The sequence below is a fragment of the Tachysurus fulvidraco genome, chromosome 8 (assembly GCF_022655615.1).
Source record: "Tachysurus fulvidraco isolate hzauxx_2018 chromosome 8, HZAU_PFXX_2.0, whole genome shotgun sequence".
Taxonomy (NCBI): domain Eukaryota; kingdom Metazoa; phylum Chordata; class Actinopteri; order Siluriformes; family Bagridae; genus Tachysurus; species Tachysurus fulvidraco.
This window is the reverse complement of record NC_062525.1, coordinates 24,800,961-24,943,883: the sequence shown is the minus strand read 5'-3', so window position 1 is coordinate 24,943,883 and position 142,923 is coordinate 24,800,961. Positions and strand designations below refer to the sequence as shown.

The window sequence follows — 142,923 nt, the reverse complement described above, 5'->3', positions numbered from 1 at the left end:
ATATAAAGATCAAATTTACAGTATATAAAAAAAACCTATGGTGTATGAGACTTTTGCACGGTTCAAAAAATCATGACACAGTGCAAAAAAATAAAAAAAAAGATTATTAGTTATCTTAAAGCACTCATAACTTAAAGCACTCCATCTGTGTACATTTATAACAACATACCAGGTCTGATTCCAAGTGGAAATGTTCAGGAGGTCATTTCACACCTTATTTTTACTTCCGTAAAAAAAAAAAAAACATTATTTTAAAACGTCTTTTATAAAAACGGCCTTTAATAGATATCTGTATTGTTCATCAACGTTGGCCACAGTATTTAGAGTTGTAGCACCATCTTGTGCTGAAAAATGAGCACTACCGTCAATATCCGTCAAATTAGTGCCTCTAAATATGAGCTTCGGAAGTATTTAGGGAGCAAACACCAGTGTCTCCAGTAACTCCAGTATCAATACTAGTACTTTCTCCACTGGATACATTTACAACATTTAGCAGACGACGTTATCCGGAACGACTTATGTTTCATATGTATTTCATCTTATACAACTGAGCAATTTAGGGCCTTGCTCAGGAGCCCAGCAGTGGAAGCTTGGTGGATCTGATCAGTAGTTTAAGCACTAGGCTACCACATCCATATTTATACACATGTATACTGTACATTTACATTTACAGCATTTAGCAGACGCCGTTATCCAGAGTGACTTACATTATCTCAGTTTTTTTGTGAGCAATTGAGCGTTAAGGGACTTACTCAGGGGCCCAACAGTGGCAGCTTGGTGGACCTGGGATTCAACTTACAACCTTCCGATTGGCATGGCAACACCTTAACCACTATGCTACCACATGCCAAACATATATATGGATTAGCTAGTTTGGGCGTTAAGGTGTTGGTCGACCAATCAGGAGGATATAAATTCAAATCCCAGGTCCACCAAGCTGTCATTTCTGGGCCCCTGAGCAAAGCCCTTAACCCTCAATTGCAATGGAAATGAAATAAAAATGTAAGTCACTCTGGATGACCATCATTGATACATCACTCCATCCTTGCGATTACGAATGGTTTCTTTCAGAGCGCTATTCTAGTGAGTTGATCTCCATCTGCTGATCTACAGTACAGACCTTCGCTTTGGTTTGGATGGATGTCTATCACAACTCTTGTTCTGTCCTATAGGAAAATGGCCAGAGGAGATACGGAGGTCCACCACCTGGTTGGGAAGGTCCACCACCAGAGAGAGGCAGCGAGATATTTGTGGGCAAATTACCTCGAGACCTTTTTGAGGATGAGTTGGTGCCTCTTTGTGAAAAAGTAAGACATTTTTGAAAAGACATTATAAACCACGACATTCCACACACAAGTTCAGGGGATCTTCATTGAGGATAACGTTCCTAAAACATAAATATGTTGTATTTACACTGTGAAGTAAACTATTATTACCCTCTCTCGTAGCATAGAATTACCCTAAAATGGAGAACCGTTATGAGACGTTGTTATTCTTTCTCTGTCTGTTTACAGTTTGGCAAAATATATGAAGTACGGATGATGATGGATTTCAACGGGAACAACCGAGGTTATGCTTTCGTCACCTTCAGTGCTAAACAAGAAGCCAAGAATGCCATGAAGTATCTCAACAATTATGAAATTAGGTAGGACATTATTTTGAAATAGAATCTGATTGGTTTAGAGATCGCATCGCGACTCGTCGAACCGAGAGTCATTTCCTGACGTTGCTTTAGGAACGGTCGTCTGCTGGGCGTGTGTGCGAGTGTGGATAACTGCCGGCTGTTTGTGGGAGGCATCCCAAAAACCAAGAAGAAAGAGGAGATCCTGGCTGAGATGAAGAAGGTGACGGATGGTGTGGTGGAGGTGATCGTTTACCCCAGTGCAGCTGACAAGAGCAAGAATAGAGGCTTTGCCTTCGTGGAATACGAGAGCCACCGTGCTGCAGCCATGGCCAGGAGGAAACTGCTGCCTGGTATTTAGACACTTTTTTAGTCATAATTCATGTCACACTCCACAGTGGTGATTTGTCGAATTAAATGTTGAATTAATGTTTCATATGAAAGGAGACATGGGGGCACGGTGGCTTAGTGGTTAGCACGTTCGCCTCACATCTCCAGGGTTGAGGGTTCGATTCCTGCCTCCGCCTTGTGTGTGTGTGTGGAGTTTGCATGTTCTCCCCGTGCCTCGGGGGTTTCCTCCGGGTACTCCGGTTTCCTCCCCCGGTCCAAAGACATGCATGGTAGGTTGATTGGCATCTCTGGAAAATTGTCTGTAGTGTGTGAGTGTGTGAGTGAATGAGAGTGTGTGTGTGTGCCCTGTGATGGGTTGGCACTCCGTCCAGGGTGTATCCTGCCTCGATGCCCGATGACGCCTGAGATAGGCACAGGCTCCCCGTGACCCGAGAAGTTCGGATAAGCGGTAGAAGATGAATGAATGAATGACAGAATTTGTAGTGTTTTCTAAGTATTTTTGTTTCTACTAAGGGCAAAATATTCATAATTAAGTTCCAAAAAATTAAAATCTTCTCACACAAATGTTTATATCTTTAAAATAAACTGTATTATCCAACCCATTTCTGCTCTATAAGGCGTTATGTTCAACCATTAAAAGTCTGTGTATGGAAAACATCTTACACTGATATCATAAAATAATTTGTTTCTCCTGGTAAAAAAAAGGGTTGGAAAGACATTGGGAGAGAAAAAAGTGATCATAGTTCTTAGACTAAAGGATTCCTTGAAGTGGAAGACTTTTCATATGTTACATATTTTTAATAGATGTACAGTTTCAAGGTTTATAAAGTAATGGTTGTGTCTACAGGCCGTATCCAGCTGTGGGGTCATGCCATTGCTGTGGATTGGGCGGAGCCAGAAGTGGAAGTGGATGAGGACACGATGTCCACAGTGAAGATCCTTTACATCAGGAACCTCATGCTGGCCACGACAGAAGAGACCATTGAGAAGGAGTTCAATGCCATCAAACCTGGTAATTTTGAAGAAATGAAAGAAATAATAATTAAAGGTATTTACATAGCGGTGTAATGGGAATCCGTTCATATCCAAGATCGCTGATTCCATCCTGAGCTTGGATTACTATGTGGAGTTTCTGTGCATGTTCTCCCCTGTCTGTTGGATTTCTCCAGGATTTCTGGTTTCTTCCCGTCCCCCAAAAAACATGCCTGTGATATAATCAAGCTTCTCTTACTCGTCCCTTTGTGTGAACAATTGTGTAAATGGGTGTGTTTGGTGGCTTGCTCTGGACTCGTATCCCATTCATGGTGTGTTCCCAACTCCTGTCCAGTGTTCCCAGTGATCCACAGTGACCATGACCAAAAAAAAAAGTGGCTACTGTAGATGAATGAATAAACAAATGAATGAATGACAACCAGTCCCCCTTTCAGAGGGTCCTTCTCTCTAACATTAAATTGCTCTGTTTTGATTTCTTATAATGGGGGACACGGTGGCTTAGTGGTTAGCACGTTCACCTCACACCTCCAGGGTTGGGGGTTCGATTCCCACCTCCGCCTTGTGTGTGTGGAGTTTGCATGTTCTCCCCGTGCCTCGGGGGTTTCCTCCAGGTACTCCGGTTTCCTCCCCCGGTCCAAAGACATGCATGGTAGGTTGATTGGCATCTCTGGTAAATTGTCCGTAGTGTGTGAGAGTGTGTGTGTGAATGAGAGTGTGTGTGTGCCCTGTGATGAGTTGGCACTCCGTCCAGGGTGTATCCTGCCTCGATGCCCGATGACGCCTGAGATAGGCACAGGCTCCCCGTGAATTAAATAAATAAATGAATGAATGATTTCTTATAAAATCTTATATTTCATTTCTTCAGTTTGGATGTTTGATTGAAATCCTAAAGAGGTCCTCATGTGATTGAAGGATATATGTGACATCCTTACAGGTGCGGTGGAGAGGGTAAAGAAGATCAGGGACTACGCGTTTGTTCACTTCTCTCAGAGAGACGATGCAATCGCAGCTATGAACGTGTTGAACGGAAAGGTGATGGAAATTCGTGTCATGGCTGCATCATTTACACTTCGCACAGGTTTAATTAACACATTTTGATCAAATGACACAGCGGGTAATAAACTCTTTAATCACTCCTTCAGGTGATCGACGGCTCTCCTATAGAAGTGACGCTGGCGAAGCCAGTGGATAAAGACAGTTATGTGCGTTACACTCGAGGCACAGGGGGACGAGGGGCGGCTCTGCTGCAGGGCGAGTACACCTACACGCTGGGACAGGTGTATGACCCCTCAGCAGCGTACCTGGGTGCTCCAGTGTTTTATGCACCTCATGCTTACGCAGCTCTCCCTGGACAGTTCCGCTTCCCTGCCGCTAAGGGCCATGTCAGCACTCGAGGTCTGGTGCGTCCGCCGTCTGTCAGAGGTGAGTGTCTTCCACAAGTTCTCACAAATCAGTGTTTAAATTATGTACTGAACAAAATCCAAATAAAAGAAACTACCGATCAAATGTATATTATAGAATGTTAATAATAATAATAATAATAATAATAGTCCAATAGACAAGTACAGATATGAAAAATAAGAGAATGTTTCATTGTACCGTGTGACGTTTTCTCGTCAGATGATCCGTGTTGCATTTGGTGCAGCACTTTTTTTTTTTTTTTAAATTTTGTTCTTCATGCCTGCATAATACAGTCATGTGATTACTAGAAAATGGGACATCAGCATCAATCTGCAAATAAAATGACCACAAATCAGGGCTACTTAGACGGCGTACCAGAGCCTGTACTGTGCTGGCTTGGAGCTTTCTGAATCTTGATCGAAGCTCAGGTGATTTCTGGTGATTTGATTCGATTCAATGCCTTCTTGCATTCCTAGAAATTTACATGAATATGCCTGTAGGGGCGGCAGGTGTGCGCGGGTTGGGCGGTCGAGGCTACCTCGCCTATGCAGGCGTGGGCCGTGGCTGCCCCACATATCAGCTAAAGTCTGACAAACATGATGACAAACTCTACGACCTGCTTCCCGGCATGGAGCTCACGCCCATGAACCCCGTCACCTTGAAGCCACAGGGAATCAAACATGCTCCACAGGTAACCAGACTAAAATGCAAAATGACACCTAGCCTCTTTCTTTAAAGTAAATATAATGTATATATGCATTGCGTGCTCTCCCTATGCCTGAGGGGTGTCCTCCAGGTACACCAGTTTCTTCCCCTAGTCCACAGACATGTTTTAAGCTGAATGGAATTTCTAAAGTTGTGCGTAATGTATAAATGGGTGTGTGAGTGAGTGTGTTTGTGTGTGTGATAGATCGCTATCCTGTACAGGGGTGTACAATGCAATGTGCCCCGAGAATCTTGGGCAAGGCGCCAGGTTCCTAGTAATAATAGTCAGTTAAACTGGTTCACAGTTATTTAATGTTGTCGCTTATAAGCGAGACCTATAGCTAGCACTCTGTATAGTCAAACGTCAATTTAGCAATTTATAGCACCAAAATGAGCTGTAAAGACATTTCATCAATAAACTTTTGAACCGAATGAAACTCACACCAACCATGTGCCCCCTTTATTCGGGTCCTGAACAAACAAAAGTTAGAAAAGGGTCCCTCATGCTAGCGCAAGTATGCTTTAAAATAAAGGCATGAACTTCACAATAAAGTTAAGAACATATAACACATATTAAAGCAAATACTAAAATAATAATATTAAATAAATGACAGGTAATGAAATAAAATTAGACAATAATAAGTGGTCATTTACACCCAGTCAGATGAGGATGAGCGGTGTAGAGAATGGATGGATGGATGGATGGATGGATGGATGGATGGATGGATGGATGGATGAAATCCAGAGTTACATAAAAAAACATGCAAACTGTTCACTATACTGTATGATACTTGATTGTTCACCAAATAGTGTAATGCTTGTAATATTTCCCTGGGTGATCGTGAGCTCTGGGTAAACAGAATCCTGGCTTATGACGTTTCACACTGCTCAGACTGAATCCTGTCGCTTTATAAACTGCTGAGTAAAAAGTGCTATTGGATAAATACTGGCCTTCATTTTACAGATTTTGGAGGATATTTGTCAGAAGAATAACTGGGGACATCCGGTGTACCAGCTTCACTCTGCCATTGGACCTGATCAGAGGCAACTGTTCCTTTATAAAGTCACCATCCCTGCTCTGGCCACTCAGTACCCTAACATGTAAGCTCACAGCTCATTGAAATGGATTGACACAAAAAAAATTCACAAACATCCCTCACACCTAACCGTTAATTCTTCCCAATTATTATTAATAGACATCCGTTCACCCCAACTAAACTGTGCGCGTCGGTGGATGAAGCCAAAATCCATGCCGCCGAGCACACACTGCAGACTCTTGGGCTACACACAGAGGGCGCTGAAACTTCTGCTGCCGCTGTGGCATTCCCAGGTATGTAAGGTCTGTAATATACTTTTTATAATTTTATTGATGATACATTAATGAGGTCAAAGCCACTTCTGGAGCTTAGGTTTAAGCAACCTGAGCAGTTCTTCTTTTATTGACTCTTCAGAAGTCTTCTGGGTGATCTGAGGAAGTGTTGCAATGCTGCTGCAACATTTTGAGTCAGTACGATCATTATGTCTAAACCCAGTGACTTTATCGAGGTGGCACGACTAACCTAGGTTACCAGAAAATGACCCCTTATGATTGTATGGTCTCAGCAGCCCCCATGTACAAGGCTTGTCATGGAGCAAGCTACCAAAAAGTCATTGCAAACATACAGTAGATTTCCATCAAAATTCTATATGAACATTTACTGTTATAGATACATGATTGTGTGTGTGTGCTGTAGTGTTAAAATTTTATTCTGTGGATCTAAGAGACCCAAATATGACAATACTCCTGTGCACAAAGTGTACACATTGAAGAAGACCTGTTGTGTTAATAATGTCAACAAACTGAACACTTTTGAGATGAACCCCAGACCTCCTCACTCTTATAACATCAGAGTCTGATCTCACTAATGCTCCTGAGGCTGAAAGTGGAAAGACTTCCTAGAAAAGTGGTAGGAGGTCTTGGGTTTGACTTTGGCCAACTAAAGGTCACTAATAACAAACTAAAAAAAATATCCAGTGTTATCACTGTTATCCAGTGAAAAATCCATGATATCTTAATAAAATAAAAAATTGAGCATTGTTTGCTAGCAAATACTAGTTACAGTGCTCACTACTGGACAAAGATGAACTGATCTTTCTTTAAAAACCAACAAGCTTGATTAGCATACTTTATTGTTCATTAGCAACGTAATACCGGTCTAAACTTACAGCTTAACTTCAACTAAAGCCCTATTCAGACGGGATTAGTTTTACGTGGGGACGTGGGGGGTAAAGTAATTATTACCAGAGCTTCTCGGTGATTTTAGTCCCGTCCGAACGCGCCATCTCGGTAATCATTATGGACAATGTCAGTAAAGATTACGGCGACTTTTAACTTCTGTAAAAAGGTCCGAAAAATGACCTCAGGTAATACTGATCCCGTCCGAATAGACCCGCTGTAAATATGTACAGTAAAATTCCGTCATTTCCTGTTTTTGGCGTGTTTTGCAAGCATGGAGACGCTTTAAACAGGAAGCCACGTCATACGGACATGACTACAAAGAGGTTACTGTGGTGCGTAAAGTGAGTTACCCCTCCCACTTCTGCTAGTTTTACTGAGACATCTTGTCCCGTGCGAATTGGCCAATTAATATTACAGACGTCCTGAGGTAAAATTGCATTACTCCACGTCCCCACGTAAAACTAATCCCGTCCGAATAGGGCTATAGAGGGTTAACGTTTTGTCCATAACCCGACCCTACAAATTAATTACAGCAGTCTTTAGGTGCGTCTCAATCAGCTCTCTAGCTCCCTAGGCTGTGAATCAGCGTATTGTTCTGTCATTGTACTTCCCAAAGGATTACGTAGGCTAGCTAAAAAAAATCATTAAACTCTTAAAAGCCTTTCTCCTCAAATAAACTGTCAAATAAAGATAAAATGAGCTAACGTGATTAATGATTTGAGAGCAACAACAACGATACCGTTACGAGAGACACAGCACTTAAAATGGCCGACTAACCTGAACTAGTGAGCTGATTAGATGCACTCTAGTCCATAATGATGATACTGCCTCATGAGATACTGGTGGCTCAACTGGTTAAGGCTCTGGGTTGTTGATCGGAGGATCGGAGTTCAAGGCGCTGCCACTGCTGAGCCCTTGAGCGAGGCCCTCAACCCTCCCTGCTCCAGGTGCACTGTATCATAACTGCCCCCCCCTCAGTTGGGGTATGTGAATAAAAGAATTCCACTGTGCTGTAATGTATATGTGGTGATAATAAAGGCTTCTATGCTGCTTCTTCTTCTAAATACTTACATTTATTATTTCTCACCACATCTATTTCCAGGTTATGCGATCGCCAACACCACCGGCACCGTTGCTGCTTCTCAGCTTAAACAAACTCTGTCTCTGGGGCAGGACCTAGCAGCTTACACCACTTACGAGGCTTACCCTGCGTTCGCCGTCACCACCCGAGGAGAGGCTTACGGCGTATTCTAAAAACCCAGAAGCAGCCCGGTGTCTGATGCGGCCATTCGGCATCAGGAACATCCATTCTGTATAAAATTTGTCTTGAAAGCTAACGTCTCTTGAACGCCACCTTTATCCAGTTTGCCTTTTATTATATCAAACGTTTTTTGTCTGGTTACGGAAAAATACGTCGTTAGATAGCATCAAGTGTTAAAAGAGAAAAGGTTGGAAAATAATCCTGGGTATGAGATCAGGATTTAAATTGAGGTCTTTTACGGTTATTAAAACTACCTTTAAATGTACAGTTAGGATTATAATACTGTAACACCACATAACACACACACACACACACACACACACACACACACATACACACTGATGTCATACAGCCATACAGCTTTGAGTTAGTTGTGCAAGTGAGTCAGTATTTACTTTAATAAAAAATATATCAGGAATGTTTAATATAACAAAAAAAAACCTATACGTGTTTTTTTTCTATTTTTAAGGTTTTTTTTTGTTTTGTTTTTTAGCTTTATAATATTTTTTTCTCTGTGCTATAATATTTCCAAGCTTGCTACCTACTAAAACCCTTTGAATATCCCACCTCATCGTTTTGTCGAATAAAGAGTGTGACATTTTGTCAGATGTGTAAACAGTAACAGTATTAAAGTGTGTTAAGCACTTAGAACTTATTTTTATACATGAATTCCAGCGCTATTTGTAAGACGTCATGTTAGGATATTGCGATTAATCATCCGTCTCAATGACCGCCGTAAAAGCTAGGGGGTTCAATCAGAAAAGGGTGACGGGGAGGATTTCCAAATTCAGTACATCATTATGCTGCGAATGAGAGGGATAGATGGGACAATTCTAGATGTGTCGACTGGCTATCAATAAATTCTGTTCAATTCTGAGGCAGTTTATGCGTTGTTTTTGAAACGAATGCAACGTTTTTCCAGGTTTTTTTTTCCAATAACCACAAAGCGTTTATTACATCATTATTACACCATATACGTCATCATTACAACACTACATTTAGCTTATTGGTTATAACATTTAAAAGGAATAGAGTGTTTTGGTGACCCTGAACGTATCTGAAGTGCCTTCATATGGCGTGATCACAGCACTGGGAAAACCAAACTTTTTGGAGTGTCCAAAGTGACGAATCCTGTAGGTGCCGGTCTCGGCTGAGAGAGGGATATGCCACTCCACTGTCGCGTTGCTCTGACCACCCGTCCCTTTAATCCAGTGAAATCTGTAACACACACACACACACACACACACACACACCTTACTCATGATCTAATCTCTCTGACATTACTCTTAGCTTTTAAACCTGTCTGAACTGCCTTTCTGAACCAATGTCATCACTAGAACCAGGCATAGATAGATAGATAGATAGATAGATAGATAGATAGATAGATAGATAGATAGATAGATAGATAGATAGATAGATAGATAGATAGATAGATAGATAGAGAAGGGGAGTTAGATAGAGAGAGAGCAAGAAAGCAAGAGAGAGAGAGAGAGAGAGAGAGAGAGAGAGAGAGAGAGAGAGAGAAGGCATAGATAGATAGATAGATAGATAGATAGATAGATAGATAGATAGATAGATAGATAGATAGATAGATAGAGAGAGAGAGAGCGAGAAAGCAAGAAAGAGAGAGAGAGAGGGCATAGATAGATAGATAGATAGATAGATAGATAGATAGATAGATAGATAGATAGATAGATAGATAGATAGATAGATAGATAGATAGATAGATAGAGAAGGGGAGTTAGATAGAGAGAGAGCAAGAAAGCAAGAGAGAGAGAGAGAGAGAGAGAGAGAGAGAGAAGGCATAGATAGATAGATAGATAGATAGATAGATAGATAGATAGATAGATAGATAGATAGATAGATAGATAGATAGATAGATAGATAGATAGATAGATAGAAAGCAAGAAAGAGAGAGAGGGCATAGATAGATAGATAGATAGATAGATAGATAGATAGATAGATAGATAGATAGATAGATAGATAGATAGATAGATAGATAGATAGATAGATAGATAGATAGATAGATAGATAGATAGATAGATCGATCATTAAAACATTTCAGTCCAGCTAGCATATACTTAAACTCTCAGAGGTTCCTGTGTTTATTACTGATGCAGTGATATCTCACAGCATGGCCCTGACTCAGCTTCTGCCTTATCAGCGAGTCAGTCCACCATGTAAGATAACTCTCAGTACAACCTTGGGGAATTGATCTCATAAGTAGCCAAGGTTTTGCTTTGAATAAAAACAACACATTATACAGTAGATGATTAATATACACATTAAATCTCCCCTACCTCGTCTCCCATGATGCATCTGTATGAACAACCTCCCATGTGCTGCTACTCGTCAGAAACCTCTCCACTGTGATGAAGGTCTTGTCTCTCTGCAATCAAAAGGATCACAGATTAGGACCTGGATTGCAGGTAGTAGGTTAGTCATGTATAAGAAGTGTAGCATTAACGTTCTATTGAACCCACCATGTCTCCAGAGTTTCTGGGGTTTCCAGCGACAAAAGTGACATATGCGACTTCTCCCTGCACAAACACAACGTTAGTGCAGCATAAAAAGCTTAGACAGAAACCATATGAAATGTAATGTTTACACATACAGTGATTTTTGTCTCAGCAAGTAGCCAGTGGCTGTACTGTAAATTAGCCAGTAGGCGTTGCCATAGTAATAATACCAATAGTGGGTACATCCTTAAAAATAAAGGTGCCAGGATGCACATCAGTGGAACCCCACAGACCCTTTCAGTAAATGCTTCTTAAAAGAACCTCATTTTTTTCTAGAGCTTTACAGAACATTACATAGGCTAAAGAACCATTTTTAGCGACGAAGAACCATTTGTAAAGTTTGTAAAGTTTTTTTTTTTCGGCCCACGGATCACATGAACTTTACTGTCTTCACTCCCATTGGTAGTTATTGCACCAAGTCAACACCAACATGTGTGCATGTGAAGCTCTCATTGGAACTCCATAGTCTCCAGTCGCCGTGTGTGAGAATGTTGAGAACTGTAGAGAATCTAACTCTATACTGTAGTTAGATTAAGCAGAATCTGTTTTTATAAACTCACCACTTTATAAAGAGGATTGACCTGCTCCAGGACCTCACCGAAGGTAGTGTTTGTTGGTGTTTTATCTGCAGGCACAGCTGGTATCAGTGAGATCAGCTGACTTTCTTTGAAGAAAGGAGGCTCGGGACCTTTCGGTAATTCTCCAGTCTTACCCTGTTATACAGAATTCATCCTTTATACATCCTTGTTATACAGAATTCATCCTTTATAATTGCCTTTTCCTGGATCGGAGTGGCAGTTGATCTGGAGTCTATCCCCAGATCACTGATCGTGAGGAAGGAACCAAGTTAAAACATAGATGGGACGGCAAGCTATAGCAGGGCGCTATGCACACACACATATTTACACACCATGGGGCAATTCAGAGTAGCCAATCCACCTACCAGGATGTTCTTGGAGTGTGAGAGGAATACGGAGAACGCTAAGGAACCCCACACATAGACAGGAAGAACATGTGAAACTCCAGACAAACAGTCTGAACCCTGTAAGGTGGCTCGGATGTGCCAACACTACACCAACACTACAGATGTTTTAAATAGTGATAGTAAGAGTGTGCTTGCCTCTGCAATGGCTTTGGCCAGGCCTCTAAAGTGCTGAATGTAGGCTGATAGAGTGTGAGGTCCGTAGATGGTGGAAGCTCCTTCGTACCGCTGCACCTAGAAATGAGCATTACCTCAGTGTCCAGTAAATAATACACAAAAATGGTTGAAAGATACTTCATTACTATACAACAGCATGGTATCAGAGAATTTATTCAAATTTATGCAAATGTCAAAAGTAAACGATTGAAATTGACTGAACGAAAGATCTTGTGGAACCATTTGTCGCGATGATGATGACGCAATACCTTTAATGTCTCCATTTAAGTTCAAGTGTGAGTAAGCATAAATATCAATAAACGTTGATACCTGGTACTCTTCATAGGTAGTAATGTAGTGTGTGTAGATGTTACAGAGGCCAGTAATGATCACTTCAGTGTTGGTAAAAGCATCGCTCGTCTCCAGTTCCTGAAGCAGATGTATATAAAACATCATTATCCTTGTAATTTTAACCACTTTCTAAGTGTTCACAGTTATTTAGGGGCTTTTTACACCTGGTCACTTCATGCGTTTTCTTTGATCCGATAGCTATAGGATGGTAAATCCGATGGTACAAACCCCTTCAGGAGGTGGTCTGGGACGCGTTTCAGATGAACCTGGACAGGTGTAAATGAATGTGGTTGTTCAAGCCACATACGTCAGCGCTAAACTCCTCCCAAACGGAAGTACGTCACTCGCAGGTGACTCGCGAGTCGTGCATCGCGCCAGAACGAATATGTTTTCCCACCAGCGCTGGCTTTGATCTTTCACCCAGGCGTCTCGTTTGGTCTTAAAATGCGCTACTGCTACCAGCGAAAATGCAGCAAACAGTAAATGCTGTTTTTTGTAGCAACCACACACACCAAAGCGTGCTCCATTTCAATTACCCCGGAAATGAGGTAAAATATATTATATCCGATTCGCAGAGATGCCTTTATGTGGCCTGATGTAAATGGAACAGTTTTAACAAATCAGATAGCTATCGGATCATTGACAACACGCGTGACCAGGTGTAAAAAGGCCCTTAGTGTCTCGTTGACTGACCGGATTGTTTGTTATGACGTCAGATGGCAAACACCCAGACAACACAATGAGGCTATTCATTACCACAAATTTTTAACGAACATTTCAGGAATGTTACTTCTCTATCATTGCAGTCAAACCTTTTTAAAACCGCTCAGTATGTCTGTGTGTTCTCACCTGTTTGACCGCCTGTCTGACCCTTCTTCCTGACATAGTGCTAGAATATACAGAAAATACAAAGAACGCATCATGTCAAACTACACTTGGCATGCACTTGGTAGTTTAAAGTAAATCTAATGTCAGTGTGGCTTTATTTACCTCACTTCTCCTGGGACTGCCACTATGGCCACTGGTCCAATAGTGATGACCTGTACATCTACTATCTCTGGATGCCATGGGAGTGGCCAGTTCATCTGGAAACAAAACTATTTTAGATGAAAGATGTATGGAAAGTGGTCTAGACATTATTTTGTTAGAACTTGTTCTTACTTCTCCAGTGCTAAAGAGAATGGGTTTGGGGTTTTGGCAGTCCTGAATTTCTTGAGAAGGTTTACCCAAGAGGGTGTCTCTAATACCGTCCCAAAATGGATCTCCTTCAATTGCCCCTGTACAAGTGGATATCAAATGCAAAATGAGATTATTATTCTTGTGAAAAAAAAAAGGTCAGGACACTTTCTACTTCCTTGTTCCATTACAATATTGTGCTATATCCATTATACTTTTGAGTCTTGACAGCATTGGTCTAGATCTCAACCCTGAGAGGTCTCATCTGTGTATGAATCTCAAACTTGCGGGAACTGGCCTAGGTCTCGGACACAGTCTTCAGAGGATGGCATTGTGGGCATTCGTCTGGGTCTCACCCTTGAGGGTTATGGTCTGGGTCTCAGTCTTGTGGGCATTCGTCTGGGTCTCAGTCTTGATGGTGCTGGTCTGGGTCTCAGTCTAGTGGGCATTCGTCTGGGTCTCACACTTGAGGGTTATGGTCTGGGTCTCAGTCTTGTGGGGACTCATCTGGTCTAGGTCTCAGAATTGAGGAAACTTATATTGTCACTGGTTTTGTTCTGGATCTAGGTCTTGAGTGCATGAACTGGTTACTAAAATAGAAATTGATGTACCTTGTGTGAAGTTAAGGTCTCCTCCTCCATCTATTGTTCCTGCAGCAAAGCTGTGGCCAAGTGCAGGCTTGCATGTCTTGGCCTGGTAGTAGTATAGATCAACAATTTTAAATTTTATGCTAAAACCTACACCCTGAATTAGATAAAATATGTTCATTTTATTTTTTACAAAAACCCTTAAGAGTGACTGTACGACCATTACAATTTAACCAGGGTTACAACCAAGGTGCTCAAAGGTTACTCACACTGTGGGTGGAGTCAAGCTGTACAGTTACGTCTGTCATGTTGACCCACTGATGTGCAGTATGGATACTGCCATGTACCTCCTTCTGAGCGCTGCCGTAAAGTTCCTGCATATCGGTACACCATGTTAGCACAGGAGATAAGCGTGCACAATATCAAAAACTACCGATGCATTCCGAATACCTTAGCTTTTGTGTAAATACTTTCTCCAATAATCCTGGTGCTTTCAAACATGTCATTACCTGGTCCGAAAGCAGCACACATTTTAGTCTGTGGATACAACCGGGAAAAGAGTTGAGACTGATGAATGTATTGACCACCAAGACTAACTAAACAATACAAGCTAGAGATGGCAAACCTAGAGGTTATCCTGATTTCCTTAAGGTTCCTACATAAGGAAACTCACCCCACCAATAGGACAGGAGCTGTTAAGATAATCACACGTCTCCCCAGTATTCATACAGTGTGGTCCACGAGTGTTGGGAGACACGTCTCCACTGTTACTGGTGGGAAACGCTGCAACAAATGGGCCCTAAATAGCAATGACACAAGGCATTCCGGAAATGCTTTCCCTTTTGTTTGATAGTATATATATATATATATATATATATATATATATATATATATATATATATATATATATATATATATATATATATTCTATATAAGAAAATGAATTATCTCACCTTACCAGGCAAGGAGCCAATGTTCTTTTCTTGTTCAAACAGATAAGAGGCATAGCCAAGGTTGTCTGAGCTCACCATGCGATTGGTATAATTCATACTGACGGGATGAACGGCGAACCAGCTGAGAAAAATCCCATGGAAGGTGTTCACAACATTTAAATACAAAATCTAAACTTGGGTTTGTATGAAATACTACTTTGAAGCCTGCATACCTGAATATTCCAAGTCCATCTCCATCCAAATCTGTGAACTTCAGGCTTACAATCTGGTCATCTGTATTGGTTTTATAGCTGTAGATCAAATCTTAAGTGATCACCATTCATAGCTTCACCTTACTATATATACATATGTCACTCATATCACCCTGTCATTAACGTGTCCTGATATGTTTTATTCTTCTTATACGACATTTATTATAAAAGAATGACACATTGTGCATTTATCAGTTAATACTTAGATTTAATGTTGGGAAATGTTCCTAGCTTATAATAGCTTATATTTCCATTCTTACACCATACCTTTTTCTTTCCTCCTCAGGGTTGTTCATGTACGAGTATGGACTTCTGTTAAGGTTACTGTCCAAAACATTGCCTTTGTTTAAAAAGATCCTGCCAGGCCTCATGTATTTATGTGCCTCCTCGATGCTCTGTCGAAGCAGATCATGGACATTGTCTAGACATTAGACATTAGATGGATGCATATTACTCTTCATGGTGATAATTTGGCAAATGAAACAACAAACCTTAACAATTCCATTCACAAGAGCTTGGATAGATGACTTGATGTAGCCTTTACTGGTGATCATAAAGAGTGTGTACTGGAAATACCCTGCTGGACCAGAGTGTGTGTGTGTGCCACTCAGAACTACATTGTCCTGCCTGTAGAGAGTTCCATATTTCTTCTCCAGCGCCTTGAGCACCTACAAGAGCCCCATGAGCGTAAGAACCTGCTGGAGTTCTACAGTAAGTCAACGTTGTAGATTTTTCTATGTGGATTTGAGTTACCTCCAGTCTCAGTCTTTGTGAAACCATGCCTATGTCAGCACTCACAAACACCACTCTCTTTCTGCCATCATCCACAATGAAGGCCCTGCTGAACAAGCGAGTGTGGATTCCTCCTGCAGTCTGGTCAGGGTTAGCATAGCCCATCTTTTACAAAATAAAATCAAAAAGGACAATTCTGTGAGTTTGGACAGCATTTATTATTATTATTATTATTATTATTATTATTATTATTATTATTATTATTATTATTATTATTATTAAAACACCATCGTTTTCTGGTGTATGCACCGTCCATTGTAAATGGTAAATGTTAAAGTACTGTAAAATAAATAAATATATAAATAAAGTATATTACAATCTTGTAAATGTTAAAGTACTGTCAAATAAATAAATAAATAAATAAATAAATAAAGTATATTACAATTTTGTAACTGTTAAAGTATTGTTAAATAAATAAATACATACATAAATAAATACATAAATAAAGTATGTTACAATAAACATATATTACATCTAAATGTATATTACAATAAACAACTGTAAACATGTATAAGTTTATAAATAGTTTATGGTACAATGACCAAAGATTAGCTTTAGTTCTCCTGACAAAAGTTACTGAGGGAAAATAATTATGAAAAACGTAAAAAAAAAAAAAAAAAAAAGTATCCTGTTACCGAACACGTATGAGGTGATTTATAAATAAGGGGTGTCGAATCAAATATATTTAAATGCGAGCATTCCAATTGGTCATTTTTCAGGACCGACACTATGTGATATCCCACATCAGATATCTGGATGTATCGCAGCCTCAGCATTTAAACAAATATCTAATCATTCTTAATTACGCGTAATAAATTCTAGTCAGTTATGCAATACCAGCTAGGATTGATACGAGTATTGTTATGAACAGTTTGTCAGATGAATTATATTGTTTTCCTATATACAGTATATAACATGGGCTGCAGCCCTTTGGTACGTGTGAAAATAAGAAACTGAAAATCAGCTTTATAAACTTTTGTTCCACTTTAACACCAAAATCTTGGTCGAAACTCACTCTTAGGTGAGATACCACAATTGATTGTTATTAGGTATTTAAACTATAAGTCAGGAGCTCACCAGAGGCACGTCCGCGATTGGTCCGGTACAGTCTGCTCGACCCACACCGATCAGATAGTGGTTTTCTTCAGGTTTTCCCGACGCATTGGGCTCACCGATTTCTGTTTAAGATATTTATGTCATAGCTTGTAATAGTTTCTTTATTGAATATTTAATATACAATTGACTCATCTTAGTTGGATCTTCAGACAACAACACCACCACCACCAAGGAATAAGACTCACTATGCTCTTGGGAGTTCAGGTGAAGACCTAAAAGGGTCATCAGTCCCACTGTGATTCCAGTCATCAACAAGAACAAAACTATCAGCACAACCTCCAAACTGGTGAATTTACAGCATACCGATTTACTAGCCATGACGATGCCCCGGACGAAGACGGAACCTACTGCAAACACAACACAACTGAGGACTAATTACACCAACAAAAACTCTATGTAGCGAACAACTCACGTCTTAGATCCTTGAAATAATATACAAAAACACTTCGGCTAGATCATATACTGTATATATGATTTAAAAAAAAATGACGGTAATCGTACAGATGTAAATGACTTACAGTGAGCGAGCAGGTACAGCAAACAAACCAATATCTCTGATGTGAAATCCAAATGGCTTTTGCCCTGATAAAGCAAAGATCTTATGCGCTCCTGGGGCAAAGGTAGCTTGGTAACACACTCTTTTATAGCTCTACATAGATACAATCCCGTTTGGGTGTATACCACCATGATTCTTGTGCTCATCCATAATGACATTTCTAAGATATTAGTAGATGCAGTATGTACATTATTAGAACAATAGAAAGCATGGGGCATGGTGGCTTAGTGGTTAGCACGTTCGTCTCACACCTCCAGGGTTGGGGGTTCGATTCCCGCCTCCGCCTTGTGTGTGTGTGGAGTTTGCATGTTCTCCCTGTGCCTCGGGGGTTTCCTCCGGGTACTCCGGTTTCCTCCCCTGGTCCAAAGACATGCATGGTAGGTTGATTGGCATCTCTGGAAAATTGTCTGTTGTGTGTGTGTGTGTGCCCTGTGATGGGTTGGCACTCCGTCCAGGGTGTACAGTAAGTAACTCCGTTCATGCCCTGAGATAGGCACAGGCTCCCCATTACCCGAGAAGTTCAGATAAGCGGTAGAAAATGAATGAATGATACATTGGGTTAGTAGTGGCTTAATTATTCAGAAATTTATTGGATCAAGACACAGCACTGCAAAGCTGCCACTGTTGGGCCCCTGAGCAGGGCCTCGTTTGTCTACATTACAGCACTGCGAAATTATTTTCTTCACATATATCAGTTTGTTAGGAAATGTGACAAATAAAAGCTTCTTCTTCTGCTGCTATTGTATTGGTGTTGGAAGTTCAACCCATACTACAGGACATGTGACAGGAAGACAGTGGGCAGTGAAGCTTCTTGTGACATGTAATCTGTGGTTTCCATGTCTGAAGATCGCATGAACAAGCCTGGAGATGTATGAGATGCTACCACAATGAGAGAAACCATGAAGATGGCTTTGGACAAAAGTTTTGTCCTCAAGTCTCCATCAGTGAACAGATAACTTAAAACTAGTAGAAGTTTCCAAACCACAAATGTTGACCACACAGTACACAAATATAGAAGTGAAATTTCAACCACACCCAAATGAGAACAGGTTCCATTTTGACACTGGTTCCTCTTAAGGTTTCTTCCTCATGTAGAGTTTTTTCCTCACCACTTTCACCTCTGTCTTTCTCGTTATTTTCTGAATGTAAAAAATCTTTCTGTAAAGCTTTGTAATGATGTCCACCGTTTGTCTTTATGGTTGCCGGTGGAATGTTTGGATTAATTTCGTATAGCCGTTGGAATCGTTCATATCATTTACACTATGCGGCCGTGCATTTTAGAAATAAAGGACATGAAAGCAGAAAGCAATGGGTGACCTCCACCATGTAGCCACATCTGCTGAACGTTTCCTGTTTTCTGTTCATTCAGTTTAAGCAACGTTCTTCAGCTGGTGCTCTGTACATTTTTACAGCATTTCTCTTATGATAACATTCCACAAGGCCCTGGTTCATGTCTCATGTCCTGCCTCGTCACCGACTACACCTTCAGAGATAAATTCAGAGTGCACAGTAAGCACCAGGCATCGAACCACAACAGCTTTTTACATTAAATGTGCCATACTGTTAATATACAAGAACAGGACATTGAGGATCAGCGGCTAATCGATATAACGATGTACAGTAGATGTGTATAAATAATTATATTTATAGCTGTGAAACTTCACTGTGATGAATTATTACAGACCAGAAGCTGTGTTCTTAGAATTTACACTTCATTAAGTCGGTTTGGGTTTGAAAGTGACCGAGGTGACCTCACTATGGACACTTTATACCCACACACGACCCACAGATGCAGAGATACATATAATAATAATTTACATACAGTTCATCAGAACAGAACTCAGTATTTAACAGGAAAACTATTTATACTTCTTTTTTCTTATATGTGAGATTTGTGAGTTTATTGTGTACAATAAGTCATGTGCTGCTGTTCTTGTGTCCTTGTTTATTTCCACTAGGGAGTCACTACACACTTACTGTACGCTACTACACACTTACTGTACGCTACTACACACTTACTGTACGCTACTACACACTTACTGTACGCTACTACACACTTACTGTACGCTACTACACACTTACTGTACGCTACTGTACGCTACTACACACTTACTGTACGCTACTACACACTTACTGTACGCTACTACACACTTACTGTACGCTACTACACACTTACTGTACGCTACTGTACGCTACTACACACTTACTGTACGCTACTACACACTTACTGTACGCTACTGTACGCTACTACACACTTACTGTACGCTACTACACACTTACTGTACGCTACTGTACGCTACTACACACTTACTGTACGCTACTACACACTTACTGTACGCTACTACACACTTACTGTACGCTACTACACGCTACTACACACTTACTGTACGCTACTACACACTTACTGTACGCTACTACACGCTACTACACACTTACTGTACACTACTACACACTTACTGTACTCTTACTGTACACTACTACACACTTACTGTACACTACTACACACTTACTGTACACTACTACACACTTACTGTACTCTTACTGTACACTACTACACACTGTACACTACTACACACTTACTGCACTCTACTACACACTTACTGTACTCTTACTGTACACTACTACACACTTACTGCACTCTACTACACACTTACTGTACACTACTACACACTTACTGTACACTACTGTACACTACTACACACTTACTGTACACTACTACACACTACTACACACTTACTGTACACTACTACACACTTACACCACTACACACTTACTGTACACTACTACACACTTACACCACTACACACTTACTGTACACTACTACACACTTACACCACTACACACTTACACTATGCACTTATACTACAGTACTACACACTTACACTATGCACATATACTACAGTACTGCACACTTACACTATGCGATACAATATACACTTACACTACTACACACTTACACTATTACACACTTACTGTACACTACTACACACTTACACTACTACTACACACTTACACCACTACACACTTACACTATTACACACTTACTGTACACTACTACACACTTACACTACTACTACACACTTACACTACTACTACACACTTACACTATGCACTTACACTACTACACACTTACACTACTACACACTTACACAACTACTACACACTTACACAACTACTACACACTTACACAACGCAATACAATTATATTACTACACAATTATACTACTACACACTTACAATAGGCAATACACTATACACTTACACACATACTATAAACTTACACTACACAATACAATTATACCACTACACACTCACGCTACACAATACATGCTACACAATACATGCTACACAATACATGCTACACCACAAACACTTACACCACACATAATTCCCTTACACAATTCACTTACACCACACATAATTCCTTACACAATTCACTTACACAACACAATTCACTTACACAATACACTTATACACGACTCTTAACAACTCTAAACAAACATTTTTTTTTTAAAAAAACAAGCACATTTTGTTTAATCTCTTTCGTTTCTCACCGTGATTCCACCAGAAAAATTCTTTATACATAAATTTTCATAAACGCACGTGACTATCCAGAAGTTTCCATGACTTTATTATCATCCTGGTACCGTATCTTTTACTAGTGTTCTGTTCACTGATCTGCTGTAGATACTGAGATGAAGTCCTGGGATGGAATCCAGACCGCGTCCTGTACGTTGGCGACCGCTGGAATTTTGTTGGATTCGAACCGAAGAAGCATTTTGCGATCTTTCGTTTACTTTTCATCCCTTATTCGATTTTGTATTACATGAATAATCTCCATTACGCGAAGCACGACGTGTACATAAGGCTGTATTATAAACATAAATAGATGTTTAAAGTGAAATCCTTTCTTAAACCTTGAGCTTTGGGATTATATATCAGAGTCGCTTTCATTTTTTAATATTTGTCAAGCGAGTCTCAAGTCTCAAATTTGTGACTTAAGTCTGACTCAAGTCAAGTCAAGCCCCCCATCTCTGAGTCATTTAACTTAAGTCCGAGTCAAGTCTCAAATCATGAATGTCAAGTCAAAATCAAGTCGAGTCTTTTTTTAATATTTGTCAAGTGAGTCTCAAGTCTCAAATTTGTGACTTAAGTCTGACTCGAGTCAAGTCGAGCCCCCCATCTCTGAGTCATTTAACTTAAGTCCGAGTCAAGTCTCAAGTCATTAATGTCAAGTCATTTTTAAAATTTGTCAAGCAAGTTTGCGACTTAAGTCTGACTCGAGTCAAGTCATAAGACTCAAGTCCCCCATCTCTGGTTTATAGTCTGTTTGCCGTCACTCCGAGCTGCCGTGAGTAGCTGTATGAGCCACTTTTGATGTCTAAATCACACCAACAAATGTCGGAATACCGGCGGAACATTTTTGACATCCCATCACTGATCAGATCCATCCATCCCTTTTCTGTAGTGCTTGGAGTGGAGGAGGAAACCTGAGGACCTAAAGGAAAAACCCCTGGAACACATGAAGAGAACATGCACGGCACATGCACGGAACTCCATGGAACAGAGGCAGGAATTTAGCCCCCGATCCTGAAGGTGTGCTTCAAAACACACTAAACGCTAAACCACCATTAAACCAACCACTGTGATGTGAAGGAAAAAAGGCAGCGTTAGGAACTAATCGGTGTCTCCAAAAATCTACAAACGAACGAACGAGATAATTTTCTGCCCACGTTGTAGGTCATGTTGCATAGCAACCAAATCCTACTACATGATTTGGCTGCAAATTTCCATCCATCCATTCATTTTCTGTACACTTATCCTACACAGGGTTGTTAGAGGACTCAGAGGCGTGGGACTCGCTGGATAGGGTGAAGATTTCGAGCAGCAAATCGCCGCACGGTGCGTGTCTTTGGACTGAGTAGGAAACTAGAGTACCTGGAGGAAACCCCTCAAACCCAAACTCTACATATTCATTCATTCATTCATTTTCTACCGCTTATCTGAACTTCTCGGTCACGGGGACCCTGTGCCTATCTCAGGCGTCATCGGGCATCGAGGCAGGATACACCCTGGACGGAGTGCCAACCCATCACAGGGCACACACACACACACACACACACACACACACACACACACAATTTTCCAGAGATACCAATCAACCTACCATGCATGTCTTTGGACCGGGGGAGGAAACCGGAGTACCCGGAGGAAACCCCCGAGGCACGGGGTGAACATGCAAACTCCACACACACAAGGTGGAGGCGGGAATCGAACCCCCGACCCTGGAGGTGTGAGGCGAACGTGATAACCACTAAGCCACCGTGCCCCCCCCCCCCCCAACTCTACATATGTTTATTATAAATATACTATATCTTTAATCCATGTATTTTTTTCTGGATCTTCTTGATGTGCTTCTACACCACTGTGTGCTGCTGCTAAGTGCTTTCAGGACAAGGATTGCAACTCAATCAGCTGAATCCAGCAGGTCAGGGACTGTGAGAAGACGCTACTTCCATAACACCTTTACATCATGACTAATTAATAATAACCAAATTTACACAAATAAACCGGGTAAATGTTTACACACCCTTGATTCTTGACACCACATGGTGTTACCTGGACGATGGAGTTGTTCATGAGTCTCTTGTTTGTCCTGAGCAGTTAAACAGCTCGATGTTCTGAAGAAGGAGGCAGGAATATATTAAGGGTCCGTGGGGTGTGTAAACTTTTGAGCAAGATGATCAGTATTGTATGTAAACATCCTATCCTGCTTCACCAGGACAGCGCTACTTGGATAAAATAAGTTCTTTAAACAATATGATTTACACCAGCCATCGTGCTCAAAAGTTTACACCCCCCTGACTCGTTTTCAGCATCAGTGAACCTTTGCGGGTTTTTTTTTGTACTAGTCGTGTACTAGTTTGTACTCGGTTGTCCCAGCTGTAACGAGACGGTCCGAACGTCGTAGGTTCGCGGCTGGAAAAGTAAAAAATGTGCAAGTGCTGGAGGATATTTCTGGAAAAAAGTGTGCGGTTTAAATGACTGACTAAATATAAAAACAGTCGCTGATCATCAACATTATTTTTATGTCTCGTGTTTACTCTCTTGGGCAGATAAATAATTTAAAACACACACACACACACACACACACACACACACACACACACACACACACACACACACACACACACATGTATATATATAAAATAAAAGTATATGTATGTAAAGGTGCATGTAAAGTGTAAAAGTGTGTGATTTCGGAGTTCATCCATCCGGTAGATTTCCAACAACGTCGATCTTCTTCGCTACGGATTGCTGGTTTTCCTTTAATTTAATTTAACTTGTCGGTTGCATGAACCATTACTGAAGGAGTAAAATATTTAAGCATTAATCTCTGAAGAAAAAATTGGACCATCAAAATCATATTCACGTTTTGAAACAACCTCTGGATCGGTTTAATTCTGTGGTAATGGTTGCCATTTATTTAAAAAAACAAACAAAAATACAAACAAATTACGAGTTAGCAGCTTTCACTCATCGTGTGTTATACAGAACAGCTCATTGTTTTCAGGACGATCCTGCTCATCGACCTCGTCGGACATGACGGAACGCGTTCGCAGGCATCGGAACACCTCTCGTGTCTTACAACTGGGAACTCAAACAGAACCGACGACGGACGAAAATGACAGGACGTTATGAAATGTGTTTTCCCGGTGTTCTGTTTGAGCGGAATACTTAACATAAGATAATAAATAAGTTTAATACGCGACAATGAGTAACGACAAAACTGATTATGGTCATTAAGTTTTGGGTGTTTCCTAAAACCAAATACGCTTTGCTGGTAAAAATAGGAGGTGAAGTAAAGAATATATATATATATAAATATTTATAGATATTTTTCTTATTAACTACACGTCTAAGAACGACTGAACGTCAATTCGAGATCTAAACAAACAACGCAACAGCTACAACAGCGGCGGTTCCCAATAAATATGACTATCATCGTATTGATACTAACGTCTTTACGTTTACCGTCAATTTCTACCAGCAAGAGCTAAACGTCTCCGACCTGAATGTCATACGAGGAGATCGATTGGTCCGGCGTTTAAACGCTGGATATTTCTGCCTCCGTTTACATTACAGGGTCTTCACACAAATGTACCACAAGTTTAAACAAAACGACGACGACGACGACAACAAAAAAAACTCTACAGGATCGCTGTACGATCCTCTCATTTAAGGCACTGAGGAAGATTTTATCACCAGAAACATAAAAAGTCTTTTGTGTCCTTTTGCTCTCCGTGTAAAAAAAGGTGAAGGATTTACTCTGAAAAATAAATCTATTCTAATAGAAAGCGGACGTTATCCTGTTAGAGAGGATAGCTACAAAACTGCACTTCTCTTCAAACGTCTCCTTCCCTGTGAGACGTTTTGTGGGGGGTAAAAAAAACAAAAAACGAAAGAAAGAATAAACTGGAGGATTTTTAGTTAAAGGGCCACTTCTTCGCTCGGGTCGTATTTAGCTCGCGCTCTGTCGTATAAACATGGTGAACTGGCTCAGTCTATAAGGAAGTAGAAAATATCTGTATCTGGTTCACACCGCTGTAGGTTCGAGTATAAACAGAAGACAGATCGTCGACCTAATCGGTTAAAGACCACGATACGGAGTGGCCACATTTGGCAGGTGCTAAAGGCATTCGTTAATCTCTCCGGCCCTGTGACCTTCACCTCACGCATCTCAGAACACACCAGGGCTGAGACATCAGGGACCACGGGCAGTGTGTGTGAGGAATGAAATGCTTCAGAAGCTGAAGGGATTGGCTTGGCTTGGCTTGTCACATGGCCTGGCACTTAAGGCAAGTCTTTAGAGTCTCTCTCTCTCTCTCTCTCTCGTCGATCAGTCCGAGTCGATCCTGGTGTACTTCACTGTGCCCCACGGTCGCCACGAGAAGGGGATGTGGTAACTGCGAGGGACAATGCCTTGCACATTCCGCTCTAGATACAGGAAAACCCAATACCACCAAACACGTGACAGGAAGTTGCTCTGAGACGCCGACTTCAGTTCCTGTGCAACAAAATAAAAGAAAAAAAAGAAAAAAAAGAAAAAAAAAAGAGAGAGAGAGACGACTGGGTTGAGAAGCGAATAAAGGTTTAAGTTGAAGTTCACTCAGACGCTTGCATCATAAATTAATTTAACATTTAAAGGTGAGGTCTCCGATGATTGAAAGCCAATGTTGACATATAAAATCACCAAAACAAACACGCCCCTAACTCAAACGGGTCCCGCCCCTGTATCGATAGCTCCGCCCACGCATACATACGTAACCCAGGCGACTAACAGAAAGAAACGTGTCTTTATCATAGATGAAGGGAAGAACAATACGATTGTAGATAAACAAACAAGCAAAAATGCCACACAAGCATAATGATGTAAAGGACAAAGGCATATATTAGTTCTGTGTAACAAAGCAAAACCAACGTTACTCACCTATCGAGAAGGAAAAAAGCGCCTCGGCGTCTTAAGTAAAGTCGGCCACATATTCACAGGTCGGAGTTTCCCGAGTCAGTAACTCCTGAGCTAAACGCTGTTACTACACAAAACGCGGTTGTAGCTGCCTCTCTACATCACTACGATAGAAAAGAGGTGTTATTTGTGTAGTAACAGCGTTTAGCTCAGGAGTTATTGACTCGGGAAACTCCAACCTGTGAATATGTGGCCAACTTCCTGCTCCTTCAGTTCTCTCCAGCGCTGGAAAGCTGATCCTATATTAACACGTCCTACTTCTTGTCCTTATCGGAAGTCTTTCTTCTTTTTCTTTCTTTGTTTTTATCCTCCATGTCGATGTTAAAACCGCTTTCTGCTAATGTCACACACGCGCACCGAACACTCTCTCCGCCCGTATTGACAAGCCCCGCCCCTTTCTGCTCATTGGCTACATGTTTGTTTTGATTTTTGTTTAGTATTCGGCCCGACTTGGTTTCCTGAAGCATTTCTCAAAAATCAGAGACCCTGCCTTTAAATTAAATAAAAGTAAATGAGGAGTCAAAATGGACCTCCTAATAGAGTAGCGATGACGATAAGCGTCCGTGCTGAGGTTTACTTACTGACTGGTTAGCCATGGTGTGGTACCACCAGAAGAGGCGTGTTGTGATGAAGTAAGCGATGACGACATCTATGGTGTAGTGATCGTGAGCCAGAAGGATGCAGAACACGCCGATGACACACAGCGTCCCACATCCCAAGTGATAGTACCAGAAGCGCCTCGGAGAGTCTGCGAGACACGAATTTATTTATGTGTTAGACAAACTGACATGGCGGCTACGTTCCGGCGCTCGTGCTCGAGTGTGACGCGACGAGGCTCCGTCGAAGCGAGAGATCGAGAAGTTCTCCTTACACTCTTTGATGAAGAGATAGGTGAGGGTCAGCATGACCGTGTGGCCACTGTACAGGTAGTCTCCGCACATGTGATGAGAGCCGGTGATGGACAAACCTCCGCCGGCGATCATCTTCATCACCCGCCACATCTGGGACTGCCACTCTCCATGCAGCTGTGAGGCAGAACAGAAGAATGAGGCGACTGTGTAGACGACTGTACGTTACGTTACGTTACGGAGAAACCGCGAGCTTCTCTGCCCTGAACACTTCTGACACGTTTACAGCTTTACCACAGGAAGGTTATAGAGCGCCTTCCAGAAACGTTCACGGTGAAAACGTCTGTAGAGCGCAATCGTGTGTGTGTGTGTTTATAATCTTCTGACCAATCAGATTCGAGAGTTCCTTTTATTGGGATATAAAGTGAAGCTCGGTGTAATGAAAGCTGTAACAGTGAGGAAGCAGCTGTTCAGTGTTAGTGTTTAAAAACCTTGACTGGGTTTGTGTTTATACTGAATATGTTTCTGCGTGTCAGAGATAAGACACACACACACACATACACACACACAGACACAGACACATACACACAGACACGTACACACATACAAATACACACACACAAACACACTCATACACTCACAAAAAAACACACACACACAAAACACAAACGCACACAAACACACAAAAAACACAAACACACAAAAAACACAAACACACAAAAAACAAACACTCAAAAAACACACAAAACACATATATACAAACACACACAGACAGACAGACAGAGACAGACAGACACACAAAAACACACACACACACAAACACACTCAAACACAAAAAACACAAACACACACAAAACACGTATATATACACAACACACACACACAGACAGACACACACACAAAAACACACTCATACACACACAAACACACAAAAAAACACAAACACACACACAAAAAAAAAAACACACACACAAAACACACACACACACACACAAAACAAACACACACTTGTCTGTGTGTGCGTGTGTGTGTGTCTGAGGAAATCAGACCCTGACATGGTATTCTGAGCTCAGGCTGCGTGTTGTTGAAAGCTTCCTAGCTGTGCACACTTCCTGTCCCATGTGGTGTGGGGGGGGGGGGTGCCCCCAGTTCCTCCCTCACACAAACAGAAACAAACATTAACACTCACACATAGATACTTCCTGGGGGTCGCCATGACAACACGGTCACGCTCCAGTCATCTAGTTCTCTCAGTTTAACAAATGCGACCCTGTACTGTAGGAGAAGACAGACACCGTGCGTGCTGTAGAGTCTCTATGCATGGAGCAGGGACTAAAACTTAACTCGTGATTAAAAGTTTCTCCTTTCAAAGAACGAGCCAAATCAAAACTTTGGCAATTTGACAAAGTCAAACCGACAGTTATTAGTTCTATTACTACAATTAATATAATATGATTAGAGAAATAGGGACAAAAAAAAAACACGAGCTAATGGAGGTTTAAAAAAAATTATTCTAAATTAAATATTATATAATTATTATATTATTATTATATAATTATATTATTAAATATAAATCTAAAATGAATAACTCTTTTCTAAATGAAGAACATCGAGCGTCTTCATTCTCCACTCGTCTAACGTGTTTCTGTCATTCACAACATCAGAGGATAAAATTGCATCATTACAAGTGACCACAGTGGAAGTCGTTCTGCTAAATAACATGCGACACAACAAATTTCAGCAAACTGGATGCATTTCACAATTAATGATCGGAAACGGAACAGAGGAAGAACTACGGCTCTGTCCAACGATACAAGGAGCCTTAAAGCGATTGGGACGGAGCGTCACGCAGCCCTGAGGACACTCGATCTCTGTGAGATCTGAACACGACCTACTGTTGAAGAAGTGTTGAAAAGGGGAAGAAAACCTGCTCGTATCTGTCACAATCGACCTCGAGTTGAGATGACTGATGCAATATTAACTCGCGTACGTGTTTGGTTTTCATATATATATATATATATGAATGTATGAGAGTGTGTGTGTGCGTGTGTGTGTGTGTGTGTGTGTGTGTGTGTGTGTGTGTGTGTGTGTGTGTGAGTGTGAGTGTGTGTGAGTGAGTGAGTGTGAGTGTGTGTGTGTGTGTGTGAGTGAGTGTGTGTGTACGAGTGAGTGTGTGTGTTTGAGTTAGTGTATGAGTGAGTGTGTGTGTGTGTATGTATAGTGAGTGATGTGGTGTTGTGGTGGGTTGAGTGTGAGTGTCTGAGTGAGTGAGTGTGTGTGAGTGAGTGAGTGAGTGTGTGTGTGTGTTGTGGGTGAGTTGAGTGTGTGGAGTGAGCTGTGTGTGTGTGTGTGTGTGGAGTGAGTGTGTGTGTGGTGTGTGTTGTGTTGTGTGTGTGTGTGTGTGTGGTGAGTGTGTGTACAAGTGGTGTGGTGATGGTACATTGAGTGTGTGTGTGTATGAGTTAGTGTATGAGTGAGTGTGTGTGTATGTATATGAGTGAGTGTGTGGGGGGGGGAGTGAGTGTGTGTGTGTATGAGTGAGTGTGTGTGTGTGTGTGTGTGTGTGTGTGTGTGTGTATGAGTGAGTGTGTGTGTGTGAGTGTTTGTGTGTGTGTATGAGTGAGTGTGTGTGTGTGTGTGTGTGTGAGTGTGTGTATGAGTAAGTGTGTGAGTGTGTGTATGAGTGAGTGTGTGTGTGTGTATATGAGTGAGTGTATGAGTGAGTGTGTGTGTGTGTGAGTGAGTGTGTGTATGAGTAAGTGTGTGAGTGAGTGAGTGAGTGAGTGTGTGTGTGTGTATGAGTGAGTGTGTGTGTGTGTGTGTATGAGTGAGTGTGTGTGTATGAGTGAGTGTGTGTGTGTGTGTGTGTATGAGTGAGTGTGTGTGTATGAGTGAGTGAGTGTGTGCGTGTGTGTGTGTGTGTGTGTGTATGAGTGAGAGTATGAGTGAGTGTGTGCGTGTTTGTGGGTCACTTTGGCCAAAACGCTTCCACTGCTGCCTTCCAAACTGAACGACTTTTACCTCACGTTTGTGAAGATGATGCAATGATGATGATGCAATGACCTGTGTATAATAACCATGTTGTGGTGGACCAGATTATGGGCCTAATGATGCATTACAAGGTGAAGATGTTTTGTAATCTGTACCTTAGCTGAACACTTAAAGTGCATCCCTGGAACAGGTAGAGTAGTGATGTACATAGTGATACACCGGTACAGGTACAGCGTCCCTACAATGAACAGGAACCTCCGACCGACAATGGACCTGCCAAAGGAAACACTGGCGTCACCGAACAGCACGGTCCAATACCTTTTTAACACAAGTGTGACTTTTCTTTAACACTTACTTGTGTTTTAAGAGACTCCACTGTAAGATCCATAAGACGACCAGAATCATCCCGTTAATCTCGCAGACGTTAAAAGCCCACTCCACGCGGTCGAAAAAGTCAAAGAACTTATCAGGCAACGGAGGGCTCACCTCCTTAGGAGGAACACGCTCGTGAACTACAGAGATCATTACCGTGGTTAAAACAAAGCAGCAGATGGCATACAACAATGCCATGGCAGTCTTGCCCCACTCGGTGGGAAACGACGCGCTGGGTGGGCCGGGGATTTGAATTCGCACCACTTCCTTATGAAAACCGTTGACCAAGCCGTTTCGCGGGGTCTTGCTCCCGTTGCCGGCGGCATGACCGTTGGCATGGCCGTTCGCGTGAGTCTCCATGCGTGGCTCGATGGTGATCTCCTCTTTGGACCTCTGCGCCGTTTTCTTCATTGCCCGCCCCAAGTCACCTGTATAGAGGAATGAAGGGACCGGTGCGGTGCGCTAGAGTCCAGAGACGCTCATCGTGCAGAAGAAAACCAGCTCTGGATGTCAACTGGGCGGCATCTCTTAACAAAGGGTCCTGCCTGGAATAGAAAAGACACACGTTTAAGGAAAAGAAATCATGACAGGGTTTGGAGGCATCTCGATCATCTGACGCGTCTCCGTGCTAATCCAGAAAGATCCGTAGGCCCGCGTTAACGTTTCGTCCGAGGACAAGCCGGAGTCTAGTGAAAGCCGAGATCAGCTGATTCTCCAAGTGGAATCAGGTGTGTTTCCTGCTTCTTGGTCTGTGTGTGGTCACTTCTAGAAGTTTCTAACCATAAATTCATCAGAGAAAGTAAACATTCCGGAGAATAACCATCTTCAGTCCTACGTATCTTAAGCAGCTGACGTCAGAACATAAAGAGATGCAAGTTAGAAAGTGTGTTGATCCGGATTAAGAGAAATTACCCAGTGTACGTTCCCTGAGTTAACTCATCAGTGTGAGCTATGAACAGTTATAACTCCCTGTAATTCCTATAGCACTGATATTCACCATTTAATGGGATTAATAACGTATATAAATCTCAGACCGTCGCTCGTGTCACAGAAACAGATGACGTCTCCACGCTGGACTGCGGTCTTGTGTATATGATGTGATAAATAATGAATGAATAAACAAACCTCATCGGTTCTTACATCATCATCTCCATGTGGATCAAAATAACGGTGTGTAAGTCGCGTGAAGGGCCGTTTGTTTCTGGGGCCTTATTTAAGTACGGCGGTGATTTTCAAAGCAAAATGAACTACGTGAATTATTGTGATTTCAATCACTTATCGATAATCAAAAACAACACAGAAAAATCACACACACTCATACACACACACACACACTCATACACACACACACTCATACACACACACACTCACGCACGCACACACTCACGCACACATGCACATTCACACACGCACGCACACACATACACGCACGCACACACATACACGCACGCACGCACACATACATACACGCACGCACACACACACACACGCACACACACACACATCCACGCACGCACGCACACACTCATACACACACGCACACACTCATACACACACGCACACACACTGACTCATGTATTCACACACACACATACATACTCACTCACTCATACACACACACACACTCACACACTCTCTCTCTCTCACACACACACACACTCATACACACACACACTCATACACACACACACACACACACACACACACACCCATACACACACACACACACACACTCATACACACACTCACTCATGTATACACACACATACATACTCACTCACTCATACACACACACACACACACACACTCACGCACACACTCATACACTCTCTCTCTCTCTCACACACACACACACACACACATACACACACACACACGCACACACTCATACACTCTCTCTCTCTCTCACACACACACACACACACACTCATACACACACACACACACACACTCATACACACACACACACATATACACACACACACACACTCATACACTCACACACACACACACTCATACACTCACACACACACACACTCATACACTCACACACACACACACTCACACACACACACACTCACACACACACACACACACACTCACACACACTCATACACACACACACACTCATACACACACACACACTCATACACTCATACACACACACACACTCATACACACACACACACACTCATACACACACACACACACTCATACACACACACACACTCATACACACACACACACTCATACACACACACACACTCATACACACACACACACACTCATACACACACACACACTCATACACACACACACACTCATACACACACACACACTCATACACACACACACACTCATAAACACACACACACTCATAAACACACACACACTCATAAACACACACACACTCATAAACACACACTCATAAACACACACTCATACACACACACTCATACACACACACTCATACACACACACTCATACACACACACTCATACACACACACTCATACACTCACACACACACACACACACTCATATACTCATATATACACACACACACTCTCACTCTCACTCATACACTCTCACACACATGCCCTAGTTTCTTCTTTGCATCACAAAAAAAAGGATATCGCAAGTAAACGAATGGCGAATCATTATCATTTCTCTCGACGCTCAGGCTTACACAGGAAGTAGGTGTGGATTAACAAGAACCTGAACAACACCCAGTGGAGGCCCAAGTAGTTAAGGCCCTGAATTGTCGATCAGAGGATCGGGGTTTAAACCCCAGCACTGCCATGCTGGCACTGTTGGGCCCTTGAATAAAGGCCCTTAACCCTGTCTGCTCCTGTATCATATCTGACCCAGTGCTCGGGACCCCGACCTCTAAAAGTCGGGATATGTGTAGAAAGTATTTCACTGTGCTGTAACGTAGCTGTGACAATAAATAAAGCTTTCTGTTCTATCCGTGCTGAAATAGCGAGCTGGTGGCCAACTTCCCACGGCCCTGTAACCTCACGCCATGATCATCACAGATCCATCATGTAAAGTCCGTCAAGGCTGTTTTGGGGTTAGAGGGGTTTTTTTTTGCTAAATGAACTTGTTGCCATAAAACAGATTAGAATGTTGGATGCTAGTTGTGTAGATTGTCCTCAACCTTAGATAAAATAGATAGATAGATAGATAGATAGATAGATAGATAGATAGATAGATAGATAGATAGATAGATAGATAGATAGATAGATAGATAGATAGATAGATAGATAGATAGATAGATAGATAGATAGATAGATAAACAAACAAACAAACAAATAAATAAATAAATAAAACCAAATAAAAAAATCTTGCAATTGTGGCTTAATGAGGCTTTAAACTACGTTTAGTGTAAAACTCACTGGACCCTCCTGTGTATCGGAGGACTGGTATATAATCCAGGAGGTCAACGATCATTCTTAACGATTTGACCGAAATCGCGTGTATTACGCAGGTGAACCGGATAACGGCGGGGACAAATCAGATCACAGGTCGCCTCGAGTAGGACGGGGAACTGCAGCGAGGCTTAAACCTGAAGTGAAAACAGGTCATAAGGTACACTTTAGTTAATGCTGGCTGAAAACAACGACGCCAGTTATCCAGGTCCTCTGTTTACTGGTTAACCTCCTTTAAGCTGAAGCACGTGGCCACAACTTGGAAGAATTCGAAGAACTCTGGAGTGTATTAGCCAGGGTGTGGCACATCTGTTTACAAGCCTGTTCATGAACCCGGGGGAAGGGACGTCTCCGCTCCGCACATCTGTTTCTGTTACACAGCTCGCTCTGTGCTACAGTTTTATCATCAGCTGCACCGTTGCACTGTTTAGCAAACTCAGGGCAGGCATTTTGTCCATGTTTACCATTTAAGGAGACTTAAGTTTAAGTTTAAGTTTAAGCAGCATTCAGATTCACCTTACAGTGGGTGCAGTGTTCAGTAGAACGTACTGTAAGTCATAAAAACATGTGACTCGGCCATCAGCTGTTTGAGCTACGAGCTGCGTCTCTCTTGTGATTATACACTTGTGAGGTACTTTTGAAAAGAGCTCGGAAGACGCGAGGTCTTTTAAACAAGGGTGAATTTGTCACGGTGGGTTCTCACGGAACATCCGACATGAGAACAGAAACTCTGACGTGACAGAGAGACATCTGTTGTTCTTCCTTCGCTGTGAGAGAGCTGAAGTAACCACCCCGTTACTTTCCAGCCCATCGCTCCTGCTCCAGGCTGGACGCTTGATATAGACCTGGTTTTAATAACCGAATAAACAAAACCACCACGAATCTTCTGAGGTTTCGGGAAAGTCGAGTGAACAGAAGTCCCTCAGAGGATTGTAGAACTTGTCCAACATGACGAGCAGTAAAACTCTGAACACGGTCTTAGACATACTGGACTCTCTCATGGCAAATAAACAACTGCAGACATCACCCAAAATAATGATCAAGCACACACACACACACACACACACACACACACACACACACACACACACACACACACACACACACACAAAGTCTTTTTTTCTCTCTGGTCTCTTCTCTGCTAAAAGGAGGAGACGTTGTGTTTAAACTCACCCCAGTCCTGGTTAGAAGTGCTGTGCTTCTCCATGTGCGTGAAAACTGCTGCTTGTTCCTCAAGCACTCTCTCAGCCCACTCCCTCTCCTCCCAGGCCCCGCCCCCCCTCACTTCGATTGGCCCGGTCGGGTTCCACGACGCAACACTTGGCTCCCTTGTCTTCGCTTAAAGCTGTTAGCTAGTTGCCTGGCAACAAGAAAGCAAGGAGGGAGTGAGGGCTGCATATGTATACGTCTAATGAGTAAGCGAACAGGAATATATTTACTCGCTCTGTTGGTTGCTAGGACTCATGGTTAAGTTTTGTTTTTATAAGCAGCTGACTTTTTTTTTTAATTTCTGACTGGAAATATTTGCTCTTCTCAGGAGAGCCGTTCGAGCCGTTTCGCCGACCGGCGGATGAAACGACCTCGGAAAGGCCCGAGGTCACCGTCGTACCTTCTCGTCTTCATCCTGTTCCATAAAGAGTGCTGTTTTTTTGTTTCGTGATTTCTATAGCAGCGTTCTCTTACTGAACCGGCTTCGTTTTAAACAATTGCACAAAAGTGGGCGTGTCCTGAACCTACAACACGCATCTTGACTCTCACCCGTGTTGGATTTCACCCCGTCCCAGATTATCAGCCCCGTGAGCCAAGACATAAATACCAGAAACGGGAGTGTTAGCGGCCTAAAAAAAAAAAAGAATTAATTAAATTAAATTCTTTACACTTTCTTCCTTGTACCAAAAAAAAAAAAGGAACAATCCGGCGATTTGTTCTTCTTTCTCATCATCATTTCTTTTCTGAGACCATGTTTCCTCACAGTATTAATCTGTATGAGGTTTAAAATAAAAAAAATTACCACACACAGAAACCAGTCATTCCAGGATTTGGTAATCATAGAAAATTACACAAAATCGAGCAAATGTTACGACATGAGAGGGAACTTATTAATATATATATACATTTATTTTTTTTAGATGTGGGCCAAGACGTGTCATGTGACCACGTCAAACACACGTTGAACCCAAACCCTATTCCATCCGTGTGTAACGGTTCGGTGTCCGAGTGTAAGTCACGTGGGATAAACGTATTTAACCAAAGAATTAAACGCTACGTCATCATCATCAGCAACGAAGATTCCAAACCCATCATGAACCGGCGAGTTTCTAAACTTAGCGTCTTTAGTCTTTAGGGATTTTAGTGTCGGTGTAGATTTACAGATTGCCGAAGAAACGGCGACACACGATCTTTAACCCGGAGCCCGTGCCTCATAGAAAGGAACGGGCTCCGGGTTAAAGATCGTGTGTCGCCGTTTCTTCGTGGTGGTGCGAGTTTGGGTGTTTAACTGTGCAGCGATTCCTGTGAACATAAACACAACACGGAAAAAATATTTCCAGGAAGTAATGTAACCTGTGTGAGGGAATTGTAGGTGATGACATCATTGGTTTTCGTTAACCGAGTGTAACCCGAGTGGCAGGGGAACGTTAGGGAAGAGCGATCGGAGATGCCTTACAGTTGATCTGGTTGTGCTCGAGTGACCAGAACAATCGCACTAGGATTTGGACCTTAATCGATTTGTTCTGTTGTTCATACACCGAGTCCGACGTGAGGTTATTTTTGACAGGTATTTACATCCTATGAATAGCTCGGCTGACACAGAATTCCCAACCCGACCGCCTCGTGCTCCTTCTGACCTTCCTCTGTTTGTCGATCTGCGCCAGAGAAGGTCACGGTTCGGAGAGTGAAAAAAAAGCTTTAAGTGTGTTTATTATAGAAGCGTCTTTAGGTTGCATAATTAACTGACCCATTTCTTTGCGTCTCTTCTTCTCGAAGATGACTTTAATTCCCCGCTGAGCAGCCGGCTCACATCTCTGGCCCTATTTGATGGCTAAATACGAGACAGACGCTTAAGACGACGTTCCGTTTTTTTGCAAACAGAAGCCCGAGCGACGTGAAAGGAGTCATTCAGATGATAGCAGCTGAAATGAAAAGATCATCGCGCTGCTTTATTTTGTTCTAACCGTTGCAGCAAGATGCAGCAGCGAGTCAGGCCGAGTTTGATAACACACACCATCGCTGTTGGGGTAGAAGACAAGCTGAAGTCAAGCCACAACAGCCCCATTCACACACTGAATCACTCTCTGTCCTCCACGAATTCCTTAACACACACACTCCATACGGATGAATCCAATTACCGTGACCGAGCTCGACCTCGACGACGGTACGTTTCCTACAGGAGAAGTGAACACGAGATCATCCTGACTAGCAACGTGTGTTTTCTCGTCATTTCCTCATCCTGTTTTGTTATTCACGATCAAAGCAAAAATCCATCGCTTCTGGACGTTGGGTAAACGATAAGAGGTTTGATCCCATCATTCGTTTTCGGCAACCACTGGAGACCGAATGTGGGCGTGTCCGAATCCGTGAGCAAAGTTTACGCAAATACGGAACTACTTTGTGCAGCGATGAGCCAATGGGAGCGAAGATGAATATATGATATATATGATATAATATGAAGTTATTACTATGGCAACCGGTTGTACTGTAGGAACGGATCCTGAAGGCTTCGTAGTGCAGCGACTGGAGACTCGTGTGAGCTGAAGCGTTGCTACAGCAACAACACCAACAACAACAGGATGGAAGTGGGAAGTGAACGCCAGACACATCTACTGCTGGCTGGGTGCAGATTTAATTAGACGTCCGATCCTGCAAACACACAACACGTGTCTGTAGTTTTGTTTGTCCGCCACTTCAGATAACGTCGTTTCGGGTCTCGGATTCTTAGCTGAAAATGTTCCGAGACGCTTTTCAGTTCATCACGTCCTTAAAGAGCGGTTATTTGCCCGGTCTGGGGATTGTTGTTTTGTTGGAATTTGGTATTTTTATTTTCTTAAACGCGATTGTGTGTGAAACTCTAAAGACTGTCGACTAACACCGACATCAGTGTCCATCATACGTTTATCCGCTTTGACAAACGTTCGATCGGCTCGGACTGCCGAGGCTCCTGTTACCTAAAGTGACTTCTGCTCTACAAGAATAATAGGAAAGCCACAGGTTACTGATGATACGGCGCTTCAGAAACGAGAAGCCCAAACTGTTAACTCAGATGTGGCTTATCATCACAGATAAGCAGCATGAAGTCAAACACAGGGCTTTCTTTCCTCTGACAGGGGCCACGGTTACAGAGGATGTGAATGAAACCCTCCACAGGACGCATGTGACGCAGAGTTCAGCGCCCTCGCCCGATTCCCCCGCGTGAGCAGAATTTTCCGCTCTTCAGCCCCTATGCTAATCTTGGAGTCTGGGTTCGAGTGTGCGGTGAGAGCAGGGAGTAAAACTCGTAGTCAATATGATTATCTACAGTAGTTTACTGTCTGTTTTCCTCTGAGCAGAAAGTCCTTTAGCAAATAAACACCTTTGTCTTGAGCAGCACAATGATTTCAGAGGACGACACGCAGCCCACGTAGGTTTGTGGTTTCAGGCGCTCCTTTCATGATGTAATCATTTCCCAGTTGATAATAAAGAGCAAAGCGCGTGACACGGATTTGGTAATATGTCCTTATATGTAGATGGAAGGCTTCGTCGTTCGCGGACAAAAGCGGCCGAAAATATCACAGAGTTTCTTTGTACAAACACCTCAGACTGCTCCGAGAGCAAAAGAGATCTCTTCTGGTCCGGGTAACTGACACGAACTGAACCTTAGGTACCACAGTGTGATACGAGTCTCTTGTGACTGTCCTAATTCATAGCATGGTTTTTTTCCCCCCCTAATTAAGCCTCTCCAAAAGCCAGGAAGGTCCTGATCCAATTCCTTATGAGGAAATCTCATTAGTGATGCTCCAGGGCTGCGACGTGGGAGCCTTAATTACATTCGAAGAAAAATGATCTTAGAAACGTCCCGAGATGTCTTTATTTCCTGCTCCGGGTTACCGCTTCTCAAGTCCCTTCTGTTTTGGACCCCGAGAAGAAAATGAGGGGGAAAAAAAAAAACAAAGAAAAAACCACCTGAAATATTCACCCAGCCAAACCGCACAGCAGTAAACCGCAGGCGCTGTAGAACAGAAACGCTTGCACAACTCGTCCGCAACTGAAACCTCACCTCTGTAAGGGGCACATGCTTCTACACCAGCCTCAATTACACCATTAAAACCCCAAAATAGACTTGTGTAGCTTGTGTAAAATAAATAAATAAATAAATAAATAAATAAATAAATAAATAAATAACACTACGGTGCAAATTAAAGGAGTATTTAAAAAAATGCATCTTTGTATTTAACTCTCATTGGACATCCATAAAGCTCTGATTTGTTGATCAGAGGCTCAGGGTTTAAGCCCCAGCACTGCTAAAGCTGCCACTGTTGGGCCCCTGAGTAAGGCCCTTAACCCTTTCTGCTCCAGTGGTGCTGTATCATGACTGACCCCGTGCTCTGACCCCAACCTCCAAAGTCAGGATACATGAAGATGTAGATGTGACAATAAATAAAGGCTTCTCTTCTATCTTTTAAGTGGTGACTGCGGTGTTTAAAGGTGATTAACAAAAAAAACGTTTAAAAAAAAAAACATCTGTTAAGTTTAGACACGTAAGAAAGTAATAAGGACTTCCTAATAAAAATAAATCAGAATAAAAATCCTTCGGACCTGAACTCCAACACCGGATCTGTAACCTTGAGCCGAAGACATGAAGACAAGCCTGAGTTTAGATATTAACCAGAATATGAAAGAAAAATTCTACATTAGTTAAAACGGTTACACATTATCCTCGTGTCTTATAGACGCCCACGTGGATGCGTTTCAATGCAGTACAGATGTGCCTTCTAGCTCATTTTATTACTTGTAGGAATGTTCGGATCTAAACGCAGTTCCAATGCGTTACCTTTTAATGTATAAAATAAAAATCAAGCAGTAAACCAATAGCGTGATCTCTCCAAACAAGGCTATGCTTGACTTGTCTTCTGTTAAAGGTGAGGTCTCCGATTTTTGAAAGCCAATGTTGACATATAAAATCACCAAAACAAACACGCCCCTAACCCAAACGGGCCCCACCCCTGTATCGATAGCTCCGCCCACACATACATACGTAACCCAGGCGACTAACAGAAAGAAACGTGTCTTTATCATAGCTGAAGGGAAGAACAATACGATTGTAGATAAACAAACAAGCAAAAATGCCACACAAGCATAATGATGTAAAGGACAAAGGCATATATTAGTTCTGTGTAACAAAGCAAAACCAACGTTACTCACCTATCGAGAAGGAAAAAAGCGCCTCGGCGTCTTAAGTAAAGTCGGCCACATATTCACAGGTCGGAGTTTCCCGAGTCGATAACTCCTGAGCTAAACGCTGTTACTACACAAAACGCGGTTGTAGCTGCCTCTCTACATTACTACGATAGAAAAGAGGTGTTATTTGTGTAGTAACAGCGTTTAGCTCAGGAGTTATTGACTCGGGAAACTCCAACCTGTGAATATGTGGCCAACTTCCTGCTCCTTCAGTTCTCTCCAAAAAAAGCTGATCCTATATTAACACGTCCTACTTCTTGTCCTTATCGTAAGTCTTTCTTCTCTTTCTTTCTTTGTTTTTATCCTCCATGTCGATGTTAAAACCGCTTTCTGCTAATGTCACACACGCGCACCGAACGCTCTCTCCGCCCGTATCGACAAGACCCGCCCCTTTCTGCTCATTGGCTACATGTTTGTTTTGTTTTTTTGTTTATTTTTTGGCCCGACTCAGTTTTCTGAAGCATTTCTCAAAAACCTGAGACCCTGCCTTTAATCACACGAACACACACGAAGCCCATATGACCTCCTACACCTACAGTGTAACTAAAAGTGTTCACAAAAGACTGACAAACGGGTCACAGGAAACCTATTGACGGTGTACACAGCGTTCTGCCACGTCTGAGGGAAAACCGATAACCCGTCACGGTGCATTGTGGGTAATACGCACAGCTAATGCGACTATGGGATATGAACGACACGGAAAGAAAAGAACAATCATCATGAAAACATGTTGCTTTCCCAGGGGATGTGGAGGAGTAACGTAATTATCGTCTGAGTATCTCTGGGATTTTGGTCCCAACTGTTATGTTTCACTCGCTGAACAAAAAGGTGTCTGGAAAGATTGCGCTTCATTTAACCTGCTAGGAAAATGGCCAGGAGAAATAAGATAAGAGCTCTCTTTAAAATCATCTTAAATCCAGAACTAAACTTCAGGCAGATTTCAGCTGGTCTCAGTTTTTATGTCAGAAATGAGACGCTTCCAGAGACGTTAGTGAGTTCCTACATGTAAACATGTTATGGTTATATGACCTTGTAATGATCAGCCATGAGTTTGTAGGACATGACAAGTCGGTGTGCATCATGATGACGCTCAAATCTTACAAAATACGGAAAGCATGTGAAGGTTTGGTGTGAGGTGTAGGATGAGGAGGAGGTGACGTGACGTACGGCTAAGTACGGTGACCCATTCTCAGAATTCGTTCTCTGCATTTAACCCGTCCAAAGTGCACACACACAGCAGTGAACACACACACCGTGAACACACACCAGGAGCAGTGGGCAGCCATTTATGCTGCGACACCCGGGGAGCAGTTGGGGGTGGGGGGATGGGTCGGTGCCTTGCTCAAGGGCACCTCCGTCGTGGCTGGCCCGAGACTCGTTACCTTGTTACGAGTCAGACTTTCTAACCATTAGGCCACGACTGCCTGGGTGTAGGATGAGGTGTAGGATGAGAATGAGGATGAGTTCTAAAATAAGGATGAGGATGAGGTGTAGGATGAGGTGTAGGATGAGGATGAGGTGTAAAATGAGGATGAGGATGAGGTGTAAAATAAGGATGAGGATGAGGTGTAGGATGAGGATGAGTAGTAAAATAAGGATGTGGATGAGGTGTAGGATGAGGTGTAGGATGAGGATGAGGTGTAAAATGAGGATGAGGATGAGGTGTAAAATAAGGATGAGGATGAGGTGTAGGATGAGGATGAGGTGTAAAATAAGGATGAGGATGAGGTGTAGGATGAGGATGAGGTGTAAAATAAGGATGAGGATGAGGTGTAAAATAAGGATGAGGATGAGGTGTAGGATGAGGATGAGGAGTAAAATAAGGATGAGGATGAGGTGTAGGATGAGGATGAGGATGAGGTGTAGGATCTTGCCATTTTCTTCCACTGGATAAAAACTGTGAAATGTCTCTAATTAATCCAAAAACCACAACAGAAATCAGACTCCAGAACATCATACACCATAAAATCATTCATGTGTGTGTGTGTGTGTGTGTGTGTGTGTGTGTGTGTGTGTGTGTGTCAGACCTCCTAAGGCTTAATCCCAAATGCCTTTCTATTAGTGCACAACACTAGTCTCTATGTAATAAGGAGTAACTAGTCATTCGGGGTTTAGTCTGAAACAGCACCATGTCCTAAAGACATCTAGTTTCCATTAACTTCTCACCAGGTAACCTGTTTTAGTTTAATTAATAAGACATCAAACAAAAAATAGTTAGCTGGCACATGGTTGTATACTAACAACAAACTAATAACGTCCAAAACAATCTCAATAGGTTTAGAGCTTAAAAACAGATAAAAGGGGAAAAGGCCAGAGATAACATGACATCTGACCGTTATTTGGTGTGTAAATAAAGTGTAAAGACGTGTGTGTGTGTGTGTGTGTGAGAGAGAGAGAGAGAGAGAGAGAGAGAGAGTGTGTGTGTGTGTGTGTGTGTGTGTGTGTGTGTGTGTGTGTGTGTGTGTGTGTGAGCGTGTCTGTATCTGTGTACATGCTTGTTCCTGTGTGTCTGTGTGTACATGCTTGTTCAGGTGTGTGTGTGTGTCTCTCTGTGTGTGTACATGCTTTCTCAGCTGTGTGTGTGTGTGTTGTCTCTCTCTCTCTCTGTGTGTACATGCTTTCTCAGCTGTGTGTGTGTGTGTGTGTGTGTGTGTGTGTGTGTGTGTGTGTGTGTGTGTGTGTGTGTGTGTCTAAGCACCAGGATCTTTATAAAGTTATAGCAGATGATCAACAGCTGATGTGAGGTGACAAACACAAACATCCCATAATAACCTACCAGTAGTGATGAGTCCGTTGTGTAGCTGTAGTGTGTATGTGTGTGTAGCTGTAGCGTGTGTGTGTGTGTGTGTAGCTGTAGCGTGTGTGTGTGTGTGTGTGTGTAGCTACAGTAAGCCTTTAACTTTAAACATGATGATCGTCAGGCTCCATCCTGCGTTTCCGGTGTAGGACCGAGAGCTAACGGAAGACGTTAGAACACAGAACACACTCTTTAGTGCACTGCAATGTGCTTCTGGACGCGGCCCAAGATTCCTGAAGCGGTATCCAGGGGGCGTGGCTTATTTAACCAACGGCTCCGTCTGTTTAAATCCGCTGTAGACTCGATCGTGCTGTGCGCTCCTCCTCCTCCTCCTCTTCTTTACCGTTACGTACGCGCGAGAGTCTGTCTGTGTGTGTCGTGTGTGTTAGTGTATGTGTGAGAGTCTGTGTATGTATGTTAGTGTATTTGTTGGTTGTGTCTGTGTGTGTATGTATGTTAGTGTATTTGTGTGTGTGTTGGTTGTGTCTGTGTGTGTATGTATGTTAGTGTATTTGTGTGTGTGTTGGTTGTGTCTGTGTGTGTATGTATGTTAGTGTATTTGTGTGTGTGTTGGTTGTGTCTGTGTGTGTATGTATGTTAGTGTATTTGTGTGTGTGTTGGTTGTGTCTGTGTGTGTATGTATGTTAGTGTATTTGTGTGTGTGTTGGTTGTGTCTGTGTGTGTATGTATGTTAGTGTATTTGTGTGTGTGAGAGAGAGAGAGTGTGTGTGTTTGTGAGAGAGACAGTGTGTGTGTGTGTTTGTGAGAGACTGTGTGTGTGAGAGAGAGAGAGTGTGTGTGTGTGAGAGAGAGAGAGACAGTGTGTGTGTGTTGGTTGTGTTTGTGCGTGTGTGTATGTATGTGTGTGTGTGAGAGAGAGTCATAGCCATGCTACACTACCAAGGACGTTACGTACTTGTCATTAGCTTGGCGTGTTGAATGCTTGACTCTGATTGGTTGACACGTTCTAAGTCCTGCAACTATTTTGTATTTAACACACACCTGGTAGCTCTGAACCTGAACAGAACCTGACAAATGTCTTGAGATTAAACATGGAGTTTTTAGTCTGTAATAATGTTTATGTCTGTAACACAAGCTGTAACTGGTCTAGAAGATAATGAGTCAGGATACTGTTGGTATTCTGTGGGAGACATTTTTAATTCTCACCTGGAATTTTAGGGACACTGAAGATCCCACAGAGCAAAACTGAAATAATTGCCCCTTTTAGAGGTTTATAAAATAAGGTTAACGTTTATGAAAAAATACACATTCATAAAGCGTTGAGTGTCCAGGTTCATTTTAAATATAAAGCTGACTCAATAGTCAATGCTATGTTTATCAGCATTCTCCAGAACACTCACTCACTCTCTCACTTATTTTCTACCACTTATCCGAACTACCTTTAGTCACGGGAAGCCTGTGCCTATCTCAGACGTCATTGGGCATCAAGGCGGGATACACCCTGGATGGAGTGCCAACCCATCACAGGGCACACACACACTCATTCACTCACACACTCACACACTACGGACAATTTTCCAGAGATGCCAATCAACCTACCATGCATGTCTTTGGACCGGGGGAGGAAACCGGAGTACCCGGAGGAAACCCCCGAGGCACGGGGAGAACATGCAAACTCCACACACACACACACAAGGCGGAGGCGGGAATCGAACCCCCAACCCTGGAAGTGTGAGGCGAACATGCTAACCACTAAGCCACCGTGCCCCCCCACTCCAGAACAATGGGTTTAAAAAGTGTATCATGGCCTTTGTGGAGAAGTGAATTCTGGTCCAGAATGCTGGCTTATATTTGTATGAGCTGGCTGTCAATCATCTTATAGACTCTTATAGATCCTGGAGGTGGAGCTTTATAAACAAGGGTGGGTATAAGAAAAGGAGAGAAAAAAGCATGCAATTGTAGAACTCGTTTAATTATTAGAAAAGACTAGTTTGTAAGTTTGACTTCATTCATTGGTATGGGGCAGCCACTAGAGGGCATCACAGATATTTGGGGTTCATTTACTGGTCATCCACCAATGTATAGTCACTTGGAAAGGAAAAAAGAATTCACTTTTCTTTGAGTTTTTATTGTTTAGTTGTAAAAACAAACTAATAGATTTGTAGAATCTATGCAAAAGCAGAGGGTTAAGCCAGAACGTAGCACAAGCCTATTAAATTGTTGGAAAATTGAAATAATCGGTCTTAATTTAAATGTTTCCACTGTCCACCCATGTGTACAGTCACTGGTGTACATTTTTCCCATATTTTGTCAATTAATATACTTTATTAAGAGATAACCTTCTTAATGATCTCTTTTTTAAATATAATACTTTTTTATTGTATATAAATAAATGTTTGTAGTAAAATTTGGTAATTTTTTTTATGTATGTAAGTGAAGCACCATATAGACAAACAAATACAATCTGGAATATAAAACCGAACTGATCCGATTTATCGAGACTAAAAGATGCAAGAAATCAAAAAGCACAATGATGCTCTTTCTATTAATATTGTAACAGTAGGTACATTTGTAAATCATAGGTATGTATATTTCTTTGTAAAGGTTCTTGTTCTGCAATTAAAAATATATAATAATAATAATAATAATAATAATAATAATAATAATAATATTGTGTACTTACATAATAAGAGTAGCCCCACAATAGTCGGTATTGTCTGTTGTGTCTTGTATAGTCGGTATTATCTGTTTTCTCTTGTATAGTCGGTATTGTCTGTTGTGTCTTGTATAGTCGGTATTATGTTTTGTCTTGTAGAGTCTGTATTGTCTTGTCTTGTATAGTCAGTATTATCTGTTTTGTCTTGTATAGTCGGTATTGTCTGTTTTGTCTTGTATAGACTGTATTGTCTTGTCTTGTATAGTCGGTATCGTCTGTTTTGTCTTGTATAGACTGTATTGTCTTGTCTTGTATAGTCGGTATTATCTGTTTTGTCTTGTATAGTCGGTATTGTCTGTTTTGTCTTGTATAGTCGGTATTATGTTTTGTCTTGTATAGTCTGTATTGTCTTGTCTTGTATAGTCGGTATCGTCTGTTTTGTCTTGTATAGTCGGTATTATGTTTTGTCTTGTATAGTCTGTATTGTCTTGTCTTGTATAGTCTGTATCGTCTGTTTTGTCTTGTATAGTCTGTATTGTCTGTTTTGTCTTGTATAGTCTGTATTGTCTTGTCTTGTATAGTCTGTCTTGTCTTGTATAGTCTGTATTGTCTGTTTTGTCTTGTATAATCTGTATTGTCTGTTTTGTCTTGTATAGTCTGTATTGTCTGTTTTGTCTTGTATAGTTCGTATTGCCTTGTCTTGTATAGTATGTATTGTCTTGTCTTGTATAGTCGGTATTGTCTGTTTTGTCTTGTATAGTCGGTATTATGTTTTGTCTTGTATAGTCGGTATTATCTGTTTTGTCTTGTAGAGTCTGTATTGTCTTGTATAGTCGGTATTATCTGTTTTGTCTTGTATAGTCGGTATTGTCTGTTTTGTCTTGTATAGACTGTATTGTCTTGTCTTGTATAGTTGGTATAGTCTGTTTTGTCTTGTATAGACTGCATTGTCTTGTCTTGTATAGTTGGTATTATCTGTTTTGTCTTGTATAGACTGTATTGTCTTGTCTTGTATAGTCGGTATTATCTGTTTTGTCTTGTATAGTCGGTATTGTCTGTTTTGTCTTGTATAGACTGTATTGTCTTGTCTTGTATAGTTGGTATAGTCTGTTTTGTCTTGTATAGACTGCATTGTCTTGTCTTGTATAGTTGGTATTATCTGTTTTGTCTTGTATAGTCGGTATTGTCTGTTTTGTCTTGTATAGACTGTATTGTATTGTCTTGTCTTGTATAGTCGGTATCGTCTGTTTTGTCTTGTATAGACTGTATTGTCTTGTCTTGTATAGTTGGTATTATCTGTTTTGTCTTGTATAGTCGGTATTGTCTGTTTTGTCTTGTATAGTCGGTATTATGTTTTGTCTTGTATAGTCTGTATTGTCTTGTCTTGTATAGTCTGTATTGTCTTGTCTTGTATAGTCTGTATTGTCTGTTTTGTCTTGTATAGTCTGTATTGTCTTGTCTTGTATAGTCTGTCTTGTCTTGTATAGTCTGTATTGTCTGTTTTGTCTTGTATAGTTTGTATTGCCTTGTCTTGTATAGTCTGTATTGTCTGTTTTGTCTTGTATAGTTTGTATTGCCTTGTCTTGTATAGTATGTATTGTCTTGTCTTGTATAATCTGTATTGTTTTGTACAGTCCAAGCTAAATATATAGTAGCCTATAGTATAATTAATGTCTGTAATAGTCTTGTCTTGTATAGTGTAGTGTTATTTCAGAATCAGAATCAGCTTTATTGCCAGGCGTCTTTTCACATGCGAGGGATTTGTTTTAGTGACATAATCTCCACAGTGTAACAGAATGACATATGTAGTATAGATTAAATTGTATGTACACATATACAGGTGTGAAATGTGCAGTTAAAATAAACATATGAAATATACATATGCAAATAAGTATACAATATATACAATTTGTATGTACACATGTGCAATTGTGAAATGTGCAAATTGAGGTATACGTAGTACAGATATTATGTGTTGTGTGTTCCATGGTGTTAATCGTTCATCAGGTGGATAGCTTGAGGGAAGAAACTGTTCCTATGTCTGGTCGTTCTGTTTTATGTCTGTTTTATCTTGTCTTGAATACTATAGTATTATGAAAGTCTGAGTCACAAACCTTATCCCTTGTGTGCATCAACACACTTGGCCACTAAAGCTAATTCTGATTCTGATAACTGGGGCTTTTATTTTGAAACATTTCTCTCTGCGCCATATTGACGCTTCCCCTTTGGGTCATTCAGTAACGCTGAGCTTGTTTTTCACTGTAGAACATGGCGTTTCAGTGTCAGAGGGACAGTTATATGCGAGAAGTATGTAAACGTCGTATACTGTATATAAGTGGTACCTTTTAATATTGAGCTTCACCTACTGTATATAATTTAATTCCTCCTCACACACTTAGCTAGGTGGCTAATGTTACTGTGCTTACTATGTGAACATGTCAGGTGTGTGTGTGTGTGTGTGTGTGTGTGTGTGTGTGTGTGTCTGTCTGTCTGTCTGTCTGTCTGTCTGTCTGTCTGTCTCTGTGTGTGTGAGAGACAGAGTGTGTGCGCGTGCGTATGAGAGAAAGAGAGTGTGTGTGTGTGTGTGTGAGAGAGAGAGTGAGAGAGAGAGTGTTTGTGAGAGAGAGAGAGAGAGAGTGTTTGTGAGAGAGAGAGAGTGTGTGTGTGTTTGTGAGAGAGTGTGTGTGAGAGAGAGAGTGTGTGTGAGTTTGTGAGAGAGACAGTGTTTGTGTGTGAAAGAGAGTGTGTGTGTGTGTGTGAGAGAGAGAGAAGGAGAGAGACAGTGTGTGTGTGTGTTTGTGAGAGAGACAGTGTGTGTGTGTGTTTGTGAGAGACTGTGTGTGTGAGAGAGAGTATGTGTGTTTGTGAGAGAGAGAGTGTGTGTGTTTGTGAGAGAGAGAGAGTGTGTGTGTGAGAGAGAGAGAGAGAGAGAGAGACAGTGTGTGTGTGAGAGAGAGAGACAGTGTGTGTGTGTGAGAGAGACTGTGTGTGAGGGAGAGAGAGAGAGACAGTGTGTGAGAGACAGACAGAGTGTGTGTGTTTGTGAGAGACTGTGTAAGAGAGAGAGTGTGTTTGTGAGAGAGACTGTGTGTGAGAGAGAGAGAGAGAGAGAGAGAGAGTGTGTGTTTGTGAGAGAGACTGTGTGTGAGTACGAGTGTGTGTGTGGGTTTAGCTGCATTAATAGTGTCTTTCAATTTTTTTTGTTTGTCTTTAATCTTTCCCTTTTGCAGCTTGTCACCTCAGTGGTGTCCTGTTCACCCGCCGAACTGAAGCTGGACAACAACGGCAAGAAAGAAAAAGTGAAGGGCTTTAATGTGATATTAAAAGACACCATTCTGTTCCCTGAGGGAGGCGGACAGGTGAATATTAGTCTACGTTTACATTATGTCTACATATTACACCTGCATTCGCATACTGGGACCTGATAAGCACTGTTTAATATCAAATGATAATTTTAACAATATAACGTTAGCGAATCGGCCGATGTGAGCGTTTATAAACGGATCGAATTCTCAAATCTGATTGGTCAGAAGGTGATGATGTATTTTCTCTGAAGTCAGACCTGTCACATAAATATCTGAGTAAATGTTGAAAAGTGAGGAGATTATTTAGGGACTAGTTGTATTGTAAAAATGTAAAAAAAAAAATTGTATAGTAATGTAACGTTGTGTATGAATGTGTGGGGATTTGGGCCACAGCCTGATGACCATGGAACCATTGAGGATCTGGAGGTGTTGCGAGTGCTGAGGCAAGGAGCAGACGCAGTGCACTTTGTCGGCTCAGCGTTAGAGGACGGCAGTGCGGTTCGGCTCAAGTTGGACTGGGAGCGTAGGTTCGATCACATGCAACAGCATACAGGTGAGCATGCAACCCCATAACCCACACACACACACACACATGCACACAAAAGTTATCCCTGTCACTCACCTTATAGCAACTATAATCGTTTTTTCCCTTCATAAGCTGTGCAATTAAAGGTGGGATGCACAATCTCTGAAAGCCAATGTTGACATTTGAAATCACCAAAACAAACACGCCCCTAACCCAAATGGGTCCCATACAGTACATACATAACCCAGGCAAGTATTCTGTGTTGTAGCGTGAAAGCTTTAGCTCTATATTAACACGACCTACTTCTTGTCCTTATCGTAAGCCTTTCTTCGCTTTCTTTCTTTGTATTTATCCTCAATGTCAATGTTAAAACCGCTTTCTGCTAATGTCACACACGCGCACTGAACACTCTCTCCGCCACATATCGACAAGCCCCGCCCCTTTCTGCTCATTGGCTACACGTTTGCTTTGTTTGTCGGCCCGACTCAACTTTCTGAAGCGTTTCTCAAACGTCGTGCACCGCACCTTTAACTAGACCAAAATAAATCGTTTATCAAGCGACAGAAACCACAAACGGTCCCAAGCCCTGAAAGACTTTCACCATGATGGAAGATCTAAAGTTTTTGCCTCACCTTAGACTTTTAAAGCTCTAACACTTGAGGCTCCTTACAAAAATACTATATAAATGTCTTCTCAGAGAAACCTTAACATTTTCATTAACATGCTGTCAGAACTGCTGATATAAATGTTTGAACAATCACAATATACTTTTTTTAGTCACGACCGAGTTGTTTTTTTAATCTTTTTTTCCCGCAGGCCAACATTTGATCACTGCCTTAGCAGACACAATGTTTGGATACAAAACTAGCTCATGGTACGAACCTTTATTCTCATCTTCAGACTTTTAACAAAGCATTTTCACAAGTATTCCAAACCCATTGTTTGTAGCAAAGTATTTTTTAATGCACCGGAAACGCTATGAGATGCGCGTGTGTGTATGTGTGTGTGGGGGTGTGTTCGTGTGTTAAAGCTTGAATTGTGCTGCAGGGATTTGGGCCGTCAGCGCAGCAGTATTGAGCTGGATACGTGCTCCGTGAAACCGGGAGAGATGGAAGCGCTGGAGGATGCGGTCAACGACAGGATCCGTGCTCATGTCCCGGTCATCGTGCGCCTCCTGTCCTTAGATGACCCTGATGTGGAAAAGGTAAATGCATCGTGTAATACAGCTGATTCGATGTACATGCGTACGGAGACTCGCAGCGCTGGCGACTTCCGGTGAGACGACCGATCGTACTAAGCTTAACTTCACGTAAATACGAGCGACTCGGTGCGGCGACGCCCGACGGGATCGAAGCATGGATGAACATCAAATCTCCCTCTAGAACATTCTATTTTAGCAGTGATAAAATTCACATGGAATCCTAGATAGTACCCACTGAGAAATGCAGTTACTATGGCAACCAGTCGTAGGAACGCCTACCAGCGACTTCGTAGTTCAACGGCTTGGAACTTGCTCTGATAAAATCCCCGTAGGTGTGAACATAGCCTAAGGATATACTGTAAGTGTGTGTGTGTGTGTGTGTGTGTGTGTGTGTGTGTGTGTGTGTGTGTGTGTGTGTGTGTGTGTGTGTGTTATCGTTAGAGCTGATCTGTGGAGAGCTGTTTGTGTACACAGGTAAGGAGCCGAGGGCTTCCTGACGATCATGCTGGACCAATCAGGATCATCGATATTGAAGGAGTAGATGCCAATATGTGCTGTGGGACCCATGTATCCAATCTCAGTCACCTACAGGTTAGTACTCAGGGAGAATTCAGTGGCTATAAAGCGGCTATGACGTTTCCTCGTTGTTGCAGCAAACAATCCAAGCGATTTTCCTGTGTATCTTAGAGCAAGTCGCTTTTACACGTTATATTCAGGATTTATTGAACCCAACCCAATAGAAGTGCTGATTTGATCTGAATCATTTAATAGATATAAATTCTGCTGAGGGAGAAAATGATGGCTGGAAATAACTGTTCTTAACGTTGACCTTCAAACGTGTCTTTGTTTTACTTTACAAGGTGATTAAGATTCTCGGGACAGAGAAAGGGAAGAAGAACAAGACCAACTTAATCTTCATAGCTGGAAACAGAGTCCTGAGATACGCAGAGAAAAGCTACAACACGGAAAAGTCGCTGACGGCACTGCTGAAGTGAGTGTGTGTGGGGGAGTGTGTGTGGGGGAGTGTTGGGGGGGGGGAGTGTGTGGGGGAGTGCGAGAAAGAGAGAGAGAAAGAGTGAGTGAGAGAGAAACAGAGAGAGAGAGAGTGAGAGAAAGAGAGAGTGAGAGAGAGAGACAGAGAAAGAGTGAGAGAGAAACTGAGAGAGAGAGAGACAGAGAAAGAGAAACAGAGAGAGTGAGAGAGAAACAGAGAGAGTGAGAGAGAAACAGAGAGAGTGAGAGAGAAACAGAGAGAGTGAGAGAGAAACAGAGAGAGTGAGAGAGAAACAGAGAGAGTGAGAGAGAGAGAGACAGAGAAAGAGAAACAGAGAGAGTGAGAGAGAAACAGAGAGAGTGAGAGAGAAACAGAGAGAGTGAGAGAGAAACAGAGAGAGTGAGAGAGAAACAGTGAGAGAGAGAGAGAGAGAGTGAGAGAGAAACAGAGAAAGAGAGTGAGAGAAAGAGAGACAGAGAAAGAGAGAGTGAGAGAGAGAGAGACAGACAGAGAGAGACAGAGAGAGAGAGTGAGAGAGAAACAGAGAGTGAGAGAGAAACAGTGAGAGAAAGAGAGAGAGAGAGACAGACAGAGAGAAAGAGAGAGAGAGAGAGACTTTTCTATAAGCATTTATCTTTATGCAGGAAATCCTGTGTAATGTGATGTGTGCTGTTCCACAGAACAGGGCCAGATGAACATGTTGATGCTGTGGACAAACTGCAGAAAACAGTCAAGCGCCTTCAGAAGGTAAAACTCTACTAAAGCTGGTCGTCTGTAAGACTTTTACAGTCTTATAAAACCTGTCGTTTCTCTACAGAGTAACCTCACCGTCATCAGGGACATGGCCGTCCTTATAGCACACAACTTTAAGAGCCAGCCAGAGAGAGGAAACTTCTTCAGTTTGCACAAGTGCGTGTGTCCCTTTAAACGTTCCAACAAAACGTAAGATATCGGTAGCTTTAAAGTGTCTCTTTACTTTTCCTCTGTTTATTTTTGTCTTTGCCCGCAGCAAGGACGGGGACAACGAGTTCATGAACATCATCGCTAATGAGATTGGATTTCAGGTGAGGTGTCAGTGGGGTAGATTTGTCAGTGGGGTAGATTTGGTATCATTTAATACAGGACAAACAATGTCAAGATTCGTCTTTTAATACTGAGAGACTTCATAAGACTCTGTGTGCAGGAGACGGTTATTTTTCTGACAGTCGGGGAAGAGAAAGGCGCAGGGCTGTTTCTGCTCGCAGGTCCTGAGAACATCATCACTGAAGTAGGGCAACGGTAAGGAAATAACTCGCAAACCTGAATGACTGACTTTACAGCGTTCAGCAGACGCCTACATCTTATACTTTGTGCTTTGTTTCTGTCTCTGTCTGTGTCTACGTGCAGGGTAGCGGAGCTGCTACAGGGGAAAGGTGCAGGAAAGAACGGGCGTTTCCAAGGCAAGGCCAACAGCCTGGCGAAGAGAGCCGAGGTCGAGGCTTTGCTTCGGGAACACAGCCGCCGGCGCTCAGCAGGAGACGAGTGAGAGATCCCGGTGCTCTCGCGGCCTACGGCGCACCAAGCTTCAGCCGGACTGACGACCGACTCTCTTTTAACACGTCATGACAAATTAGAATCCTAGCTATTTTACAACTTTTTGTTAAACCGCTTGATCTTTGTGTTATTAGGCTAAATTAAATTAAATCAGGTTTATTTATGAAGCATCAAACCCCTAACCTCTGGGTTCCCACCTTCACCTTGTCTGTGTGCGGCATTTACAGTACATGATTCCCCGGATTTCCTGCACAGAAACACAGAGGTTCAAAAGGACCCCGAGGCCAAAGACCGTCAAGTAATAGACTTCCCTGGGACAGACTCCAGGTTCCTTGTGCCCTGGTGTAGGATACGGTACGAAAAAATGGATGGATGTCATCAGAACTTCTCTCTCTCTTTTTTTTTTTTCCCTCAACTCGAACAAAAGCTTGATTTATTTTCCGTCCTAATGTTCGGACAGCGCTGCCGACTGTAATTAAAAATCGCATTTATACGTTAATGTTTCGGGATTATTATTGTTTCTATAGCGACGGCTCATACAAAGGGACCCGTATGGCAGACAATCGTTAAATAAATACTGTAATGGTCGATATGGTGAAGCTTTCCGTAAGGAGATGTTTACTGTCTGATTCGTCAAGTCTTCGGGACTTTGTGCCCTTGTTAACTGCTAGGCTTTATGTCAGTATGCAGGTTTAGAAGAAATACATGACTAGATTGCTTCACACGCTTCGGAATTTTTTATTAAAAATAAACAATTTCAAAAATAGAATTTTACAGAAAGCCTCTAGCATTTTCATATATACACACACACACAGACACAAATAATGAATTTTACGATACAAGCAGCACTTTCTGTCGGATTGTGTGAAATAAGACACAGTGCTTCATTCCCCCGTCATAAAGTACTGCATCTCAGTTCTTAAAAACGAACCTGGTCTAAAAGCGTCTGTGTGCTTGGGCTAGACGCCAAGCTTGTTCTCAGTCCACTTAAAGAGCACTAAGGTACGAGTAACGAGATTGAATAAAACGGTAATCTAAACACAACATCATAATCCTGAGCAATAAACAGCCTTTTTACGGCGCTCGAGGACGTCTTCCGTCTTCGAGGTCGAGTCAATACAGCCGATGAGACGTGCTGTGAAGAACGAGAGCTGGAAAATACCGCTGAGGGTTTGTATTTTCACTACAGTCGTCTTTTAGGAGTTCTTTTAGAGGTGTTTCTTGCTCGGTAAACTCAGGGCTCCAGACACGCAGTATGGAATGATGCTTACGGTGACCAGCGGTACGGTGGCGCTCTTACAGAACGACAGCAGGTAGAAGAGCGCCGCCGTGTGCGTCGGCGGCTTGATGGAGTCGAAAAGGTGGAGCAGGAGTAGAGAGCTGAGCACGCAGCCGATCCTGTAGGGGACGCTGGTGCTCTTCTTGCTCTCGGTATAGAGCGGCGAGTGCAGGCCCAGGCCCAGACCGAACAAGGTGCCCATGTTACGCAGCAGGCTGGCGAACGGTGTCGAGTCCATGTGGACCCAAGCTGGGTTCACGCACCATTTCTGAGCTTTTTCTAAAGTCCACAACAGATCCACTCCCACGGCCTTCAAGAGAACGTAAAAGCCCACGGCGAAAACGGTCAAGAACAGAGTGATGTTGCAGTACCTCTTCAGGCTGGCGTAGTAGATCCACGTCTGCCTGTTGAAGATTTCAGCCACGATTATACCTGTGAGGAAGACAGGAGATTTTAGTTCTGCATTATGCATAGTCTGTTTCTGAACGATACGCGTCGACCCTAACGAGAACCGACCTGTAATTACACCAGCGATGACCTGATGAGGGAAATGGGCAGCAAGGAAGACTCTGGAAAGACAAACGCAGATCTGAACGGTCCAGAAAAGAGTCCAGAGGGTGCCACGCAAGTACCTGGAGCAAACGAAGCAAAACATGATAACATGAAGGGTGCATCGAAACCAAAACATGTATCAGTCTGATCCATTTATTATACCGATTATATAATCAGCTTAACTGGTTGTTGCCTGATAAGAGACGACAGCATCACTGGCTTCAATTTATTTTTAAATGCATCTATTTGAACTTACCACCATATCTGAAAAGGTTTTTTTGTACAATATACTCCAACTGATTTTCTTCAACAGTCTCAATGTCTGACTTTTATTGTCCCTGTTATGTGCAAAGTAGTCGGTCGGAGGTCCTTCTGTTTTAATGCTCCTTCAGACTGGAATAATCTGCCTCCATCTGTGACATCTAATACTACTTTAGGCTCCTTTAGAACATCTTTCTTAACCTATTTGAAAACTGATTGTAAATGCTTTTAATTGTAACTGTTCCTTGAACTATCTTGTTCTTGAAAACTGATTGTCAGTTTTTGTAATTGCTACGGTTCCTGAAACAACTGTCTTTGTAAAGATTTGTATACCTTGGAGATTCTGAAATGGCCCTGGGAGGGGAGGGGGATCTGTGAGCAGAATTGTCTTGTAATGTTTGGTTTGTTTTTGTATTGTACTGAATGCACTGAATCTGTTGTATGTTTCTGGTCCCCCTTGAAAACGAGATGCTGCATCTCAAGGGGCTTTCCAGGAATAAATTCTAAATGACATACTCGTAAATGCTCTGGAAGGATCAACATTACAAGTGACCTGATAAAACATATTGAACATATAGCACTTGAGGAGGATCTCTTCGCTAGCTAGGTCGACAACACGACTAACCTCAGCTCAGTGAAAACAACAGCTCTAAGTATGACACTCTTAAGGAAGAAGAGACCCAATTAAACGTACTTCGCACTGAGAACAGAAGCACTGTTACGAAGTGAAGCAAAACCCAACACCGCTTGACGCAAGGTATCTCACGTAGCTAGCGAATGTGCACTATTTCAAATAAACGAGATAAGATGAAGAACCTAGCCTGGTAGCATTACTTCATGCACTATTCCTGGCCACTACTGTAACCTGGGAAACATGAACAGGGGTAAGTTTTGGGATAATCCATTAGGAAATGATATCTGATATTAATTAAAGACTCTTACAGTGCTTTAGTGGAACATGCCTTCTTTCTGCTCAGCATGATGGTGAGGATGGAGGTGACCAGGGTATAGTAAACTCCAGCTGCACCCATAGCATGACCCGATGGACTACCTGCATCGGCAAAATGACCAAAACACACACTGTGTGTCGTTAGACAAAAAATGACACCGCAGCTAAGTAAAGTAAAATGGTTTGCTCGTGGTGATATGAGGAGTCACCTGGGCCTGTCTCGCAGGTCATGGGAAATTGTTCGACGTGCGGCACAGATGTGTTGCCGTAATATGGCGTCTCGTGGACCCACCAGTAGGGCCGCTCTCCAAATAGGATCCTTCAGTTGACAAATTAGCGAAGGACAATAAAAGGATCAGTAATTTATGCAAACTATGCAATTTAGCTTTTTTTTTTTTTAGCAACTGTGAAATGCACTTGATGTACATTTTGGTAATATACCGGTTGCCATATCATTTTTTTTTAACATATTAAGTTAAAAAAATCTGAATAAAATAAGACAAGAAATATTTTTATATATAACAAATAATCATTTTAAAACAAGGTTGTCTTACCATTTGAAAACAAGGTTGAGCCAATCCCCGACCACAGCCACCCAGATAAGTTTGATGCCCACAGATGCCCTTAGGTGGAACCAAATGGGGAAGAAGATGAAGAAGGTGTTGCGCAGATCAGCAGCGATGGAGATGAACAGGAACCAGCCCTGTGCGTCTTTGTAGTGAGTCTGTAGATATTGTGTGGAGCTCACACCATAGCCATGCACGGCATCCATCAGCGTGTTCATTCTGATGGCTTTCCTTTTTAACTAAATCTGACAGTCGATTAGAGAGAGAGAGAGAGAGAGAGAGAGAGTCAGAGAGTAGAGAGAGAACTGATAGCCTTGTGCATGCTGGTCCTGGGCTTTATATCAGCAGGCCCACCAGCTAAACGCATGGACAACACTGATCTTTGGACCTTGCACATGTGTAATAAAACAGAGGGAACAGAGAAAAAAGTTAGATACAGTTAACAAACAGCCTGTTTGTTGGAAAGCAGAGTGAACACAAACAAGAGAAGTTAGAGCACTCGAAGCTGTTCGGAATCTAGAAAATTAGTCACCGTTAATTAATTCATTCATTATCATGCATTTTCAATGCTAAAAAATTAGATGAAAAGATACAGATTTTTAGGAAGGTCAAAATATTATTTACAGAAAGTTTACCGGTTAGAGTGATTGTATTCTATGATGCAGACCCTCTGTAATGTTTCAAATGAACTTTTATTTTATATTAATTTTAAGATGTTTTTCATGTTTTCGTAGTTGCTCGCTACGCATCACTATGTGCACTGTGTAGCGGCATTTACTTCTTTAACCAATACAATTTTTCCCATATAATTGTTCGAGATTCCCGCCTCCGCCTTGTGTGTGTGGAGTTTGCATGTTCTCCCCGTGCCTCGGGGGTTTCCTCCGGGTACTCCGGTTTCCTCCCCTGGTCCAAAGACATGCATGGTAGGTTGACTGACATCTCTGGAAAATTGTCCGTAGTGTGTGAGTGTGTGAGTGAATGAGAGTGTGTGTGCCCTGTGATGGGTTGACACTCCATCCAGGGTGTATCCTGCCTCGATGCCCGATGACGCCTGAGATAGGCACAGGCTCCCCGTGACCCGAGAAGTTCGGATAAGCGGTAGGAAATGAATGAATGGATTGTTCGAAATAAAAGCCATGTATGAAAGTTCTCCTGTTTTCTTTACCTCCTGCAATCTATGTTGGATCGTCAGATGTCCTGACTTGGATGTGCAGAGCAAAATTTCACAGAAACCTGAGCACTTTTTCCTGTTCATGTTTTGCACTCTGAAAATCTTTTCGGTGTAAAATAGTCTCTCGGTTGTGTCGTGCTAGTAAGCAAATGTGATTGGACTCGTAGAAATTGTTTTTCCTTACAGTCTCAGGCAATGAAGGTTAAAAGAATTCACCAGACGGACTAAAAGCTCACGACAGCCGTATTCTATCAGTTCAGACGCTTTTGGTATATTTTGATTCTACAGTAGTGTATTTTATCGCAAGCTACAAGAATAGTTTGGTTATTTTGCTGGAGGCATGAAAAGAATGACCATGTATTTGCAACAAAGCTTTTTTAGTGTCTGGCAATCATTTACTACTGATTTGTTGATTTGTATTTAACTAGGTTTGAGAAAAAAGAGGTGGCTGTTTTCAATCAATCGGTAGCATATCTGTTGTTACTGAGAGTTAATCAAGGCAGTTACACAGTTCACAAACAGCACTGAAATGATTTTTTTTCTTTAACAAAATGTACGTTTTATGTTATGCTATGCAACACGACGAGTAAAACCTGCTGGCAACCCTGTTTAACGTCGGAAAGACCGTCCAAAGATAACCTATTTTGTTTGGTTCTAATGACGTTAGCGTCGTCGTATGACATCATATTCTGTGTGTCATGACCAATCAACTTACCCAATTTTTTGTTATCAGTTTTGGACCGCTTCACCGTTACAGTGGGTTAAAGTTCATGGACCCTGAAGACTCCTGGATACAGCAGGCGACATGTAAACATGATGGTCCAGCCTTGAGTAAAGTCCAGGTGAAAGGGGACAACTGAAATCTGAAAAAGGGGTAAAACCATTAAGTCTGCATGCCTCAATCCTCATCATCTGTGCGTCAACGGTCGTGTCGGGCTAATCCCGGCGTCTTTGCCGTCATCGAGTCATGGATCTGCTCCACAGTTGGGGGGTGAGTGTGGCGGTCTATTTGCAGACCGAGTACGTTGCCTATGAGAGTTGGTTTCAGCTGATATCCTACGTGGCAGACCTGCACACCACCTTCTTCATCTTCTTCCCCATCTGGTTTCACCTGAAACGGGATGTTGGCATCAAGCTCATCTGGGTTGGTGTTGTTGGGGACTGGCTTAACCTGGTGCTAAAATGGTAAGAGATTCTGAAAATTGGAAAGATGTTTAGACTATTGTTCAAACTGCTTGGTATCTCAGTAAGCATTTGGTTTACAGGGTTCTTTTTGGACAAAGGCCTTACTGGTGGGTTCATGAAACCAGGTTTTATGGCACTGAGTCAGCACCTGCTCTAAGGCAGCTTCCCATCACGTGTGAGACCGGACCAGGTATAATGCATGACACGCTCTGCAACAGTTGTGATTACTGTCATTTATCTTCGATCGTATTGATTCTTATTGCGTGGCGAGTCTATGTAATTTTCATGTTGTAAATGTTTATGCAACTGAGATGGCAATAAATGTACTGTACTAATCTGACTGGATGATGTCTTGTCTTGAGTTATCTTAATGCAATAACCTAAGGACCAAGTTTGAAATCAGCCTATCGATCATTCATTGATAGGAATAAATCATTGACCCGAATTAAACCCGTATGCTTGGACGTCTTGAAAACCCTCCTTCCTTCTCCTACTTTGGCCTTTTGTATTGCTCTGATCTTATCTTGCAAGACGTAGCGTAAGGCATTTGTGTACATGTTGTTTACTATTACGCATTGACTTTTTATTATTTGCTAAGAGAGAGCTGTCTGAAGCCATTCACACCTTTTGCATCACTGTTTGCATGCATGACACATGCCACTCATTTCACAACTCCATTTGTCATTTGCATGCCTTCCATGATTTCTAGCCATCATCTGAATGAAAAGAATAAGAAACATTTATATAAATGTTTTAAAAAAAAACAACCTTAGCTGCTGGCTCATGCTCGAGAGATCTCAGCTTGTTTTTTTTCTTTTAAGGAAGTCCTTCTGGTCATGCAATGGGCTCTGCTGCAGTAGGGTATGCGGTGGTCACGTCATTGCTATCCATTGCTGCTCAGAGAAAACCTCCTGCTTCGATTTATTGGTGAGTTTTAGTCAAGGCAGGCAAGTGCCAATCTCTTGCATTATTTCCTATATATACTCTTTACTGGAGGGGCACGGTGGCTTAGTGGTTAGGGTTGGGGGTTTGATTCCCACCTCCGCCTTGTGTGTGTGAAGTTTGCATGTTCTTCCCGTGCCTCGGGGGTTTCCTCCGGGTACTCCGGTTTCCTCCCCCGGTCCAAAGACATGCATGGTAGGTTGATTGGCATCTCTGGAAAATTGTCCGTAGTGTGTGAGTGTGTGTGAGTGAATGAGAGTGTCTGTGTGCCCTGCCATGGGTTGGCACTCCGTCCAGGGTGTATCCTGCCTCGATGCCCGATGAGATAGGCACAGGCTCCCCGAGAAGTTCGGATAAGCGGTAGAAAATGAACAAACGAATGATACTCTTTACTACTGTCAGATTAAAGGTCTCTGCACGGATAGTCGAATATTCTTTGACGGTTCGAATTGGTACAAAAATTCAGTACATGACTATATGAAGATATTTGTCACTCCACAAAGTCTTCCATCTTGTAATTAATTGACTCATACAGCTGCCTCCACATGACCTCTGTTTGCACTGCGATTGCGTAATATTTCTGTGGACTTCAGCCAAACGTCTTCTCCGTATTGAGTATGCTGATGTCCTCAAGCTTGCAGAAGTGTTTGATATTACAGTATATAGAAGTAATTTGACACATTATTATTTTTTCCCCCAGGCTTTTACAGATACTGTTATGGATGCTGTTGGGGATGGTGGAGCTGTTAGTCTGCATGTCTCGTGTTTATGTCGCTGCCCACTTTCCCCACCAGGTTATATGTGGCGTTATCTCAGGTGGGCCATTTCTCCACTGGTTGACATTAATATACTCTCCTTTGGCACTATCTATGCTTTATTACCTAAGTGGCTTTTGATATATCATCAAACAATCTCTTGTCTCCTGATGCCAGGTATCATTGTAGCTGAAGTATTCTCGAGACAACGATGGATTTACAACACCAGCCTACAGAGTTACTTCAACATCACTCTGTTCCTGACCGTTTTCGCCGTGGGCTTTTACGTTCTCTTGAAGGCCGTGGGTGTGGATCTGCTGTGGACTTTGGAAAAAGCTCAGAAATGGTGCGTGAACCCAACCTGGGTCCTCATGGACTCGACGCCGTTCGCCAGCTTGATGCGCAACATGGGCACCTTGTTCGGTCTGGGCCTGGGCCTGCACTCGCCACTCTATATCGAGAGCAAGAAGAGCACCAGCGTTCCCTTCAGAATAGGCTCAATTACCCTGTCATTAGCCCTTCTGCAGCTCCTGGACTTTTTGACCTTCCCGTCAGATAACCATACGATCTTTTACATTCTGTCATTCGTTAAGAGTGCAGTCGCTCTTTTAGTTCCCACCACACTTGTTCCTAGATGTTTGTCCTTGTTTTTCCAGGAAAGGAAAGTTGAAAAGTCCTCATAGATAACAATTTCAGATGTTGATAATGGTGAGTGATAAATACTTAGCCTGAAAGTCAGTATATTGGTTATGTTCCACAACGATTTAGCTCAGGTTCTCGTCCATGCACTTCTCCAGCATCAGGCTTCACGCTTCCATGGTTTTTTTTTATGAATACACCTCAGAGGCCAAGTATAGTACATGTATTGTATCGTATTTAAAGCTTCACAGGCACGGCGGCTTAGTGGTTAGCACGTTCGCCTCACACCTCCAGGGTTGGGGGTTCGATTCCCGTCTTCACCTTGGGTGTGTGGAGTTTGCATGTTCTCCCCGTGCCTCGGGGGTTTCCTCCCCTGGTCCAAAGACATGCATGGTAGGTTGATTGGCATCTCTGGAAAATTGTCCGTAGTGTGTGAGTGTGTGAGTGAATGAGAGTGTGTGTGTGCTCTGTGATGGGTTGGCACTCCGTCCAGGGTGTATCCTGCCTCGATGCCCGATGACGCCTGAGATAGGCACAGGCTCCCCGTGACCCGAGAAGTTCGGATAAGCGGTAGGAAATGAGAGAGAGTGAGTGAGTGAGTGAGTAAAGCTTCACACTTCTTGTGCCTAAGAACAATTCTTCCAAGTCCATTCTGAGACCTTCTGACATCAAACAGAAGGTATTTTATAGAAACTAGAAGATTTTAAGAACTCCTATTAATGATCAGTAGTTGCGAAGATGTTAGAGTGGTTTCTTTTGGTGTATTTTAGCCGAAGCCATCGTGTAGCTGCCGGGGAATTTCCTTCCCTATCTTCCCTATGAGTCTGGCCCATTCACTACAACTACAAATACTGTCAAAAAACATGTCCAAAGGTCTTTCAACCAGCTCTTGTACTCTGAACTGCTCACCGAAGTCAGTGTTCTATACGTGTGGGATTGTACAATGCTGAGTTACTAATTGCCATCGGGGCCATGCGTGTGCTTGTGCGTTCCTATGCTGACGATTTCAGAGATTGTGGAACTTTTATGGAACTCGTAAAACTTAAACGATCTGTGCATTTAAGTGCAGAAGTAAATTCAGGAGTCGTGTACATTTTGTACATTTTCCTTGCTCTTACACAACCGATGAACTTGTCAATTAATAACTAATGACTTCAATCAGCTTTGAGCATTGAAATCACCAGCCGGTCCTTTATACGCTTGGATGAATCTTTTATCCTTTCAATGCTAATTATGTATTTTTATGTTGTTGTATATTAATTAAACCAAACCATTCATTTACCTTTCGAAAAAGTCTCTCATGTCATTTATGCTCGTAAAATGTGTTCTTATTATTCTTACATTACTATCAAATGTCAGTAAGTTCCTTATCCTGGTCAAATTCGTGGTGGATCTCGTGTCTATCAAAGGTGTGACACAGGAATACACCCTGAATGACATGTCAAGACACCGTGCACTGCACACACACATTCACACACTCCTAGCAGCAAGCTAGTGCACCCAGTCCACCTACTGGCATGTTATAGGGAGATGGCACAACCCACTGAAGCTTTAAAGAACAAAACACAAAAAGTTTTCTTACAAGTTTTCTTTCCAGGGCTTCATGTGATTTCATCATACAATTTTAAATGGAAAAAATAAAACTGTTTTTCTTTAGTTTTGTTTTCGTGGTCATTCCAGATTTATTATCAGGAATAGTTACGGAATAAAAATAGAGGATATGTGTCCAGAATTTTTGACTGCTAGTAACTGCTAGTGTGTATTAGTAAAGTAATGACAGATAATGTGCGAGGATAATGTAGTATCTAATAGTAAGACATGCTGTAAAAAAGAGATTATGCACTGCTTATTTAATGACTTGAATTGGCAACTAGTTCCACTATGAGTTTAATAATTAATGCTCTCCTGCAAGCATGTTGAGCTGCTTAGGAATGGAGTAATAATTCCGTCATTAGTAAAATAATTAATGGTCTCCGATAAGTGTATTAAGACAGTGAGAAAGTGAGCAGTAAACTGATTAATGCTCTCCTGCAAGCATGTTGAGGTGCTTAGGCACGGTGTATTATTATTATTATTATTATTATTATTATTATTATTATTATTATTATTATTATGTTGGCTTTGTAGAAGCCAACATTCTGTTTTCCTATTTCGGTGTAGACAAAAATTTATCAAATTTAATGCGGCCTAGGGCTTTGGAGCCACATGCACCAAATTCGGATATGTTGTAGACCCTGGTCTGAAGTTTGTTGCTATTACTTTTCTAAGCGATCTGAGTACCGGTACTTCCGGTACCGGGTCTCAAATTGGCCTTTTTTCCCATAGACTCCCATTATAAACTTTGGAGGTTTATAACTCGGCAAGCTTTCGAACTGTATTCTGATGACGGCACATGATGTCACGTAAAAATCAAAAATTAGCAAAACATGAACATGTGACATATCAAAACACCCAGCCCAATGAGGGGAACTTCCTCAGGAGTATTCGGATGACATCACATGCTCGTCTCAACTTGCCCCCAAATGTTTTGGCATCCTATCTTTCTGTCCACTTGCCTCCAAAAGTAACACTGACCCTTATGTCCACTCGCCTCCAAAAAGCACCGGCCTTTGCAAATACTTGCCTCATCAAAGCCAACATCAAAGTTTGTCGCGACGAACTTTACAAATCTAGTTATTATTATTATTATTATTATTATTATTATTATTATTATTATTATTATTATATACCGTAGCTGTGGTATGTAATGGGCTTAACCTGAGAAAATAATAAATAAAATGTTTACTTTGCAGAAAATCCAAATGCTTCCACTTGTTTTGCACATTTCAAACATCCTCTCTAAGCACATTCTCATACAGAGAGCCAGAATTAAACATTAACCACCTTGTTGTTCTCTTTCAGCCCTTCACCTCCACTGCAGCTCGTGAGCAGGACATTTTGTTTGTGCCGCTAGAAGACCCGAGGATCAGCACCGTGTTACATCACAGACTGTGCAAACAAGCTTATCGGTGTTTTTGTCCTCCTGCATGAAGTTTGTGTGCAAAATGTGAATCGAGCAGGGTGTTTTTTTTTGTTTTAAATACTAAAATATCTATTGATTTATTTATCCAGTTCAAGAATATACTGCAAGACAACAACAGGGTCCGTAAACATACATGTGCTAATTATAATTATTAGAGAAATCCCTCCTTTTTTTTTTTTTTTAGAAAAAAAATAAATAAATAAAGAAGGTTTTGGTGAGTATCCAAATAGGTCATTCGGTCCTCTATCCATTTTCTTGATGCACATCTCTGGCTCCTTTGTGCTGTGGTTCTGGAAGTCTGTCAATGGGTTAGTGGAGATGAATTAGTGACTGCATTAACACTATTAGAGCGGGCACACATTAACATCCACCTGGCATCTGCAACAGCTGATGTGGTCGGAAGCCCAATGTGAAGTCTATATAAAAGCTAAAGAAAGGTCAGTTGTGCAACAGCGGGCCGTGTGGGACACCACAGGAAGCTGAGCACACTGTTAAGGATGTTAGGACACTACTTTGTTCACCACAAACAAGTGTATGTTCTCTATTTTTTTTTTAATAGTGACCAGGGATTTGAAGCATTACAACAAAGGAAAATCAGAATGATCCGATGACTGTTCGATAATGTTATTTCTTCTGATCCAGAATAATTAAAACCTAGCTAAACCTAAACGTTTAAAAGATCATTTTTAATTCATCACTATGTCATCACTAATTCATTATTTCCAGGTTTTTAAAAATCGACCAACAAACAAAAATCTGTCAATTTTTTTTTATTATTATTATTATTCTGAAAAAAAGGAAATAAATAAATCACACCAGAAAAGTAGCTCTTATAATGTTAAAATATATATCTTCTAACCCGAGCACAACAGGCTCATACATCGTACATGAAGAACCTTATTAATCGTTATCCATTCATTTTCTACCGCTTCTCGGGTCACGGGGAGCCTGTGCCTATCTCAGGCATAATCGGCCATCGAGGCAGGATACACCCTGGACGGAGTGCCATTAATCGTTATTTTATTATTTAATTCTAACCTGTTTTCCAACTAAAAAAAGGGGGCATGGCTTGTTAGAGCAGAAATGTCTGAGAGAAACTAGAACATTGTGAAATGACTGACCAGTAACGGTACCTGTTTCAAAATGACATTTATACTAAATTCTTTAAAGATTCTTTACTTCCTTTAAAGAAATTTATTACATGACACATTGGTGTAGAAATTCTTTATAACAAATTACAGTAATTAGAAGCAAAAAAAAACAGCAACAGCAAAAAAATGTAATGACAATAATTCCCCAGTGCTGTTGAATTCTCAAATCTGATTGGTTTATACTGTATCTACAGATATAATATCTGTAGATATATATGAAAGTTTTTAGATGTTTATTTGGATTATTTTTCAATTAGTTTGTTTCAGATTTTTGGGAGTAAGCATGCGGATGGAAGCCTGTTGACATTATTCCAGTTTTATTTGCGGTCTGAGCTAAAAGACCAGATGATAGACTAGTTAATAGACCAGATGTTAGAACAGATGATAGACTAATTGATAGACTAGTTAATAGACCAGATTTTAGACTAGGTGATAGACCAGATGATAGACTAGATGTTAGACCATATGATAGACTAATTGATAGAATAGTTAATAGACCAGATGATAGACCAGACGACAGACCAGATGATAGACCAGACGACAGACCAGATGATAGACCAGAAGACAGACCAGATGATGGACCAGATGATAGACCAGACGACAGACCAGATGATGGACCAGATGATAGACCAGATGGCAGATCAGATGATAGACCAGACAACAGATCAGATGATGGACCAGATGATAGACCAGACGACAGATCAGATGATAGACCAGTTGATAGACCAGATGACAGGGCACACGATAGACCAGATTATTTGGGTGGAATCTCCAGTGTCTGGCTTATGCAAAGGTCAGAATTAAATTTGTACCATGAAGCTTTACTCCATAGAAAGGATGAAGGACATACAGATTTAATTGTTTCATGGATGTACCACAAAACGTATGTGTTCTTAACGTGTATACATTAATATAATAAGAAAACAATTATTAGTAAATTGCTTTGGTATAAAAACAAATCGAACTTGAGGGAAAATAATCCATTTGTAGGCAGTAAGATTACACGTTGTTAATTTTTTCATAAAATTACATCACATTTGTGTCCATATGTATTATTTATACTTAATACATTCAGTACAAAATACTTTCAATGAATTATTTTCCTGAGCCTTGCAGAGAATGAAAAATCTGTAAGGAAGAAGAATTATGTATCTTAAAATAAAAGTATTACACATTAAAAAGATTTTGAGATTATTCCTGAGAAGAGATTTACCTTCAGAAGATGGAGTCACTCAGTCGCTCTGCGGAGGTAAAGGGTTTATTTATTTATTTTTAGATTAAACTTCAGAAATTGTATTAAACTTAATAAATCCAGTAGATGCACTTACATCGAAGTCAAGGTCATCCATGCTGGGCGGCTCTCCCGTCTGTTTCATATCATTCAGCATCTGCGTTTAAAGTAATTGTGTAGCATGAACAAGTTCTAAGTCCTAAGATTCGAGGCGTTAATAACGTGTGTGTTGTTTTGTGCAAAGTTTCTGCATCTGCTCATCTCATGTCTACTCACGTCCATGTACTGTTCGAACTCGGCCTGGCCGTCTTCCTCCTCATGTTCCCAGTCTCTCCAGTTATCGAAGTCTACCGATAGCCAGGCTGGCTGTTAGGACCAAGACAGCAACACGGACGGTGATCAGCTTCAATAGTAAACACTCACTAATGGATATTCTTCAGTGCTGACATGTATAATGATCTCTACAGAAAATAACTAACAGTCTTACTTCTACGCAATACACACTTACAATCAAGCTAGGCTTAGGATTAGGGTTAAGGGGGCGTTTACAGTTAATGTGGTTTAAGTTTAGTGTTAGGGTGGGTTAGGGTTAGGGTTTAGGGTACATTGGGGTTAGGGTTTAGGGTTAGGGTAAGTTAGGGTTTAGGGTTAGGCTACGTCAGGGTTGGGTTACGATGGGTTATGGTTTAGGGTTAGGGTGGGTTGGGTTAGGGTGGGTTTAAGGTTAGGGTTTAGGGTACATTAGGGTTAGGGTTTTGGGTCAGGGTACGTTAGGGTTGGGTTAGGGTGGGTTAGAGTGTAGGGTTAGGGTATGTTGGGGGTGGGTTTAAGGTTAGGGTGGGTTAGGGTTTAGCGTACATTTGGGTTAGGGTTTAGGGTTAGGGTAAGTTAGGGTTTTGGGTTAGGGTACGTCAGGGTTTAGGGTAAGGGTACGTTAGGGTTGGGTTAGGGTACGTTGGGGTTGGGTTAGGGTGGGTTTAAGGTTATGGTGGGTTAGGGTTAAGGTTTAGGGTACATTAGGGTTAGGGTTTAGAGTTAGGGTACGTTAGGGTTGGGTTAAGGTTTAGGGTTAGGTTACGTTGGGGTTGGGTTAGGGTGGGTTTAAGGTTAGGGTGGGTTAGGGTTAGGGTTTAGGGTACATTAGGGTTAGGGTTTAGGGTCAGGGTACGTTAGCGTTGGGTTAAGGTTTAGGGTTAGGGTACGTTGGGGTTGGGTTAGGGTGGGTTTAAGGTTAGGGTGGGTTTAAGGTTAGGGTTTAGGGTACATTAGGGTTAGGGTTAGAGTACATTAGGGTTAGGGTTTAGGGGTACTGTACGTTAGGGTTGGGTTAGGGTGGGTTAGGGTTAAAGTTAGGGTATGTTAGGGTGGCTTTAAGGTTAGAGTGGGTTAGGGTTTAGGGTTAGGGCACATTGTGCGACGTCTTTAAACATCATAACAAAAAAATGACCTCATTACCTTAGCCGTGTCTTTAGTGAGACGAGGCCAGGCTACGTTGTCCTTCATTTTTCTTATCAGAACATTAATGGTCCGATCATGTACCTTCTCCCTGGAATCCTAGAACATTAAAAAAAACATTTGTCTTTTAAAACAACATGACTGTAAATTCTTGATATTGAACGGTCAAAAGGGATTGATTAGTTTTCTATAACCACACAGAGCTAAATAAATAAATATAAAATATAAAAAGCATTTAAATGAGATATCTCTGGATTTGTATGTATTTGTCCTCCATTTTTCAGGAACAGAGCAGAACTGTTCAGTGTGACTGATGTGGATCTGACTGAATGTTGTAGCTTTCCTGAAACACTGAACCATTTGGAGAAGAGTGAATTTTACTTGAGGTTGTGTAGCGAAGTTGAAGAAACACTGTGAGGTTTGGCAGCTTACTTTTTTCTGAACTCGATCATAAAATTCGATCTCGTTATAGATGTCGTTGTCGTCGTCATCTTTACAGCTGCAACACAAAGACGTAAAGGGATGAATTATTAGACGGATTTGCTTCAACGACGTGTGTAGATATTTAAGCTGTGCATAAGTATTCACCCCCTACAATAACTAAATCCTGTCCAAGTTTTTGTAGCGTTACAACCCAGGGCTGAAATGATTGAAATTATTTATGAGTTAAACGTCTTACAGACTTGAGAGAGACTTGAATAGTACATACATACATACATACATACATACATAAAAACGAGATGTGTTTGAATGTTTTAATCGAATCCCAGACGTCAGTTCGATGTCCAAAATCCAGATACGCAAAGCTGATAGAGATAGAAGATTTATCCTGGAAGATAAATAACTGTAATTGTAGCCTGTGGTTGTTCTGCACACTTGTGGTTCTGTCTTTAGCCAATAAAACATTTTCCCTCAAAAACAAATGTGAAGAAAACCGGTTCCTTATTTGAAATCGGCTCCATTTTGGAAGTTGATCTCTACCTAAATAATGCTGTGAGATGTTTATCAATGAAATGATGTGTTTTAGAAAAAACAATCTAATAGTTTGTTAAATTGAATTCAATTGAAATCGTATTTAAACTGAAATGATAAATGATAATGCTGTAGACAATTTTTTTTCATAACACAGTGGTGTTGTTTTTGTTGTAAATGAATTTAGACTGTTTTTGAATTTATTTGAATAAATTCTTTCTTTTAGGTAAAATAGGTTCTTTTTAAGAGTGAATTAATTAATTCATTCATTCATTCATCTTCTACCGCTTATCCGAACTTCTCGGGTCACGGGGAGCCTGTGCCTATCTCAGGCGTCATCGGGCATCGAGGCAGGATACACCCTGGACGGAGTGCCAACCCATCACAGGGCACACACACACTCTCATTCACACACACTCACACACTACGGACAATTTTTTAATTGAACATTTAAATAAGGTTCATTACATCAATTTGAACTAAAGAGGAACCTGGTGACAGAAAAACCAAAGAAGAACAAAAATCAAGTTAAGTCCAATTTAAGCAAATTGTTAAACATTACCATAAGGGGGGGGGGGGGGAAATACTTATGCAAGGCAATAACTTCTCTCTCACCTTAGGATCATTTTGGTGTCCTGGATGTCGATTTGAACATTTGTCGCCTTCTGAACCAGGAAGTTCACAGTAATGTATTTTTTGCGATCGAACCACAGAGTTTTTGCTGGTTGGCTTCAAGAAGAAAGAAAAAACACGGCAAGAAATACACAAAATCTTTAATACGTCACGTACGTACGTTACGTCCCGTTCTATAACTTCAGCACCGTCATGCTGTGTTCTTCTTTATCACACTACACACGTGTGTGTTTCACCCACCAGTATTCTGGTCTGATAATCTTTTGCATCCTGAGTCTTCAGAATTCACTGTAGTTGTAGAAATGTTCAGAATCTTTCAGGTAGAATTTAGTGTGATTCCCAAATCTCTGTGTTCCTACTGAGAGTGTGTGTGAGTGTGTGAGGTGTAGCTCAGTGATCGGGGCTATTTTAAGACAGACAGTATCAGCTGTTAGAGTTGTCTTCTTTGCCCCTCCACCCCATTCCCATTTAAAGGCCTGAATGGAACATTCCGGAAAACCACTGCGTTTTCCTTCTTCATCTGTGATGAAGGGGGTGGGGTGGGGGTGGGGGTTGGAGAACTGACCAGAAACCCTGCATGGGGCAAATGTTTGGGGCAAAATGGGGCAAACACCAGATACCTCAAGACACCCAGACAAACACCCAGTAAAACAAACAAACAAACAAAAAAACACCCCACATCTTTAATCTCCTTTACACAACACACCAAAAACCAGTGGACTTTATTCACATTCACTAGTGATGTAAATTTCCAACTGCGCTTCTTTTTTTTCTTTCTTTTCACGTTTTGTCGACTTAATTCTGATTATAATTAACAAACCTATCTAAAAAATAATCTGTAATATCAAACTGAGCAAAAATCAAGATACATTTCTTTTACACATAAAATAGGCGCGAGACATAAAACCTCGTAAAGGAAGTCGTTTATTTATTTATTACTTGTTTGTTTAGGCTGTAAATCCATCACAAATCACTAGAATGATTGTAAACGAATGCAAAACTTCTGTCCTTCTTCTTCTCCATCTTTACTAACGTCCTCCAAACAAAAACAAAAACGGTCCCAGACTCCATCAAATCACTTTAGTGTTGTTTTTCTTTCTTTCTTGCTATACATAATAATTTCTAAACTAATATATATCTTGGATTATAGATTATAATGATTATAGATGATTATAGATGATTAGATGTGAAGCCTTTTTTGATACTTTTAATAATAAAATTCAAAATAAATAATATTTAAACATAAGACCAGGGTTCAAAACTTTCACACATGCACTGATTTCCATATACAAAGTATTAACACTGATTCTGAAGATGATTTTTTTATTACGTATATAAAAACCAAAACACAATTTTATTAACTAGTAATAAAACACCACACGTGTGAACACGACGCCATCTTCCGGCGTGCTTTTATTTTTACAACAGTATTTCTCGCCATTTCCGGTTTTGGTTGGTTCCAACCGGAACAGAGAATGTGGCGCGCGCGCGATGGAGGCTGTTGTTGCTTAAACTACACAGTTAACGAATTTTAAAGTCCGCGCTCTAAATGATAACAGCAAACCATTTTAAATCCAAAAAGTAAACATTAATAAGATAAACTTGTCACTGAGAAGAAACGGGGGATTACTTTACGGTCGTAATGCCTCGAAGAAAGGTAAGAATGGAGACGCTACGGAAGGGTCGTCTCTCAATAAAGATACATGTTCACTAGATAGGAACCCTACTTAGTGTGCTAAGGTAACGCATCGAGTGTCTACAGAGCGCACTACGTATCCTATACGACTCCGTTTGGGATAGAGCCCCGATTTCATTTGTATTTAGCTCTGTTAGCTCTTTCACACACTACACTGTGTTTGTGGAGAACTTGTTTGTTTGTTTATTTATTTATTAAAACCACACTTATACTTAAGTCGAAGCTCGTATTATTTTGTTAGCAGTCCATGATAACGTTAAAATCTGCGTGTTAGCAAGGAGCTAACGTTTTAATCAGGCGTTAGTGAGGGTCGCTCCGAATCGTTTGAGCAAAACGAGTCGAATCATCCGAACCGAGTAAAAGTGTCGACTCCCGAGTCAAACAATATGGATACATTAATATGAGCTATAAAAAGCTGTATTACTGTATAATGTGTTTTTTCTTTTGCTCTTGGACGTCGTTATTTTCACACTATTTTGTTAATATTTGTCCTGTTATGATTTATTGAAGCATAACAATTGATTTTGTCTTCATGTCATTTAGGTACTGAGTGGAGACTTAAGTCCTGTAATGGAGTGTCATTAATTCAGTTTTTATTTACACACAGATTTCATCTACACACACTTTCCCAAAGCAGCTTTAAATCTTAAACAGATCTAGATGATTTAGAGTAAGCCAGGGTTTGACTGCGGTGAGGATAAACTCCCTGAGATGACGTGAGGAAGAAACCTACAGAAGATCCAGACTCAGAAGTCTGGCAGCGCTTGTAGTGTTTTCATGGTGAAAAATCCGTACACAAGCAGATATTCAATGATTTAAAGGATGTCCTTGAACGTAGAGGCACGGAAAGAAATCGGCATTAACGTCTGAAGCTCTGCAGGTTACGCTTATAGTTGCCAGTTCATTCCAAACTCCCCCAGTCATCGAAGCATGATTGTTCTATGTCAAGATCTCGAGTTGGTGCGAGTAAGTAAAGGTCTGTTTCGTCGTCTGCTTGCAGAGAGCCGCCGGGAGCAGTTCGGACGGGACTGCAGACTCTGACGACTCCACAGAACACGAAAAAACAGACGGCTCTCACAGTGACGTAAATCCACGCAGCAATGCACGAATGACCAGAGCCTCTGTCCGCCTCAGTCAGAGCTCTCAAGGTAAACTCATAAAAGGGACATGCACAGTGATGTAAGAGCTGAGACGGGCGTCGTCTTCATCGGACTGATCTAAGACAGACAAATAGCCAGATGTGCAATGATGTGTGTGTGTGTGTGCGTGTGTACGTGCGCCCTTGCACGTGTGTGCACCTGTGTTTGTGTGTGTGTGTACCTGTGTGTGTGTACCTGTGTGCACCTGTGTGTGTGTGCACCTGTGTGTGTGTGCACCTGTGTGTGTGTGTGTGCACCTGTGTGTGTATGTGTGCACCTGTGTGTGTGTGTGTGTGCACCTGTGTGTGTGTGTGTGTGCGCACCTGTGTGTGTGTGTGTGCGCACCTGTGTGTGTGTGTGTGTGTGCACCTGTGTGTGTGTGTGTGTGTGTGCACCTGTTTGTGTGTGTGTGTGCACCTGTTTGTGTGTGTGTGTGTGTGCACCTGTTTGTGTGTGTGTGTGTGCACCTGTTTGTGTGTGTGTGTGTGCACCTGTTTGTGTGTGTGTGTGTGCACCTGTTTGTGTGTGTGTGTGTGCACCTGTTTGTGTGTGTGTGTGTGTGCACCTGTTTGTGTGTGTGTGTGTGTGCACCTGTTTGTGTGTGTGTGTGTGCACCTGTTTGTGTGTGTGTGTGTGCACCTGTTTGTGTGTGTGTGTGTGTGCACCTGTTTGTGTGTGTGTGTGTGTGCACCTGTTTGTGTGTGTGTGTGTGTGCACCTGTTTGTGTGTGTGTGTGTGTGCACCTGTTTGTGTGTGTGTGTGTGCACCTGTTTGTGTGTGTGTGTGTGCACCTGTTTGTGTGTGTGTGTGTGTGCACCTGTTTGTGTGTGTGTGTGTGCACCTGTTTGTGTGTGTGTGTGTGCACCTGTTTGTGTGTGTGTGTGTGCACCTGTTTGTGTGTGTGTGTGTGCACCTGTTTGTGTGTGTGTGTGTGCACCTGTTTGTGTGTGTGCGCGCACCTGTTTGTGTGTGTGCGTGCACCTGTTTGTGTGTGTGTGTGCACATGTTTGTGTGTGTGTGTGCACCCGTGTGTGTGTGTGTGTGTGCACCCGTGTGTGTGTGTGTGTGTGCACCTGTGTGTGTGTGTGTGTGCACGTGTGTGTGTGTGTGTGTGCACGTGTGTGTGTGTGTGTGTGTGCACCTGTGTGCACCTGTGTGTGTGTGCACCTGTGTGTGTGTGCACCTGTGTGTGTGTGCACCTGTGTGTGTGTGCACCTGTGTGTGTGTGATCCTAATGATCAGTTTAATCTCACTGTTTACTTTCTCTTTCCTCTAACAGACACAGCGTTAAATAAAACTAAAGCATCCACTGATAAACGTGGAATTAAGCACTAGTTTAGTTTAAAGTGCCTCAGTACAGAAACTGTTCACACTGTTGAGATAAACACTGCAGGAATAATCATTAACACGGTTTGTGTTTTATTTGTATTTATATGTTTATCTGTATTTATTGGTCCGACACTGAATCAAAAAGCCGCCGTTGTTTTTGTTGATTTTGTTGTTGTTTTTTTGTTTTTGTTTTTTCTTCTGCAAAATTCAGTAAATTCCTTGTGTGGTTTATGTGACACAGCGCCTCCTCGTGGACACTCAGTTTATGTACAAGTGTAAACACCATATAAATTTAATTCAGCCCTGAGGGAACAGTACAGTGTTTGACCTCAGAGTTTCGATAAATTCTCTAACCCGATACGCAGCTTACTTCACAACAATAAGACCGAAGTAAGTAACTTGTCGCATGTTGCAGAGTAACCGGAATACACGATGTTCCTTACCTGGTCTGTATGTCCCGTCCAATCAGACTCGCCGATTCAACCACGCTGTTATAGCAAATATTAGCAGGATTGAACTTCGTTCCCCAACATTTCACATTCAGCATTAATCATGACGGTTAATTTACATGTTAGAGAGTGTTCAGTGCGCATGTGTGACATCAGCAGAAAGCGGTTTTAACATCGACATGGAGGATAAAAACAAAGAAAGAAAGAGAAGAAAGACTTACGATAAGGACAAGAAGTAGGACGTGTTAATATAGGATCAGCTTTCCAGCGCTGGAGAGAACTGAAGGAGCAGGAAGTTGGCCACATATTCACAGGTTGGAGTTTCCCGAGTCAATAACTCCTGAGCTAAACGCTGTTACTACACAAATAACACCTCTTTTCTATCGTAGTAATGTAGAGAGGCAGCTACAACCGCGTTTTGTGTAGTAACAGCGTTTAGCTCAGGAGTTATCGACTCGGGAAACTCCGACCTGTGAATATGTGGCCGACTTTACTTAAGACGCCGAGGCGCTTTTTTCCTTCTCGATAGGTGAGTAACGTTGGTTTTGCTTTGTTACACAGAACTAATATATGCCTTTGTCCTTTACATCATTATGCTTGTGTGGCATTTTTGCTTGTTTGTTTATCTACAATCGTATTGTTCTTCCCTTCAGCTATGATAAAGACACGTTTCTTTCTGTTAGTCGCCCGGGTTACGTACGTATGTGTGGGCGGAGCTATCGATACAGGGGTGGGACCCATTTGGGTTAGGGGCGTGTTTGTTTTGGTGATTTTATATGTCATCATTGGCTTTCAAAAAAAACGGAGACCTCACCTTTAACGTTCATGAACTTTACTAAGGTTGAATCACTTTCTGTTGTGTTTGACTTTTTGTGCTCTTTGTTTATCATCATCATGATGACGAGGCTTTTCTACGTGCTATTTATTATATAAGGAAACGTGAAATAAATCCGATCGGTATGTTCTCCAGCTGGTGTAGCTTCTTCTCGGCCACTTTGCTTCATTCCAGCGATGGTTGACGGTTAAATATTTAGACCAACATTTCCAACTCTGTTTTACAAACAAGGCTTTAATCATTAAAGTAATGAGCCTCGGGCGACCTAGTTGCTAAAATGAATCCTACTCATTCACTTTCACTTATATTTATATATATTTGTATATTTTTCTAGTAACTATTAAACAGAAATGCGTCTCGTACCGATAACAAAACGTTCCACGTGGCTGTTTGGAACAGCAGCAGAAATGATGTCAGTCAACAACTTTGTGATTGATGCAGGAGAAACTAAATATATCTTCCATCCAAACAGTTAAAGGGATGAAAAGACGTTTTTTCTCGTGCTCTCATGTCATGCACAGGCTGTTGGATGTAACGTGTAATCTGCTCTCCTCCTCACATCAGACGTCCCAGCAGACGTGAAACTAGTAGCAGAGAGAGACGAGTCGCCCCCTCGGACCCCTACAGGCAACGCTCCGTCATCCGAGTCCGACATCGACATCTCCAGTCCCAACGCATCTCACGATGAAGGAGCAGCCAAAGACCAGAAGGACTCGGGTAGCGACCCGTCTCATCGCCCCAAACGCCGCCGCTTCCACGAGAGCTACAACTTTAACATGAAATGCCCCACACCGGGATGTAACTCTTTAGGTGGGTAAAGCTGTAGCCCTTTTCTCCGTCATGCAAGACACAGTGTTTCACAGCTTTTTTTTTTTTTTTTTTTGACTAGATGCCCTTCCTCTCCTTTCACAGGACATTTAACTGGAAAGCATGAAAGACACTTCTCCATATCGGGCTGTCCTCTTTACCACAACCTGTCTGCCGACGAGTGCAAGGTTTGATAACGACGTTAACACCGTTAACACCGTTAAGTTGTCCGACTCCTGCTTAGCACAAGTTTCACACCGTGTTTTATCTGCACCAAGGTGAAAGCTACCGAGAGGGAAAAGCAAGAAGAGGAAAGGAGTCAAACTCAGAACGAGGAGAACAGACACGCTACACGTCACCAGGTACACCATCACGCCGCCGTTAGAAACCAATCCAGAGCGCCACGTTACTAAATAATACTAAATATACCATTTACTCTCTCAAGTAATAAGGATTCTTTCCCAAATGTGGTGTAACATGTCCTGTAACATGTGTTGGGTATTTAATTATTATTATTTTTATTATTATACTTATTATTATAATAAACCTACCGAGTTGCGCATCTTTATGGCTCCAACAACTCCACACGTAGGACAGAAAGAGGGCCACTAGGTGGCGAACTCTGACTGTCGCATCCTCGTGACACAGCGGCGTTTGCCTTGAGGTCGAAGTCGAGCATAATTATTATTTCACATTAAATAAAATTCATCGAGTTTCCCGTCGGATACGAAGAAATCCGCCGTACGGGAACGAATCCGTCCTTTGTTTGTTTTGCTCCTGAAACATTTTCAAGTCACAGTGAGATCAGAGCTCAAGTGAGGTTGAATCATATATACAGTATATATATATTATATGTTATAGGGGTGACACGGTTCACAAACCCCACAGTCACGGTTTTAGGGTCACAGTTTTCGGTTCTTGTTGTTATTTTTTTTTTTTTCTTTTAATCTTCAACACTCCAGAAATTTCCTTCAGCATTTGATATATAGCTTCTTAGCTTAATTATCCACAATTTAGGATCCAGTATTAACATCTTTGTAATGTCATCATGCACTAAGTGAATCTGACTTGACTTTAAGCACATTATTGGGGCCATCTGAATAAAAGCTTGGTGAGATTTTGATACAGAGAGAGAGAAGACATCGATGATGATGACATGCTTTTCGTTTATTTGGCCATCATTTATCAAACTTCAGTGTAGCTCTTACAAAAAAAAAATGTAAATATATAATATAATGTAATAACATAATATAGTGAGGCTATAACCATAGCAAAGGCCATAATCATAAAGTCAAGCATAAGTTGTCATTAGCATATCGAATGCATTTAGCACAATGCTTTCACACACTCGCAGTTCTATCTACTGTTTTATTTCCGTAGTCATTGTGAGTAACATGAAATCCAAAAGGTTCCCACACACCGGATTTGAACGACCAACTCCGGGCAGCCTTCATTATCTCCTCCACTTGCCATTTCTGCAGCACTCCTTACTCAACATTTACTGTCTATATGTATGAGCACGGGGCTACATCGCGCATGCGTCGAACCGTGCGACGCACACACGAACCGAACCGAACGGTTCGGGTGTTTTTTCATGTACCGTGCCACCCCTAATATATTAGTTTTTTTTTTTATGCAGGCTCCTACAGCAAGGCAGGTAAAATATAAGGAGAAAGTTCAAGAACTGAGGAAGAAGAAGGACACCGGACTGTCGAAGGAGCAGAAAGAGAAGTACATGGTACGGCGACTCTGTACGTTGTGACTCTTGTCTTTCTCTGTCGCTTCCGTCGTACTGAAACGTTTCCCGCCGTTTCTGCTTAGGAACACAGGCAGACCCACGGGACCAGCAGAGAGCCGCTGTTGGAGAACATCACGAGCGAATATGATCTCGAGCTGTTTAGAAAAGCCCAAGCACGAGCTTCGGAGGATCTGGTAAGAACTCACGACCGCTCCGGCGCTCCTTAAATGCTTCTGTACACAGAGAGACCAGCGCTGGCAGGAGTCTCTCCACCAGTTCTGAGCAAAACACCCCCGAACAAAACCTGACCATTTAGTTCTGAGTTGTAATCTCTAAACCTGGTTCTATACATTATACTGACTTCTCCCACTAGTCTCAGGGTGAACGTACAGTACATACGTTTCATGACGCACTCAGAAAGACTCCGAAGGTGTGTTTAAAAGGGCGCAATCTCTCTTCACCGTCACATCCAGTCGTGTGACACATAAAACACGACGCGACACGTTTTAAAAGCTTCCATATAGAAAGATTAATCCCTGTGTGGGTGGTGTGATGCGGTCTTTACGCTCGGGGCACGAGGTGAAACGGCGGCGACTCTACCGCCATTGTTCAGACGCTCAGTGTTTATGTAGCGCATGTAAATGTTCGATAGGACGTCAGAGCCAGAACATCCCGGTCCATCTGGTTCCACACACCGGCTCGAGTTTCTCCGACGCTTTTCACTGTTGTGATGGTTGCCGTGAGAACGAGGCCTGAAAACTCTTTTACTTCACGCTCGTACTCAATAAACTCCAACAACGTAAACGTCCGTGACGTGCAAAATCGACCCAACACGAGTGTTTTATGATTTACGATAAAACCTAAAAGCTAGTAGATACTCACTACAAACGGAGTCACTAGAGAAACCCGATCAGTTAAAATTGTTTGTTCTGCTTTTCTTATTCGGTTCGATTTTGTTCAGGAGAAGCTGCGCATGCAAGGACAAATCACCGAAGGCAGCAACATGATAAAGAACATCCTGTTCGGTCGCTACGAGCTGGACACCTGGTACCACTCGCCGTACCCCGAGGAGTACGCTCGGCTCGGCCGCCTTTACGTCTGCGAGTTCTGCCTGAAGTACATGAAGAGCCAGACCATCCTGCGCAGACACATGGTGAGAGAGCCGTCGGATAAACCAGCTACAGTTTGCGTTTAGCCTTTATTTATTAATGTTCTCTGAGTGCCTTGTGGTAGATTATCCATGATTAGAGTAAGTCCTGGTCAGGGCAGTTAGGAAGCGAGTGCAGGGAAGGAAACGTGTCAGAGTTCAACTTACATTTGTTTGTTTAAGGGCTAGTTTTTTTTTTTTTTTAAAGATAGATTAGGTTTCAGCCCCAAAACACCTTGCCTCGAGGTACAGCATGTCGAGCCACGCCACGGCGAATCCGTCTGAAAACCTCTCCAGCGTTTCAGACACTTATCTCTCCCTATTATTATTATTATTATTATTATTACTCTCTGCATACTGCTTACAGAGCAGCTTTGCTCCTTTCTAATCTGTATTCGAACCCCACAGGCCAAATGTGTGTGGAAACATCCCCCAGGAGACGAGATCTACCGAAAAGGAGCCATCTCCGTGTTCGAGGTCGACGGGAAAAAAAACAAGGTAACAGCTAATCGTGACCGTGCGGTTTTACACGTTTTACCGCAGACGTTAACACCCGCTTTAAATCACGTGCGCTCTAACCGAAGAACCGTTTAACTTTGTCTCGGTAGATTTATTGTCAGAACCTGTGTTTGCTGGCTAAGCTGTTTCTGGACCATAAGACACTGTACTACGACGTGGAACCCTTCCTGTTTTACGTCATGACCGAAGCCGACAACACGGGCTGCCATCTCGTGGGCTATTTTTCAAAGGTGTGAATAACTCGCTACATGCCTCCTCTTCCTCCTCCTCGTCCTCCTCCCCTGGTTACACATCCGACCTTTACATAAATATGATAACGCATTGAGGAGAGAATATCGTTAAATCTGCTGTCTTTTTTTTTGCAGGAGAAAAACTCCTTCCTGAACTACAACGTGTCCTGCATCCTCACCATGCCGCAGTACATGAGGCAGGGCTACGGCAAGATGCTGATCGACTTTAGTGAGTGTCGATGGTCTCGTGTCGCTTTACGTCTGTGCGCTTCGATAAGAAGTTTCCTTTATACCGATAACCATGCACTAAAATACAGCATGTCGAATTCATTTCCATACATTTGTGTGTTTTTATGGTCAAACATGACACGATTGGATTTAAAAAAAAAAACAATGGACGCGGCTTGTCGCTCTGCAGAGACTATGATTCTTCTTCTACTACTTCTTCTTCTTTGTCTTCTACTCTTGTATTTTCCCGTTAGGGCTCTCCACAGCGAATCATCACCTCCCACCTGACTCTATCCTCATCATCCTCTTCTCTCACATCAATTACCTTCATGTCCTCATTTAACACATCCATATACCTTCTCTTTGTCCTTCCTCTTCACCTCTTACCTTTCAGCTCCATCTCCAACATCCTTCTTACCAATATAACCATCTCCCTTCCTCTGTACATGTCCAAACCATCTCTATCTACTCTCTCTGTCCTTGTCAACCTGAGCTGTCCCTCTGACATCCTCCTTCCTAATCCTAAAGAGAACCTCGACATCGTCGTAGCAAGTCTATCCTTCTTAAACACATTTGTTTCGGCTGTAGGTTATCTGCTATCCAAGGTGGAGGAAAAGGTGGGATCTCCTGAAAGGCCTCTCTCAGACTTGGGGCTCATCAGCTACCGCAGCTACTGGAAGGAAGTCCTTCTGCGCTACATGTATAACTTCCAGGGCAAAGAGATCTCCATCAAAGGTCAGTACAGCTGCGGAGCTCAGGGGACGTACGTAGGGCTGGAACCTTAACCAGCCAGGGAAAGAGGAACATAAACCAGGTCTGAAAAACCAAGCTACGGATTTGACAAGGAAGGAAACCTCTTAAGATAGAGATAAGATAATCGACTGTGATAAGATAACCCTAAGGAACAGGACACACACACACACACGCACCAATGCTCTGACACAAGGTCTGACATCTTATGTGTTTTGTTGGAACAGAAATCAGCCAAGAGACCGCCGTGAACCCTGTGGATATCGTCAGCACGTTGCAGTCGCTGCAGATGCTGAAGTACTGGAAGGGGAAACACTTGGTCTTAAAGAGACAGGTATAACACGTGCATTATAACAGCTATAACAGCACAACGTAAGCTTCAGTCCGAGCTGCAGGTTTAGTAAAGTAGACAAGTCCGATATCACACCATAGTAACACTGTAGTGTAAGTAGGGTTGCAAAGGGGCGGAAAGTTTCCACGGGAACTTAATCTGGGGAATTATGGAAATATTCAAAATTGGAATTTATGGAAATTATTTGGAAATATAGGGAAATGTATATAAACAATATCATATACAAACATAAACATGTTGTTTGGTCATAAGCAGACGTGCGTGTAAGGTAACACACATTTTAAAAAAATGACATCTGGACTGATTTAATTGTAAGTAGAAATTCAATTGATTCTTTTATTGAGTGACACAAAAGCACAATAAACATTTTTTATTTAAGGGGGAGTGTGTGTGTGTGTGGGGGGTGTCATCAAATGATCTGTGTATGTGTAACACTTCTAATTCACTGCTTATTAAGCATTAGTAAGGTAGTTATTAAGTTTAGGTATTGGGTACAGTTAAGAATGTAGAATAAGGTCATGCAGAATAAGGCATTAATATGTGCTTAATAAGCACTTATAAATAACCAATATTCTATTAATATTCATGTTAATAAGCAACTAGTTAAATGACCCTAAAATAAAGTGTTAATGTGCATGTTATGGAAGAGCACAAGTACCTGCAGGGGGTTTGGCCTCAATGGCCTTCCAGTAAGCAGTGTGCTGTGTGCAAGTGACCGAGGAACGCAGGGTACAGATTCTACTTAAATCGCATTAAATCTTGTTGTTTTAAAATAAATTATGCTGCAAGAATTTTTTTAACTACATTTAAGTTCCTTGTTATAGGAAACTCTGCATTTCTTTTTTTAAATTCCCAGTTTATTCCCATATATTCCTGTTAATTCCCATGGAAAGTTTCCAGCCTTGAAAATTCCCGGAATTTTGCAACCCTAAGTGTAATACAGTCGTACACCGCTGAACATGTCCAGGACCTTAGTATGGAACGTCTGCCATTTTAGATGAGCAGGAGTTCAACACACTTCATCTAAAAATGCTTCAGATGCTTTGTCATCTTTGGTGTTTTTTATTTTTTATGGCTGTTCGTTGATTTATTCTGGACTCTGCAAGGTATTCTGGTGTCAAATTATATATATATATCTTCTGTTTCTTTGTCAGTCAGCCATCACCCAGGATAAACATTTCTTACACTTCAGCATAACAGAAACAGAAAGGTTTCCTGGCCGAATGCAGTGTGATCGTTAACCTGAACCTTCTGCTCGAACCTCATTGATTTAACACCGCATTAAAAATTCCACAGCTAACATTGATTTTTTTACTGAATCGAAAATACATTTTTTGTTAATTATAGTTAAGGAACGAAAGATGACTTTACAGCCAGATCGAAGCACATGACACAGAGACACGGTCACCACGTATTGTTATAACGACACCGTGAACTCTTTTGCCCTTAGAGTTTATTTATATAAATGTTTCCTGATGTTTATCGCCACAGGATCTGATCGACGACTGGAAAGCAAAAGAGACCAAACGAGGCAGCAGCAACAAGACCATAGATCCAGGTTCGCTAAAATGGACTCCACCTAAAGGAACTTAGGAAGTCCATCTGAATCTCACATTCTCTCTCATTTCAGCCCTTCACACACACACACACACACACACACCAACATCTTTTCCAATGAATTCACAACGTTCATTGTTATTTCGGTCTCCGTGTGGCCTTTGTACTTCTCTCCCTGTAGTAATTATTATTATAAGCTGTAATTATTTCACACGGCTTCTCTTCAGAGCACATGTTTATGAGCTTCAAAGGGTGACCTTTAAACTCGGCTCCAAGCAGAAGCATAAATACAATTCCTACAAACACTTTTAATCACAACACACCTTAATATCGGTATGTTACCGAAGGCCTCGATTAACCGGCTCTCCTTTTTTGTTACGAAACTAAACTTTATATAGGAATCGGGTTCGTCCCCAGTCGGTGTAGGTGTCACTACAAAGTGTTTCTGCAGCTCTCACACCCAGTTCAAGCGATGAAGGATATGATAATTAACTGGATATTTCAATTCGAGTGTTTGTTATCTTTGTTTTCTACTTCATCATTACGGATGACACACTTTCTGACAGCCGCGCGTGACATTTAACTCCCACGACAGGAATCCGACACCTTGGTTTTCCGCTCGGTAAAAAACATTAGCCATGTCAATTTCAGTATAATATAATAATCAACGCACAAGCAGTATTTTATTTGCTTCTCCTTTTTTTTGTCAGATCACTGCTTTATATTTCTTTTTCTTTTTTTTCTTTCACATCTTAAAATAAAAAAAAACAATACAAAAAAAAACAACAATGAAAAGTGAAGAAGTTTGATATGTGGTGTTTTTTCTTCTTCTATCTCTTACACACACACACACACACACACACACACAAACATCTTTTTTGTGCAACAAGAAATAATCATTTATTTCACGTCTCCAGGTTTAATTTTGCACGTAAAACGACGCCTTTTGTTTTCTTCCGAATACGAAAAGGTTCACACGGCGGCGTAATCTCGAGGGTCGTCCCATTCCTCGTACAGATCTGTTATGTAGAGGGGAGAGGGGGCAAAAAAGATGTCAGGCTTTTAGTGGTGTTTACGGATGTGTGTGTGTATATATGTATGTGTGTGTAATATATATATATATATGTATGTGTGTGTGTGTGTATATATGTGTGTGTATATATATATATTTGTGTGTTAACGCTGCACCTGGTCGCTTGTCCGATTGCGTATCTGTCCTCGTCTCGGCCGGGATCGTTCTCGTGAAGGTATCTGCAGAAAAACACACAGTAGCTCATATACAATAGAGCTGATACTGTAACTGTCTTTGGGAATCAGCGGGATTAAATTATCCATTTATTTATTTAACTGCGTTTTTTTTTGTGTTGTTTATTAGAGAAACTCATTTGAGCTCAGCATTCCTCTTCGAGGCGTAAGAGCGCACAGTTGCATGACTTTTGCTCGCATTTTTTTTGGCTCGACGCTCCTCATTAACTCTGAGCGGGTAATTAACTTTGAGGACTAACAGAAGCGAACATCGGCACGAGACGAGATGTTTGTATCTGAGTAACGACGGTAATAACAGTACAGTCGAAATGTCGTCGAACCGCATCATCATCATCATCATCATCATCAGTGTAGTGCGGAGAACCCGAGTGTAGCGTCCGTGAGGATTTACCTTCTCTTAACGATCTACCCATGAGTCCAACGAACTTCTCTCCTTTATTTCCTGTAAAGGAAAGACAACCAAAAAGAACAAATAAAATCTCGACGTCTCTGATTAATACGATCGATCCGTGGATGATTTTCAGCATCTTAAGGTTCAAGGTTCGATACGTGTTTTGTGTAATTGTGTTAAAAATGACTGACTCACTTTTCTGTCCCAGTCTCGTACGCTGAGGGATATCTAGAGAGAAATGAGATGAAGGAGGAGGAGAGAGAAAAAAGGAAGTGTTGTTGCTTTCTTTGGTTTAGGACAGATTTCACAGACAGAAATTCTCACCGGTACGTTTCCCCATTAGACCGTAGAACTGGTGCGCTTTGGATCTCTTGATGAGACCGGCCACTTCGCTCGCTAGCGTGTCCACCAAAGGTTCGTCCTAGTAACCATAAACAAACAAAGAAACAAATAAATAAATAAATGCAGCGTCTTTAGTGCAAAAGCGATTGATACTTTCTTTTTTTTTTTCATTTAATACCCAGAGCGAGTCTGTGGTCGATATTCCATCGCTGTAATTTAGTCTCCGTATAAATATTAAAGATCTTTATCTCGTTTTACAGAAAAAGAACCGACAGCTTATTTTATGTAAACGTATTTAACGTGCACACGTAACGTCACGACCTCACGTACCTCCCAGTTGTTGGAAATCCGATGTTCCTTATCAAGAGTTAAAGACCTTCCTTGAGCGCTGCATACGAGGACGCTCACAGTGCCGATTATAGCCAGAAGTCTCCAAATTTCCATCATCAAGAAGAGAGAAAGAAGAAGAAGAAAAAAAAAAAGAAGGATCGATCGATTGAGGGTTGTTGTCTTGAGGGAGGATGTGATGAAGTCTGCAGTCTTTCTGTGGACCCTCACAAAGTGCTTGGTGCATTTATACACATACGACAGCCAACCCCCTCCCAGCTGTACCGTGTCCTGTACCAAAATGACCCCTTTCAAACCCCCCCCCCTCCCAGCTGTACCGTGTCCTGTACCAAAATGACCCCTTTTAAACCCCCCCCCACCCCCTTGTTGCTTCACTTTTTTTTTTTTGCCATAATGTGAATCAATCTTACACGAAGTGGCTCGAATCATCTACGGCAGGTTTTGCATCTTCTCTTTTTTTTTTTTCTCCATTAAGACATCACTCAAAAAAAAAAAAAAAAAAATGCCCCGAAATCCACTAATATGGGATATTTTATAGCGTATGAAAATCTTGAGACGTCGACAAGTGTAGATTTTACAAACAAACAAACAAAAAAATAATATATTTTAAATTATAATAATAAATTAATATAATAATAAAAATTGAAATAAAATCTCTTTAAAAAATTTTAATATTTATTTTTTACATGTAAATACAACAGTTATCGTTTTTGAATTTCACATTGCTTGTGTTTTGTTTTCTAACACGATCCATAATTATTGATAGCAATCCGTTCATTTTCTATAAGCACTTGGACGAGGACGAGGACACGGTGCCGAGCCGTCACATCACAAATCGACACACACACACACACACCACTGACACCTCCAACAATATATAATATAATTATGAATGAGTTCTTATATGAAGATGTGTCTTTAAGACGAAAACTGATGGTGGGAAATATTCAGACACCACAAATTAGCACCATTAGCACTCTGCTGCTAAGCCGATGGTGCACACACACACACGTCTACGGTAAGACGTCTCTAATTAGCTTGCTTCAGCATTGTGGTTTCATTTTGGCTTCATTCCTGCTGCACAATCATCGTCATCTCCTCAGGGCTATGAAGATGACGATGGAACATCCATTTTCTTCCCAGATGAGATTCATGTCCTGGTTCATCGCTCCATTCACGTTTCCTTTGACAGCTCTGTAGCATCTAATCGCTTTTAGATGTTCTTCTCTGTGCTCGTTCTTTTAGCAGAGGTGTCCGAGATCCAGATCTTCTCTCATTCTTCTCCACGCTCCTGCTGCTCTCGGGTCGTCCTGCAACTCTTTTCACGTGACTCCTCTCTTAACTTCCATGAACTCATCGTCTGTATGTTATGGAACCAGTTCCAGAGATGCTTACATGAACGTTTATGTGCTTTACTGAGGCTGTGGAACAACACATTAGAATGTACTAAATATTTATTTAAATATCACAACCATGTATCTGTAACGGTTAAAGACTCTCACTCACTCATTCCTTACCGCTTATCCGAACTTCTCGGGCCACGGGGACCCTCGGGCGTCATTGGGCATCGAGGCAGGATACACCCTGGACGGAGTGCCAACCCATCACAGGGCACACACACACTCATTCACACACACACACACACACTACAGACAATTTTCCAGAGATGCCAACCAACCTACCATGCATGTCTTTGGACCGGGGGAGGAAACCGGAGTACCCGGAGGAAACCCCCGAGGCACGGAGAGAACATGCAGACTCCACACACACAAGGTGGAGGCGGGGATCGAACCCCCAACCCTTGAGGTGTGAGGCGAACGTGCTAACCACTAAGCCACCGTGCCCCTCATGTTAAAGACTCAAAGTAAGTAAATGAACTGCTTAACTTTTGAATCTATTGTCACAAAACTTCCGCCATCTCGAATTTTCCCAAAAACGTAGTGTTGTAGTTTTGCGAACTCTCCATCGTTCGTTCATCGGGACTCCACCGAATTCTGTTCGGATCATCTTCAGGCGATGATGACCATGAATCCTTCAAAGATTTTGGATAAACCGAACCGTTCATGTACGTTCATGTCGACGAATATAAAGCGACGAGCAAACCAAAATAACTCCTAACTTTTTTTTTTTTTTTTTTAATGGATAATGTCTATGATTATAACATTTGTTGAATTTGTAATAAAATCCTAGCAATTCAGTCAACCATCCATGATGAACTGTGTGTACCAGAGTATTGTTGTGAAACTCGTACGTTAAGCGTCGTCATCTTGTTCCAGCTCTAAGGGCCTTTTTACACCCGGTCACTTCGTGTGTTGTCTCTGATCCGATAGCTATCTGATTTGTTAAAACTGTCTCATTTACATCAGGCCACATAAATGCGTCTCGGCGAATCGTACATCAATCCGTTCTTTCTACCCCCGCCCAAAATGCTAATATATTTTACCTCATTTCTGGGGTAATTGAAATGGAACACGCTTTGGTGTGTGCGGTTGCTACAAAAAAAACAGCAATTACTGTTTACTCCATTTTCGCTGGCAGCAGCAGCGTGTTTTAAGACCAAACGAGACGCCTGGGTGAAAGATCGGAGCAGGGCTGGTGGGAAAACATTTGTTTCTGTCGTGATGCACGACTCGTGAGTCACCTGCGAGTGACGTACTTCCGTTTGGGAGGAGTATAGCGCTGACGTATGTGGCTTGAACAACCACATTCATTTACACCTGTCCAGTTTCATCTGAAATGCGTCCCAGACCACCTCCTGAAGGGGTTTGTACCATCGGGTTTATATCCGTCTCTAAAACGTTTCAGAGGGCATTTAGACCTGGTCTTTTTACCATCGGGTAGATATCGGATCACATAAAACGCAGGAAGTGACCAGGTGTAAAAAGCCCCTAATTTAAGTGCTTCATGTTCTCAAGGAGCCTAAAAACAGTTATATCACAGCTATATTTTTTAATATTATTATTTTTAAAGCTATAAAATACAAACACTAGACCGAGACCAAAAGACCAAAACCCCGACATTTGAAACATCTTTTAAGTCGATGTCCGGATAAACTTAATTCTGGCGTTTGCTTCATAAAACTCAAGTAAATTTTAACTCAGTAAAACTTTTTCAGCGGTGAACCTTCTGGAAGATTCTAGCAGTTTCCCCTGAACCTGTACTATCGTAGTACTACTGCTTTGTCAGTTTCTATCAATGTCCTGAAAAATTATCCAAATTTTTTATTATTTCGTTCCATTGGACAAATCGGCGTAGATCTAGAACACATGGACCAAATTCTGACTTCCTGTCTCCTCTGCACTGACTTATTCATAAGCTTTTTTATTATAACGGACGAGCTCACGCTACAGGCAGACGATCGATATCGTTGCTTTAAGCGCATTCGCGAGAGACCTCGGTGAACATTAACTCCTGTTTGACGGCTCGATCCTCTGTGTCGAGATCGACGAGGCTTTGGAGTTCGTCTAATGAGGTTCAATTATAGTAAACATGCAGAAATACAGATGTCGTTCTAAAGACCAATTAGCATTAATTGCCTTCCTCCGAGTCTAGCTAATCATTTCGCTTTGTTTCTTTTCATGCTCTTTATAATGGCGTTGCCAGTGGACAGGATTTTTCTTTTTCTTTGTTGCCTCCCAGATCAGTCCGATTGAAGAATGGAGGAATTGGATTATAGCGTAGGCGAGCGGTTCTGATTAGTGTTCATCTTACGAGTTGTACTTAGAACTTCTATCTAATGAAATATAGCTTTACTTTTACGATGAAGGAAAGACGTGCGAGGCTCATTTGAATTGAGTAAAAATGTATTTCTGTTGTTATTTTTGTTTAAGAACCACATGGCTTTTAGATTACTCTTATAATTTGTCCCACCACAGTGTTCATTCATTCATTCATTCATCGGTCACGGGGAGCCTGTGCCTATCTCAGGCGTCATCGGGCATCGAGACAGGATACACCCTGGACGGAGTGCCAACCCATCACAGGGCACACACACACTCTCATTCACTCACACACACACACACACTACGGACAATTTTCCAGAGAAGCCAATCAACCTACCATGCATGTCTTTGGACCGGAGGAGGAAACCGGAGTACCCGGAGGAAACCCCCGAGGCACGGGGAGAACATGCAAACTCCACACACACAAGGCGGAGGCGGGAATCGATCCCCCGACTCTGGAGGTGTGAGGCCAACGTGCTAACCACTAAGCCACCGTGCCCCCCCCCCCCCCCCAGTGTTCATAGTTATATTAAAAAAAAATAAATTGAGGCAATTTATTAAATGTAACCCCAAATATTTAGCTAGTATGAGCATCGAGGGGGTCTACTGTCGACTTGGGTCTATAAACCAAATGCTGTAAAATGTAAATTTAAAAATTTTACATTAAAGGAGTGAAAGCAAAGGATGGAATCAAAATGTTTTATTCCTGTTATAAGATTTTAGTTTCCAATTCATTTCAGTTGGGATTTTTAGTTTTTAAGTTCTTTTTTTTTTTTTTGTAAAGTTTTTCTTTTGTTTTCCGATGACTAACCCATCGGGTATTGCGAAATCGGCGCCCATTGAAATCGAGATGACACGTATGCGATCGTGTTCTTTGATCTCACCACAGGTGCTTAACAAAGCCAGAAACCAATTTTCAGTAATTTCACCTGAACACCACTTGTGCACTCGCGAGCACGCCGAGGTCTAACGTTGAGTGCTGAATCAAAAGGAAACAGAGGCTCTACATTTGCATGTAAAAACGGCCTTTATCAAAAGCGCTCCTACAGAAATGACACCATATTACCATCTCCCATCCAGCAGCGTGGTCGTCGTGGGCTCTGGTCCAGGTTCTGCCATAGACACTCTGTGATATTCTCATACACGTTGTGAACACGGCGTACGCAAAGTCACTAAACAGGGGGATGTTTTGTAAAAACCCGTTTTGAAATGTTTAAACTTAGCATCTGTCAGAAGACACCCAAGTCTTTGCTCCAGGTCAAGTTCCACCAGATTCCAGTACAGTGTCCTCAGTAATACACCACCACACACCCACCGCTTTATCTTGTCTCATCTCTATTGCATAAGAATGAGTGAGTGACGTGACGTGACGTGACGTGACGTACGGCTAAGTACGGTGACCCAGACTCAGAATTTGTTCTCTGCATTTAACCCATCCAAAGTGCACAAACACAGCAGTGGGCAGCCATTTATGCAGTTGGGGGGATTCAGTGCCTTGCTCAAGGGCACCTCAGTCGTGGCCGGCCTGAGACTCGAACTCACAACCTTTGGGTTACAAGCCAGACTCTCTAACCATTAGGCCACGACTTATCCTACACAGGGTCACAGGGAGTCTGCAGTCTATCCAAGTGGACTTGGGAGGCAGGAGACTCTTTGGACAGGGTGCAAAGACACTTTGGCTTAGTGGTTAGCACGTTCGCCTCACACCTCCAGGGTCGGGGGTTCGATTCCCGCCTCCGCCTTGTGTGTGTGGAGTTACCATGTTCTCCCCGTGCCTCGGGGGTTTCCTCCGGGTACTCCGGTTTCCTCCCCCGGTCCAAAGACATGCATGGTAGGTTGATTGGCATCTCTGGAAAATTGTCCGTAGTGTGTGAGTGAATGAGAGTGAGTGTGTGTGTGCCCTGTGATGGGTTGGCACTCCGTCCAGGGTGTATCCTGCCTCGATGCCCGATGACGCCTGACGCCCGTGACCCGAGAAGTTCGGACAAGCGGTAGAAAATGAACAAATCTATCCCATAATAATCATATTAATTCTTATAGTGACTCAAGTATTTACCTTCTCTGTTAACGAAATCCATGTTTTAATATTTTTTTTTTTAACGATTATTTTTTAATATGCAGAAAAACCTACGGTATGTTATGGAGAAAGCACAGACTTTTTCTCCGGATATGAGCTGAACCCTATAATGAAATCTGCTCCATTATTAAATCGAAGAGAAGAAGAAGAAGAAGAAGAAGAAGAAAAAAAAACCCACCTCGAGCTCAATCAGTTCTTCAGATGCCCCCCCCGCAGTCGAGACGAGGAGACGAGCCGTGACTGAGCACCGTCTGTTCTCAGACCGTCCGAGATGATTGCGTTCAGGTTCACACACTGATCCAGGCGGCGGTCTGTAAAGCGTCTTTATGTTGGAACTGATTGCACTTCACAATCAGACGGTTGCTTTTAATACACATGATTGAAATCTGCCTTTTTTTAGGAATAGATCGACGTCATGTTCATAGTTCTTCCTTCATGTTAGACCGAGCCACCTTGTGTGCCAAAGCTATTAAAAAAGTGTTTCTAAAGGTTTTTTTTTTTGTAATTTGATGGTTAAGTGCCAAAGCCACTGTAACAATCTGAGCTCTAAGAGGAACAGAACGTTCTGCGCTTGAACGATTTTGGCAGATTCCTGCGGGATGATGGACGTTTCATTTCAGCGACAGACCGTGGACATTGTTACAGACAGTTTCTTCGGTTGAGTCATTGATAGAAACAGGAAGCTCTCGTGCTTCTTGTCCATGAGAATGACTTATTTTTTATTAAAATTAGCATTTTATTCGGTTATATACTGTAATCCCTTCCCAAATGTGAAGGTCAGAGCAAAGCGTACAATTTTTTCGCCGTTCAGCCCTGGTGTCTACGATACGAGTCACCCAGCTGGTCCATTCTCTGTAACGGAGCCATCAGCATTGCTCCCTGAGATGATATGTGGAAGAAACTTAGAGAGGAACCAGAATCAAAAGAGAACTTCATCGTCGTCTGGATGACACCACAGAGTGGGATTAGAAATCATGTCCTTTCAGGGGTTAGGGTCGTGTTAATGTATAAATCAGTGACGTTTGTTATAGTTCAACTCTAAGCTTGTAATCTTAACACTAGGTATGTAATATATCCTTAAATAATAGATCAAGACCTTTATTAATTAAGGGGTTAAGGACCTTGCTCAGGGGCCCTGCAGTGGCAGCTTGGTGGCCCTTGGAATAGAACTCACAACCATCTGGTTGGTCGTTCAACACCTTAACCAGTGGGCCAAATTGCCTTCTTAAAAATAAATAAATAACTAAATGTGCATATATATATATATATTCGAATGCATTTGGTGTATAATTGATAAAATTCTCATAAACACAATATGAATTATTTTCAATGAACATTTTCGAATAAAACTGGTGAACTGATGTTGATTAAATGTACAACTATCAGCCAACGTCAAATCTCCCAGTCTAATGTTATGTAAGCTCTGACGCATCTGACTCCACAAGACCTCTAAAGACGCACTGTGGTATCTGGTACAAACATTTACGTTTACGCCGTTTTAGCAGACGCTCTTATCCACGCTCATCTCAGTTATAACGCTGAGCAATCAAAGGTTAAGGGTCTTGCTCAGGGGCGAGCTTGGTGGCCCTGGGGCTTAGAACTCACTTACATTGGGGGCAAGTCGTGACCTAATGGTTAGAGAGTCTGACTCGTAATCCTAAGGTTGTGGACCCAACTGCTCCCCGGGCGCCGCAGCATAAATGGCTGCCCACTGCTCCGGGTGTGTGTTCACGGTGTGTGTGTGTGTGTGTGTGTGTGTGTGTGTGTGTGTGTGTGTTCACTGCTGTGTGTGTGTGCGCACTTTGGATGGGTCAAATGCAGAGAACGAATTCTGAGTCTGGGTCACCGTACTTAACAGTACGTCACGTCACTTTCACCTTCCAATCAGTTTCCAATTCATCCAGCACATCCCATCAGATACCCGATCAGATTGTCATGTTCCTCACCGTTCCTAAAATGGTGTAATCACTGCTGTTAAGGAATATCGTTATCATTCATTCATTCATTTCCTACCGCTTATCCGAACTTCTCGGGTCACGGGGAGCCTGTGCCTATCTCAGGCGTCATCGGGCATCGAGGCAGGATACACCCTGGACGGAGTGCCAACCCATCGCAGGGCACACACACACACACACACACACTCTCATTCACACATACACACACACACACACTACGGAAATCTTTTCCAGAGATGCCAATCAACCTACCATGCATGTCTTTGGACCGGGGGAGGAAACCGGAGTACCCGGAGGAAACCCCCGAGGCACGGGGAGAACATGCAAACTCCACACACACGAGGTGGAGGCGGGAATCGAACCCCCAACCCTGGAGGTGTGAGGCTAACGTGCTAACCGCTAAGCCGCCGTGTCCCTCTTATCATTATCATGATCATATTATATTAGACAGCAACTCGTCTTTTTAAATCATATCACTCATATTACAAACACATCCTGTCTGTATCTGATGCTGAGAAGCTAGTTCCTGCCTTCATGACCTCTAGACTGGACTATTGTAATGCATTACTAGGTGGTTGTCCTGCATCTTTAATAAATAGGTTACAGTTAGTCCAAAATGCAGCTGCCAGAGTTCTCACTAGGACAAGAAAGTATGACCATATAACCCCAATGTTATCATCTCTACACTGGCTACCTGTTAAGTTTAGAACTGATTACAAACTGCTGCTTACTGTACGTACAAGGCTCTTAATGGTTTAGCTCCCATGTATCTAACTAGTCTTCTAACACGTTACAATCCTTCACGCTCTCTGAGATCACAAAACTCAGGACTTCTGCTAGTTTTGGAGTTCTTAGTGAGATGATAGTTATAAGCAGGATCATAAATCATTCAGGGGTTTCTGCAGAATAAGGAAGTAAAATATGTGACCTGGTGAGGTATGTCACTTGACTTGAATCCAACAAAACAACATTTGAGTTCTTTTCAAAAGAAATGTAGAGCAACATCAATTCTACAGCGAATAGTAGCTGGAAAAAAATTAAAAACAGTTTGAAAAATGAGAGAATCTGTTCTGAAATTGTCGCGATAACGTGTAATAACGCTGCCGATGAGGATCGAGTCATCTGAAATAAAGGTGGACGTGTAAAGTATTACAAGTTGATTCTCGGTAATGAGTTTCTAAACTGTTTGAAGTCACAGCAAGTTAAAAGCTAATCTATAGCATGTCTGGTACATTTAAACATTTATCATTGTCTCACTTTTACCCTTTAAACGCTAAACAAACCTCTTCTCTTTACCTCCCAATCCCTTCATGCCCCCACTATACTCAAAACGAAGCTCAAGTTCCTTCTCACGTATTCAGTGTCCAAATAGTTTTGACACTTTTTACTAATATTCATTCATTCATTCATTCATTCATTTTCTACCACTTTATCCGAACTTCTCGGGTCACGGGGAGCCTGTGCCTATCTCAGGCGTCATTGGGCATCGAGGCAGGATACACCCTGGACGGAGTGCCAACCCATCACAGGGCACACACACACTCTCATTCACTCACACACCCCGGATAATTTTCCAGAGATGCCAATCAACCTACCATGCATGTCTTTGGACCGGGGGAGGAAACCGGAGTACCCGGAGGAAACCCCCGAGGCACGGGGAGAACGTGCAAACTCCACACACACAAGGTGGAGGCGGAAATCGAACCCCGAACCCTGGAGGTGTGAGGCGAACGTGATAACCACTAAGCCACTGTGCCCCCCCCCCTCACTTTTTACTAATATACAATACAGTAGCAGGGGCGGTTCTAGGCCTTTTTTAAGGGTGGCTTCAGCGCCCCCTGTCTGTGATCTCAGCCACCCTAAAACTATAAGTATAATTTTTACTTTCAAAAGTAAAAATTCAGTTAAAATGCAGGGCATGTTTTCGAAAGGGAAAGAAAATTATTTATCAGTTTGATCCAAGAGCGAACTGCATTCATTGGACACACTGTTCGTAGAGAACGCACACATACACATACTCTTCTAAGCTAAGCCCCCCCCTAAAGATGAAATCCTAGAACCGCCCCTGTACAGTAGTATATACTTATAATACCCTTTTAGTACAGTATTAGTGCAGTAATAGTGCAGACAGTGTATAGGATCTGTTTCTTATAATAATTGTATAATTGATATAATCCATGAAGTGCTTCTGATTTTGCAGCGAAGTGGGAAACACCTAACAAGTAAGTATTTCATCCCGCTTCCTGACAAAGCGCAGATGTAATTAATGTCATGTCTAATACCGTTGGGGTGTTTCCCTGCCGTAAAGGAGAAGCCTTTCATTTGATTGACGCATAAAAGCGCTCGGCAATCGCAATTAGCTTATTGCAATCATCAGGGATCATGTTCTCCTGCAGTGACGACACGTGCTGTACATAAAAGAAGTCAGTGTGTCATATCGCCGAAATGCCAAGTGAGTCAATATCGGGTTAACGTACAGTCATGACATCGGTCAAAGTTCGACAGTAGAGCATTAGATTTCACATTAAAAAAAGCAAACGGTTTAGAGTTCTATATTTTTCGTTCTCCAACTTTTTTTTTAATCATCATGGAGGATGGCGATGTTGCACGAATTTCAGAACAGGTGTTCTTCCGTTCTTCTTTTCTTCAAAATATCCCAAGGCTGTTCCATTGAATTCAAGTCAGGCAACATACCTGCACAAGTCACAGTTTTTATTATTATAAATGCTCAAATGATTTATGGTGTCACTGATAACTATCGTTCGGCGATTCATTTATAGTCCAAAAGTAGCCCGTGCCTATCTCAGGTGTCATCGGGCATCGAGGCAGGATACACCCTGGACGGAGTGCCAACCCATCACAGGGCACACACACACACTCTCATTCACTCACACACTCACACACTACGGACAATTTTCCAGAGATGCCAATCAACCTACCATGCATGTCTTTGGACCGGGGGAGGAAACCGGAGTACCCGGAGGAAACCCCCGAGGCACGGGGAGAACATGCAAACTCCACACACACAAGGCGGAAGCGGGAATCGAACCCCCAACCCTGGAGGTGTGAGGCGAACGTGCTGACCACTAAGTCACCGTGCCCCTTGTGTCTGGAGTCCTGAACATTAAATGGAAGGCTGTTTGATAACTGTGAGGGTCTGTAAGAAAAAGCTGTGCCCCCTGCTGTAAGCTTTACTATTTGAGGCAATAAATAAATAAATAAATAAATAAATAAATAAATAAATAAAGATCTTAGTCCAATTCAAGTCGCTATGGGAGTAAATATCATTAGCTATGTAAAGACCACGTAAAAGCTGCCATGATTTAAGTTGTTTGTAATTAAAATGACTTTTTTTTTTAATGTGATCTAAAGGACAGATGTATAAAAATTGGAAAAACACAAGAATTATAATAAACCTACAATATCGTAGGTACAGAAGTTTGCACACCCCTAAACTAATACTAAGGACCTTTTGATTGCATTACAGTCAGAACGATCCAGAACTTTCCGAGGAGACATTTGCGTTACACAGACCTAATAAAATACTGTATACTGTAATACTAGATATTATAAAAAATACAAAATAAAGTGAGTGTGTGTCAGTAAATGGGGGGATTTAATGGAACAAAGAGAGGATGGATGTGTTTACAGTATTTCAGTTTCACCTGAGGGAGTGAGCCTTCAGGACTTGTTCTCGACTCACCTGCTGCTGTCTTATTGTGTTATTCTACTCTCACCGCTCCATATTTCAGCCGTCTTCTCTGTCATATGGGCTCAGTGCCAGTATTTGTACATGTGTGTGTGTGTGTGTGTGTGTGTGTGTGTGTGTGTGTGTGTATAAAACTCTGAATCTTGATCCATCTTCACAAGGAAGACCCTTTACACACTTATCAATCAGCCATCGCTGTTATCTTAACGAGAACAAATTCACTAAACCCCCTCGTTAAGACTAATCACCTCATCAGCTACTTATCTGATGTCACGTAACACGACTCCGAGGCTTTATTAAAGAACGTAAAGTGGTTTGTAAGTCTTACGCCACCTGTTATGGGTCCATGTGGACTTCCTTTGGAAGCACCAAAGCAGTGTTTGAAGTTAAAGGTCCAGCAGAATGAATTCAAACGATATATATATATATATAGTTATAGTTATAGTTATAGTTATAGATATTGTTATTATAAATCATTATTCAGTGGATATTAACCAGAACCATCAGTGTGTAAGTTCTGTTCCTGGGTTTCACACCTAGTGAATTCTTTAAAGAGGGAAATAAAAAAGAGGTTTGTTCACAATATCAGATGTATTTGTGCTCAAGTGTCTCTTAATGACCTTTAAGTCAAAAGTACGAGCCGGCGAAACGATTCGTCGCACATCTGGAAAATCCGGTTTTGTGAAATTACGATATCGTTTGTTTGTTGAAGCAAAACTATTTGTATATCTCTGTCAAATGATCTGTCAAAGTTTTCAATGCGTCTCGGTATTCTTTAAGCGCTCGATACCGTAATTTACATATAACAAGATTTATATGCATTTTCCAAAAGATTCGACGAATAACGACACCGAGACGATTTACACGTTATTCGGATTCCGATTCGGTTTAAATGAATCTGCAAAACAAATACAAATAGACATTCGTTTTAAACCGTATCTGGATTTCTGTAAAGCTGCTTCGCTGCGTGTCAATAAAGATATTGTTTTAGTATCATCTCACGAGACCTGATGTTGGAAACGTAGCATTTAGGAGGAACGTTAATCGGATATCTCGAATCCCTTTACGTGAAATTGTTCGTTATCGCGTTCTGGTTGATTTCTGCGTAAAGGTGTTAGGTCGTAGGTCTTAGCACACTTTGCGTATGATGAACATGCAGCGTATTTTTCTCGGCCTAATACTTTTATTGTATGTGTCAAAATAGTATCTGAGAAATTTTTATTTATTTATTTGTTTGTTTGTTTGTTTGTTTGTTTGTTTATTAAAAAAATCGCCACTAGCCTCAAGTCACTCCTGTGTTGCGTGTGAAGGCTGATTGCTAAGCCCGTCCTCAAGGACAACTCCAGTCTAACTAGCTGCTCTCGACCTACCAATACCTTATTAGCTCTCCACCCATGATGCCCCAGGCTCCCCACCCATGACACCTCAGGGCGTCCATTCCACAGGCCACCTGAAAGGTCCCGCTGCGGCTTTAACTAAAGCCTGTTAGCTCGGGTGCATTCCATCAGGGCAAGGCATCATCACTCTCGTTTCCTCGCTTCACCTCTTTTCATCTTTGTTGATGTTCCTGCTTTAATTAGCATCTTTAGATACGTCTGTCCTCATTGTCACAAGCATTTGCATCGAGCAAGGAAGTGGGACAAGTTTCAACCAAAAGTCCCGATGAACCGAAAGATCTCGCGGCTCTATTTGAGCTCTAATTGAGTATTTTTTACCTTAATGTGACCCAGAAGTGATGCTTTATATGATACATAACACACGGTGTTTCATCCCGACACCTGGATCAGTGGAAGGTTCGGATATAAAAAGTTCTAAGGGTGCCAATATATTTAAACACATCAGAAAGCATGGTTGGTTTTTATTTTATTTTATATTATATTTTACCTTACCACTGGATGGCAGTCTTCTCTTAGTTATTAACTGAAAAGTTTTTTTTTCCTTTCTTCTTTTTATCTCTCCGCTCGTTTTTCTCACTTTGCTTTAAGTGTTTGGAGCGACTTTACAGATGCACAATTTCACAAATTTAAAAAAAAACATTTGTTCGCTAAATAAGATCTGATAAAATACGGATAAATATTTTAGATTTCTGTCTCGAGGTCATCACCCGATATCACCTACAGCTTTAAAAAAAACAAAACAACAACCCTTTAATTGTTTAAGGATTAAATCTAGACAGAAATCAAAGTGTTTTAATTGGTTTCTGTTACTATTATAGCTGTTACCATAGAAACAATAAAGGATTAGGACCGAATCCTATGATTTGTCTTATATGAGCAGATGTTATGAGCAGAATAAACCACTGCGTGATGTTGTGATGTGGCCCGATGCAAAGTTTCTCCTTTTTATTTTACAATTTTCTAATCACGAGTTCCAAAAAGTGTTTTATTGCTTTTATATCACTGCGGTTTATCGACATTGATCATTTTTAATATGTAAATGAGCGCATGAAAAACATTTACAGTCATGTTAAAGGTCGTGGAAAGTCCTGTTAAGTGAGTTAGTCAGTTCTTTTCACTCAGCCACTCTTTTATCTCTAATATTTTTTATTAATAAACATCTCACCTCGATGTACAAAAACTTCCAGTTTGTTACTAATCCCTCACACTGGAGACTCCTTCCTTTAAAGGTCACATAGACGTCTTTGCTTTTGTTTGTTTGTTACGTTTACGTTATCTACCAGACGCCCTTACTGTATATCCAGAGTGACTTACATTCGATCTCATTGGTTTTTTTTATACGACTGAGCAAATTGAGGGTTAAGGGCCTTGCTCGGGGGCCCAGCCGGCGGCAGCTTGGTGGACGTAGGAATCGAACTCACAACCTTCCTATCGTTAGTCCTTATTACACCTTATTAACCACTAGGCTACAACATCCCTATACCACATGGTTATTAGCTTTAGATTTTATACATCCATATGTTTATATATCTCGTACATCCGTATTCCGAGAGCCGAGAGTATTTTCCGTGAAAAGAGATGACAGATACTGTAACTCCTGAAGGTGCATTTGACCTTTGAAGACGACAAGGAAATATTTATTGCTTAAAGTAATAGTGTCTACGAGGACAAAAAAAATGTGTCCATGCTGTGCATTTAAAGTCTTTTTAATCTCAGGAACCCAAATGAGACATTTTTGCTCATATAATAAAAGCTGTAGCTTCTCCTTGTGTTTTCTTCTTAGGGGTGAGCTAAAGATTGAAACTGTCAGATATTCCTGTCATTGTGGGGACATTTGATAGCCACCATGAGGTAATAGCATGCCCACACACACACACACACACACACACACACACACACAGAGTTCTTGCTTCTCTGCCAGTTGTTTCACACGTTAAGCAGATAGTTTATATTTCTTGCGGTGAGCGTTCGCCTCGGTTTACATCTGCTATATTATCCAAAACCTTATCACCACCATGTTATGTGAGATGTTCCTGATCTCTCGTGGCACGTTTAGATGTTTGAAACGAAGTCCCGATTTGTCACAATAGAGGGTGTAGCATACCAGATCACAGAGAACCGTCCAATTCACGTTTCACAACGCTCTCACGTTCTTTAAGTCGGATTTGGAGCTGTGGGAGCCGGAACGTTTTGGGTGACCTGAATTCTCTCTCTTTCTTTCTTTCTTTCTTTCTTTCTTTCTTCGTCTCCTTTTATTCCTCCTCTAATTAAGATATAGTTGTTGTTGTTTTTTCAGCATCTCTATTTTCTTTTTTTGACCCCCCACCATTTTGTCATTTTACTGAAAAGAATTAACACGCTAATGATTTGCATGGCAAAAACATTCATGTTCCCAGTGAGCACTTTTTTTTTCTTATGAAAATAATACAAATATGAAATAAAATGTCAAATGAAGCATGTAGCAGTGATCTCATGTCCACATGGGGTCATTTACTGTACAATATTTGGCGGACGCCCTTATCCAGGAAGACGTACGTTTATCTTAGTTGACGTGACGTACGGCTAGGTACGCTGACCCGTACTCGAAATTCGTTCTCTGCATTTAACCCATCCAAAGTGCTCACACACACACAGCAGTGAACACACACACCTGGAGCAGTGGGCAGACATTTATGCTGCGGCGCCCGGTGAGCAGTTGTGGGGATTCGTAGCCGGCTTGAGACTCGAACCCACAAACTTCGTGTTTGGAGTCAAACTCTCTAACCACAACTTCCTTAGTTATACAGCGGAGGGTTAAAGGTCTTGCTCAGCGGCTCAGATGTAGCAGCTCCCATGTACCAGGTTTGATCCCGTCCCCCAGAAACATCCGGCGAGGTGAACTAGCAGGTCCACGTTCCCCAAAGTGTCCCCAGGTTACGCTCTAAACCCACCGCAGCCCTGATCAGTATAAAGCAGCTACGGATAATAAAAGCCACAGTCAGTGCAGTACTCTGCTATCGCGAGCCTGAAGGCCCCACTTTCACAGAAATTAAAAAGCAAGTGTCATTTGCTGGGATTATAATGCCATTAAATATCTTTTGAACTTTAGCTATTTTAGCGCTGGAGGCATTAATTTATGTAACAATATTTGGATTCGTGCTCAGCTGCCAGCTCTCTGAGAAGAACAGAAGAAGAACAGAGGGCATAGAAGCCTTTATTATCACCACATATACATTACAGCACAGTGGAATGCTTTTCTTCACATACCCCAACTTAGGAGGTTGGGGTCAGAGTGCAGGGGCAGCTATGATACAGCGCCCCTGGAGCAGGGAGGGTTGAGCGCCTTGCTCAAGTGCCCAGCAGTGGCAGCTTGGCTGTGCTGGGTTTCTAACCCCAATCCTCCGATCAACAACCCAGAGCCTTAACCAGTTGAGCCACAACAAATATCAGTGCTGAGTTCAAATACATTTTATCTATTTTATCTATTTGTATACAGTTTTAACACAAGGGGGCACGGTGGCTTAGTGGTTAGCACGTTCGACTCACACCTCCACGGTCGGGGGTTCGATTCCCGCCTCCACCTTGTGTGTGTGGAGTTACCATGTTCTCCCCGTGCCTCGGGGGTTTCCTCCGGGTACTCCGGTTTCCTCCCCCGGTCCAAAGACATGCATGGTAGGTTGATTGGCATCTCTGGAAAATTGTCCGTAGTGTGTGAGTGTGTGAGTGAATGAGAGAGTGTGTGTGCCCTGTGATGGGTTGACACTCCGTCCAGGGTGTATCCTGCCTCGATGCCTGATGACGCCTGAGATAGGCACAGGCTCCCCGTGACCCGAGAAGCTCGGTGAGTGAGTGAGTTTTAACACAATGGATATTTGGAGATACATAATATCAGGATGAAACCTGATGAGCCAGCCAGAGGTGATGGTGGTGGTGAGGAAAAACTTCCTGAGACTATGAACATGAGGAAGAAACCTTGAAAGGAACCAGACTCAAAAAAGGGAAGCCATCCTCATCCTCACCGTATAGTTCGATTACGAATCATTTCCGTTTTCCTCTCCGTGCGTGTTTGTACCATTCACAGCAATCTCATGTATCTCCAGACTCTTCAAGTCCTCGTCCTCCGCCGAGTGACGAGACTCCAACCAGAAGAAGGGCATCAGGATGGATCAGATGAATCAGGCAGGTCCAGAGAGCAGGAGACATCAGGATCTCATCAAAATTAGCATGAAAACATCTTCTGTATTAAACAAACTAACAACCTGCAAACTTTAGGTTTTTTTTTTAACTTCTGCAAAAATATTAAGTATTACAGATTGTCCAGGCTACAGTTTTGTCTTCAGAAGACAAAAACAAACAGACAAACACACACCATATCTAGATTTTGCCGTGTCATAGCAAGAGATTTGCTCACTTTCTTCCTGTATCCGTTTGTGGTTGTCCTCTGGGCTCTCTGGTTTTCTCCAGAAACATGCGATGCCATGTGATGGAGTGGCGTCTTTTGATGCCCTCTTGTACCGCGACCCTGACCAGGATAAAGCAGGTACTTATTATGCATACTGTGAACTCCATTGTATTACAGTAGGTTCAGGATTCGGGGCTTAGTGCTTAGCATGACTGGTTCTCACACTGGTTCATTTGGGTTCTCCAATGGGTTCCACAGTTTTCTCCTCCAGTCCAAATACATGAGTTGTAGACTGATCGACATCGTCCAAACTGCAGGCAATGTGAGTGTGTGTGTGTGTGTGTGTGTGTGTGTGGTTGTGCCTGGTGATGAGTTGGCACCCGTGTCCAGTGTCCCCTGCCTTGTGTCCCAGGTACCCAGGGATAGAATCAGAAAGGATGGTTCAAGAATCTTTTTCAGGATTTATTTATTTATTTATTTATTTATTTATTATCACTGCGAATCAATTCAGACGACAAACACACCGAAGGCGTACCGTACCGTGACAAAGTCTTGTTTTCTTTGGCCTTTATTTACCAGAATTTGGTTACTGGATTATTTGATTAAGTTCTCATACCGTATGCACGTCCTGAGACCGAGCGTCCTCTGCATTTCCATTGGGAAAATTTGCTTACTTTGTATCTGTGACAGTTTAGACTTTGTCTGCTTTGGGAAATGCCAAAGCCACAAGCTTAGCGGTCTCCTCAGGTAGTGTCAGAGCTTTACGTACCGAGAATGAGAACGACCCGCTCTAGAGTCGTTACGGTCGTCATGGTTTCTAATGACGATCCGTGCGGCCTTACGACAGAACGGCGTACAGTACGCACGCACGTCGAGGTCACAGACGTATGTCTTTGGCACCTTTCCGAGCAGTTTGTCTTACTGAAATTGGGCCGATCGAACCTGGAAGTGCAGCCTTTATATTTTCTCAACTTTATACTACATAGTTGTCCTCTGACAATTCCAGGCCTTTTACCTTGATTGCCACCTATATAGCTTGCGTACTCACACAAACATGCGCTCGCTCCACCACGGTTTGGTGCCGTAGGCTTTAAGAGCCTTGTTTAATACACACCCAGTATTTTTTTATTATTTTTTTTTCTTCATTCTCCTCCTCTGCCTGCTGTATTTGCAGGCAGCTTTAGTGCCAGACGCCCTGAGGCAGCAGTAGCGCCAGTGAGTCTTCCCACCTCTGTTTTTGTGGTGGGAGATGACATGTCGAAGCTTTGAAGGGCAGGAGAAGGAGGGAAGGGAGGGAGGGAGTGAACACATCACTCTGCAAGAGCACTGAAATGTCATGTGGCCTGCAGTCCGCCCAAACTTCTCTCGCTGTCTATGTGGGCCGGCAGAAACGGAGACAGGAAGTACGATCAGACTACACACACTCACACACACACATATACACATATACACATACAGAATATACACACACACACACACACACACACTCTTTTTAACATATATACATACATATATTATTAAATGGCTGCTCTTACATGCATTCTCAGAGCTTCTTATATTCTGTCGAACTTGATACGAGTAACACATCAGCTCGGCTTTCTGGTGATTACAGTCAGCCTAAAGCTATGTGCTTCGCCACACCTAAGTTACGGCGCGACACTTCAAAGATCTTTTTTTTTTTTTTTTTAAACTCTCTGGAATGCCAAGACGCTTTAAATACGCCGACAAAAAAAACGAAAGACAGCATGCAACACACAAAGCCAGACGATCCAGCCACCACCACCACTCCCCCCCTACACACACACACAGCACCTACGCCGGTGTAAATAAAGACGGCGCAAACAGACAAGGAAAAAAAAAACAACAACATTATAATAAGCACGGTATAACGAGTCTTTTTGTTGTGGAGGCGTGTGTACAGTACGCAGGCTCTCGGCCGTGTACACAGACGTTTACGGGGATGTTTTCCTCTACGGCTTTATGTTATGTCTATATATTCCCGTTCCGTCTGAAAGTGAGTGGAGTTTGTGCTTCGTGCGCTATATGGAAAGCATGTTACGGTGCTGCCATCGGCGTGTCTCGCCCGGTGTTTACATCCCTGCCGAGCTTCTGTCTGAAGGGCCCTTGGTTTACAGACAGGGAAGATTAGAGAGGAGCCATTCCTTAAACCCTCCTGTGGAGATCAAACAGGACCAGGGCAATGTTTTTTTTTTTTTGGAGTACACCTTCTATCACTAACAGTATAAACACACACACACACACACACACACACACACACACACACACACACACACACACGCATGCACAATACTGAAAGGATTTTAAGTTCCCGCTCTTCACAGCCACGTCTTCCATTGAAGCGTCTCCGTCATGCAGAAATAAAAAGGCCTGTTTGATTAGCGGGACGTTTTGTCAGCGGACGTCTCCGGTGAGATTTCCGAAGAGCCGTCGTAAGCGGCCGTGTCGTCACGGTCTGTTTACATGCACGTCTTAAGTCAAAAAAAGGACACAAAGGCATTACAGTGAGTGTGCGTGCTGGGCAGCTTCTTATCCGGCTGAATCATCGGCCCGACTGACCACAGAACCCCAGACTCTGTTGTCTGCACCTGTAATTATTGTGTTCCTGGAGCTTTACATCATTGCGTCTTCAGCTTTATAAAGTGACCTCATGGGCCGGAGCAGTGCCACACCGCACCACACCGCACCACACCACACGCAAGCTTCGTCTTCCAGCCACTTTCTCTACAGCCTGCTGTTTAATTTTTTTTAATAGGGTGAAAGAAAAAGACTCATTAACTATCATTAATTATCATTCAAATCGTTAACTATCATGAATTATGACCTGAGGTTTCAACTTGTTTTAACAAGTCTCTAAATCCTTTTGTAAATACTTCGGTGACAAATGTTTACCCTTTTTGTAATCTTTGAGCGCAGAGATTATTCTTTTCACTTATAGCTAAGATTCCTGTTCATTTTATCGTACTTCGAATCTCTTAAAGATTTCAGTGAGCTCCACCTTTCAGAAAAGCATCTTTTTTTTCTAATGAATCTCTATTTTCTATGTTATCCTTCCTTTATTCCATAAACTGCACGGGATTCGGTTAGACTGATTCCTTTTACTGAACTGAATGAAGTTCTTTATTCATTTCCGAATTGCATTATTATTCATTCATTCATCTTCTACCGCTTATCCGAACTTCTCGGGTCACGGGGAGCCTGTGTCTATCTCAGGCGTCATCGGGCATCGAGGCAGGATACACCCTGGACAGAGTGCCAACCCATCACAGGGCACACACACACTCTCATTCACTCACACACACACACACACACACACACACTCTCATTCACACACACACACACACACACTACGGACAATTTTCCAGAGATGCCAATCAACCTACCATGCATGTCTTTGGACCGGGGGAGGAAACCGGAGTAACCGGAGGAAACCCCCGAGGCACGGGGAGAACATGCAAACTCCACACACACAAGGTGGAGGTGGGAATCGAACCCCCGACCCTGGAGGTGTGAGGCGAACGTGCTAACCACTAAGCCAGCATGTCCCCCATTATTATTATTATTATTATTATTATTATTATTATTATTAGTAGTAGTAGTAGTAGTAGTAGTAGTAGTAGTAGTAGTAGTAGTAGTAGTAGTACAACAACTGGGATTAAGGAATTAGCGTTATGTATATATTTAAAGGAACCTAGTTTGACCTGTCTAAAACCAAGGACAGTTATATAAACGTATTATCTTTATTAACTCTGGGATAAACAATAAACGTTTAAAATAGTTTTATATAATTAACACATATCGACTAATTGCCTGAAGGCTCCTGAACGATATATTAATCGTGACCTTTCTCTGGATTTCCTACATCGCTCCGGCTGTGTGCTCGACGTTCGGTGTGATCCGGCAGGATCGCCCGAGCGCTCTGTCATTATGGTGGTGTGAAAGGCGAGCGATTACAGGGTAAATAAACACATTAGGCCCATCATTGATAGGACAGCCTGTTATTATGCAGCCGAGCATGTCAGGTGAGATGTCATCGTGTTCGCCGTCTGAGTACGTCACGCGATTAGCCAGACCGAGGACGTCACATATCGAAGGTTAATTGCACCGTTCAAAACCACTTTAATTGCTGTGTATATTATATAATGCATTGTTATAGTAAGTAGGTCTACTTAATACACGTTGTGTTTTATTGTCAGCTGGCACTTTTTTTTTTAATGAGGTCACGACTGCTGAGAAAAACTCGGGCAATGTGCCATAAGGAATGCTGAAAATTACCCAGTCACACCTTGATGGTCCTTTGAAATATGAGCCGTAGCTTATTGTCGGTCTGCTTCCTGCTTCTTTAACGTCTTAAAGAAAGACGAGAAAGAGATGCCAAGAATGTGAACAGCCATACAGCCGAATCGCTCTGCATCCACACCTCCTTGGCATCCCTCCTGGTGCGTTCGAATTTTCCACGGCAGCTCTGCCAGCTGCTGAGAGTGCTGTTCCTTGAAGCCGCGGTGTGTGTAGCAGCAAGGTCGAGTGTGTGAGCCAAGGCTCTGTGAAACCTCTCAGCACCGGGCCTCGGATTGGCAACGGACGTGACCAGAGGGGCCTGTGGGAGCAGGCTAAAGAATGAGCTCTGTGTGTGTGTGTGTGTGTGTGTGTGTGTGTGTGTGTGTGTGTGTGTGTGTGTGTGTGTGTGTGTGTGTGTGTGTGTGTGTGCGTGTGTAGACCCACAGGCTAAAGTGTCACTCAAATGCCAAAGAACTCGTCTCTCATTTGCATGTTTTGTTTTTCCTGATCTTTTTCTTTCTGTTCTTTCAAAGCTCTTCTACTTCCGTCAGCTGATTTTCTTCCGTCTGCTGTTTAATCTCTTGCACCTAGTTGCCTATAGCATACGCTTTTAATCGGTAAACAGAAAATCACAGACAGCTTAATCCCACTCAGACTCTTGCGTCATTCGTTGTCGTCTTGTAAAAGACAGATTTCTAGCTTTAGCCAGAATGTCTGGTTGGTTTTGACACACCGTTGTGGTAAATAAACAACACTTACACTGACAAGAAGGGGTAACGTGAGTGACACGGTACAGACTAGGCTTGTGTGACATAACGATTTGATCGTCTCTACACAACGATATACTGACGGTTACTCTGATTATATCGTATTTAAAGGAGTGATGCTAGTATGAGCATGCTAGTTAACATATACACTATATGGCCAAGCTGACCACCAAAGAGGAACATCCCAAAGGGCAAAGGGGCATTGTCATGCTGGAACAGGTTTAGGCCTCTTAGCTCCAGTGAAGGGAAGTCTATACAGCTGTTTGTGTCAAGCTTTGTGGAGAAGGAACCAGGGCTGTCAAGTGTCAAGCATTGAGAGCGACAGTCACGCATTTGGGACTTTTCTCACGCTCTTCCGCCACACATCATATTTCTCACGCAGAAAAACTTTTTGACTATTTATCACATATTTAATAAGCCGCAGCGCCCAAAACGTATCGGTCCGCACCGCCGTCTCTATGGAACCGGGCGGGAATCAAGCGCGTCTCGGTTCTTAGTCGAGCCTGACACTTATCAGCATATCAAAAAAAAAGAGGCTACACAACAGCCAATCAGAAAATAGCACTATTGTATCTGGGTAAGATTTAATGCAACAAGCAATGCAAATAAAACATATTCATCAGAGAGGGTATTTTCGATGGTGGGATTGAACAAAACCTCAACACGAAACAGCTCGTCCCTGGAACGGGACATTGTCCTCAATTATGTCCCTAAAAATGTCGGGGGGGGGGGGTGGTTTGCTTGTGTCATCTGTCTTCAAAACATGAGAGCCCTGAGGAACACATATAGTATGGATGCGATGGTCCATATAGTGGAAATCTCTGATATTAACCGACGCCACAAGTAGAATCTAGTAGTATATGTGTAACTTAGCATAACTTAACATTAGAGAATTGTGTACTTAACATATATACACTTAGTTATAGTTATTGAAGTTATCACTAAAAATGTCTGACTATACTGGTCTGATGTGTGTACAGACAGAAAGCGTGGATCTCCGGCGATATCCTGATGACTGTCGTCATCTTATCGGTCCATCAGACGGTTCGTTTTAACACCGGTGGGCGGAGAATCGAAGACCGGGACCGCCCCCATACGTGATGTGTAATTTACTATTATATTTTCTCCTGCATCGTGCTTTCAAGGTTCCTGAACCCCACCCGAATCCCATGTCCCATTGCGATATAGTGGATGTGCTCGTGATTGAGCTGGAGGTGTGCCCAGATGTGGAGCGATTCACACAGGAAGAGAAGGGAATGTGTTTAAATTGGTTCCATACGCTTAGCCGACAGTGAGGTCATTACATTGGGAAACATCGACATGGGTGATCTGTGCAGTGAACCAGAGGATATCATATCTTTAGCGTGAGGTAGCTGGGATGATATGACTTAATTACGAATTCTAGGGACAAAATAGTCCTTATTTGTCATGTACAGGACGGACGTTATTTATACAGTCAGCATGTCTCTTTTACCCACATGGAATTTGCACTAGCATGGTCACTCTTGGCCAATAATAAATAATAATAAAGCCTTTCTCATCCGTCCTTGTCCATGTTGTTGGTGAGAATATACACCCTGGGGTCTGCGAGTCTGGGACGCCAAGCGCAAAACCACCAAGATATATAAATAAATATGAATAAACGAGCTGGATTTGCCTCCGGTGCTTTTGCCTGTCCAGTATAGTCAGTTCCTTGGCTTGCAGCTCAGCATCTACATTTGGTTTGGCTTTTCTTGCCTGCGAAAACCACAGGAAAAGGAAATGCGGAGCCCTCAGAAGACTCGAGAAATTGACATAACAAAATAGAACAGTGTAGAGTTAAAACTAACAAAAAATCCCCGGAAAAAAAAAAAGGGTCTGTTTATACCTTCTGACACTTCAGCCTTGTATTCTGCATCCCAAAGAATTCTCGCCTTGTCATGTGGCATGTATTAATTCCTTTCTCGTGTACACTCCGTTTATCCTGCGTTAACACTTTGTGTCGCTGTGTTATAAAAGTTGAGCCGCGGGTAACGTTAATGAAGACGCTGAGATGAGTGGTGAAAGGTCTTTGTGATTACAACATGGGTTCAGTCGCCATAACTTACCACTACTAGACACCGTGGTGTATTTTGTTTCGCTTATAAACATGGTGACAGAGAGTCTGCATTGGCTGTGGCAGCCCCATCGAGTCTCCGGGGCAAGAGTGAGGTTTAGTTGGACGACTCTCCGTTCGGTCAGTGCTGTCGACTCCTTGAAGTGCGCCGGGAGTAGCTGCTGCGGTCTGTCATGGCGACTAGAGGTTTGCAGCACAGCACTTCCATCCCCTTGTGCTGACCTCAGAAAAGGAAATCTGGGCTGGAGAAATAGAAGGGTTGCTCCTGATCTATTTACAGAGACCTGCATGTCCAGCGCCACCCACGAGTGTGTGCAGTGTACTGTATACACCGATCATGATGATGACGACGACAACGATGATGATGATGATGATGATGTGTAAGGGATCACTAGTTGCTTGATATTTTGAGCTGACTGGATAAAAGCTATGATGCCTGGGAATGTCATTGTAATTCGTTTTCACATGCTGTCACCACTCGTCTCAAGTCACTCCGTGAGAGCCTTCATACCTTCCAACCAACAGTTTCCTCCATTTATAAAAGTGCACATGCTTCAACAACAGTAAAACCAATAAGCCAGTCTCGACAAATAACCGTAAAACATAAATCAGCATCTAGTTTCTTTTTGATGCCAGATTTTTAGTGCGCATACCTTTTGCTTAGGTTTAATGGTTAGGATTTTCCTTTCCATGCCTATATAAACAGTCGTTAGTTGCCGCTGTTGATAGATATGTGTAAGGGGAGATCGTGGAGAGAAGTACGGGGGCTGTGTGTCAGCAGACTATGTTCAGACCTCAGCACGAGAGTCTGTACTGTCGGAAACTTTGGTTCAAATGAGATCATGGGCATCTCTCTGTTTCAGCAGACATCAGTGGGTTTTTTTTTGACCTACAACTCAAAGCTACACATTTTTAGACCTCTTTCAACTCTCTCTCTCTCTCTCACACACACACACACACACACACACACACACACACACACACACACTGTAAATAGATAAATGAAATCTTTGATAACGTCTCAGGTTACGTATGTTATCTGGTTCCCTAAGAAGGGAACGAGATGCTGAGTCATGGTTTGACGCTATAGGAACACCCCATAGCACGTTCGCCTCACACCTCCAGGGCCGGGGTTCGATTCCCACCTCCACCTTGTGTGTGTGGAGTTTGCATGTTCTCCCCGTGCCTCGGGGGTTTCCTCCGGGTACTCCGGTTTCCTCCCCCGGTCCAAAGACATGCATGGTAGGTTGATTGGCATCTCTGGAAAATTGTCCGTAGTGTGTGAGTGTGTGAGTGAATGAGAGTGTGTGTGTGCTCTGTGATGGGTTGGCACTCCGTCCAGGATGTATCCTGCCTCGATGCCCGATGACGCCTGAGATAGGCACAGGCTCCCCGTGACCCGAGAAGTTCGAATAAGCAGTAGGAAATGAATGCAAGAGTGAGTGAGTCTCGTTACAATAGCAGCTGTCAAGGGTATTAAGCAGGAGGTAACCATTCAGTTCTTGATGTATGTGTATTAGAAACAGGACAAATGTCTACTTTTGGTTCGTGCCCCAAGGTTCGACTTCTGAAGACCAGAGAGATGACTAGTGCCATTTTTGCCATTTTTGAAGCTGAGAAGCGATAGAAATTTAATTAGTCATTGCATAAGCATTAGGTGTACACAGTTGTTTGGAATGTCCCGAAAAACAAAGAAAGCATTGAAGCATTAGGTAGACATCAAACAGGTTGGCCAAGGAAAACAACAGCAGTTGATGAGAGAAACATTTAGAGATGTGATGAAGGATCCTAAAACAATAGTCAGTGACAGCACCAACAACTTTCACAGTGCAGAGATGAAAGTATCACGATTCATATACAGTATCAAAGACTTTCGATGCCAGATTGGAGAAAATACATAGATAGATAGATAAGTATCTGAAACCAAGATGAACCTCTACTAAAATGACAGAAAGACCAAAGTGTGAAGAATGAAAGGATCTGCTCAGCATTTAAAACGCACAAGATCACCCATGAAGGTGACGTGAAGGTGTCATGGCTCGGGCTTGCATGGCATGACTCTTCTGGAACAGACTCACTAATCTTTATTGGTGATGAATCTCACGATGGAAGTCTACAGAAACTTTAATGTCTGTGAAACGCATCCAAAATAATTAGAGAGAACTTCTTCCTGAAGGCAGACAATGACACCAAACACAACAAAGAACTTGATCGGTAGAAAAAGTGGAAGGTTTTAGACAGAACAAGTCAATCAGCAGACCTTGGGGGTCGGGGGTTCGATTCCCGCCTCCGCCTTGTGTGTGTGGAGTTTGCATGTTCTCCCCGTGCCTCGGGGGTTTCCTCCGGGTACTCCGGTTTCCTCCCCCGGTCCAAAGACATGCATGGTAGGTTGATTGGCGTCTCTGGAAAATTGTCCGTAGTGTGTGAGTGAATGAGAGTGTGTGTGTGTGTGTGTGTGTGTGAGTGTGTGTGTGTGTGTGTGTGTGAATGAGAGTGTGTGTGTGCCCTGCGATGGGTTGGCACTCCGTCCAGGGTGTATCCTGCCTCGATGCCCGATGACGCCTGAGATAGGCACAGGCTCCCCGTGACCCGAGGTAGTTCGGATAAGCGGTAGAAAAATGAATGAATGTTCCAATACTTTTGCCAACCAAAAAAACTCTTTTTTTTTTTACCGCTCCTAGACATTTTAAAACCGCCTCGATGATTAAAAAAACTCTTATAGACACATTTACCTGCAGTCAAGCTTGAAAAAGTCTTAATAAAAATAAAGTACCTGACTTTGTGCACAAATCAAATTTCCTTCATGTTCTGGCAAAGGAGCGGTAACGGTTCTTCAGCCGGATTGAGTAACGTGCTAATTAACCGTCATTTCATCCTGATCGAGACTATAGACATCTGTGAGGTCGGCGATGAACGTTTTTAACCTTTTTTTGACAGCCACAGCCATTATGTAGTTATGTAGCACAGTCAAACATGCAGAACGTACCATTTATGTCATTGTGGGATTAATAACTGCTTTACCACATGCAACTATATTTCATTAAAATTATGACTCAGTTTATCTGAAGACATCTTGTTATCACTCTACCCTGCCGATGTAGTACCAGTGTTCGAGATATTTAAAAAAAAGGTATAAAAACAAACTAATTAGTGCTGTAATGCTGCCTCGAGGTAATGCTACTATGGCGTTTTAGTCATGCGTACCCGATAGGTTAAACAGAGGCGCGATACATCCGTCGTGTTAAGTGTATAGACATCAGTGTATGAGTAATAAAAGGATCGCGTTGCCGTAGAAACACTAAAGCGATATGATGAAATAAAATGAATCTTTTTTTTTTTTTAGTGAAACAGCTGTGCGATTGATGCAGATGGAAAAAAATAGCCATAAAGAGACTCCATTTTTTTTCCCCCCCCATAATACAAAATGCAGATATTTTGTTTGAAGCGCAAGCCTCAAAGTGTAATTCATATCAAAGGAGATCGACGGGTTCAATTCAATTCGGTTTTACCAGTGTAGCGCTTTTAACAACGGGCATCTTTACAGAATAGATTAGATTAGATTACAGATTTTAGAGATTAGATTAGATTAGATTAGATTCAACTTTATTGTCATTGTACAAGGAAGTGCATAGATGGCTTATTTACAAGTGGCAGTGTAATAAATAAGGGTATGAGGTCATACAGAAGGTGTAGTAATATGTACATGTAACTGAATAAGGGTTTATATAGTGTGGTCTTTATATAAGTATGTAAGTATATATATATTCATTCATTCGTTCTCTACCTCTTATCCGAACTACCTCGGGTCACGGGGAGCCTGTGCCTATCTCAGGCGTCATCGGGCATCGAGGCAGGATACACCCTGGACGGAGTGCCAACCCATCACAGGGCACACACACACTCTCATTCACTCACACACACACACACACTACGGACAACAATTTTCCAGAGATGTCAATCAACCTACCATGCATGTCTTTGGACCGGGGGAGGAAACCGGAGTACCCGGAGGAAACCCCCGAGGCACGGGGAGAACATGCAAACTCCACACACAAGGCGAAGGTGGGATTCGAACCATCGGAGTGTGAGGCGAACGTGCTAACCACTAAGCCACCGTGCCCCTCTTATATATATATATATACAGAATAAATATGGATGGACATACAGAAGTGTAATGAGTTTTTGTGTGGTGCAAGCACTCATGATATACAAAAAGGTCAAGATTAATATTACACTAATATTCAAGTGTTTGAGGTATAAAAAAATTTTCCTCGAGGTCGCTGCTGTGTTCTCCCCGAGTTAGCCCAGGAAAACCACCCAAGAGGACCTCCAGGAACTCCTGTATGCATTTTGGTTGATTATTATTAGGTTCAGGTTATTTTAGGAAGCGCCGCGTAAAAGGAAATTACAACGGTGGGAAAAAAGGAAACACACAGAAAGGAAAGTGGGAAAAAAAAAGAAAAGGAAAAGGCCACTCACTATCCAGTGTATAATTTTCCCATTTCTGTTTCAGAGGATGATGTATTCTTTGAGAGCGGGGCACGGTGGCTTAGTGGTTAGCACGTTCGCCTCACACCTCCAGGGTCGGGGGTTCGATTCCCACCTCCGCTTGTGTGTGTGGAGTTTGTATGTTCTCCCCGTGCCTCGGGGGTTTCCTCCGGGTACTCCGGTTTCCTCCCCCGGTCCAAAGACATGCATGGTAGGTTGATTGGCATCTCTGGGAAATTGTCTGTAGTGTGTGTGTGTGTGTGTGTGAGTGAATGAGAGTGTGTGTGTTCTTTGAGAAGACTTAGATTTATGGAACATGCTCGATAATAAACCCGCTCTGCCTTCATTCAGCAGTGAAGATATTCAGAGTAAGATATTTCACTAGAAGTCTCTTGGTGTCAGACGTACCTGATGTCAACGTCTCTCACTTTCTTGTTAAATTTCTCTCCCTTCACCGCACCGTATTCTAGATTGTGTTATGTTAGACCGTTCACGATGTGATCTTCTGTTACAGGACACCGGCAGGACCACAAAAGACACTTTGAGCTTTCAATGAAAGACCTTTCTGTGTCTATGGTTTTCTGGCTTTGAAGTTCTGAGTATCATCAGATACTGTACTGCTTATTTAACGTCAATTATGGCTCTTAGCGAACGTGAAGATTTACCTGGCATCTCTTTCACTGAAAGAGCGACGACGCACCCGCTCGTTAAGAAGAAAGTAGCTGTGCTTCGGAGTCTCACAGATGCACAATTTAATCCTTTGATCGGTGGTTGCTGTATTCTGGTCCAGCAGATGTGCATGTTAAATGTATATAGGGTGAATTAGGCTGTAAATTCACCCAGTGGGGTAGATTTCTCTTTAATCACTTAGCGTGACTGCTATTGCTATATGATAAGCTGTGTCTGTGTATATATATATAGTCTTGATTTTACTCAGTGGTGGGCTTCATGTTGCGTAACACACTTTTGAAGAGGATGGATTACCTTCTCGCTCCGGTTCCTCCGAGTTTCTTAAGGTGGCTTAGGTGGCTTCTTAAGGAAGGTTTTTCTCAGCATTGTCAGGTCTGGCTCGCTCATACATCGGGATACATTTGAATACATCATGCCTATTGTTAAAGAGTTAAAAGAAAATTCCATGAACCGCGATTATCTGTTATCGCAGCTACGAAAGAATTATTTCCTCATCTGACCTTGATTTCTATCTCACCTGAAGTCTGTCGGTTGAGAAATAAAATGCGGCTTGTCAAGAGATACAGGAACTAATAAACTAGTAAACTAGTACTGTACGTGCTGCTGAATTTTATACGCAAATCTCCCTCCGGAATGTTTCCGTTTTTTGTTTTTTTTTGGCTCTGCACATTATGAAGCCAGTTATCGTGTTGTTACCATGGCAACCAGTAGTCGAAAGGATGAGATTTGTGGAGCGTGAACACACTTCACATAGCTTTAGGAGACTCCTTTTTCATTAACGTAAACATCCCAAAGTCAACAATAAAACAAATCTTTCTTTGCTAAACCAAATAACAGTCCCTGTGACGGGATGAAGTGTTACTATGGCGACGATGAGTGTAAAAGAATATAAACTGCCGGAATAGAAAAGTGAGCAACTTGATTTGAGGATACCATGACGCTGTGGTGTAACCTTTCGACATTACATTCATCAGCTGCTTTCCTTCAGTAAGAAAACTTCTCTCTCTCTCTCTCTCTCTCTCTCTCTCTCTCTCTCTCTCTCTCTCTCTCTCTCTCTCTCTCTCCCTGTCTCACACAGTGAACATTAAAGTTCCTGCTATCTTATATAGAAATGACCTCATGCATAATATTCATATTAAAAAGTGTCTGTCTCTTTCCTTTGCATTTTTTAACAGTGTGAGACAAGAGAACAGAAAGAGAGAGAGTGTGTATGTGTGTATGTGTGTGTGAGGGGGAGGTGTATTGGGGGAGAAGTGTGTTGTGCTGTAATTATGGGTCCTGCACTGGGAGGGATCTGGAGCCAGCAGGTCTGGCATAGGGAGGTCTGGCCACAGACCCCAGCGGTGACGGCACAGAGTCTGGGACGAGTCGCAACACCAGCCCCGGGTTTGGAGCATTCCACACATAGAACCCTCCTCCTCCTCCTCCTCCTCCTCCTCCTCCTCCTGGATTTTAGCTTCCCATCCTACTCCTTTCCCGATCCCAGACAGACTCGAACAGGGATCTTCTCCGTGCCCTGTGTTATTTCTGCACAAAACAAATGCATCTAAATGACCTCATTCTAATAATTACAGTGATAACTATAATTGCAGTAATATTTCTACGTCTGTATAGTGAAAGTTATTGTACAGTATATACTGTAGGTGTATACGTCATATCTGTACTATCTTTCTACGTGTATATCGTTCATCTCGGCTTTTGATTGCTCGGTAAAAACTGAATACTGTAACGTTTATTTCTGGACTTTTGTAAAGCAGCTTTGTAACAGAGTCCATTGTTAAAGGTGTTATAATAATGAAATTGATTTGAGTCGATGTTCGCATTTGTGGCGTTGTGTAAACATTAGAAAACAGTAAAACCTTAACAATAATTACAGTGTGTGTGTGTGTGTGTGTGTGTGTGTGTGTGTGTGTGTGTGTGTGTGTGTGTGTGTGTGTGTGTGTTAAACACATAAGGCAGGTGTTTGCACTGCAGCAACCACAGGCATGTTGATATTCAACACGACAGACTTCTTGCTTTGATACATATTTTTGTCAACAGGTTGCAGTGTGTACAGTGATGGTGTTCGTGTTAAGGAGCGCAAAGGACAAACGCCCGAAATGTTAATTAAGACTGTTCACTCATACAGTATGTTTGTGTTTCCTTGACAGAAAAACTACATGCATTGAATGTCACGGCATTTTCTTGTGGTGATGAATCATGAGCCTTATTCCGGCTCCGTCAGTGCTGGAGACTTTGAACAGCACAAAAGCTTGACTTTAATGTGTCGCTGTTTAAGTGTAACGTAATATTTACTGTAATGTGTGAAACAGCGGATGCCTTATGATCCTGCTTATGATCCTCATTCATCCATTCATTTTCTACCGCTTATCCGAACTTCTCGGGTCACGGGGAGCCTGTGCCTATCTCAGGCGTCATCGGGCATCGAGGCACTCACACACACACACACGCACTACGGAGAATTTTCCAGAGATGCCAATCAACCTACCATGCATGTCTTTGGACCGGGGGAGGAAACCGGAGTACCCGGAGGAAACCCCCGAGGCACGGGGAGAACATACAAACTTCACACACACAATGCGGAGGCGGGAATCGAACCCCCAACCCTGGAGGTGTGAGTCAAACGTGCTAACCACTAAGCCACCTAGCCATCCTAGCTAACACTTTAATATGACATATTAAACTTATAGGTTCTTTCCACTGACTGATTGAGGACGTTATGACATAATAAAGAAATGAAGTCATTAATGTTCCAATGTGTCCTAAACTAGAGTCCTTACCAGTGCCCGAGCTCATGCACACGATACACTGATTCATGACTGATTCATTACGAACAATTCAAATTTGAACATTTGCCTCCTTTAACGGTTCCTTCAAGATATTAAGACTTAATTAAACGATATTATAATCCGAATAATGCACCAAACTTGACCCTGAAACCTTAGTTAACTGTCCTGTCTGCTGCTCCTACAGGATAGTGAGCATCTGCCTCTATTACTTCTTGTTGCAGTTCCTCTTTCTGACCACTAGGTGTGCTAATAACTCAGTGAAGTTAAATAGGGAAAGTAAGTTACATCATTTGGTGACTCAAAAAGAAAAAAAAAGGTAATTAGTATTTCAATTGAATTTAAAAGATCCTATCTTTAACCTTCGGTGTCTCTGGGAATCGATTTCAAATCATTTCGTTTGTAAGTATGACAGGCTAGTTTGGATACCGTATGTTTTCTGTCTAGGGATTCTCCTGAGCTCAACACAGTGCTGAGGATGCTGTAGGTGCAGGGCTCTGAGAATAACCTGGAATAGACCCAGAACTTGTTTCTTTTTTGTCACAGCAGGCTTTATTTTCACAGGAATAGGAAAAATGGATATTTATATCACAGTCTATGTTCTGTGGCGACTCCACAATTACAGACCGTGCATCCCCAGACCCGGAGGGAGGGATGGAGGCAGCTAAAGCTGGAGGGAGGCAGGGTTAGGATGAGACCAGTGGGGATATAGAGGGAACAGTCGGGAACACGTTCTTTCTACATGTATTCATTTTGGCAGATGTTTTTATCCTCAGCAACTTACAAGAGAATCCTAGCCTTGACGGTTAAAGGTCTTGGGAAGTGCAAGTTTTGTCAGCAAAATATTCAGTTGTTTGTCGTCCATCACGTAAACCCCTTGGTCTATTTTGGTCAATGGTGGGCATTGATGTCAGCGATCATTAAAAAAAAAAAAAGTATCGTTGAATTACCACCAGGTGCAGCTCTTGCTGTGCCTAAAGGTTTTGCCATGTATTGCAAGTTGTGGTTGCTGGCACACGTGGCACAGACGATTGCCAAGAGCGTCATCACTGGCACAATGTGTTCTGTGTTGACGATCCAGAAAGTGTGTGTTTCTGGGCACTCTTTGTCCGTTCTCATTTAATAATGCTCCTTATTTACATTTAGGGCCTTTCACAAGACACCCTTTTTCCAAAGTGACTTCTAACTCTACATCTATACACCTAAGCGGTTGAAGGTTAAAGGTCTTGCTCAAGGTCTCAAGCTTGGCAGGTCTGGGATATGAACTCATCACCTTCCAGTCTGAAGGCCACTCACAGGTCTTACCCATTTTGCTACCACCTTCCTTTTTGTCTAGCTGCTTATTTGTTGCCACCTGCCACACTACACCTGTCATCACCCCAACACCCCAACAGCAGGCGTCCTGATAATCATGTTATATCTTTTAAAATAATCAACTAGAAAGACAGCATTGTTTCTGTCATTGCTCACCCGTGGTATCTGACTTGTGGATTGTGGGAGAAGGATTTTTTTTTTTCATGCATGGACTTGCAGATATTTTTTGGGAACCTTCTTTGAGGTATTCATCAAGATGTCTGTTAGATTTACGAAACATCTGACCCAGCTGGGCCTTGGAGGCAGAGGAGATATTATGACGAGTTTAAGTGTGTAACCCTTTCGTAACACTTACTCAGGTCTTACCTGCACTTTTTTTTTTAAGAGATCCTGTGCTACAGATTGTTATAGATGTCTTGTGAGTGTTGCAGGTTGAATGGAGTGTCTAACAGTCCTAGTAGTCATGATGGTGTTTATCCTATTTCTGGCCTCCTGCCTGCCTTCCATCTCCCTCCTTTAGCAAGTTCCTCCACCTCAGCAGCTAAGCATTACTGCAGCCAGGCCAGCCAGTCGCTGCCAAGAGGCTCTCGTGCAAAGCAACAGGAAATACAAGACGGCCTTGTTTACAAGTATCTGATGCAGCGCTGCCTAGACTGGACCAACTGGTGCTTTTAAGTAACATGTCCTTTATCCATGGCAGTACTAGAATTTATAATCTCCTGCTCCAGCAGTCATGTTAATCAACGGTAAAGAGAAAAAGACACGGCTAACTGTTGAGCACTGAAACTGATATTCCGGCTTGTAGCACAAATGGCCTGTGGAATGTGTTTGTGATGATTAACGCTAACCTGTGATCAGTGATGCGATACACTCACTTGACTCACTGTATTTTCTCTTGCTTAGCTTTTGCAGCGCTAGCATCTGTCCTTGAGCTTATTATACTCGCTCGCTTATGCGACAAGAAATAATTTCAAATTTCAACCAAAGACTTGAAAGAGCATCTTATTAGAATAACCGAGTATCCGAAGACGATGCCGTGGTACACGCCGCTTAGACACGTGCTTACGATATTTATCACAAGCTCTTAGTTATTTCCTCTGAACTTGCCTTTTGTTTTTTTCTGACGTGACGACGGAGCACGTCTAACCTTTCCCACCTCTGCTTTCTCCATCTTCCTGCTCGCTCTACACATGTAAAATGATCAAATAGTCTCTGCATCCGACACCTGTCCTAGGAATCTACGCTTTCCTTTATCCATCAGCATCTCACAATTTTTTCTTTTTTTTTCTTTTTTCAGCTATGGCTTTGGCCCAGGCCGGATCAGGCCTCAGGGATTGTTAGATGAAGGACATGTGACGTTGTTGACGTCGGTTGAGGTGTGTGTGTGTGTGTGTGTGTGTGTGTGTGCGTTCTTGTGAGGTGGAGAGGCGGTTGTGTGTGCAACGAAGGTTGCGAGGCAGCGCAATCAAACAAGTCCCGGCTTCACTCGGGCGGTTTTTCTGATGTCTGCGGTTTAGACAGGGCGTTGCACGACGTTCACGAAAACTTTGAGGAGAGGAGGGGAACTAAAAACACACACACACACACACACGAGAAAGAAGAGGGATTTGACATGTGTCAACAGGCTTACCTGTTACTGGCGAGAGATGCCCCTGAAGGCACACTGGGAGTTTCTCAGTATGACGGGAAGAGTGCAGACGATGGACCTGAAAGGAGCACCCGCCTCACCTGAGCCACACTGGCTTACATCGGCGTCAGCCAGCAACACCTTCACATTGTTCTTTCCCTCCACCTTTCTTTTTTCGCCCCGTGTGTGGGCAGCCGCCGATGTCGGCTTCGGCAGATGCCTTGTTTTTCTCATGAGTTTGTGGGTGGTGGTAAAAGAGGCCGTGTGAATACACTGCACACTATACACAAGTCCGCGCCACGTTTTGCACCCTGACAATGACCCGAATTTATCGGGGTTTACGCCTCAGACACGTAAAGCATGAGGGAAAAAAAACTAGGGCTTTCATTTTGAAATAATATTTAAATTTAAATATTTAACCGAGCCCACGTTCCAATGGCTTGGGGTCATAATATGTCGAGATACTCGGCTTGGCCTGTGAATTCATGTATATTTTGCAAGCGAGACAAATTGCTGTTATGTTATTTTTTATTTATTTATTTTTTTTTTTTTCGGCGGATGAATTAATCTTGCTTTTCACTTTGCATTAAAGTAATCTTCATTAGTTATTACAGTAATATTCCTAACACGGCGAGCGAAGCATGGCTGCTGATCTTCTCTGAAGACACATGTAAACCATTTAACAGGATTCCAAATTTGAGATTAAGTTTAACAGCCGGAGAAATGGCTCTAAACCCGTCCCACATCATATAAAACATAGCCCAGGAATGTACAGTTACCACCCAGCTTTCCGATGGGACTCGCTCCCATTATGGGCATAGTTTTTTCTCCCATCGTTACTGGAAATCTGCTCATTGAAATGGAAAGCTGGTTGGTGGGCTTTTTGTTTCCATGTCGCTGCTTGACACGTGACCGCTGTCTGCTGTCACAGCTACGTTTTATCCTCCACAGCTTTTCCAGACCTGCGTTGCACTGATAGCTTCACGCATACCTATTTGACAGAAAAAAAAAAAAGGTGAGATGTTGTAGAGGTTGTGCAAATGGTCAGGGCGGAGCTTTACTTAGCTTTAGGTTACAGACTACGTTTACCAATTGTGTCATTTGCCTGACAAAAGCTGTAATTAAGTTGTAATTGCTTCGCTGTGAGGTGTCAATAATTTACATTAACCTCTGTTTTCCCTCATGTTCATGAATGTAATGGAGGCCCCCATTAAGCTAATCCCTAACCAAGGACAGTTGATATGACAATTAAGATAAAGTGGGTGTGAGACCCCAGGTCAGTTTGTCAGTATAGCGTACATGTTGATATAGAGCAGGTTTTTCTGGTGCTGAGTTACCAGAGACATCCTACAGCCATGCTGATTGTTTATACTCTCACTGACAGATTTCTGTCAGACTGCAAATGTAACTGGGGTCAGAACGAACCGAACTGGGTTAGCACATGGATACGAGACATTTTCCCACTCAGGAACCGTTTGCCTTATTCACATAGTGATTCATTTTAATAATAAATCATTCAATAACTACAGATACTTATGATTACTCTAACAGGGAACTCTAACCACTCTTATATACCGTATGAGACATTCGGTTTAGTAACGACGTCCTCCGGTTTCTTCCACGTGTCGTCTCAGGGAGATTTTCCTTCGGAGACGTGTCCTTCAGGTGTCTCCTTTCAGACGACTATTTTTAAAAGCTTCTTTGAAGTAAATGCTTTTCATCGTTACGGACTGAAACGACCCTACAAATGTCTGCCCTTGACAACAAGGAAGTAAAGAGATCGATTTAACAGGTATATTAGGTTTATTGATTGGAGAGAGTTCTCCTACAGGATCCTGGGTTTAAATCCTTAGCAGGGTATCAAGCTAGTCACCGAGGGGTTAACTCACTGTCGGTTCCCAAGCCTGGATAAAAAAAAAAGGGGGGGGGGGGTCCGGTAGGGCATCCGGGGTAAAACCTGAAATTAAATAAAAAAAATCAGACTTGCGGATCGTGAGATGGAACACATTAGGTGGTAAACATTTTGGACGACTACACTGCCTCAGTTTACAGTTTTGGGGTTTGACCTCACTACACTACTCATTAGTCTCATTAGGTCAGACTCTTAAGCTGGCACTTAAGCTCCCTCAGTGCCTCGGTGCCTCTACGTATGCCTCCGTGCTAAGGCAGGAGAGGAGCTCTTAATAGCTTGTTGCTCTCAGGACATTCGGTCAGCGCTTCCATTCAGTCATCCTGAGATCAGTTGTAGTAAAAGTACCACTTTGTGTGGAGTCAACAAAGGTAGCATCACTGCCAGTGTTTCCTGAATGCCAGAGCTGAAAACAGAGTCACTCGTAAATTAGTTCAACATTGCGTTCTACCGGTGCATTTGCACTTAATTAATACTTTGGTGTTAACCTTGGATTATTGGCTTTAGTGCTCGACACAGCAGCTGATATTTTATTAAAGACCCAACATTTACTACATGGTCACTCTGAGAATCTGCTTGTTGTTCTTCATCCTGATCTGGTGGGAATTACAGTAGCCTTGATTTTTAGCCTCAGTTCACTGCTTTCCATCAGACACTATGGACAGGATTAGGCTCTTTGCTGTTATGTCAAAGAGCCTGTGATGTGTGAGCATTAGTCACGCACTGGCCCTGCCGTTCATTATTGATGACCAGTTTGGGTACCTTTGTTACAGCTGTGACAGATTTATGCCCCGCTGTACATGCTCCCTCTGACTTAATTACGGAAACGGAGACAAAGGTTGTACGATGATGCGTCACCTCGAGCTGCTTAGTGACTCCTGCTTCACTTTTTCATCATGTCCTAACACGGGGGCACGGTGGCTTAGCGGTTAGCATGTTCGCATCACACCTCCAGGGTCGGGGGTTCGATGCCCGCCCCCGCCTTGTGTGTGTGTGTGTGTGTGTGTGTGTGTGTGGAGTTTGTATGTTCTCCCCGTGCCTCGGGGGTTTCCTCCAGGTACTCCGGTTTCCTCCCCCAGTCCAAAGACATGCATGGTAGGTTGATTGGCATCTCTGGAAAATTGTCCGTAGTGTGTGTGTGTGTGTGTGAGTGAATGAGAGTGTGTGTGCCCTGCGATGGGTTGGCACTCCGTCCAGGGTGTATCCTGCCTCGATGCCCGATGCCGCCTGAGATAGGCACAGGCTCCCCGTGACCCGAGGTAGTTCAGATAAGCGGTAGAAGATGAATGAATGAATGAATGAATGAATGAATGAATGAATGAATGAATGATTTGTCCTAACACATCTTAACTCTGAAAGAAAACAGATATCAACAGATATTTAACCCACACAGTTATATACACTCAAAAATTAGCATCCTGAGCTTCTCTGTTTTTTCATCTCTAAGGTTAAAAACCTGGCCGAGACTTTGAATTTCAGTGGCATCGGATCACACTTTGGTGAGCGGCATTGGACTCCGGTGTTACCGTGAATTATTGAGCGGGATCGCATTTCTAGCACTAACGCGCCCTTGCACGATGGAAAGAAAGCCAACACCGTTTATGCTCACACTTTTTTTTGTGTGTCTCTTTGCACATGCGAGAAGCTTTATGCAAATTTGTATGCGTTGCTTTGTGCACCTCCTCCAGTAGGTTTTGTGGTTATTTGTTCTGTTGTATTGTTTACCTTCAATTATATCGCTGTTGTAATTGCGTATCCGTGTAAATATACGGTATCCTTTCTAGTTGCAGTGTGTCTGTAAATATGACTTAGAAGACAATGAGGCTTAGACTGATACCAATGAATCTGTTTAAATAATTCAGCTTTCGTGACACCGCCGATATAACCGCTCCCATTAAGGCTCCAGTTTCTCCAAGGTACAAATAAACTTTAAGAACCTCACATGACCTTACACATGAGTAACCATCTGACGTCACAGGTTTCAAACAACACCGAGCTAGCAACTTTAATCTATGTGCTACAAGATCAGTCCATATCTGATCTTTACAGTTGCAGTGGTCTCAGACTACAAACCTTTCATTCCATAACAATTCATTTCATTTCATTTCCAGTGACAAAAAATTCCCATATATTCTGTACAGTACAGGACGCCTCAGGCGTTTTGACCCCAGTGTACATGGATGACACTCTGTATAACAGGTTCCACTCCGGTTCTCTTACGTTTTGTTATAACATCCAAATGATTCACCGATGATTCACTGAAGACGGAATTCGACATCATACCAAATTCTCTCTCAACGACTTTCTCCGTCTGTCCTAACTTTCTTAAAATCACTTCATCTTTAACCATTAAAATCGTTATCTCCGAGACGTTATCTGTCCATCTTTTGAAACTAGGAGTCACTTGAAATTCAACACCAAGTGTTAGTTGTGCGTCGTCGGTTTTACTGGTCAGTCCACTCGGGGGCGATGTTTTCTTGCCTTTCTTTTTTCTGGGTTTATGAGCTGATTTCTAGCTTTCTAGCTCAGCAAGAAACCGCCTCATAGTGCATTCCATAGCAGCGTTCTATCTCCTGTTTGTCAGTTTGTGATATATAGAGAGGGTTTCTGAATATAACAAGCACTATGCAATGGAAAAATCTCATCCTAGTGGATGTGTTTTATGTGTACAGTGAGGTCATCTTACCAGCTTAACCACTCACTCACTTGCTCACTCACTCACTCACTCACTCACTCACTCACTCACTCACTCACTCACTCACTCACTCACTCATTCATTCACTCCACAGGCACGCAGAAGTAGAATTTAGTGTAGAAGTGAAGTGAAAGCCACCACTTGGTGGTGGTGTTGAGTCAGTGTCAGTCTGAGAACTGTGAGAACTGTGAGAGCTGGCTGGAGTAAACCTCTGACCCATACAACAGAGCTCCCCGAACAATCTTTCGACGAGACATGTTCTTACAAACAGACGGGAATTTTAGATTTCAGATGCACTTCCCTGATCCTAACTGATCTGTTTGTAGGTCCTTTCAGTCCCTACAGAAACGTAAAGGAACAGTGTCCAACATCACAGCTGGTTTTGTAGCCCATGCCTGACTGGTTCTATTGTTATACAGCGGTAAGAGGAGGCATTGTGCATCTCCACTCATCGGGAAGAAGTTCCCTGTCACCGAGTCAGGTTCAGTCTTTACTGACTAGGATGAAGGATGGGCCTTCTTTGAGAAATCATCACGGAGGACATGCACGATCAATCAACAGTCTGAGAAACTGAGATTCGCTGGTGTTGATGTTTTATAAGCGCTTCTTTGTAGGCTGATGAAATAAAACAAAAGTATGACTCATGACTGGCTGTACGCGTGATGAATGTCGCCCGCATATTCTCATGCGCCTTAACATGCGAAGTGTTAAGAAATCATAAAAAAAATAAAAAAATAAAACAGATAAATAATAAATAAATAGATAGATAGATAGATAGATAGATAGATAGATAGATAGATAGATAGATAGATAGATAGATAGATAGATAGATAGATAGATAGCAGACAGCGTGGTTGCTTTTCCATTAAAAAAAAAAAGCCACAAAGGAACTATGATTAACTAAACAGCAAAGTTTTTTTTTTTTTTTTTTTTTGCATGTTTTAAATTGATTCTGTGGCCAATTCCCACAACTCTTTAGGTGGGTTTTCTCAAGAGAATTTGTCTCATCCTTAAGGGCCTTTTGTTCCACCTGCAAGCTGTAAGGGTTAAAGGTCTCCTGCACCTGAGGCCGGTTCCCACAAACAAAAGCCTTCCTTATTTTTGTCTCTTAAAGAACCACTTTGCTGTCACATGCATACAGTTGAGAAACACAATGGCCGATCCTAAAGCACCTGAAATGCCATAACATGCAGCTGAGTCCTCCACCTAAGCAGATCACAGGTAAATGAAGGGTGGGGTTACCCCCACCCCCCCGATACGCTCATCCATCACCAATCCATACACGTGTTCTCATTGACTCAAATCGATCGTCCTGATTGTCAACGACCGGATTTGGAGGTGATTTTCAGTCCGATTTAAAATTTTAGTGTTTTTCGAGTCTTTCTGTTCGATTTTAGTGTTTCAAAAATTCTGAATGATTATTGTAGATTTTAAATGAAATGAATTGAAATGGAAACCAAATGTGGTTTCGAAATGATATAAACTCTTCTGCCTTTTTTTTTTTTTTTGGCATGCTGACGTTAACCCGGTTTTTCTTTTTTCCTTGTGTGGTTGCTAGAGGTGTACATTGCGTACATTGTGTTCTACTTATTCTAAAGGCTTGTTGGGCTGTGACTTACATCTGTATCACACACACACACACACACACACACACACACACACACACAAATACACATTTGAATAGTAGGTGCGACATTTTTTTTTTTTTTGTCAGACGGTTATATCTAGAATAGGAATTTGCTAGACGTTCCAGAAAAGTCATCTTAAGCTTATTACCTTCCTGCAGCCACTTAAAAAACACAGCATTCATATCTTTCATGCATTTCTGTTTATTCATCCTTAGTACCTGCCTGTCGATGTGTTTTAAAATCAGAATAATAGTTTTTATATTTTGGAAAAATAACGAAAAATTTGGAACAGACAAAAAAAAAAAATTATTAATGTGAAACAAGACCAGTCTGACAGCGACAGCATTTCTAGCTCCAGGGTTTTCTGGCTGTTGGGTTCATACTTAATTTTACTCCAAAAAAAAAAAAACTTAGTGTAGGCCACACCCACTTTGGTTTTAAATACAGATACTGATATTTGGAGCATAAAACCAATACAGACAGTTATATAAACAGCCAATTACATAAACCTGTGTTTTGCATTTGCACCAAGATCAAGTGACAGACGCTCTCGTTCTCTGTCTATCCTTTCTTCCCTCTCTTTTTTCTCACAGCCTTCGATTTGTCTGGCACCCAGTCAAGGCAGCCAGATGGGAGTTTTTTTTTTTTTTTTTTTTTTTATTGCCATGCGTATTGTTTTGGGTGTGAGGTGCTTGGAACTGTGGAGATCAGAAGCAAGGACTTCTGGGAGTTTGGGGCCTGGTGAGAGGCAGAGCTTTTGAACACAATGAGCCCTGAGTCCTGCCTGTTCAGACACGAGCGCAACAGGTGAGGGAGGTCTCAGTGGCCCAGCAGGGGTCAAGCCCTACCCATCACCTCCCATCCACCACCCCCTCCACACCTCTCCAGCCTGAAACGCTCCACCTGGGACGGGAAAACAGCAGGGTTCTCCACGTTTCCCAGCCGTCCCTCCCTTCCTGCTTAGCTTTTCTGACAGACTAAACACACACACACACACACACACACACACACACACACACACACACACACACACACACACACACCTAACCTTCACAAGGTACTCCTCTTTGTCTTAGTGGCAGTTGTATGTATACGTACTCAGGGTCCTTGGAGAGTCTTGAGCAAATGATGGCTAAGAGGGTTTTTTTTTATGTCAATATACACATTTTGATTTATGTGTGTGTGTGTGTGTGTGTGTGTGTGTGTGTGTGTGTATATATATATATATATATATATATATATATATATATATATATATATATATGGGTAGCCACAGCCTAGTGGTTAAGGTGTTGGGCTTCTGTGAGTTCAATTCCTTCGTCCACCAAGCTGCCATTGCTGGGCCCCTGAGCAAGGCCCTTAACCCTCAATTGCTCAGTTGTATAAAAATGAGATAAAAATGTAAGTTGCTCTGGATATAAGGGCGTCTGCTAAATGCTGTAAATGTAAATACATAAAAGATTGATTCTTTTATCCGTAACGGTGTAATTTCAAGTCAAGATCTGCATTTCAACAGAATGAATCAGCAGTCTGTGATCTTCCAGCATTACCGCCAGGAGCAGCATGTCTGTTCTGACTCACAACAAAACCTGCGTGTAAACAGCTGCTGAAGAAAACCACTTAACCACTCGCTCACAACGGGTCTAAAAAAATTCAATTCTACACTTAAAACGAGCTTCACTACCACCAAACATTTGACCCAACCGTTATCTGTCGCACGTTTCTCCTTCCTGCGTCGACCCACTAACGCTTCAGCACGCAGACAGGCAGCGCTCGAGACTCACGTCGACGCTCGGATACCTTTCTTTCATTTGTTTTTACTATTTTTTGTTTCATAGGAGTCTTTAGAGTTTGAAGGATTAAAAGTGAGAAGCAGATCTCGGTGCGCCTCTAGCCTGCGGCAGGACAGGAACCTTTACACTCATTCTCTGCAGTCACGCAACCCTGCGCAACAGGCATGTACACACAGTGCCAGATGAGAGGAACCTGACTGCATGTGTTTTGTTTGCATGTAGTAATATTGACTGGATGTTTTGTTAGGGCATCTTGCAAATCTTATATGTTTTATATTGGGATTCTGCTCAGCTGCAGTAAACCTAGAGCACAAAAATCTCATTTCAAGCAAACTTCCTAGGAATTTTATTTTTATAACAGCAGCGATTTGTTGGATGTCATTAATGAAAGAAAGAAATACTATAAAGCTACCGCTTCCTTTCGAATTGCGCTTTGGGATCATTTCAGAATGTCAGCAAGTCATCTACGGTCTTCTTCTTTTTTTTTCAAGGTGCAAAAAAAAAAAAAAAATAACAAGCATTTAATATTTAATTCCCCCCCAGATCCCCCAACTCCCTCCCCATGCCCAGGAGTCTACTGCAGAATCCCAAGGCTGGTTAGATGCCCCGTGCTCAGAGAATGTGGTCTGGCAGGAAGGCAGTTTGTGCCGATTCAGTTTTATTTTTTTTTTAAATGCTGGAAGGCATTGCTGAGAGAGTGATATGAGAAACTTTAACCTGTTCTTCGTAAGCGTTCTGACACCATATACCATAACAACAGTGGCCAAACTGGCAGTAAGCCTGGGCCTGCTCTCACACGACAGCCTTCAGATTACTAAATGTTACGTTGTGTTTCAAATAAAAATCCGTAAGTCAAACAAAACCCTTCATTTACATTTGTAAGGAGACAAGAGCATTTTTAAGTGAGAATGGGAAAGGGGGTGGAGCAATAAAAAGTTAGCTTTGAACAATTGTGCAACATTGCATGAGATTGTAATAGTTCTATAATAACAAGAAAGTAATATTACACCATACAGACAGATGGTCTGTTTACGTAAGCTCCACACTCATGTTTATAGCATACCAGCTAGCTGAATTGCTACCTCACACTGATTTGTACATTACCTTTAAAGGTGCTTCGGGTAAAACTGGCATCTCTTCTTCCTTTTCATCTGAGCTTTCAGATTATAAGTTATAGTGACGTTACGTACGGCTAAGTACGGTGACCCATACTCAGAATTCGTTCTCTGCATTTAACCCATCCAAAGTGCACACACACACACACAGCAGTGAACACACACACACACACTGTGAACACACACCCGGAGCAGTGGGCAGCCATTTATGCCGCGGCTCCCGGGGAGCAGTTGGGTGGGTTCAGTGCCTTCGACTTTACAGTTATATTCCTGAAAAGTATTGTTTGCCATGTACACTGACGATGTCACTAACTCGACTGTCGTAACAGTGTCAAACTAGGAAGTGGAAGTTTACGTTGTGAGCTCAGGTGAGTGGAGTGATGCACCCGATGTGGGTATAAATACTATGGGTACTCTTGAAACCGATGGAAAACTTTACAATGAGAAGCTGGTACGCAATAAAGTAGGTGTGGCTTTTTCAGTAGGGCTCTGGGTTATTTATTGGGGGATCAGGGTTCAAGCCCCAGCACTGCCAAGCTTCCACTGCTGGGCCCTTGTGCAAGGCCCTTAATGCTCTCTGCTTCTGGGGTGCTGTATCATGTACTTCCAAAATTGATATATTTCCAAAAAAATAAAAATAATAATAATAATTTCACTGTGCTGTAATGTATATGTGACAAGAGATTGTTTTTACAGAATATTAGAGGGTCAGTATGTGCTGGAGACGAGATAGTGAGAGACTCATGGATGACCAATAGATGATGAGATGTTGTAATGTAGCCAATATGGAAGTGTTTCCTTCTTTCATTTTGGGGTTTAATCATGATTATATATGTACAGTATATACTCAGTGTAACGAATGAATGGGGCCCTTCCAAGTTCATGTTTCACAAGGAGCTTTGGGTCGTGTTGTGCAGCAGTACAATGAATTGTGGACCTTTTTACTCCAGATTTCCACAACAAGCGGGCGAAGTCGGCAGGATTCCGCGTCTGAGACCTGGTTTCAGGGGGCGTATACGTACTGGTGCCTTGAAGGTTGTTAACTAAACCTGGACCGCTCAATTGCCCTCGAGTGTGAGGGTACTCACCATGAGCCACCTCAACTCCAGAATCGGAACAATTCGATGTAAGGAATGAGATCATTTGTTTTCTAGTAAATAAGTAGTTATAAAAACAATCATTTACATTTTTATCATTTAGCTCAGGGGCCCAGCAGTGGCAGCTTGGTGGACATGGGATTCGAACTCATTACCTTTCTGGACAGTAGTCCAACACCTTAACCAGTAGGCCACCATATCCCTTAAAAATATGGTAACACTTCACGATTTTGTGTCATCCTTGTGCAGGGGCCGATCCACTTAAATGTCTCCAGTATCTCTGTGGGATGTGGTAGCTCAGTGGTTAAGGTGTTCGACTACTGATCATAAGGTCATTGGTTCGAGTCCCAGATCCACCAAGTTGCCACTGCAGGGCCCCTGAGCAAGGGCCTTAACCCTGACTGCTAAAGAGTGTCTGCTAAATGCTGTAAATATATAAATATAATTTGTCTCTGTGTGGAAAGAGCTGTAAAGACAGGATTCAGACCTGTATCTGTTGACAGGTTTGGAACCCGTTTAGGCAACTAGTGCAAGGCCAGAAAGAGACTGTGCAACCAATCCAGAACATTGTAGAACATTCTGTAATAAGCAGTAAAAAGTAATTTCACACCAAAAAAATAAAGCATAGGACTCCTAAAAGGTCCTAGTTGTCCTAGTATACCTGTTTTAATATAGAAACCACATCCATGTTAGTTTGAACTAGCATAATGCTATGCGTGTTTTTAAGAAAAATTCCTTGTAAAGCTCTCACCAGATACACCCACCGGCATGCCACAGTACAATACCAGCTCACACCTTGGCAACTGCCCTGAAGGAGTACAATCCTCATGTCATTTAAGGGCAGGTTTATTTAGGTTCACTTGATTTATGATTTGTTACCTGGAAAAATGAGCTAAATTCACACCACACTGTAAAATTGATGAAAGTATAATCCATCACCAATGATAACGCATGCCAAAATGGGATCCAAACCACTCACACCTGATATTCTAATGTGTTATGTCAGGCATAGTAACAGCTGTCATGTAGTTTACTATAATTCATCGTTGTAATTATCTGTATAAAAGTAACTGCAATTAGATTACAGATATTTATAAGATAAACTTATTATGGTTACACATACATGATTTCTATAATCAGATGACGCAATCAAAGGATGGTACGTACTGCTGCCTTACGTATATCTCCCAGGGTTAATGGTTTGTTCCTGAGCTCAGATCACGTCATAGAAAATTCTGGAATTTCAGTGCGTGTTCTCCTGGTGTCTCCAGGTTTCATCCCATCTCCCAAACAAAAGAAAACCTTTAACTAAGCTAATTCGTTGTTATATTATAATTGTATTAATTGATCTATTGATCAGTGTCAGTGAAAGGCTCTGAAAGTAGGATAGGTGGAGGAGAATTCCAGGAGGACGAAGACTAACATACTTGTTGAACATCCCATTCCAGAGATTGCGACTGTAACAGCATGGACTCTTCTGGAAAGACTTTACAGCATATTTTAGAGAATGGTTTGAGGATGTTGAGGTCCTTCTCGTACGAGAGCATTAGTAAAGTGGGTGGAGGAGTAGGTTAATGGGTCTGGGGTTTTCCAGTTCATTCCAAAGATGTTAAATGGGGATATGGTTAGGGCTCAGGGGGCACGGTGACTCAGTGGTTAGCACGTTCGCCTCACACCTCCAGGGTTGGGGGTTCGATTCCTGCCTCCACCTTGTGTGTGTGGAGTTTGCAAGTTCTTCCCGTGCCTCGGGGGTTTCCTCCGGGTACTCCGGTTTCCTCCCCCAGTCGAAAGACATGCATAGGTTGATTGGCATCTCTGGAAAATTGTCCGTAGTGTGTGTGTGTGTGTGTGTGTGTGAGCGTGAATGAGAGTGTGTGTGTGTGTGTGCCCTGAGATGGGTTGGCATCCATCCAGGGTGTATCCTGCCTCGATGCCCGATGACGCCTGAGATAGGCACAGGCTCCCCGTCACTTAAAAGTCCTTTAAGGACCGAACTGGTTTCCCTCCTTATGCCTCTTTTGTCTTATTCCAGGTGTAAAACGAGGCTTGTCCTTTAATTCCCTGAGAAGATTTGTCATGTACCATTGGGTTGTTTAGGGAGCAGTTTTTGCCTTGATGCCAGAAACACTAAGGGAGTGTCAAGTGTCAAGCAATAGTCTTTCCCATTAACACCCAAGGAGGTAAAAGTAAACAAAAAATGGGGCAGTGGCTACTCTTAGCTTAGCTTTAGCTTTCAAGAATGTGTTTTATGACTGAGATTATTGCCTCATTATAGACCCGGTGAGAGCCAGTTAACAATATGACCCAAACCTGGTAGGTGAAGACATGAAGCTCAGACTCGTCTTATCTCTGGAGTTTATGGTTGTAAGGAGTCCATGTAGACAACTAGACATTTCCTTGTTTTGTCAGATGACAGTGAGGCTCTGTGCCACATCACTACAACTAGACTGTGAACCAGAGTTGCATAGAGTTTGTCTACACCTCACAGTAAGATCCTTGATGCTCATGTGGAGATGTGAGGCTGTGCCTCATGGTAATTAGTGACTCTTGAACGCTGGAGAACTTGAAGAGAGCAGTCCCAGTACTCCGAGCCCACGGCATCTATCCGCCTTATCTATCCGGCCTCCATCTAATGACTTGTAGGAGGTAGTGCAGGAGAAACCGCATCAAATGGCGTCCCCCTGCTTCCCCTCTGCGGTGGTGCAGCAGTTCACATACAGTGTGCAGGAAGTGATTAAATGGGTGAGATCAAAGACGCTGGACACGATAAACATTCCTCCCTGGGTCGAGGCGCTTGGGGCTACAACCCGCTTCCTCCACACACAGACTTCCACCAGAGAGCACACATTGTCACCACATGATGGAGGGGATGGAACTCAGCATTTTAGGACACACATGGATGCACTGACACTCATGAATCGTTGAAGAGGAGAATTTTTTGGAAAGGTTTTCGCAACGAGAAAAGATTGGCTTAACATAACGTTCATCCGTGTAGCTCGATTCCCTCGATATCTCTTCTGGGCTAGTTTAATGTTTCTAATGCGGAAAGAAATGATGAAGGCTTTATTTTCATGACTGTAACTTTTAATAGAACCTTGTAATAATTACTAGCGAATTTAGGATTAAGATTTATTTTAGACGTCTGTGTGTTCGTGTACGATACGATACACATACACATAACAGGTCTTGTAACATGCTAATTTCACAGATGGTTCTGTTGTTGATGTACAGCTGGCCTGTTAACGGACTGCCATTGGGAGTTTATTATAGGGGCAGCTGCAGGTGTGTGTGTGTGTGTGTGTGTGTGTGTGTGTGTGTGTGTGTGTGTGTGTGTGTGTGTGTGTACTGGTAGAGAAAATCTGAGCAGGAAAATCTCTCCATCTGGGTGACGTCAAACAGTTTGGTGATAATCGTTAACACAAGTCCAACCAATCACACCGAGTGCTGTGATTAATGCTAAAAGCGCTTGGTGCTTTGTGTACATCTTCCATATTGCTATTTTATTGTGTAGCCAATTATAATAATATTTCAACACCTGTACATAAAACACTTTAGTAGCTTAGGTTACTGGGGTTAAAGAAAGCACTTCTTGTAAAGTGTGTGTGTGGGGGGGGCGGGGGATCGGAGTAGGGAGTGCACTTCATCCGTCATTCCTTAAATTTCAATGCATGGAAGATCACATTGGTTGTGCTGATCTGAAAGAGACAATTATCTTCAATTGAGCTCTGTCAGGAAGAACAAACCTTCTTTCAAGTGGCATGTGGATGCTTTGTTGGTTCAGAGAGAGTCCTGTTCATAGACAAGGGCCAAGCTGAGTGACGAGGTCAGTCCGTTGCCAGAGGCTTTATCCTGTCCTCTTCATCCTCCCAGTAATGCAGCCATGCCTGAGCGATCACAGGTGAGGTCTGAGAGCCAAACCCCCTTCACCTGAGTCTCTTTGATGAAGAGTCACCACTGGAGGACAGTGTCTATCTGTGTGTACTGTAGGAGCATCACTTAACCTCGTCGGATTGTCTGAAGCCTCTTTTGTGTGTCGGTGTTAATCTTAAGGGCCATTTTTTGAACATTGTTTTTTGCGCAGATGTGATTGATTTGTCTTATGATTTTTCTTTGATCTTTCTTATATACTGGTTGTTAATTTGATTGATTGATTGATTCATTCATTTCCTACCGCTTATCCGAACTTCTCGGGTCACGGGGAGCCTGTGCCTATCTCGGGCGTCATCGGGCATCGAGGCAGGATACACCCTGGACGGAGTGCCAACCCATCACAGGGCACACACACACTCTCATTCACTCACACACTCACACACTACGGACAATTTCCCAGAGATGCCAATCAACCTACCATGCATGTCTTTGGACCGGGGGAGGAAACCGGAGTACCCGGAGGAAACCCCCGAGGCACGGGGAGAACATGCAAACTCCACACACACAAGGTGGAGGTGGGAATCGAACCCCAACCCTGGAGGTGTGAGGCGAACGTGCTAACCACTAAGCCACCATGCCCCCCGGTTAATTTTATTTTATATTATTTTTTATAAATCTTGTTGTTACTTTTTACAATGCTCACCATTTTAAACCACTGTAGTGTTACAGTGATTAATCACGTCATGCTCCCGCGCTGGTGATCTGATGTCATGCCAATGCTAGATCTTAACACACTTCTACTGTTCCCTTATCCTGATTCATCCTGATGCTTTCCTTCTGCTTGGAGCTTTCTTTTTTTTACTTTCTGTGGCTGTTACTTTCTGTGGCTGTTACTTTCTGATGCCAGACTGATACCCTAAAGAAATCTTCTTCAGAACAAACTTTCTCTCTTATATCACTGCTGCTGTAATCGTAACGCACACTAGGGGTAGCCCTAAACCCTAACCCTAACCCTAACCTTAGCCTGTAGTTATCCTCAGATTAATTTCCAATGTGCTCAGAATGAACATCCAGAACACTTGTGCCTCTTTTCCACCGGAAAGTACCGAGTGCTGGTTCAGAGCTAGCGCTGGTGCTGGTTCAAAGTTGGTTCCACTGGCGAACCTTCTAAGAACCGGTTTGCCTTTCCACCAGCTAGAGAGCCACCAAAGCGCCGAGTATGACGTCACTGTATACGTGTCACGTGTCCCAGCAACGTTAGCGCAGCAGCGACAAACACAAACACAACAACAATGGCGGATGTTGCTTTACCGTTAATGCTCATGGCTTTGCAAACCTACATCGGCATCCAAATGCGGCGAATAAAACGTGTACGTGCGGCTCCGTGTAATCTGTATAAACGGAGGTTGTAATCGATAAAGTACGTAACGTTATTTTATCGTTAACACAGAAAAAAATTTAGCCTTAGCATGTAGCTACCTACTATCATGTGTGCTGATAATGTATCATATCGCGGTAAAGTAAAAGTGTATTAAACATTAGTATACTTAAGGTACATTATCAAATGCGCTAACAGTAGCCCCGCCCACAGCCCCGCCCACAGCTCCTGACGCAAGCGGTTCTTAAGTCTAGACCAGCAACGTTTTGGTGCTACTTAAGAACCACTCTTCCTGGTTCGGAGCCGGTGCTTTGGCGGTCGAAACAGAAAGAACTGGTTCTAAATTAGGCTCCGAACCAGCACTCGAACTGCCTCGGGGGAAAAGGGGCAATATAGTACTGTTTAGCTGCACTCTTTTACACCCGTATATCGTCATGTACTGTATAAGATGCTCGTTTTCTTATTGAGTCTGGTTCTTCTCAAAGTTTCTTCCACATGTCATCTCATGGAGTTTTTATTTGCTGTCACCTCAGGCTTGCTCTTTAATCTTGGTTTCTGTAAAGCTGCCTCGTGACAAAGTCTGCTTTTAAATGCTTTCTAGAACATTGAACTGAATTGAAAATGAAGTAACTCGACTTCTCCCGGTCTTTGACTGTGTGTCATCGCAGATGCTGCAGGTGGAACAAGTTTGGTCACAAGCAACAAAGCAGAACTTTCTTTATTCACCCCAGAGCCTTACTGTCATTTTAAGTAGTGCATCTGGAGAAACAAACAACACAGATTCCACCCAGGCCCCTGTGAAGCAGAGCGTGTTCATAGACGGGCTACAAATTAGAGCTCATTAGAAAAGATTATCAGAGAAAGTCTACATATGGCTTCCAGCAAGGTCCACACTGGCTTTTTCCACATGTCATTAAAAAACATTTAATCTGATAGAATCATTTGTCTTCATGTCTGGACTCGACAAAGTCAAGGGTAGGGCTGAAGGCTCCAATTGGCCAAGGAATACATTGACATCACTACAGGTTAAAGGTCAAGCCGAGACAACCTTGCAAGTCCTGCTATTCTAGCTTTTGTGGTGAGAGTTGCCAGGTGTTAAAAGTCTCTCCTTGTTGTTCTTGGGCTTATTTGAACATCTGTGCTGGACTACTGGCCGGTGCTCTGGAACAGATTCAAGTCAAGTCTGACTGCAAATTTCATTCAAACAAGAGAAGGGTTTTCAGGAATGAAGGGTATTCAGGCAGAAGGTTGAAAGGTTTCTCTTGAAACTGTAATCCAACTTGAAATCTGATCTAAACTGGTCAGAAAGCAGCGTTAAGGAAATATGGATTTAGATTTAGATTCCTAATGAATATGGCAAGGAAAATGTCTTTGAGAAGACAAAGGGAAGAACCTCGAAAAGAGAGCCCACCTCTTTTGGGTGAGACGTGATAGTGTGATCGTTACGCTATACAGGTGTGGAAAAACAAAGGAGTACGATATTGTGAATAAGAGCTTTTAGATGACAGAAGAAAATCTTCATGAATACATCAGCAGCAGTACAAGCAGTTTTAGAGTAAACATGTGACCTTCACATGAGACTGTGAGTCACAGAAATGCAGATGTTCCAAGCAGAAGCACATCGTGTGTGTTTTAATACGGTGTTTTGTTGGTTCTCTTTACAGGCCACCACACATGGGCACCTCTACAGATTCTGGCCAGGGCCAAAGTTCTTGATCTTGAAATAGTAGCTCGGGACAATTCTAAATTGGACTGTTTATTTTTAGTCTAAACAGGGCAATCTGAGCTATTAAAAGAAAAGCCAAACATGGGTTACATCCAAATTGCAGAGGGTCAGGCAGACCTTTGTCCTCTCAATCGCTGCCATATGTGTGCTGTGAGATCGGTCTGCTCTGTCATCTTCCCTGTGTCCCTTTTACTTCCTCTCTGCACCCAAATATTGAGCTATTTGAAAGGGCAACGGCAAACGTTTCTTTAAGAGCATTGCTCGTTGTTTCTTTGTGTTCCTCTGCCTGCTGTTTTTGTTGTTGCTCTCGTTGTCAAGCCGTCGTCGATGGTTCGGTTGAATATTGATAAAACTTCTTTCATACACCACGGGTTGCTCAAACCGGGACACTGATATTCTTATCGGAAGTCAAAGAAGTAAAACAATCAAATGAGTTATCAGTTCCTTTTTTTTTAACCTGGAGGATATTTACTAATCAGTGGCAAGTGCTTGAGACATGCAAAGTAATTGGTGATTCAACCCCGATGTGGGACGCATTAAGTGATTAATTTGTTTTGGGTCTGTTTGTGGCCGGAGACAGGGTGAAATAAAGCAGCAGCGTTTAAAATCTGTTTACAGTTTGATTGCTTAAGGAAGTATGCTTAGGATTAGTGTCTGGCCTGCACCAAACATTCACTTTGCTCTGTGGAAAGATTTAAAGCTAGTGCTAGACATTTTACAAATTTCACTTAAATCCCGACGCATGCGTTAGAGTTCTCAGAGTTTTCAGCATAAAACCGCAACCCTGTTTTATGTAGAAAAAACCTTCATGGTACTGATACATTTGTTATGTGATAGATATTATAGCTATAGCTGAATATTTATAATTATATTTATTAAGCAAGTGTTCTCTATGAGTTCAAACTAAAGATTGTTGTGTAATTAGTTCATTCATTCATTCATTTCCTACCGCTTATCCGAACTACCTCGAGTCACGGAGAGCCTGTGCCTATCTCAGGCGTCACCGGGCATCGAGGCAGGATACACCCTGGACGGAGTGCCAACAAATCACAGGGCACACACTCTCATTCACTCACACACTCACACACTACGGACAATTTTCCAGAGATGCCAATCAACCTACCATGCATGTCTTTGGACTGGGGGAGGAAACCGGAGTACCCGGAGGAAACCCCCGAGGCACGGGGAGAACATGCAAACTCCACACACACACACACACAAGTCGGAGGCGGGAATCGAACCCCCAACCCTGGAGGTGTGATGCGAACATACTAACCACTAAGACACCGTGCCCCCTTGTAATTAGTTATATTTCCAGATTCTACAAGCTTTCATTTTAATATAAAAACCCCAGCAGTTTTCTATTACCACCCCAAAGTGGATTGTTCCCCTATAACAGCATGTCCGACAATGTTTTGTGTATTCCTGTACTGCACCAGTTTGCAAACCTGGGAATTGAACTCACAACCTTCTGAGTCCAGCAACTTAACCACTAAGCTACCACATCTCTAATCTCAGGTTTAACGAAGAACGTTTAGAGACTGTATTAAAAGGAGGCCCTTAGGAATACTTCATGGTGCTTAAAACTCTTTATTCTGAATGAAACTTTATTTATGGTAAAACTCCACCCTCGACATACACCCCCAATCCTGTGGTGTAATGCAGATGCTTGAACTATATACATTATGCGGTCCTGGTACAATATTGAATATGCCACATATAGAGACGGTGGCCGCTGCCGCGGTTAAACAAACTGTCGTATTGTCATGATATATTTTCATGTCAACTACTAGAAAGTTTCAGTATTGAAGCATGCCATTGTAAAAAATATATATATTTGTATGATTAGCATTACATTATCTCCAGGAATCAGAAAGCATTGATGACATAGGTTCCATTAATACAAACTGCAGCCAAAGAGTACGGTAAACACTAACATCTGGTTGCAGTGTGTAGCATTTTCCAAGCAGAGACTAATGTTTTGATAAGTACCGTACTTACATCCAGGATTTATCTCGGATCTAGCATAACTATAACAAGACAACATTGCAAGACAATTCATTCATATCAAATGAAATAATGTGAATGGAACAAATCTGTTGGTTTTGAATCAGAGCACCATGTCAGAGTATGTTTGTCTCGACCACTCACCTGTGACCACTCTTACACTTCAAAATCCAAAAATAGCCCATGATCCCGGAACCTTGCTCATTCATTAGCCCCTTTCCTGACAGCATAATATAGGTGCTTCAAGATGGTGAGCTTGGGGAGGGTCGAGTGGGTGGCCGAGTGGATGGTTTGTTATTAAGCCGCCCGAGGGTGTGCCCACACCCAGCTGTCAGTCAGTATGATATAACACAGATACCCCCTGTGATCTCGGCCATGTGGTCCCCATTTAACAAAAATCCACCCCAACATCACATATACCTGTGTGTATGTCTTTTAACAAGTTTCCGTGAAATACTGAATGAAACATGAGTCGTGTTTGCGTTTATCATTCAGTATGTCAGTTACTTTAGAATAATAATGATAGAAGACTATGTTTGTGTGTGAAAGAAATAGACCTGACCATAAATAATTCCAAAATGAGATTATTAGCGGTGAATCTTATATCTTCACATGCAAGCGTTTGAGCAGCACTCCATTGGTAACCATTTACCATGGCATGATCTTTTAGATTAGATTAGATTAGATTAGATTCAACTTTATTTTCATTGTGCAAGGTACATGTACAGAGCCAATGAAATGCAGTTAGCATCTAACCAGAAGTGCATAGATGGCTTATTTACAAGTGGCAGTGTAATAAATAAGGGTATGAGGTTATACAGAAGGTGTAGTAATATGTACATGTAACTGAATAAGGGTTTATATAGTGTGGTCTTTATATAAGTATGATACAGTATGAAGTGGTATGACAGATATAGCTGTACAAAAGGAATGTCATTATGCATATATATATATATACGGAAAAAACAGAATAAATATGGATTTATTAGTTTATTACTTTTGTTATATGTAGGGATGTGGTAGCCTAGTGGTTAAGGTGTTGGGCTACCAATCGGAAGGTTGTGAGTTTGATTACTACGTCCACTAGGTTCCCACTGCTTTGCCCCTGAGTAAGGCCCTTAACCCTCAATTGCTTGTTTGCATAAAAATGAGATAAAAATGTACGTCACTCTGGATTAGGGTGTCTGGTAAATGTTAGTAATTGCATTCTGGGTTTTTATTGAAATAGTTAAAAGTTATTAAATCCAGCTATGTGAAAGATGAAAGTCCTATTTGTGTTGCCCATTGTATTGTGTTTAATAGTCCTGCAAGTTGCACCCAGGAAGAAAAGTTAGGAATTCTTGAGTCTACAGGGAGCCAAGGGTTGGGTCATCATGAGTGGCAGCCAGGCACACTGGCTTTAGTGGCAGCATTGTCTCAAAAAGGGTGGATACTCAGGTGGGCAAGTCTTAGTATTGTTGTTTTTTTGTTGTCATTGTTGACCAAACACAATAGACATTTCTGCTCTTCAGCACTAAGGTAACTTGGCTAAGGAGGAGGGTTGGAGTGGAATCCTCCCTAGCCCTAGAAGTACAATGGAGGTTGTCCCAACAAGCCATGTTACCCCCCCAGGGTTTTGGACTTGTTGATGCACGACAATAGCAGGGCCACTGAAAAGTCACTGAAAAAAAAAGAATATCCTGGGGCTAAACTGCAGGCTAACTAACGGGCCACTCTTTCCTGTTGAGGGCACCTTTGTAGAAACTTTGTTCTGGACTTTCCATATCTGGAACCTGGAATATCATATAAAATGATAATAAAGTTAAATAAAGTAAATGAGGTTACAGAAATTGTATGGATTGGTTCCAGTTCATTTGCCATGAAAAGCCCACTTAAAACTTTTCTAACTTTATATACATTTTTCCTGTAATCCCCAAATCCAGGCTCTTTGTTTCTGGTATTTGGTTCAAGGGCCAGATCAAGCCTAGTGCGTTTGACATGCTTTAGCTGCACCTGATAGACTAAGCCCCACCTGAGGATAGCCCAGCCTATAGCAGGCGGCAAAGATGCAAGTAAATGTCTGGAGGACTAAATCTGCTTAAATTAGCATAACCAATTTTTATGTAGTTTCTTTGCATGTGATACTTAAGCACTTATAAATATACCGTAAGTACAGTAGATGCAACGTTGATGACGTAAACCACAAGTCTATTTTTAGATGAGAAAGCTCCCCGATCTCTTTCCCCCTGATGGATAAAAGAGAAGAGTCGGTCTGAAGATGGAATGGCCACCATTCAGTTTAAATAGAAGTGAAGGACGCATACCAGCACAACAAGATAATAATGCTTTGGCATACAGTATGCTTATCTGAATGATTGACTGATTTTTTTTTAGCCAATTACCAGGGTACCTTAAAAGAACTATTGAACAGCAAGAGCTTCAACACTGGATGGTTAATTGTGCTGGACAGGGGCTCCTCACTCCTTCCTCACTTTGAAATGGTGGCCACAAACACATTTAGCATAGATGGGATCTTACCACTGTCACTATTCCCCCAAAGCATACGGAGTATTTCAGGCATCAAGTGCTGTACCAGTGGATTAGGTGCATATCCTTGACAGAAAAGCTTCCACTAAAGGCACATGAGGCCAGTGTGCTGGATCTTTTGCATTCACAAGTATTTCTCGTCCAGGTATGGGCCAACACACCCTTGCAAATTGGGTTTAACAAAGAGAACCTCAATCAATGTTGAGATGATTTAGCATTAGCAATTAGGATCACCTAAACATTGCCAAAACATTCCCAGATATGGGTCACCATGTCAAGGTACAGACTCTCCTGCTGAGATGTGGCTAGTCTAAGCCTACTTGATACTTGATACTTTTACTTCTGTAAAGCTGCTTTTAGACAATGGGAAATTGTTAAAAGTGCTATACAAATAAATTGAATTGAATTGAACTTGATAGGGGGGGGC

General features: G+C 42.2%; 9 protein-coding genes across 18 annotated transcripts in view; 4 read left to right on the top strand and 5 right to left on the bottom strand.

Annotated features, from left to right (window-relative positions):
- Nucleotides 1-9,427, top strand: part of a1cf (apobec1 complementation factor) — a 12,574-nt gene extending 3,147 nt beyond the window's left edge. The window contains exons 3-12 of one of the 3 annotated variants that reach the window (XM_027163184.2): nt 1,173-1,307; nt 1,515-1,645; nt 1,736-1,974; nt 2,820-2,984; nt 3,900-3,997; nt 4,108-4,387; nt 4,867-5,057; nt 6,036-6,172; nt 6,268-6,401; nt 8,392-9,427. In XM_027163184.2, coding sequence (XP_027018985.1) covers nt 1,173-1,307; nt 1,515-1,645; nt 1,736-1,974; nt 2,820-2,984; nt 3,900-3,997; nt 4,108-4,387; nt 4,867-5,057; nt 6,036-6,172; nt 6,268-6,401; nt 8,392-8,543 — 1,662 coding nt within the window. In that variant the 3' untranslated portion in view covers nt 8,544-9,427. Of the gene's footprint in view, nt 1-1,172; nt 1,308-1,514; nt 1,646-1,735; nt 1,975-2,819; nt 2,985-3,899; nt 3,998-4,107; nt 4,388-4,842; nt 5,058-6,035; nt 6,173-6,267; nt 6,411-8,391 lie in introns of all 3 variants that reach the window. The other 2 variants (XM_027163183.2, XM_027163185.2) reach the window with 2 other exon arrangements.
- On the bottom strand, nt 8,825-18,078 carry asah2 (N-acylsphingosine amidohydrolase 2). 2 transcript variants are annotated; one of them, XM_027163181.2, is made up of 21 exons: nt 17,952-18,078; nt 17,619-17,780; nt 17,395-17,495; nt 16,279-16,422; nt 16,017-16,193; nt 15,793-15,920; nt 15,487-15,564; nt 15,275-15,395; nt 14,995-15,120; nt 14,772-14,858; nt 14,591-14,695; nt 14,346-14,427; nt 13,720-13,835; nt 13,549-13,643; nt 13,408-13,447; nt 12,538-12,636; nt 12,190-12,285; nt 11,630-11,782; nt 11,034-11,090; nt 10,851-10,939; nt 8,825-9,768 (listed from the first exon to the last, which is right to left on the bottom strand). In XM_027163181.2, the coding sequence occupies exons 2-21, from the start codon at nt 17,749-17,751 to the stop codon at nt 9,570-9,572; spliced, it is 2,226 nt and encodes a 741-aa protein (XP_027018982.2). In that variant the 5' UTR covers nt 17,752-17,780; nt 17,952-18,078; the 3' UTR covers nt 8,825-9,569. The 2 variants fall into 2 exon arrangements, with proteins under 2 accessions (XP_027018982.2, XP_027018983.2); XM_027163182.2 differs by having other exon boundaries at nt 17,619-17,777; nt 17,952-18,031.
- Nucleotides 18,079-24,417: 6,339 nt separating this feature from the next.
- On the bottom strand, nt 24,418-43,646 carry sgms1b (sphingomyelin synthase 1b). 2 transcript variants are annotated; one of them, XM_027163186.2, is made up of 6 exons: nt 43,366-43,646; nt 30,711-31,272; nt 30,511-30,628; nt 27,388-27,541; nt 27,098-27,264; nt 24,418-26,057 (listed from the first exon to the last, which is right to left on the bottom strand). In XM_027163186.2, the coding sequence occupies exons 2-6, from the start codon at nt 31,136-31,138 to the stop codon at nt 25,890-25,892; spliced, it is 1,035 nt and encodes a 344-aa protein (XP_027018987.1). In that variant the 5' UTR covers nt 31,139-31,272; nt 43,366-43,646; the 3' UTR covers nt 24,418-25,889. The 2 variants fall into 2 exon arrangements, with proteins under 2 accessions (XP_027018987.1, XP_047673600.1); XM_047817644.1 differs by lacking the exon at nt 43,366-43,646 and adding an exon at nt 35,331-35,487.
- A 4,510-nt stretch (nt 43,647-48,156) lies between these two features.
- On the top strand, nt 48,157-54,061 carry aarsd1 (alanyl-tRNA synthetase domain containing 1). Of its 2 annotated transcripts, none has more exons than XM_027163238.2 (12): nt 48,157-48,310; nt 49,234-49,362; nt 49,702-49,861; nt 50,651-50,708; nt 50,882-51,038; nt 51,510-51,626; nt 51,896-52,026; nt 52,710-52,776; nt 52,847-52,938; nt 53,039-53,093; nt 53,213-53,307; nt 53,416-54,061. In XM_027163238.2, exons 1-12 carry the CDS (start codon nt 48,272-48,274, stop codon nt 53,552-53,554), a joined length of 1,239 nt encoding a protein of 412 aa, XP_027019039.2. In that variant the 5' UTR covers nt 48,157-48,271; the 3' UTR covers nt 53,555-54,061. The 2 variants fall into 2 exon arrangements, with proteins under 2 accessions (XP_027019039.2, XP_027019041.2); XM_027163240.2 differs by having other exon boundaries at nt 53,200-53,307.
- Nucleotides 54,062-54,280: 219 nt separating this feature from the next.
- Nucleotides 54,281-57,487, bottom strand: LOC113653571 (glucose-6-phosphatase catalytic subunit 1). 2 transcript variants are annotated; one of them, XM_027163241.2, is made up of 5 exons: nt 57,158-57,487; nt 56,813-56,922; nt 56,597-56,705; nt 55,358-55,473; nt 54,281-55,273 (listed from the first exon to the last, which is right to left on the bottom strand). In XM_027163241.2, exons 1-5 carry the CDS (start codon nt 57,385-57,387, stop codon nt 54,771-54,773), a joined length of 1,068 nt encoding a protein of 355 aa, XP_027019042.2. In that variant the 5' UTR covers nt 57,388-57,487; the 3' UTR covers nt 54,281-54,770. The 2 variants fall into 2 exon arrangements, with proteins under 2 accessions (XP_027019042.2, XP_047673524.1); XM_047817568.1 differs by having other exon boundaries at nt 56,597-56,734; nt 57,158-57,301.
- Nucleotides 57,488-59,203: 1,716 nt separating this feature from the next.
- On the top strand, nt 59,204-63,154 carry g6pc1a.1 (glucose-6-phosphatase catalytic subunit 1a, tandem duplicate 1). Its single transcript, XM_027163301.2, has 5 exons — nt 59,204-59,525; nt 59,606-59,715; nt 60,347-60,452; nt 61,168-61,283; nt 61,400-63,154. The coding sequence occupies exons 1-5, from the start codon at nt 59,308-59,310 to the stop codon at nt 61,903-61,905; spliced, it is 1,056 nt and encodes a 351-aa protein (XP_027019102.1). The 5' UTR covers nt 59,204-59,307; the 3' UTR covers nt 61,906-63,154.
- Nucleotides 63,155-66,334: 3,180 nt separating this feature from the next.
- ptges3l (prostaglandin E synthase 3 like) lies at nt 66,335-70,741 on the bottom strand. 4 transcript variants are annotated; one of them, XM_047817773.1, is made up of 8 exons: nt 70,566-70,741; nt 70,308-70,421; nt 69,153-69,219; nt 68,721-68,819; nt 67,542-67,631; nt 67,363-67,422; nt 67,248-67,275; nt 66,335-66,816 (listed from the first exon to the last, which is right to left on the bottom strand). In XM_047817773.1, the coding sequence occupies exons 1-7, from the start codon at nt 70,592-70,594 to the stop codon at nt 67,267-67,269; spliced, it is 468 nt and encodes a 155-aa protein (XP_047673729.1). In that variant the 5' UTR covers nt 70,595-70,741; the 3' UTR covers nt 66,335-66,816; nt 67,248-67,266. The 4 variants fall into 4 exon arrangements, with proteins under 4 accessions (XP_047673729.1, XP_027019075.1, XP_047673730.1 ...); XM_027163274.2 differs by having other exon boundaries at nt 66,335-66,812; XM_047817774.1 differs by having other exon boundaries at nt 66,335-66,507.
- A 1,023-nt stretch (nt 70,742-71,764) lies between these two features.
- Nucleotides 71,765-83,547, top strand: kat7b (K(lysine) acetyltransferase 7b). Its single transcript, XM_027163284.2, has 14 exons — nt 71,765-71,982; nt 73,022-73,169; nt 76,338-76,583; nt 76,686-76,768; nt 76,859-76,942; nt 78,220-78,318; nt 78,402-78,512; nt 79,280-79,471; nt 79,874-79,963; nt 80,074-80,214; nt 80,350-80,443; nt 81,031-81,177; nt 81,420-81,526; nt 83,036-83,547. The coding sequence occupies exons 1-14, from the start codon at nt 71,968-71,970 to the stop codon at nt 83,135-83,137; spliced, it is 1,659 nt and encodes a 552-aa protein (XP_027019085.1). The 5' UTR covers nt 71,765-71,967; the 3' UTR covers nt 83,138-83,547.
- A 379-nt stretch (nt 83,548-83,926) lies between these two features.
- si:ch211-131k2.2 lies at nt 83,927-85,642 on the bottom strand. Its single transcript, XM_047817679.1, has 6 exons — nt 85,431-85,642; nt 85,083-85,179; nt 84,954-84,986; nt 84,759-84,809; nt 84,290-84,352; nt 83,927-84,120 (listed from the first exon to the last, which is right to left on the bottom strand). Exons 1-6 carry the CDS (start codon nt 85,545-85,547, stop codon nt 84,074-84,076), a joined length of 408 nt encoding a protein of 135 aa, XP_047673635.1. The 5' UTR covers nt 85,548-85,642; the 3' UTR covers nt 83,927-84,073.
- Between the last annotated feature and the right edge of the window lie 57,281 nt (nt 85,643-142,923).

Bases quoted from the DNA above. Each gene is read 5' to 3' on its own strand.
- aarsd1 (XM_027163238.2), top strand. From the start codon at position 48,272: ATGGCGTTTCAGTGTCAGAGGGACAGTTATATGCGAGAA. The intron at 52,027-52,709 runs GTGAGTGTGTGT...GCTGTTCCACAG, and splicing joins TCGCTGACGGCACTGCTGAA to AACAGGGCCAGATGAACATG. The intron at 52,939-53,038 runs GTGCGTGTGTCC...CTTTGCCCGCAG, and splicing joins AACTTCTTCAGTTTGCACAA to CAAGGACGGGGACAACGAGT.
- si:ch211-131k2.2 (XM_047817679.1), bottom strand. From the start codon at position 85,547: ATGATGGAAATTTGGAGACTTCTGGCTATAATCGGCACTGTGAGCGTC. The intron at 84,987-85,082 runs GTGAGAATTTCT...ATTTCTCTCTAG, and splicing joins TCTAATGGGGAAACGTACCG to ATATCCCTCAGCGTACGAGA. The intron at 84,810-84,953 runs GTGAGTCAGTCA...TTTCCTTTACAG, and splicing joins TACGAGACTGGGACAGAAAA to GAAATAAAGGAGAGAAGTTC.
- LOC113653571 (XM_027163241.2), bottom strand. From the start codon at position 57,387: ATGAACACGCTGATGGATGCCGTGCATGGCTATGGTGTGAGCTCCACA. The intron at 55,474-56,596 runs GTAAGAGTCTTT...CGTTTGCTCCAG, and splicing joins GCATGTTCCACTAAAGCACT to GTACTTGCGTGGCACCCTCT. The intron at 55,274-55,357 runs GTCGGTTCTCGT...TCTTCCTCACAG, and splicing joins CATCGCTGGTGTAATTACAG to GTATAATCGTGGCTGAAATC.
- asah2 (XM_027163181.2), bottom strand. From the start codon at position 17,751: ATGGCTAGTAAATCGGTATGCTGTAAATTCACCAGTTTGGAGGTTGTG. The intron at 13,836-14,345 runs GTACATCAATTT...CCACTTGTACAG, and splicing joins AGACCTTAACTTCACACAAG to GGGCAATTGAAGGAGATCCA. The intron at 12,286-12,537 runs GTATCAACGTTT...GCTCATTTCTAG, and splicing joins CTACCTATGAAGAGTACCAG to GTGCAGCGGTACGAAGGAGC.
- kat7b (XM_027163284.2), top strand. The intron at 81,178-81,419 runs GTCAGTACAGCT...TTGTTGGAACAG, and splicing joins CAAAGAGATCTCCATCAAAG to AAATCAGCCAAGAGACCGCC. The intron at 81,527-83,035 runs GTATAACACGTG...TTATCGCCACAG, and splicing joins ACTTGGTCTTAAAGAGACAG to GATCTGATCGACGACTGGAA.
- ptges3l (XM_047817773.1), bottom strand. From the start codon at position 70,594: ATGCAAAAGATTATCAGACCAGAATACTG. The intron at 70,422-70,565 runs GTGGGTGAAACA...TTCTTCTTGAAG, and splicing joins ATTATCAGACCAGAATACTG to CCAACCAGCAAAAACTCTGT. The intron at 67,423-67,541 runs GTGAGTAGACAT...CTTTAAACGCAG, and splicing joins AGTTCGAACAGTACATGGAC to ATGCTGAATGATATGAAACA.
- sgms1b (XM_027163186.2), bottom strand. From the start codon at position 31,138: ATGAAGAAAACGGCGCAGAGGTCCAAAGAGGAGATCACCATCGAGCCA. The intron at 27,542-30,510 runs GTACAGATTACA...TCTGCCTCACAG, and splicing joins ACTTTAAGTGTTCAGCTAAG to CTGCATGGAGAGTGGCAGTC. The intron at 26,058-27,097 runs GTAAGTAAACCT...TTTGTTGCACAG, and splicing joins ACACCATGGCTAACCAGTCA to GAACTGAAGTCGGCGTCTCA.
- g6pc1a.1 (XM_027163301.2), top strand. From the start codon at position 59,308: ATGGATCTGCTCCACAGTTGGGGGGTGAGTGTGGCGGTCTATTTGCAG. The intron at 59,526-59,605 runs GTAAGAGATTCT...TTTGGTTTACAG, and splicing joins CTTAACCTGGTGCTAAAATG to GGTTCTTTTTGGACAAAGGC. The intron at 59,716-60,346 runs GTATAATGCATG...TTTTCTTTTAAG, and splicing joins CACGTGTGAGACCGGACCAG to GAAGTCCTTCTGGTCATGCA.